This window comes from Nelusetta ayraudi, unplaced genomic scaffold (assembly GCF_046127955.1).
Source record: "Nelusetta ayraudi isolate G7.1 ecotype Tasmania unplaced genomic scaffold, CSIRO-AGI_Nayr_v1 ptg000057l, whole genome shotgun sequence".
NCBI lineage: Eukaryota > Metazoa > Chordata > Actinopteri > Tetraodontiformes > Monacanthidae > Nelusetta > Nelusetta ayraudi.
The window spans coordinates 632,804-772,107 of NW_027466107.1; the positions used below are offsets into that span (position 1 = coordinate 632,804).

Genomic DNA, 139,304 nt, shown 5'->3' on the forward strand with positions numbered 1-139,304 from the left:
GGACTCCAGCTGGCAAGTTACACTCAATGACTCATCCCAGACTCTCCAAAATGTAGCCCTCTGTTTGCAGCAATCTGGTGGCTGCGGGTGTCAACGCCTTTGTGACATCACAAAGGGGCTACACTTTGGCGCCAGCCAAATTCCTGTATTTCCTCTCTGTGTAACTGACTGACAGACCCATGGTTTTGTTCTTTCATCGCCCCCTGCTGGCCGCCTGTCCAGGTGCAACCTGCCTCCGCTGGCCAACGGCTTTGAGAAACACGTGGGCGTCAAGACTGACCTGGTGACCGCCAACCCCAGCATCCTTCTGGACAGGTAAGGGCTAGGGGGCGCCGTTGCTCACTGCACTCATTTAATTTCCGTGGTGTTGCCTCACTTCCTGTTTGTGCCGTCGCTTCCCCTTCAGGTACGGCGCCCTGATGGGCCGTCGGCGTCCGTTCGTGGAGAGCCTGCGCACCTACGGCAACTCCATGCTGCTCATGCCCGCCTTCTCCTACGGCTTCAACACGCCCGTGTCCATGCGGGCCTTCTACACCATCGAGGACTTCGGCAGTCCCACCCGGCTGGTCTTCTTCAACCCCGACTACCTGCATAAGCTGGCCGAGTTCTGGCGCTCGCAGGGCCTGCGGGCCGTGCGCATGAGCACCGGCCTGATCATGGCCAGCCTGGCGCTGGAGGTGTGCGCCGACGTGCACCTGTACGGCTTCTGGCCCTTCGGCGCCCACCCGCACCGGCCGCACGCGCTCACCAACCACTACTACGACAACATGCAGACCAAGAAGATGTTCCACGCCATGCCGGCCGAGTTTGAGCTCCTGCTGCGGCTGCACGACCAGGGCGTGCTGCGGCTGCACCTGGGGGACTGTTGACCTTGACCTTGACCTTCTCTGACAAGTGCCTTCTTCTGCAGAGCCTCAGGAAGAGTCCGGTGACTCGTTAAAAGAGTTGTGGGTATTTTTAGGCAAACAGGCTGGCTTAGTGGATTAACTGTGACGCGAGGGAAGACGACACTCCCGCCCCTGACTTTTTGACATTTGCACTGGAATAAAATATGCAACAGTCACACGGCGGAAAGCAAGCTGTTGTGCATAGGACTGTATTTAACTGGGGGTAGGGGGGAGGGTATGCTCCAACTGTGTTGTTGATTTTATTATTAATCCTTTGTGGAGGTAGTGCCTTATGGTAATCAGTAGCTGACGCCGTTAAACGAGCTGAATGTACAATCTGACAATCAAATCGAATCATCTGACATGGATCAGGTATGAAGGCTGAGAAGCCACTTTAAACACTCGAAGCTGTGAGCCAAAGAGAGAAAAGTGCCAAAAAACATAACAACAACAACAAAAAAATATCATCACACACACACACACACACAGACCACACACAGGTGCTGTCACATGGTTACTGTATAAATGAAGTACTAGTGTTTGTGGTTGAACCTCAAACTTGGAAGCTGTTCAAATGTAATAATGTGATGATTCTGATGTATGCACTTAGATTTACAGTTAGTGTCTCTCACACAACTGTTGGGCTTTATGCAGCTGGGGGAAGCTCTGGGTTCATGTGAGGCTTCTTCTCACTGCTGCCTGAAGGACTAAACACGTTCTCATTCAGATGATTGTGAATTTGACTTTTATATGTACTGTATGTGTGTGTGTAAATGCACAATTGGAGTGAATAAATATTGATCTGACAATACCAAAGTTGTGCCTAATGAGTGAGAGTGGCAGAAGTCGGAGCCTCCAGAGGTTTGCACTGGATTCTTTCTCAGGACCGGCAGGAAACAGGCTTCTGCTTCTTTTTTTTTTTGTCCTTCTTTGTCTATTTTGATGTTTTGTGGTTAGTTTAGTTTTTTTTTTTTTCTTCACGACCAGTCACTATCCATTCAAATAAAATATCCCACATTTGATTAGTTCAAAATACGTATTAAATATGACTAAAAATTAGAAGAATAGGTGTTTTATTATAATATCATAATTTTAAAAGATATCTGATTTTATCCAGCATGGTAATAATATTGTCAATTTATAATGGAAGATATTATGGAAATACAGAAAAAAATATGAAAATATGAAAATATGTTATATTTATATTACATATTCTGTATAAATACACAAATATATTCAGAATTATAAGTATATTATTTTAACTATATATTTTATATATAAATTACATACTTAAAAATAATGTCACAAAAGTGTTAAACATACAGTATTTAAATGCCTCAGTCACGTCTTCCTCTGTTTAATAGACATTTTTGTTTGAAGTGCCCTAAACATTGTTTTTGTGTCTTCATGTTTCTCATGCAAATTCCAGATGTTTCAGAGCAAAACGATTCTTCCCAAGCTGCCTACCTCGCTGAGAGGGGCCTGTGTGTCCTGCTGCAGGGGGTCTCCACCGTCACTGAGTCCTGAAAACATCAGGATGGTGGCCTTGAAAAGAAAAGAGAAGGAAATGAAATGAGAAAAACATCCCTGAGAACATCTGAAAGGGCTTCTCTCTCTCCGTCTCCGTATTCATAATGGAATCACGTGCCCGCCGTCTCTGAAGTGAGGTCTGCGTGCAGTTCACTCGGCCAATTAGGCCACTTATGTCTCCTTTGAGGAGAAAGAGGCCTCCTCCGCTACAAGTCTCCGTTCCAGACGTCGCTGCCAGGATCGGCTGTGTGTGTCTGCAGTCACCTGCTTGTAGCGCCATCTGCAGGTCAGGCTCCACACAGACGCAGCTCCTCTCACTTAGTTGCAGTGGGAATAGCACAAACATGCTCTCCGTGTGCATTTCTGACGTTCAACCAGCCCCTCTGGATCACTGGGGGGTGGGGGGGAAATAGCACATTTAGCACGCTGTTTGCAGCTTCCAGAAAGACAAAAAAAACAGAAGCTTGCTTGGGAAAAACCAGGCCTTCTCAGAGGGCGGAGTCAACACCTGGCAGTAGGGTGTGGCCACCGGGCTGGGACAGGGTGTCACCGGCCTCTGCATGCAACATCACACAACGTCAAGCACCAGATCAGTTCTGGACATCAGTTGCGACGCAGCTACAATCGGACGGGAACTACAACAAACGGCACACTTGTGGCGCCTTAATGCAATTTAAAGGCTCGCAGCCTCAGACGCTCCCCCGCGATGGCCTGAAGTTCAGCTGTCAGCCAGGAGGAGCTGCCAGAGTGACGCACGAAGGCGCACGGCTGACGAAAGGCAAAGTGACACGTCGTCCTCGGCTCCCGTGTTGTTCGCTGCCAGTGACACATCAGCCCGTGTCACTGTAATTCTCCTGATGGGGGCAGCGGAGAGCGGCCCTTCCCAACCCCCACCACCACCACAACCACCACATTCTTTGTCAGAATCAGACGCGTTTTGACACCAAGAACACGACCCAATACTCAAACACATCGAGAGAGGGAAGCCTTTTATTCTCGCACATTTTATTTCTTTTTTTCCTTTTTTTCCCCCCCCTCTCTGAACTCTCCACTGAAGCCCCACCAGAAGGACAGAGTCTCCATTCAGTTTGCATTTCTCATTTATTTATTATTTCATTTTGTAGGAAAATAGGTCTTTTTCACATGCAAATCAAATGTATTGATCAAAGAGTTGGAAAAAAAAAAACCTCAAGGGTTAAAAAGCACTCAAAAGAAATATTACATCTTACAAAAAGCCATATTAAAAAAACAAAACAACACACGCACATAAAAACACATGAACGCTCGCATGAATCCAATTTTGTACCGGCAACACGGTTGTAACCTCCACATACCATCAGTAAAAAGACAGCACAGTCTCAGCCTGCAATTCGCACAATTGAACAGACCACAGTGGTCGAACAAACTCAAATAAACCCACACGTCTTTATCTGATACAACCGCTTTTTAATTTGTCTCAAAAAAGAAAAGAAAAACATTGATTGCATCAGCCCTGCAGCAACTTCCCCTGTCACTTGGATGTCTTTTAGCTGCCTGGTGTGAAGGAAATTCGTTAAAGGGACACTGTAGAGGACCTTTTTCTCGCACACCTGCCCTTAGTTGCCAAAAGTAACGTAGAAAAAGGAGAATTGTTTTGTTTAAAACCTGGGCCTTTTTTTTTTTTTTGTATTTTTGCATATTGATGTGAGACTCATCTTTCTCACAGTCTCACAGATGTTTACTGAGTGTTTCACAGTTTAGTGACCACTAAAACATGCCTAAAAAATAAAACCTTTATCAGAGACGCTCTGCAAGGCAGTTGATGCACATCTGGTTGATAGTGATTTAGCGCCGTACAAATAAAAGTTGATTGATTGATTGATTGATCTGGAGGCTTTCAAGTGACTGAAGGGCCGACAAGCCATGGCTTTTCAAAATTAAATCTGCAAAATGACTTTCATCTCCACAGGGATTTTTGCTTCAATACTCTAAAGAAAGAATTCACTCACTTATAGTGGATTAAAGGCCATGCATCTTTTTTTCTTTTTCTTTTTTTTTTTTGCGTCTAACCGTTGGAAGCCAAGAGATTTAATTTCTGAATGTAAGAGGCAAGTAAAGGTGATGCAACACTGAGTTATTTTTGCAGCAACGTTGAGAGTATGAATGACTTCAGCGTTTGAAACAGGCCAAGAACCAGGTTAAAACAATCCCAATCTCCATTTCTGAAGCAAAACATTTGGCTCTGGTGGAGATAAAATCCCACCACCCTGGACAGAAACTAACAGAAACATATAATACACAATTTGAAAAATCTTGTGGGAATTAAATTTGACTAAAGGGGGGGAATCCCACCAAAAAGGAATGTTTGATATTGAAGCGGCGTGTTTGAAACATGCTATTCAAAATTCATGACAGCATGGTCACTTAGATCAAAACAGACACATCGATAGAAAACTTCACCCTTCAACTCACACTTTGGACCCCTGCTAATAAGGCCTGTGAGGTGTCAGGTGCTGGGCGAGCGGGACAGAGGGTCACACTTCTCACCTGGACTGACCACCAGCCAACACCACCACCAGAGAGGAAGCTCCGACCTACAGAAGCTCTGGAAGACGAGAGGAGCCAGCCGAGCACACTTCCCAGTCTGCATTGCCATAAACTTCTTCTCCCTTTGCGCTGCTTTCTTCCACAGCAGTGCGGTCGCCCTCTAGTGGCCACAATGAGGCTCTAAATGAAAAATAAATCAAACAAAGCATCGGCAGCAGCCGTTTGCTTTGTGCGGGCAGCAGTTGAGGGCAAAGCCGAGACTGACTGTGGAGAGGCTGAGTGCACCGGAAGTGGCAAATCACTGCTGGAGTGAGTATCGTCCAATCAGAGGTCCAGACGTGTGACCAGAGAGCTTTTTGCGGCCTATCAAACAGACTGGGGGAGGCCGGTGGAGAGAAAACAAACAGCACGAGGCTGCTGGAGCGCCCTGTCATGTTGTGTGGAGGAAGTCACGTCTCCATTTCCACCCTCATCTGGGTCTGCTATCAGTCGAAGAACTCAATTTGTTGGGCTGTTCTGACTGTTGTTGTTTTTTCATGGCTCGCAATGGTCGACAAAACCTTCTGCCCCCGTCGGCCAGCTGCACCCCTCACGAGTAAAACGTTCAAAAGGTAGAAGAAACATCTCATAGAAACACACACGTACACTACTGACACTGTAACATACAAGGAAAAGTTTGGCCTCTTTTTTTTTCTTAGTTAAGTCACTGTATCGGACATATTATAAAAATATACTATGGCATATTCACTTCTTTTCTGTTTTACTTTTTTCTTTTTACATTGAAAGGCAGTTTAAAACACATTAATCATGGATATCTGACTAGTTCATTCTTAGAAAGGTCTTCTTTTACTTCATTTTTTTTTTTTTTTTTTTACAAAAAAATTCACCATGTACTTAAAAAAGGATGAAAAAAAGATTTCCTTTATGTATATATATTTAAAAAAAACAAAAAAAAAAAAAACACTGGCTCAAACTTGACAAAACGCACGCCTATTTTCGAGTTTGCTGTTTTAAATACCATCCCATAAAGCAATACGCACAATGTCATAGAAAAAAAGGGGGGACCATAGAAAAAAAGGGGCGTTGGTCTCATGTAGGCATTTTTCCATGACTGGAGTAGCATGGCCACAGTATTCCGAAGCTACAAACAACCAGGCTTTTTAATAGCATTATTTATTTATTTTCGTGGCGGCGTAGTATAAAGTCTTGGCACTGACACTTGCATCACACAAACAGTGTTTGGTCTCACTTTAAGTAATGGCTTTTTTTTTCTTTTTTTTTTCTAAAAACCCTTCTTTTACTGCCTGGTGCTGATATTTGCCGCCTTGTGCACCCGGGAAGACTCGACCGCCTCGCAGGCCTCGCAGGCCGGTCAGCAGGGAGGAGGAAGGCGCTCTGAGCGCTGCTTAAGGTGTCGCTGGATGCAGGTAAGCGTTTGGTAGCAAGAAGACACCAGCAGGGGGCAGTCAACTACAAGGCAGAGCGAGTGAGACCGGGCTGGAGATGACGAGCAGCCTCGCTGTGGACATCTGGGGAACTCTGAGGTGACGGTATCAAAAAGAAAAGACTGGACTGTTTATGCATGTTAGAAAAGAAATGTTCTACTAGTTGGCAATAAATTCTGAGCGGTATAAAAAGGCCGCCAGCTGCACCGCACCGGTCTACGAGAGAGAGAGAGACAGACAGAGAGAGAGAGAGAGAGAGAGAGAGAACTCACGGAGATGCATGCAAACACACGGTCACATGGACAGTCAGGACAACAGAAGAAGAAGAAGAAGAAGAAGAGCGCGATGGAGAGCATGGAGGAAGCGGACAGACGGACGGACAGACGCAACTCAGTCTGCAGGAAGGCGATGTTCCGCCGCGATGGGGAAGTCCCTCCCCGAATGAAAAAAAGATATGTTGGATCTTTATTGCATTTCCGTCGCGGTGGAGAACCTTGTTCTTGCTCAGGAGCCAAAGATTCTCTTTGGCTTTTGGCGCGGTGTTTGCTTTGATATCGCTTGTGAGCGTCGAGGAGGCAGAACCGCCTGAGGGCCGGTGAGCGGAGCAGCAGCTTCGCGGGACATGACAGGAGCAAGGAGGTGAGCCCAGCCGGTGATCATTCTGTTGGAAGGTTCGAATGCCGAAGAAATGAGCGTCGAGCAGGCGGGAAGACGGAGGTGGATGACCTGCGTGGGGACGAGACGTGGAAACCACAGACGGCTGGAGTCGACAGTGACGGCCCAGACGAGTCCAACCGTCGGCTGCAACGTCACTTTTCATCCGTCTGTGTTTCTTTTACACGCACACAGACACACACACACAGACACACACACACACGCACGCACACACACACACGCACACGCTCCTCTCCAGCTTGCAGGATTCTCGAAGGCACGGCGGCAGTGTGAAAGAAAGAAAGAAACCGGAGGGAAGTTCGCAGCAGCTCGTCGGCCGCTGTCTTTTCCCTGTTTGGTTTTTTTTAACACGTTCACACCCGGTCTGGGCGAGTGCTGGGCGAGCGCCGGGCTTCAGATCCACACCGAGGGTTTCCCCTCGCCCGACTTGCTGCTGCTGCTGTTGCTGCTGCTGCCGCCGCCGATGCTGCCGCCGCCCTTGCCGTGCTTGAAGCGGTGCTTGCGCTCCTTCGGCGGCTGCGGCTGCGGTTGCGCCTGCGCGATGTTGCTCTGCGGCTTGTCGTCGGGCCCGTCGCCCAGGTGCTCCGGCCCCTCGCGGTGCTGCTGGCTGTAGGCCTGGATGGCCGCCTCCAGCTGCTCGTGCGCCTGCTGGATCATGTCCTTGTTGAGGGCCACGCGGGCCTCGCCGCCCGTGGGGAAGTTGTCCTCGTTGCTGCCGAACTGCTGCTGCTCCTCCTGGGCGATGTTGGCCCGGTTCTGCTTGCACGCCATCTTGGCGTTGCTGATGTCCGTGTAGGGCATCTGCTCGGGCTTCACCACGATGTTGTAGCCCGGCGGCGCCGACGGCGTGTTCCAGGAGAAGGGGTAGCCCACGTAGTCGGCCGCCCCGTCGTCGTCGCCGCCCACCCCGCCCTCCGAGCCCGCCTCCGGCCCCGCCCCGCCCGCCGAGCCCTCGGCCGCCCCGCCGTTGCCCAGGAGGCCCAGCTGGTACTCGTCCTCCTGGGCCGCGCCGCCGCCGGCGCCGCGCCGCCGCCGCAGGATGTCGCAGATGGAGCCGATGCCCAGGTGCAGCATCTCCCAGACGTTGAGCGTCAGGCAGAGGATGGTGACGCCGTACATGATGCGCAGGAAGATGGTCTTCTCGGTGGGCCGCGACACGAAGCAGTCCACGCTGTGCGGGCACGGCTTGAAGGAGCACACGAAGACGGGCATGACGCGGAAGCCGTAGAGCAGGTACTGGCCGGTGAGGAAGCCCGTCTCCAGCACGGTGCGGGTCACCAGCTGCAAGACGTAGATCCGCATCAGACCCTCGTCCCGGATCCTCTTGCGCCCGTCGTGCCGCACCTTGGGCCTGGGCGTGGGCTGCAGGGGGTCCCTGGGCCTCTTGGGCGGCTCTATCTCGGGCACCTCGTAGATCATGGGGTCGTCCTCCTGGTCCTCCTCCGTCTCCTCGATGCCGCGGTGCTGCCTCACCCCGAAGCAGATCTTCCTGGGCTTGCGGTGCGTGTAGCTCCCGCCGCCCGTCCTCACCAGGGGAGCCGCCACCCCTCCTCCCCCGCCCCCGCCCTTGGCCTCCTCCAGCCGGGCGATCTTGTTGATGGCGTAGCCCATGTACATGAGAGAGGGCATGGCCACCAGGATGATCTGGAAGACCCAGAAGCGGACGTGGGACAGCGGCGCGAAGGCATCGTAACAGACGTTCTCGCAGCCCGGCTGACCAGAGTTGCACACAAACTTGCTCTGCTCGTCATAGTAGATGGACTCGCCGCCGACGGCGGTGAGGACGATGCGGAAGATGATGAGCACGGTGAGCCACAGCTTCCCCACGAAGGTGGAGTGGTTGTGGATCTCCTCCAGCAGCCGCGTGAGGAAGCTCCAGCTCATGGTGTCGCTGGACAGTGGGGCAGACAGTGTCCCTCTCTCACCTGTTCACAGACTCTGGGGGGAGAGAGAGAGAGAGAGAGAGGGAGAGAGAGAGAGAGAGAGTTTAGAGCACATTTCAAAACTGCAATTTATAAAAGACAGCTGTCGGGTTTTTCCCTGAGGAATTGAATTTTATCCCTGTGGAAACGGCGACGTCACTTCTGCCAGTTTTACAGCAATGAATGGAAGAAAGAAAAAACAAAACGTTAAAAAAAAAAAAAAAAAAAACAGTGACACAATAATTGCTTTAATTAAAATAAGTGCTCCTCTGCAGGCTCTGGCAATCAATACGTTCCATAATTTGATTTGCAACACCTCTTTTGCATCACCTTTTTCGGAGGGGGGAGGGGGAGGGGGTTTGCGGGGGGTGTCGGGAGGGAAAGGGGGAGTGGCTCCTCGTGTGTCACAGTGAAGTCGCTGTCAAGTTCGCGGAGGCTTTTTAGGGGAATTAGAAAAACCAAACCGGGTGGAAAGAGGATATCGGTATTAAAAAGTGCGCGTCAAGCGGCGGCGGCGGCAGGAAAATAATCCAAATGGGGGAATTTGCTATCATCAAACAGACACACACTTTATTTAAGGGCCTATCTTTCTCTTTTGGGGGTGGGTGGGATGGAGGAGGGGGAGTGCGGGGGGGGGGGGATAAATCCTCTTAGCGAGCCGTCTTTGTGTGTGAGGTGCAGTTTTCAGGATATTGTATGAAGTCGACCGGCTCGTTCTGGTTGGGAGGTAAATGGCTGCACTGTGCCCCCCCCCCCCCCCCACCCCCCCATATCCCCACCCCCCACTTCCCCTCCACCTCAGCCCTGTGTGCGTGGGTGTGTGTGTGTGGGCAGTTTTTTGAGAGACGTGTCGCCTATGTAGGTTACTCTGGCCTCCAGGCGCTCCATCCAAACCAGCACCACCAGCAGGTGGTCGGTGGGACAGACGGCAGAGCCCCATTAGCTCAGGCACTGGAGTCGAACCCGAAGCCTCAGGGCCTCAGGGCAGCTATCTGGTGGGTGGGCGGTGTCAATCGCTGCGTTTCCATGACCCCTAGAATTGCGCCAAACCTACATATGGCAATAAAAACCTGGTCATGGAAACAGCTACATTTTGAAAGACCTCTCAAATATCACTGACCATGAGGTGGTTTTTCAAACGTATCCATATAGAGGAATATCGCAAAAGGTGTCCGGAAACACTTTTTTTGCATTTGCACAATGTGACCAGTTCACTTCAAGTGAAAATGTCGCGTTATGATTGGACGGAGGAGGAGACGGAATGTTTTTTTACAAGTCATCAAAGAGAAAAATATAACAACCATTCTAGACAGCAAAACAACATTGAAATGCAGGTTTATACCAGAGATATTGTACCTCTACTTTCCTCACAGTGGGGTCTCGCGGGACAAGATTTTACGAGAATCACGGCTTATGCGCTAAACACCTGCAAATTGCAATTGTTGAAATTTCAGAAATATCGCTTTCGCGTTTTGCGAAAAACTGTCATGGAAACGCAGCTAATGTCCTCCTCCTCCCTTGAGAGGCGGTGCTCAGCTTATTGTCGACTCGACTGAGAGGCAAAATCCAGCTTGAATAGCGGCTTAGTTTGGGGTTTGAAGGTTCTTCTGCAGGGCGACTTCCTCACCCAGCAGGGCCAGGGCTTATCTCAGTCTCTCCACCCGGGAGATGAGGATCCCCCGGCGGCAGCAGCAGCAGCGGCAGCAGCAGCAGCAGCAGCGAGTGCAGCTCTGGTTTGTGTCTCTGGCAGCAGCAGGCAGGCCGGGTGGGGATGTTTTGGAGACGGCTAGGAATGAAACATGCGTCTTATTGGTCATTGTGACCATAAAAGGACACGAATGGGACGCAGGAGGAGGATGTCAGGAATAGCTTCCCGGTACACACACACACACACACACACACACACACAATCTGAAGAATGCATATTCACCGCAGCAGCAGCAGCAGCAGCAGCAGCAGCAGCAGCAGCAGCAGCAGCAGCGCACTGTAAGAGGCCTGAGCCGCAGTCGGACTGAGCGTGTGCGAGCTCGAACCGCCGCCGTCTGCATGTGTGAGTAAGCAGCAAATGGCCGTAGCCGAGCCAGAGGTTGCCACGAGCGACCCGTCCACGCTCCAGCTCCTCGCCGCTGTAACGTTAGATAACGCTCGCCGGGTTGCCACCGTTGTCCTTTCGGATGACGATAAAAAAAAAAAAAAGGAAAATAAAACCAACAACAAAAACAAAAACAAATCCATGTTTCACACGCAGGAAACGATGCAAAGGTTGAACTGCGGCTGCGATTTCAGGCTATTTTTTTTTTTGCTGCGTGACGTGTTGGACTGTGGCACTGAATCACCCTTCGTCCCTCAATATGGAAATAAGTACATTCAGAATATGTTTCTTATCTTGTAGCATTTGACTAATTAATCTGGGGTTAAGTTTTGAAAGTGCCACGTGTTGTCATTTACACAGTTAAGACTGTTTGTGTTATAATTAGCTTTGGTGCCGAGGGACACAAATAATGAATGAATAAACTTGTCAGCCAGCGTTAGTTATAAAGTTTGGAAGAGAGAAAAAATTAAACGGTTGATTTTCATGCAGCACAACATCCAGACTCTCTGTCAAAATGCTTAAATGTAATGAGCGCGTGCGAAGGGCTTTGACTTGGAAGATTTTCCCATTTTGAGGCACATAATGTTTCTTATCGTAAAACTCCTGTTTTCCTGTGAACACTGCAAAGCAGCAAAAATCCTCCTTATTTCTCTCCGACATCACAGCGCTGCTGGAGGGAAACCTGCCAAAGAGTCTCTTGACTCTTTGCCTGGTCTTGATTCAGCAGAAAGAAGCCAGTGTCCAATAATAATAATAAGAATGACGCTAATGATGCTAAAAATAACCGACTTCCTCCCCGTGGCTCGCTGTCCCCCTGCTGGCTGACCGGGGGAGAGACGCTCAGGCCGGCTCTCCGCTGCTACCTCAGCCGCATGTAACCTGGCATTTTGCTTTCTCATCCGATTTGCGTCTGCGGGAGCTAGTGGGGCAGTTAGGGGTAAGAAGATGACTCTGTGCATTAAGTTAGCCGGGTGAGTCAGCCTCCCGAAGAGCACCGTGCACAGACAGCAGCCGCGGCTCCCTGTCCGCTGCTCTCATGTGAGGCCCAAATTGGTGGAACTCTCAAAGGATGGCGGTTGGTTCGAGGGGGGAGGGGGGGGGCACAAAATTGATTTTTTTTTTTTTTTTATCATGTCAAATTTGATATTATTTTTATAACAACAGGAAAAATGGAAACATTTTATGTTATCCTATTAAACGTGTTATCCTGGCACGATAAATTGAAAGATTCCTCGATCCAATTTATCAACGCAGACCAATCAGAGATATTTTACAGCAGATCCACCACTTGGCAGCAGCTCAATTATTCCCATTGGTGTGAGTGGCAGTTGGAAGCCTTGATAAGCTCAACCTCAGCCGGTCCAGAGTTCAGTAAAAATGATTATCATTATTCCAGCGACAGTGTTAGTTCTTCTTCTAAATGCCAAAAATTCCACCCAATCCTGATCAAACCGCACCAAACAAGACTCATTGTCACTTCCTGTTCTTTTTCTGTGCTTTTCAGCACCGACTGCGCTGTTGTCCCAACCGTAATAAAAAGCCTTTCGGCTGGACAGAAAAAAAAAAATCATTCATGGCTTGGAAAGACGGCAATACAAGATTTCAGTCTTGATTGCAGCTAGTTAGCTTCACTGCCAGGTCAAAGGTCAAAGCCCTCCAGCCTTCAGCTCTCAAAGGTCTCAAAGGTTCCGGACCGCGGGTCAGTCTCGTGAATACATCAGAGGCCGTGACGTCAAGAGAAAAAAAACTCCAGCAGAGGAAGGTCAAAGAACAACGAGACGACTTCCTGAGGGTGGACTCTACGCTTCAGCAGCGCGCAAATGCAAAGCGACACGGGCGATCACCATCACGACCACCAGTGTCAGCGCCGGCGTCAGCGCGGGGTCGCTGTCAGTCACGAAGCCTCCATCACTCCCAGCCCGCCCTCGGCAGCACAGACCTCACACTCACACACACGTGACGCACTCGTCAAAACACACACTGCAGCGGTGGCTGCACAAAAAAAGAACCCCACAAAAGGTGATCCAAGGTGTCTCGGCTCGGCAGCGCCCCCCGCAGGTCGACGGCAGGATCATCAGGATGAGAAACAAAGACTTTTTTTAAATAAAATTTGAGGGAATGTTTAACTGTGGACTTGGTCCTAAAGTGTTGTCATACTGTCATAGCTACATATAAAAAGAAAGTTTACTGAGGAACAAAATGTAAATAGCAGTGAATGCACCACGTGAATTACAGAGAAAAGGACTGTAAAATATTTCCTGTTGAAGTGAACTGTATTTTTAACCTTTCCACTCCATTGCTCTGCTGAATGTTGAATTTCATCGGTCGAAACCATAGCAAATATTTGTGGTTTTAAATCATAAAACTTTGAAAAATTCTATAAATTAATAAAACGTGAGGACACTAAAACACAAAAAATGTGTCTATAAAAAAAAAAAGAGATCCTCCCCCCCCCCCCATGTCACATGCGAGCGTGACAAGAATATACATGCAAAACGCACATATGCCAAAGCCGCCGGCAAACACATTTTGAACGTGCTCATATGAAAATATGCAAATGTGCAACACCAGGCGGAGGAATGCAGCGAGGACGATGTGCAGTCACGGAGGAGGACGTCTCCACACACTGCACTGCTGCTCATTAAAACTCTTATCATCTGCAGGCTGCGTGTCTCTCCGCCTCTAACGGCATCCCTTTAAACACACAATAACGCGCACGCACGCACGCACGCACACACACACACACAGAGCACCATTCATGATGGTGAATGCACGCTAAATGGATGATGAGCAGAAGGTGAGGGGCAGCAGGAAGCACCGGCGAGTGTCTGCGAGGCGGCTTCACCATCTTCACCATCCTGACAAACTTTTCCCAGCAGACGGACACGCCGGAAACCAGTGTCTCCAAGGCTGCGTGTCAGAGCACACACACACACACACACACACACACACACACACACACACACACACACACACACACTCTCACACACACTCACACGCAGAGTTACTGTCCACCTTTTCTCTTCCGCCGCAGATGCTCCTTGTGCCCTGGAGAGTGCAGCCGTCAGGACCGGCTGGACGCCGAGGCTCCTCCGTCTGACTCATCATCAAGCTAATGACCTCCGAGCGCGTTTCAAGCGGATGGTGAACGATTTTAAAGGAAGACGTGGCTTCCTCGGCCGCTAATGGCTTCACCGAGGCGATGCTGCGACACTTTTACGAGCCCGCCGTCGTGTGCGATTTCTTTTTAAAGCCGATTTGTCCGCAGATGTTTAATGAGTCACAATATCTGAGTTGCAGGCGTCGTCGCAAAATTTTCATGCCGTCTTCCGAGGAAACACACGGAAAATGATCTCAGTTTAGTTCCCATCTTAATTTTTTTTTTTCTTTGTGATTGAAAGGCAAATCCAGAAGACCAGTAAATCACTGCTTGCGTTACTTTTTGACACAATTCCAGGAAAAGAAAACAGAGAACTTTTTTAGCTTTGGTCATTCATGTAAAAACGACAAACTTATTGTGGCAGTGTTTTTTTTCTAAATCTGAAAAGGTCTTCCTCCGCTTCCTTTAACTCGCACACTAATTCTCTAATTGCTTTTAAAACGACCTCTTCCCTCAGCATTAAACACAGAAACCCTCAATGAGAGAGGCAGGGAGATAAACGAGGACCCAGAACGAGGACGGCCCTCAACTGGCTGAGAAGGAGGTTGATGCTGCTCCCTCAACAAAGCGACGATTCACAGTGGATGAAAAAAAACAAGACGGCGGGACTTTTTCAGTTGCGAGCCTCTTTTACAGCATACAATCAAAATGTCATTTGACCGGCTAATATCCAGGAATCAATCAGCTGACGCTCGCACAAAACAACCAAACCAAAGCAACAACGAAACAAAGAAATGAGTTCCGTTCGGCCGTCCTGATTGGAGGAAAATCACCTGAGTGATTCTCTCTCTCACACACACACACACACACACACACACACACACACACACACACACACACACACACACACACACTCTCTCTCTCTCTCTATTAATCCCAGGGTCCATGATCACCCCCATACACACACACACACACACACAGGATCACAACATGTAGGTCAAATCGGGCTTTGACACCCCGACATTAAAACCCACTTGTTTAAGTCAGCGGAGGGTCGCCGGCTGCAGCCAATAGAAGCGTGACAGCAGCAGGACGAGTGAGAGACACCGCAGCTTTTCTCAAACTGTACTTCTCTTTCTTCTTCTTCTTCTTCTTCTTCTTCTTCTTCTTCTTCTTCTTCTTCGTCTTCTTCTCCCCGTCTGAAGTCTCTGGATAAGCTCCTTTGTTTGGCAACTCGCGGATATTTAAAATCACCCAAAACTTCCGGCGCAGCTGAGAGCCGAGTCCTTATCAACTCTTTCTGCCAGTCAGTTTCCTCCCCGAAACGCAACTTTGATCAAAAGAGTCGGCGAAGTGATTGAAACACTCTGAGTGACTGCGGCATCGCTGAGGAATCACATCCTCTCTTCCTCTCACAATGCAAAACACTCACACACAAACACACACACACACACACACACACGCACACAGCCAGGAAACTTACGTGCAGAGTGACCGGAGCCTGCAGCCGCGAAACAAACTCTGGATTCCATATTTCTGAGTGGAGCCTAATTTAGTGCTGCACATCATAAACACTCGCTGCCGGGGGAGCGAGAGGGAAAATATAAAACCCACAACAAGAAAACACAGCAGCGGATGTGATGGAAACTTCTCAGTCGGCGTGGAGGGTCCGGGAATGAGAAAGTTGTCCCAGTGACGGATGGATGAGCTACACTTCATCCTTTTCTTTCAGCGGAGGCAGAGACAGAGGGAGGGAGGAAGGGAGTGAGGGAGGAAGGGAGTGAGGGAGGAAGGGAGTGAGGGAGGAGCGTTCGTGGGAAAGCGGAGAAACTTCCTCATTAGCGCTGTCCGAAGGGGAGAAAGGCAAACGGTGAAGCGGTTCCATATGTCGCAGGAAGGAGCAGGTCTGAGAGGACGGAGCTGCTCACAGCTGGACAAAACACAACACAACAACACCACACAACTCGTGGACAAGGTTTGGAAAAGTATCACGATGGCAGGAAGTCTGGCCAACTTTCACACGCAGGTCAAAAGTTCCGAGAGCTCAATAACGCGTAGAAGTGGAATACTCACTCGCCTCCCGAGTGCAGGCCCCTCATCCCTCACGTCCTCACTCGCTCGCTCGCCCGGCCGGCCCGCCTTTACATACCCTCTCCGCCCCCTCTCACCTGCGCGACTTCAAACGGCCCTGACCTGCAGCCCACGGCGGCGGCGGCGGCGAACAAAAACTAAAGGCCCCCGAAAACAAAGAGAGAAAAAAAGTGAAAAATAACAGGAGACTCGGCGCTGTTGTGTGACCAACAGCCCCAGTGTGTGTGTTTAACCAAGTGTGAGCTCTACTGAAAGGGAGGGGCGGGGTGGGGGAGTGAGAGAGTGATGCTGCACAAGATGCTCAGCACCCCCCACCCCCCAACCATGGTACCCGTTCCAAAGTGGGTCATGGTTGGGTGCATGGGACTGGATGTGCATTGGGGGATGATGGTGATGATGAAGGGGGAGGTTTTAATACTGCTGGAGGGAGGGAGGGGTGGGAGGAGGAGGGGTGGTGGGGGGGGGGGGCGTCTGACAGACAGCGATAGGGGCGGCAGGGACTAAAGTACCGGGAGGAGATTCTTTTTGTGTGTGTGTGTGTGTGTGTGTGTGTGTGTGTCTGTCTGTTTCCTTTTTTTTTTTTGGGACACTCAGTTCTTTAAGTCAGCGAGACCCCAGGAGACGAGGAGGCTTTCAGGAAGGACGAGGGCAGCAATTACGAGCGCGACCCTTTGTGTGTTCGACCCACTGACGGGTTGGAGGCGGCGAGACAAAAGACGCTCTGAAACCAGGACGTCTTGTTTTTCTCTCCTGTCGGCGTAAACACACGAGCGCAACTTCAACTTTGCTGAGGAATGTTTGCGTAGACGCGCTCGCTTCGAAAACGCCCTCCGAGATTGCGATTCTTTGCAAGGTATTGCTGCTGTGATGATTGATAAGTGACTAAAAAGTTTGTGCGGAGGCTCTGGGAGGTTTCGGCCTTCTCCAATTCTGTTGCACGAAACACTGACTTGGAAACAGGTTGGCAAAACAACGTAGTGAACGCTCGACCAATCAGCTGTTTTGCTTTGTCAACTCTTCATCAACTATTGACAAAGTTCTTCACTCGTGCTGACTCATGCTAGATGTCACAGATAAGCAGCTGCTGTGCCGCAGTTCACCAACAGTGGGCATTTCAGCCATGTTCATTCACAAAAGAGAGCGGAGGAAAAAAATCATGCACCATAAATTTCTTGGGAAAAAAAAAACCCCACCCAAAAACAAACGAAGACGTGAGATATTGCGGATGTTTTTTCTTTCACTTCATTTCTAAATCAACGCACCCGGTCACTCACTGAAAGACAGGACACGCTGCTCCGTCACCGGTCCCACGCCACCGACTGGAGGCTTCCAATATCAGACGGCTCGGACATTCACTATTGATCAGGCCACGAGCGACGAGTGCAATGTGTCACAAACACAAAATAATTGATGTCCCACATGCTGCGCGGGAGGGGATGCCTGTGGATTTTTGGCTTTGTGGAGAAAAGAAATGAAAGGGAAAGAAGAAAAGAAGAAAAGAGGGTCAACGAGACGCCAAATCAAGAGAAGAGAAGAGAAGAGAAGAGAAGAGAAGAGAAGAGAAGAGAGACAAGGCCTGGTCTCCGGGAAAGTTCGCAGCCCGGCCCCGAAGACTCGGAGCTCAGAGTTTAATGTCCAACACTTGGGGCGTAATTTGTTGCGGCAGGCGGTAGTTTGGACACGCGGCTCTAATCCGCCTCCATCACTCTCGGCCCTCTTCGCCTTCCTCGCCCCGTCCCCTCTTCCACGCCCCTCCCTCTCTCACATCGGCGGCGACAATAAAAAGATGCCCCTTTGATATCGTCCAAATCCACTCGCTAGCGACGGCAGCTCAAATTAGCTCCCGCCCGCTATCTCAGCCGCTCTCTCTCTCTCTCTCTTCTTCTTCTTCTTCTCCTTATCTCGAGCCGCGAGCCGAACCGGTCGCTATCTGCGGAATTTCACAGATTGTGAGCCGAGGAAATCAGAGGGCGTAAATCCCCGTTTTTGAATTTATGCCTCTATTGACTTGCACGTTTTTTGACGAGTCGCCTTCACGATAACCTCGAATAATCTGACAGACACGCCGGCGTGTCGCGTGCGCAGCTTTGTCTGATGTTCATCTGTCCTATGATCCTCCAGTCGGAGACAATGAGGATTGTAGGGAAGCCATCATGTAAAAACCTCACGTGTTGGGCCAAACTTGTGATTAAAACACAAAACCTCAATTAATTCTGAAGGAACGTGAGATTTACGTGTTATTTTCCGCCAACTTCAATGGCGAAACCTGTCGCCTGGTGTCCACTAAGATAAAACGAGGGAGCGCAGCGCCCTCTTCATTTGCTTTGGTGAAACATCAAGTAATTAACGAGATGAATGTTGGCTTCAGGGCTTCTTTCATTCCTCGCCGCACTGCAAGCCGCAGCGCTGGACATGTGACCCTTCACCACATAAACTTTCCGAGGCTACTCCGAGTCAGTAAACAGCCCCCCCCCCATACTTCCCACAACAACCCCCACAAAAAACAACAAACATACAGAAACGTCAACATGCCAGCAAACAGACAGCTCATAGACGTATTGGCCAGATTCACGGTCGCTTAACTCCCATAATCCCTCAGCACGTCTGCCTGGGCCGGACTAATTTGACTCATTTGACAGCCTCAACATCAAAGAGCAGATAGAGGCTGAGAGTTCCGAGCGACGGATTCACAAACACCAGCACAGTTTTTTTTTCTCCCTTCTTCTACTTCTTCTTCTTCTTCTTCTTCGTCGTCTTCTTTTTTGGCGGATGTGATTAAACGTTCCGCCGCTAAAAGCCGTTTCCTCGGCCTGCCGCCGAGCCGATCCCTCTGATATTGAGCGTGGGACAGCTGCGTCACGGTCAAACGGTTTTAGCCAAGCGGCTTCTTCATCCCGCCGCCGCGCGAGGTCACAAGGGCCTCCCGCCAGGGAAAGTTTCCCAATGCCGCTGCGACAAAGTCGGCAAAAAGTTTCCGACTGCCCCCTGGTGGCTGGCCACAGTATTGCTGCATTCAATTGCTTATTGTCACTTGAGCGGGGTTTCGACTCAACATTAAGACGGTTTGCCTTGTTCGCACAATCATTTTTCATTTCGTACCAATAGATATATTTTAATGCTGCGTATTAGGCCGTTCATTGGTGGATATGGCACATTAAGATTAAACCGCTGCCGTTTAAAAACATAGGAACCCGGTGCTATAAAACCATTGGTGGTTGAACGTACTGCTGTTTCACTGAAGTCGACTACGGTTCCTTTGCTTTTTTTATTTGTCACCACCAGTTGAATGCACAGCCTGGTTCTTGCGCACAGACGACAATTCCAGCTGACTTCTTCTTCACTGTGGTTGTTGTCTGTACGACGATGCGCTGAATTATAAATGGCACTACATATGTTGGAGTCATAATATTTATAAGCCCGCCGTCACTTTTGCTTTTCACACTTGAGTGATCAGACGGTAGCAGCAAAGAGCATCAATTATTGATGGCAAACTGTTAGAAGAGCGGTAATGTGAGAAGGTCAAAAATAGTATTGTTCCTTTAGCGATCATTTCTTGTCTCTTTGCTTCGATTTTTATCCCAGCAAATGTGTCTCGAGTAAAAATCCAGGAGCAACAAGCCAAAAAAAAAAAATTAAATCAAAATAATATTTTAAAAAAATCACTTCAAAGGTTTCTATTTTGGAGGCAAACGGCATGTTTCCCGTATAAGCAGCCACTGAAGGGTGCCCGGAGGGGATTTTATCATCAGAACCTTTACACCTGGTGTTTGTCTGCAGCGGAGACCTGCGGACTCTCAGAAGTCACTGGTTTGGCACCTGTTGGCCACGCGACACGTTACGCAATGTTCTTGGTTTACAGGCCAGAAGTTCTCAATCTCTCGCCGTCCGGACGCAAATTCCAACCGGTCGGATCCAGAGGGATGCTGCCTGGACGAGTGAGGTGACGGAAAACACGCTTGGGACTAAATTAAAGGGCTAATGCAAACAAAAACCCTCTGGATCTGCAGTCAATCACTCCAGCAGCACCACAACACGCTGTGACGTCACCACCGTGTTCCAACATCACAGCCAGAGAGCAGTGGATGGTGGGACGTACACTAGCAGTCAAAGGTTTGGACACACCCGATGAATTTAATGTATTTTCTTTCATTCTCATGACTGTCGACATTGCAGTGTCTCACTGAAGGCATCAAAACTACGTATGAGCACCAGTGGAATTATGTAGGAAACAAAAGTGTAAAGCAAATATGGCAAAAGCCCGAAGGGGGCATCCGGATTTGAACCGGAGACCTCTTGATCTGCAGTCAAATGCTCTACCACTGAGCTACACCCCCTGTGTGGGAGCAGCAGGGTGCCTTTGTTCAGGGCTCTGACACTCATTGTACGTAGAACCACGCCCACCTCCACCTTCCCTGTGTGTAAGCATCCAGTGATCAGTTCTCACTGAAGGCATCAAAACTACTGATGAACACACATGGAATTATGTAGGAAACAATAAAGTGTATATATATATATATATATATATATATATATATATATATATATATATATATACACACACACACACATATCACATATATATATATAGATATATATCTATATATATATATGATGTAAATTTAGCATGCTGTCAGCAATGTATATAAATAGGGCAGAAACTAATGAACCAATAAGCCATACAGTCTGCACAATCCCCGCATACAAGAGGAGCAAAAATAAACTAGCCCCGCCCCTTTTCGTCTGCGTCCAACCAGCTACTGTTCTCAGTCCGACCGCACCAGCCCCTCCAGTGTTTTTGCTCGGGGGACCAGCACTGACTCAGAGTCCTGCTGGTGTCGAGAGGCCAGTTTTTTTTTTTTTTGTTTCAATCTAATCTTTCACGCCGAGTTCACATCTGTTTCTGTTTGCATCTCGGTCTATTTAACCGTGCACGGCCGAGCAGCTGAGCCAAGACTGTAAAGACGGCCGACTTGTGAGCGGCCTCCTCTGTTCCCGGCGGTTTTTTAAATCCCCGCCGTCTTTTCTTGCGCAGCCACGGCCGCCTTTGGCTTTGTTCCATGAGAAGAAAAAAGAAACGACGATAAGAACGAAGTGCGCTTCACGATAAACCGCTGCACGCCGGCACGTGACCTTCACGGTCCGAGCTGGAAGTTGTGGCTGCAGATGGAGAAAATCCCTTATTTAACAACAACATATAAAATCACCGTGACTCCGAGTGGATCTGTGTGTGTATAATGCGTTTGTTAAATCCGGATGCAGCCAAATTGTGTGTGTTTGGCCACACTGAGCACGTTCAACTTGAAGCAATACAAGTTAAGTTGTGATCCACTTGATCCTGACAGAATGACTTGACATAGTGTGCTTTTTTTGTCTATATTTCCAACCTTTTTTCCCCCACATAATCTCTATCCATGGTGGTAGACACGGCTACATCCATTCGTTTTTTTCTTTTGGATCTCAGTCAGTCACACGTGCAGCAGCAGCAGCAGCAGCAGCAGCAGCAGCAGCAGCAGCAGCAGCAGCAGGACTCGCTCGCGCTTCACTTCATACTCCGGCCTTTAGATTCTCATCTCTAATTAACAGGAAGTTAACCTGAGGTGAACGGATGCTTGGGCATCTCCGTGAGCGCCTGCATCATTTTCATACATAACCACAGCATGCCAACACACACACACACACACACACAGCACAGCACACATGGGGAGGCACGCAGGCTGTCACTCGGCTCCCTTCAGGCTCAGCTTCACCTGAACGCTCGGAACAGAGGAGGAGGAGGAGGAGGAGGAGGAGAAGAAGAAGAAGTAGAAGAGGGAGGAGAGGAAGAAGGAGGAGGAGGGGGAGGTGGTGAGGGAGAAGAAGAGGAAGAAGGAGGACAAGAAGAAGAAGAAGAAGAAGAAGAAGAAGGACAAGAAGAGGAAGAAGGAGTAGGAGGAGGAGTGGAAGGAGTTGAGAGATGCTGGAGGGAGGGATAAGGTGGAAGCGGCAGTGCAGTGTGTAAATGAATACTCTGTGTGTGTGTGTGTGTGTGTGTGTGTGTGTGTGAGAGAGAGTAAATGTTGTCTTAGTGAGTGCACGCAGCAATATATATAATAATATAGATGAACAATATGTCCCAGTAACCAAGTTAAAGGGCTTTGGTTGGGCAAGAGCTCCTGAGGGGAAGATCTGCTGTGTGTGTGTGTGTGTGTGTGTGTGTGTGTGTGTGTGTGTGTGTGTGTGTGTGTGTGTGTGTGTGTGTTTGTGTATGAGCATGTATGTCTATGTATGCGCATGTGTGTGTGTGTGTGTGTGTGTGTGTGTGTGTGTGTGTGTGTGTGTGTGTGTGTGTGTGCGTGCGTGTGCGTGCTTGAGTCAGCTTCAGAGTGACTCAGAATGAGATGTTCCTTGTTGTGTCTTCAGGCACAGACGGGGCAAATTTAGTGCGAGTGTGCGCACGCTCGTGCGTGCACGCTCATGCGTGCTGAACAGCATGTGTGTGTGTGTGTGTGTGTGTGTGTGTCTACATGTGTTGCTGCATGAGCAGGGGGCACCTTCGCCTTGGGTGACAGGTTCAGAGGGCAGAGCGAGCACGCGGCCTCACTACTGTACACGCCTGCCTGCTGTCGCCTTATTCATGCTCTTCTCTATCATTACAGTGCGCATGTGTGTGTGTGTGTGTGTGTGTGTGTGTGTGCGTACACGTGCACGTGCCCGTGCTGCAGCCTGACAGTTTGGCTCCTGAGGCGATGGCTGCTGCTAAATATCGCACACCTGGATGCACAGCCAGCGCCGCAGCCGTCGTCTGCGCACTAATAATACGGCAGGAATGAGTCGGAGCTCTCGGCCTGATGAGCCTCCGTCTGGGATCAAGCACGACTTTTAAATTCAATATAAATTGCAGTTCCACAGATGGTGGTGTTATGTATTTTTTTTGTGAAACTGTTTTTTTTCACATGAAAACCGCCCCATCGTGGATGCAGTCACGTTTTTCTGGCTCTTTGGTTTAACCACCTTTCGTGTATTTAAATATTATTTATTATATTTACATCATCATGTCATTGAACTCTTGACCTTTGACCCGCAGAGAAAATGTCACCAGCAGCTGGAAAAAAAAACGTCCCATAAATCCTAATGGGAAAAGGAAGGAAGTGACTTTATGACTGCTGCAACAAATCTGGCATAAGACTTTTATTGGGAACAAATTGCCTCTTTGGTTAACTGTCATAACACGGTGAGAAAACAGCTTTTTTTATTTTTTTTTTTTTATCTTGGATGATCCGATTTAACTGCGGATGACGGTAAAATCTAACAGCCTGTTTTATGAGTCCCTTCATTGATTTATTTTGTGCCGTTGGCTCGTGTGTATATTTTTAAAAAATAATGTGAGGCTGGGGCAAATCTTGGCCGGCTGCATCCACCGCGCTGGCCTACGTGTCAGTGAAGGACTCTGATAACCCACTTATGCAGCTGGATTTGCATCCAGTGAATTGAAGCGAGAGATTTAAATGGCATCGCTGGAGCTATTAAGGCAAAGCAAAACATCAGACAAACGGGGTGGAGCGTCGCGCTCCCTCTATGAGCGTAGTAGTGTGTGTGTGTGTGTGTGTGTGTGTGTGTGTGTGTGTGTGCGCGCGCGCCCCCTCTCTCTCCCTTGCCTCCTCCTCCGCTCGCCGTGTGCAGCAGCTGCAGCTTTCAGCCTCAGTCGACACTGTAGGGCCCATTCTGCTTGTCTGAAAGACCGACAGATACAAAGAGTCGAGCTGCGGCGATGTGAGACGGCTCCGAGGATGCTGAGCACACACACACACACACACACACACACACACACACACACACACACACACACACACACACACACACACTTCTAAAAGGCTGCACAGTGCAAACAAAACCCCACAGTTACAGGTCAGAGACTCAGAATGGGCTTTAAAAGTCCCATGTTACACACAATTGACTCAGTCAGCAACGTGCGTCCCAGTCGGCCGACCTCTCAGAAATGAGGAAAGTCGAACCTCGAGTTGTTCTGCTCGCTCCACTTTTTCGGAAAACTGTGCCACGGAAAACGGTTCTGGGAAAGAAAGGCCTTTGCTACTGATCGCTGTCCGAGGTGAGTGACCCCATCGGCCAGTCAGATGTTGGCTCCGCCCCTCTGAGTCTCCTTCCAAACACGTGGCGGGGCCAAGAAAGCATCAGGTTCTTTTCTTTGTGGGGAGGCTGTAAACAGAGGGCTAACGAACAGGACATGGCATCCGCAGCAATCAGCATCAGTGTCCTGCTGCTTCACAAGTGACGTTTTTTTCCACACCCCGAGTCACACACACACACACACACACACACACACACACACACACACACACACACACACACACACACACACACACAGCCAGCCACCCTCACACTCGGCTGTGGCACACAAAAGCAGAGGCCAGATGTTGGAGGATTCGCACGTTTCGCCGAGGCGAGAGCGAAAAACCCAGCGAGCGGCGCAATCGATTCTCACACTCTATAGGAACAAAGCGGCACACGGCTGCGCACGCTTGACGAGCACAAAGGTGGCTGCGCAGCCGGCTCGCCCACGACTCTGACGAGAGACAGAAGCCGGCAGAGTGAGCGAGCGAGCGGAGCGCCGAGAGGAGACAAAAGGCTGGCGGTGCCGCAGAGGAGAGACGAGGTTCAGCACCGCCAGCTCACAGAGAGAGGACGCAGTGGTGCCCCCCCCACCACCACCACCACCACCACCACCATCCCCCTCTCACCATCCCCCATCACCGCCACCCCTCAGCATCCCCCTCCCCTCCCACAAATCCCCACTCGCTCTCTCGCCCCTCCCCCCACTAAAACCTCCTGTTCGTCCATAAAGGCAGCTTCTCTTAAGCCATCACACACACTGGTTGTGAATTATGGTTCCCTTGGTGTGGAGGCGGAGGTCACGGTGCTGCTGGAGGTCACGGTGAACCACCTTTGCAGCGCCGCCCGCCGCCGCTGCTGCCACTGCTGCAGATTTGACCCTGATTATTATGCATGTGATGCAAAAGGCAGCCCGCAGCCTTGACATGGCATCACTCTTCCAGTATTTTCTTAATCGGCTCGTCGGTCCATAAAGTATTTTTGAAAAATGTGGGCCAGAAGACCTCCAAAGTGACGTCTTTAGAGGCCCCAAATCATCCTCTGTTTTTAGATCTTTGTTTTTTTTCCCACCCTGAACCTCCGCTGAGGCATCAACCACATGACTGATGAGCCAGCTGCATGCGTAAAATTGTATATTTAGCCCTCTGTTTGCAGCCCCCTGCTCTAAGCTTCCACTTTTGTGAAAGGGAGATGGCCTTGTTGTGACAATCACCGTTGTGACTAACGTAGGCAAGTACTGACTGTGCAGCCTCTGACATCACAAAGGGCACTGGGAGACCCAGCGCACACTTTGTGGAAGGTTGAACAAAAGCAAAAAGAAGTGAAGGCTGGACTCTCTCTGGAGTTTCCAGCTCTTCAACCTTCCATCATTGCAGAGTTCAGAGTCGCATTGCTCAGTTTAAACCTCCTGCTGAGTGTTGCTGAAACGCTGAAATGGGGATTTCAAAAAATCTCCTTCTTCAATATAGCTTCTATTTGACTTGAGCCACGAAGAGTTAAATACTGGAAGTGTTTTTCTCACTGCACCGACTCAGTGCCAGGTGGGTGTGTGGGTCCATATGCATCGAGTGAGTGAGGCCTAAACAATGGGGCCAGCGGAGGCCTACAGAGGGGGTATAGCTCAGCGGTAGAGCATTTGACTGCAGATCAAGAGGTCCCCAGTTCAAGTCTGGGTGCCCCCTGGATCCTCCAACGGTGATTTTTCTTTTCCCACCCGCCACCAGAGAACCCAACAGTAAACATGAGGTGAGTCAGAACGCGGTCACTGAAGAGCGACTCTGGATGTTGTTCTGCTTCACAGGCCTTGGAGCCGTGTTTCCAGTGTCCCATGGCAACGACAGCAAAGTAAACAGACAGGAGACGGCGACGGCGTGAGGAAAGCGGAAAAAAAACTTTCATCAGCTGAAGAAAGTGTCTTGAGGAAGCAGCTACTGGTGTCTGAGGGGTTGACGCACTGAGCTTCCTGTTCTTGCACCAACCAAGTCCCGCCTCTGTCCCCTCACAAGACACTGATTGGTCAGATCAAATTCCGACCAGAGCGGTTGAACACGGTTCAGACTCAAAATCCAGCAGATATTACCGAGGCAGCTTTTCATGTATTTAGCAACAGGTTGCGTGAGAGCAAATTATCGTTATTGTCATTATGTGATAATTGTGACACTTTTTCCAATAAATGATTTTAGTCACGACAAACAAACTTCCCCTCAACGACCTCCCCAGGGTGTCGGCCCAGAGTTCCAGAGCTCCCTCGATGCTCAGCCGACAGTATTGTTTGCGCTCCGTGCAGTGAAACAAAACCACTAACAAGCACCGCAGGGCAAGAACCACACACACACACACACACAAAGACACACACACACACACATCTCTGGGGTTCTTCCCCGACGGCTGAGGTGCACAGGAGCTGATTGGAGCTCTGATTTACGAGCGGCTGTGGAGATAACCGTGACTCTCGCCGCTCCGCTGGGGTCGACCTGAAGAGGCAGTGGGGGAGGAGGGGGGAGGGATGGAGGGAGGAAGGACTGGGGAGAGGGAAGGAGATGAAGGCGGCGCTAAGAGCATTAGGCTGGCGTCCTGGCTGCCTGTGTGTGCCGAGGCTGGGCAGGACGGAGGAGCTCGTCGGGGGACGACGGTCACCTCCTCTGCTGTCGAGCGTTCTGGCTCCGTTATTTCTGTTTGTTCTCGAATCCTTTCTAATGTTTATTTATTTATTTATTTATTCCCGCCTGAACCATTCTCTCTGTTCTTCTCCACGTTTTTGTGATTAGCTTAATAATCCCCTACGTCGTCACCCCTGTTCTAGCTTCCTCTGGCTACAGAGTTCTCTAGTTCCTACCAAGAATGGCTCATATGGAATCAAAAGAAAAGAAAACGCTCACTTTTGGCAATAACAGCACAACTGCATCTTGGAGAAGGAGGATCAAGGTCAGAACTGATCACTGTATCTTTACACACAGGGAAGGGAGAGGGGGTGTGGTTCCACATACAATGAGTGTCAGAGGCCTGAACAAAGAGGCCCTGCTGCTTCCACAGAGGGGGTATAGCTCAGTGGTAGAGCATTTGACTGCAGATCAAGAGGTCTCCGGTTCAAATCCGGATGCCCCCTTCAGTCTCTTGCCATATTTTGGCTTTTATTGACTTCTGCTCATACACATATGTTATACGTTTGGTTTGATATTTCAGCTTTTTGTCCTAAAAGAAAGACAAAAATAAGAAAACTTTCCGCCCTGTCCACCGTGAGACTGGCAGGTTGTGGGTTCAATCCCCAGCCAGGTCAAAGACCTCCCTGCTTGGCACTCAGTACCTGAGGTTGGGATTGGGGGGTTAGACCACCCCCTGATTCCTGGGCACAGAACCGCTGCTGAAATCTTCATGTGTATCCACATTCACACCCCGGTTGAACCCTGCTGAAAGTTGAAGCCTCATCAATTCAATCACCTGTGCTTTTTTCTTTTTTATAAACTGCATTTCCACAAGTTTTGTATCCTTCTAAGAACCTTCTAACAGTATTAATAGAAAGAGACTCACAAACACATTGCCCCGGGTAACCTGAAGGCACAACGACAACAACAGCAACGACAACTACAACACAAACACTGACTAATTAACAGCCGTTGTATTAAAAGCGGAGCCCTTCTTAGCACCTGGCATTTCCCTTGAAACAAGCTAATGGCTCAACTTGCAACCCCGCCCCTCCCCCCCTGAGGGCTAGCGTGAAATTGGCACTTGAGTGGCGGACATCTATTTAGGGTGTGACAATGAGTCAATCAGTCGCAAACACGCATGACTTGGCTCCCAAATTAATTAACGTTGTGTAATGAAATGAGGATTTCAGCCGGCGGTGGTCGGGCTGTCGAAATCAGACATCTTAGCGCAGCATCCGGCTGACTTCAGGATCCCAGCGGCACGCGCGCACATGCACGCACACACACGCACGCACGCTGCCAGGGAGGAGAGCACACAGAGGCCAAATGCCACTGCCAACCACAGTTGAATTTGTTGACTCCAGATAAGCAGAGACAACCTTGGCATCGCACCGACTGAACGCTGAGAAGACTAATTTGGACGAGGCTTCCACGGAGGAAGAGGAGGAAGAGGAGAAGGAGAAGGAGGTGAAGGAAGAGGGAGAAGAGAAGGAGGAGGAGGAATAGGAGAAGGCAGAGGAGGTGAAGGAGGAGAAGGAGGAGGAATAGGAGAAGGAAGAGGAGGTGAAGGAAGAGGGAGAAGAGAAGGAGGAGGAGGAGGAATAGGAGAAGGAAGAGGAGGAGGAGGAGAAGGAGGAGGAATAGGAGAAGGAAGAGGAGGTGAAGGAAGAGGGAGAAGAGAAGGAGGAGGAGGAATAGGAGAAGGGAGAGGAGGTGAAGGAGGAGAAGGAAGAGGAATAGGAGAAGGAAGAGGAGATGAAGGAAGAGGGAGAAGAGGAGGAGGAGGAGGAATAGGAGAAGGAAGAGGAGGAGGAGGAGAAGGAGGAGGAATAGGAGAAGGAAGAGGAGGTGAAGGAAGAGGGAGAAGAGAAGGAGGAGGAGGAGGAATAGGAGAAGGAAGAGGAGGAGGAGGAGAAGGAGGAGGAATAGGAGAAGGAAGAGGAGGTGAAGGAAGAGGGAGAATAGGAGGAGGAGGAGGAGTAGGAGAAGGAAGAGGAGGTGAAAGAAGAGGGAGAAGAGGAGGAGGAGGAATAGGAGAAGGAAGAGGAGGAGGATGAAGGAGGAATAGGAGAAGGAAGAGGAGGAGGAAGAAGAGTCTTTGCCGCAGCCGCTCTCACATCCGCCGTCAGTACGAGCTCGATAGCGCCGTCACAGGCACCTCTGAGTCGCGCGGAGCCGCTCCATGTCTAATTAAAGTTGAACTCGGTGACACAAACCCTCGATAATCTGGAACCGAGTCTCTCCACGCTCCAGACGGATGTTCCTTGTCTAACTGAGGCGCCCTGAGCAGCAGATTTATCTTTTTTGTAGGGTGGAGTTGCACTTCTGTACGTCTTAAATCCAAATATTGGACGAAAACAGTGCATTTTCGGAGGCTCGTGGAGATTATATGAAGAATGAACTTTTGCAGGAAGAGTTCAACAGCCAATATATGCAAACCCAAACAAAATGTAACTTTTTTTCCTTTTAGCACAACATCAGTCACTGCGTTGCCTGGAGCTCCATGACTGCTGTCCTCCTCCGCTTGACGTTCAGCTCAAAGATCCAAAGATCCTTTGGCACCTTCTCTTCAGTTGCAGGACAGCCAATCAGAAAACCCTCCTCCTGGTGTGCCGTCAGACCTGCTGACCCTGACCCTGTTTCCGCGCTCATATTTATCTCAGGCTTGTGACAAGAGCTGTTCGTGACATGTGGGTGGGACATGGATCTCCGAGGCCGTTATCCTCCTTGTACGTGGGTCGTAGCTCAACGCCGGAGTGAAACATCCATCAAGCATTGTCTGCTCTTGTGCATCGTTTCCAATGTCCCTCCGGTCCGACCCGGAGCTGGGAGAGACAGGCGGGACAGAAGGGGCAGCCGGGGATGAAGGGGCCAAGGTTCCTCCGAAGGCGACGCTCAGAGCGCGAGTTGATTCAGAGTTCAGCTCTGGATCTATCGCAGCGCTCTACGGAAGACTAGCGTAAAGAGGTGAAGGATGGCGAGGGAGGTGAGAGGCTAATTGGTGAGGGGGCATCAGTGGGCGTCGTTTTTAGCCACGCTAGCAGCCAAAGTCCACGACGGCGAACCGTTTGCAGAAAGAAAATCGTCTGAGTGACGTCTGGATAAATCGTTGTAACATCGGCTCAAGACGCCCAGAGGAGAAAGCCGAGTGACCTCCAACATGTTTTCCAGGAGCAACACGGAGGGAAAAATAAATCGGAATTGTTCAGCATATTCTGTCAGCAGTGACCCTCCACTGTTTAGCTTTTAGCACGAAAACAATGTTAGACGCCAAGAGCAAGCTTTTTTTTTAACGTCAACATCTGTTTTGCGATGGCCTTGAATGCATTCTGAAAAACATACTGTATTTTCTCAACGGTCTAGTGGTAGCTTTTTTTTATTATTCATTCCCATCTGAACGAGTCTCTTTGTTCTTCTCCACGTTTTTGTGATTAGCTTAATAATCCCCTACGTCGTCACCCCTGTTCTGGCTTCCTCTGGCTACAGAGTTCTCTAGTTCCTACCAAGAATGGCTCATATGGAATTAAAAGAAAAGAAAAGGCTCATTTCTGGCAATAACAGCACAACTGCATCTTGGAGAAGGAGGATCAAGGTCAGAACTGATCACTGTATGCTCACACACAGGGAAGGTAGAGGGGGTGTGGCTCTACATACAATGAGTGTCAGAGGCCTGAACAAAGAGGCCCTGCTACTACCACAGAGGGGGTATAGCTCAGTGGTAGAGCATTTGACTGCAGATCAAGAGGTCTCCGGTTCAAATCTGGATGCCCCCTTCAGTCCTTCACCATATTTTAGCTTTACTGACTTATGTTCCAAAATGTTACATGTTTGGTTTGATAGTTAGGCGTTTTGTTCCAAAAGAAAGACAAAAATGAGAGAAATTAAAAACATGTTTTGGGACACAAAAGCCTCATTATTAAACTTTGAGCAGCTCAGTGGTCTAGTGGTAGCGCGTCCCCCCCTGAGACTGCTTGGCACTCAGTAATCAGGGTTGGAATTGGGTTGTTAGATCACCCAGTGATACCCAAGCACAGCACCACTGCTGCCCACCGCTCCCTCAGGGGATGAGTTTGGCATCCTTTGGGATGTGACAATCACTTTGACTTTAACTGTCATGACTACGACAGGTGGTTGCTGTTTCCGCGTTCACATGCACAAAACAGAAAACCTTTTCATGTGCACTTGTTGGTTAAATTCCAGCTCTGCGTCTCTTTTTACTCTCCGTCTCTGCAACAGATGCCGAGGCTCGTTTGTCAGCGAGCTGTTTATCCGACGAGGAGTCTTTTTCCGAGCCCTGTGGACCCAGCCGGCGTTTTGTTTACTGTTTGGAGATCAAAAACGTACTGGAGAAAAAGAGAGAGTTAGAGGGTGGGGGAGGAGGGGGGTAAAAAAAGAAAAAAAAGGATGAAATGAATTCTCAAAGAAGCGAAGTAGGCGAGTCGGTGAAAAGCTGCCAACACCAGGAATTGATTCAGCCTCACTGCCAAACTCAGCAGATGGCGACTGAATGCAAACGGAACTGAGCAATCAAATCCAGCACAAAACACTCGGAGGAAGCGGAGGGACGGACGGACGGATGGATGGATGGATGGATGGATGGACAGACGGACGAGCGGATGGACGGCCGGACGGACGGATTAATGGATGGTTGCTGGATGGATGGATGGATGGATGGATGGATGGCTGAAGGATAGATGGATGGATGGATGGATAGGTGGGTGGATGGATGGATGGATGGATGAAGGATAGATGGATGGATGGACGGGTTGGAAAAGTGCATTTTGCCAGAAAGCGGGAGGCCGTGGGAGCCGCAGAGACGGAGAGACGGAGGCGTCGGGAAGAACAGGAGGAACCCGTCTGCAGCGACGAGCTCTCGCCCTCGGAAACTCGCGTTCCGATGCAACTTTAATCACTGAATCGGCGCTCGCCGCGTCAACCGACAGGTCTGGTTGGCAGGAAATAAAGACGCTGACACGGGATCTAAGGAGGAGAAGACGAGGCTCAGCGCCGGGTGGGCGGGGAACAAGGAGGGGGGTGGTTAAACAAAAAAAAAAAGAAGGAAGAGGAGTAGGAGCGGAGGCTGGAATGAGGTTTGTATCTGACGGAGGACAGAGTGAACGTCGGCTTCCCTAAGCTGAGATAATAGACTCCATAAATCGATTGTCGCCTTGGGGAAAACGCAGAGGCGGCAGAGCTGAGACTCCCTCTGTGTGTGTGTGTGTGTGTGTGTGTGTGTGTGTGTGTGTGTACGTCTCGCGTACTCGTGTGCACACAGCAACCTGATGAAAGCCCCTTCATCACATTAGAGACCACACAGCGCTGTGCTTACGTTAACCTACATTTCTCTTCTTCTTCAGGGTCGACTGCTGTTAGAAGAGGAGCTCAGATCAACATGAAAGAGGGAAAGTTCTGCTCGCAGCACAGCGTCTTCCTCTCCGCCGCTGTCGCCCGCAAGACGTGGAAACAATCGCACAGATTCAATTGTCAGGGGCTGTCTGGGATTTTGGCGGGTAAAAAGTCTGAAATCACACTGCTGCAGTTTCAGGTCTGAAATATTACACATCCATCTTGCCAGTCTCACAAAAAAATCTGAGAAAAATAAATAATTTCTAAAATGAAAGCACACATATGTTTCTGTTGGGTTTGGGGTTTTTTTTTGGAAAAAAATTCAAATCATGGTGCTTATTTTCATCGACAATTTCAAATTTCACACACATTTTGCTCCAATATAATCTGTACAACATAGCTTCTCCATGAGCCGCCTTTATTTATTTATCTATTTCAGCCGCAAAACTCTGTTCACATGGCAACAGCGTGTGCTGCTGAGGATTACAACCTCCCAGACACAAATCGCACCTGAAAGGAATAAATCAGCAGGGTTAGCGCGCAAGACAACTTCGCCGGCCCTCCGGCAACTGACCGCGCACGGCCCGCTGGGGGGCGTGGCCTCCAGGCCCGACGGGTCACAAAGGCTGCTGCTGCACTGCTGCTGCTGCTGCCGCGTCAAAGCCCAGACGCTGGCCGGGATGACGATCCAGAGACAGACGTACGCTGCCAGCCGGGGGAGCTGCTGCTGCTGCTGCTGCTGCTGCTGCTGCTGCTGCCGCTGCTGCTGCTCTTCCCTACGGCCTCGGCACACGAGTACCAAGTCATCACCATCCGCCGTGCAAACACGTTGTTTTTTTTTAATGTAATCTTTATGTAAATGCTCTGGTCTCAGGGCCTGGTTGGAAGTGATGCTGCATTCCCTCGACTCCTGACCCACGAGTCAGGACCAATAGTAAACAGAAGGGTTCAAAAAATAAAAACAGAAACAGCCAAGCGCTATTTAAAGTGGAGCCTTCAGCCTTTCTGTCAACTGAACCCCCCCCCACCCCCCCCATGCCCATTTCCCTCTCTCTAGAATGTGGAAGGCGGGGGCTACACTATTAGCACGATAGCATCAGTGCCGCCCGCCCCCACCCTCCCTCCGTCCCTCCATCCGTCCCTCCCACCCGGGGGGCTTTTCCCTCCCCATCACACCACGGCGGGCCGTGGCCGGCTGGGATGATCCCGAGGCCTTGTGGCCGCGCAGAGCCACTCATGTATGAATGTTACTTTGTTTAAACCGAGACCGCGGGAGACGTGACAGGGCGAGGACGGGCGAGCTAGAGAGAGAGAGATGGGGGGGGAGAGAGAGAGAGAGAGAGAGAGAGAGAGAGAGAGGCCTGGGAGACACGTCACGTGGCGGCAGTGATGTAACAGGAAACCAGGAGGGTGACGTGGGCAAAGTGGGGCGGAGTCACCTCACCACCACCATGTGCCGATGCGAGTTTGCATTTTTTAAATCTTTTTTTTTTTTTTTTTACGTCAGTCACGACAAATTCTTAAATTATGCAGTCAAATGGTGCGTTTGCTACTTTACAAAAAGTAAGAAAAGATGAATTCATTTATTCAAAACTCATCTCTGGAAAATGAATCCGTCTGTTCATGCACCAGCTGCAACCAATCAATCAAAACACCTGATTGGTCCACGAAGGTCAATTACAAGGCAATTGTAGCAGCACAACAAGACGCAAGTTGAGCCACATCTAAAGCATGTTGACGAGTGACTCACTTGAATCATTATTGATCCAACATAAAATATCCGCATCACTATTTTTGCTTCTTGTGTTGAACCATGACAAAGAAATACAGAATGAAATGAATGTCAAGGTGAAGTTGAAAACATCTTTTCTCACTCTTTTTATGAAGGCTGTGGAAAATCTGTAATGTAGCCGTGAGCTGCTGCTGCCAACTGGCTGATTTTCACACCTCGTGACAACCAAAATGTTGGCTTTTTTTCGGACAAACTTTCAAGTTTAAGAGCCGTACTGTCCTTGAAAAAATGTTTTCTACGGGCTTGTGTCACACAGATGAGAAATGAACTCCGCTGATTTGTGAAATTTTGTCGGTTTACAGACTTTAACTGGGCAAATGTCTTGTAAAACAGAGCCGCTTCCTGACATTTGTGAAGCAAACAGTCCAAGTTTGACTTTCCTGCCTGCAGTCGCCTGTAAAGGAGTTCCGATAGGCTGAGAGGATGTGCAGCTTCCCTGCATCCAAAATTAAAACATCCTCCGGTCAAAACATTGATTTCTCAGGATTCCGGATGTCATAAAAATTGCCACTTGATAAATGTATTTATTTTTTTCATTGACAAGCCCAGAGCCTGGGTCCTCTGAAGGCCTCGCGGTGCTCCAGGGAACCTCCAGCTGACTCCGACTCCGAGGTCTCCATAGGAGGAGACGTCGTCCCCTGGAGCATCTCAGCGTCTGGAGGAACATCTTGTTTATAGAACAGTGGGCTAAAAATAACCCCCAGCTTTTCTTTCCAGCTTTTTATACTCCCTCTCTAATAGCGTCGCCACCACTTGTTCAATTGGCTGAAATGATTCCTGGAGACGGTCAAACAAGGCGTCAAACAACACCGCCGAGCTGCTAACATCCGCTCTCACTGAGCGAGGCTTCGTCGGACCTCGTGTTCAAGCAAACTCGAGTGTTAAATTATCCACGTGGTGAATTTCACCCTTGCATTTTGATGATTCCTGGCCGGAAATCGATGCGACTCCAGCTCAGACAACCAACCCCTGCGTGTTTACGGTGACTTCTTCCGAGCTCCTGGATTCAGCAGGGGCAGCTGGGACGTGGCGTGCAGCTGCGGGTCGAGGGGGCGGAGTCAACATCAGCTAACGCAGCACTGATGAGATGGCGCTAATGTGGGACTCGGGTGTTGTTGTTGTTGCTGTTACGTTGAGTCAGTGCTTCCTCTGCAGGAGGTGCAGCGCCTGTCCTCGGAGTTCCCTCTGCTGCTCAGAGGTCCAGCATTTCCCCCCATGCGTGCGTGTGTGTGTGTGTGTGTGTGTGTGTGTGTGTGTGTGTGTTTGGCTGAGTGCACCAGGCACGGCGGTGACAAGGTGTCGGCCTCGGTTCCGTGAACCTGTGACGGCCACGCAGGGGGAAGGAAGAGGGGGAGGGGAGGGGAGGGTCTGGACCAATCAGGTGTGAGTTGTGTCACATGATGCCTTCTCGCCATGCGCCACGCCGTGGCACAGATTGAACACGGATTCCGATATGTTTCCTAATGTGTGCGTGTGTGCGTGTGCGCGGGTGTGTGTGTGTTGGGGGGGTGAACGCGGTGACACCAGAGTCGGACGGTTGAATGAGGGGCCGCCCCTCTGGCTTCAGCCCCGTCACGTTGTGGCCCCGCCCCCAGCCGGTGATCCCTGGGGGGAAGGGGCGGGGGGGGGGGGGGGGGGGGTGTAGGCAGCAGAAGACCTGTCACCCTGCATCTCGCCGCGGCCCAGCTCGTATGTAAATGTGTCAGCGTGCACAAATTCGCGGCATCTGACGGATCAGTTTGAATATGCATGTTCAACACTGACTGGAGCATAAACATCCCTAGCCTCAGTGCGTCTGTCTGTGCGTGTGTGTGTGTGTGTGTGTGTGTGTGTGTGTGTGTGTGTGTGTGTGTGTGCGTGGACACTGCTCTGCTAGTTACATTCCCAGGGGAGGAGGAAGGAGCTCGGCCACTGTTTCCACTGAACCCGACCGGCCGTCTCTCTGATTTCATCCACACTCAGCGGGAGGCTCTCCGTCCGTCTCCTCTCTCCCCCTCCCCCGTCCCCCTCGAGTCCCTCCTGCTGCTGCTGCTGCTGCTGCTGCTGCTGCTGCTCCGCCGCCTCGCTCGCTCGCACCGGAATCTCTGCTCCACATCGCTGGGGATGATTTAAACGTTACACTTTGTCTGACACGAGCAGAGACGCTGGCGAGGAAAATCGGCCCGGCGTCCTGGGAATCCACTCGTCTCGGCACTCGAGGAGGAAACCTTGAAGATGATGAGTTGTGGCTGCGACGCTTGTAGAGTTAAAGGTCTTGATGAATAAATTAACAGGAACTCAGTCCACACCAGAGGTTTGGAGGGAAACACCCGTGTGGTGTAACACCAGCAAACGGATCGAGCCAACAAAATTTGAAAAAACGAAAAAAAATTACATTTTAAAAATTATTTTTTAAAGATTATCATTTATATAATATATATAAAAATGCTTTCACATAAATTCTTGCATTGTAAATACAAACTGAAACTTTTTTTTAGATTACTCCAAAATACACTAACTCGCTATTTTTTTTACAGGAAAACATTTGCGACATATAAAATATTTCGCTTCACAAAGCAGTTGGTTTTAATCGTCCAATCATTCGCTGTGGTAACTAGTAGAACCAGCAGCACACAGCAACCGTGCGCTCGCACGTTTCCCTCCCATTGTTTGCAAATAGACGCACAGCGAGCAAACACAGCGAGGCACCTCGGCTCGGCCAGGCGGCGGCGGAGTAACGAAGGTCGGCAGGATTCCCGGCGAGGTCGACCGCGCTCCGCCTTCCGCCGCACACTTTCGGGAAAAAAGGTGGGGAAAGAAAGGGGGGGGCGGGGGGGGAGGCGGTGTGTGTTTGCGTGCGTGTGTGTGGGGAGTGAGGGGGGTGCAGGGAGCGGTGGCGTTGCGCCGACACGTGCGTGGGAGGGTGGGGGCGTGCTCTCCGAAAGGGTCAGGGCCGACCGCGGGGCCCGTTTTCCCGGGGAGTCATCCTGAGTCACACACACACACACACACACACACACACACACACACACACACACGGCGACGCAGCTGCCCCCCACTCCCTCCCCGACCCGACTGGCTGCCGTCATCAGCATATTTCGGAGTCCCCACCCCCCACCCACACCCACCCCCCCACTTTAAATATCAGCCATTTCATTTTTAGCAGCAGCAGCAGCAGCAGCAGCAGCAGATGTGCTCGTCCAGACCCCGTGAAGGACCTCGCTTTAATTACAGTCCACTTTTAATCAGAGCAATTATCTCAAGACGCAGCGGTGGCGGCGCTGAGATGGGCCTCGGCCAATTAGCGCCGTATCGCCGTCGCCGAGCTCATCCAATCCGCTTCTGCGGAGCTAATCTCTCAGAAAATTGCCATTTTGCCCGCTCCCGAAATGGCGAAACGCGGCCGCCGTGCAACTCCCCGGCGACGGCCGTCGGACATCAACTCCTGAATCACCTGCCCGTTACAAAGACACTCTAACGGGACGGCCGCCTGAGGCAGACACTCAGTGCTCCTCCATGGCAGGCTGCAGCCCGAGGATTAAGGCCGTCTGCTCAACAAGACAGACCGCGCAACACCTGGAAATTTCACACAAAGCCAGCCAGAGGTGGGGCGAGGAGGAGGAGCGGATCGGAACCGAGACCGACGGCTGTGGAAACACCTGCTGCTCGCCCACCACAAGCAGAAACCCTCCGCGTCTACATGCTGGAAGGCGCGAACAGGAAGTGAGCTACTCCTATTGATCCAGATGGAGGCTCGTCTGCCATGTAATTGACTTGTGCGCGCACACACACACACACACACACACACACACACACGATGTGGTTCCTCCACACAGTCGGGGGGTGATTGTGAATTAACTCCGGGTCCAACTGCAGGTGATTACATGAAAAAAAAAAAATGATCTAAAGGTCAAAGAGGTGAAGAAGTGGAAGAAGTGGATTCAAAGCAGTGGTGTTTTCTGATTGGAGGATGTCATTCAGTGTAAATATTATGTTTAGTGTGTGAGTGTGTTTGAAAATTGAGCTCTTTGTGCCTTTAAATGCGCCTTTTAAAATGATGAATGATTTTATCTTTACGTTAAGAATACAAATATTGTTGTTTTTTTTTGGTCTTCTTAGACAAAGTGTCTCTGACAATAAAAAAAAAAATATTACAGCATTTGATCTGAAGCACTTTATAGATTATTACATAAATAAGTATAATAATTAAATATGGTAATAAAACAAGACATTTCTTGAAATTAAAATATTGCATGTTTTTATTTCCCTGTATTTGTGTCATCACTCCATCAGGAGGAATTTTGTGGTGCAGGTTCCAAGTGTGTATTTTAAATCTAAAAAGAATTAAATAAATGTGAATGAGCGGTTTGTAGTCGGCTTTATCCACTTGACATTTTAGGCACCTTCTGTATTTATTCAAAATTCATTTCATTGGTAAAACATTTATTTTCTTAAGGCTATTTGAGCAAAGAAGCTCATCTTGCTCTTTGTAGTGTCACAAAATTAATAACAGGAAGACACCGTGTTTACACTGACTGGGGAAGAAGAAGACCGAGGAGGGACGATGGTGGTGGTGGGAGTGTGGGGGGGCAAGGAGTGGGGGGTTCCCCTGCTGGCTGCCACACACAATCTGCCCCTCATCGCTCTCGGCCTGTGGAGGTCACAGGGGTCAACGCCACCTCCACCTCCAACACATTACTTACTGGTACACGCAGCAGAAAGTGGCTGACAATGACGCATGTCCCCTCCCCCCAACCCCAGCACCAGCGCCAGCCTGACATAAATCCAGACAATTTTTTTTCCCCACGAAATGCAGAAAATGCGAATGTGGCGGCCTGGAGAGATGAAGAAGACGGAGTGGAGGGCGAGTGGAGGTAGATGTGCTCCCACTGGCAGCCCACCAAGGAATAAATTCTGGATAAATACGCAGCATCTTGTGGACGGCGGGCATCACTCAGTCGGCCGCACGCCTCTTTCATTTGGCGACGTCCCAACAACGCAATGACTTTACGCACGGCAGCAAGGGTATTCTGAGCAGCGGCAGTGGCAGCGGGAGCAGCAGCGGGAGCAGCAGCAGCAGCAGCAGCAGCAGCAGCAGCGAGGGCGCCACTACGGCCCCTGATGTCGGAGCTGCGGCTGGCGCACGTCGTTGACAAAAGCTCCACGCAGAGATCGACCGGGTGTGTGTGGGAGGGAAGCCAGCGAGGGATTTTTCAAAGGCGACCAGGCTGCTGCTGCTGCTGCTGCTGCTGCTGCTGCTGCTGCTGCTCCATCTCGGTGAAGCAGTGGCTCCCCAGGTTAATGGCTCCCACTAGAAGCACCGCCGCCTTTTGACGCATCGACCAGAGACATGATGAGATAATCACCAAATACGGCAGGTGTGCACGGGCACATTGTGTCAGACGGGAGGCCAGCAGCACTGCAGCGGAGCAAATTCTCACTCAGTCAAAAGGAAAAACATTGGCCCTTTTATTTAATGAGTTAATTGATTTGACAATAATAAGATGCAACGGTCCAGTGTGCAGGTACTTGAAAGCTTTGACATCGTTGTCAGAGCTTCACTTTCATCCTTCCCGTTTACTCATCAAAAGAATACCCGACCATCTCCAGAACACTGCTTATTTAGCCCTCTGTTTACAGCCTCCTGCCAAAACGGATGCTTTGTTGAACCTTTCATGTGCTTGAAAGGAGATAAAAAAAAATAATCTGGGAGACGTATTGGTGCTCTTTGTGACATCACACGGGGACTACCCACAGATGTGCGCGTTTTAAAAAAAGACAAACAAACGAGCAAGCAGAAGACGTAAACAATGGATTTTTCCCATTCGTGGGTAAGTTACCGACCCAGAACACAGGGATAGAAAATAAATCATACATTTTGAATTTTGCATCACATGTGACCTTTAAACAGACACCAAACCAAACAAAACCCAGCAGACCTTCAGGCTGTTTAGTGTGAGGAAGGAGCCCCAACACCAATGATGAATCTGTTCAGCAGCTTCCTCTGATGACGTCCACTCGTCATAATTCACCTCCAGAGTCTGCAGTTACTCCAAACTCTGCCACTAATTCAACGGCTCCTGCAGATGTCCCCCCCCCCCTCTCACACATCAACACATACATTCCTCCAGCGCCGCCCCTCCATCCATCTACACACTGAGGTTGTGGTGGGAGAACAAAAGATCTGGACACCCCGCAGGGGTCTCTGCTCGCAGGGCTTCCAGTCAGATCTCACTCTGACAGAGGACTGGCTCCTGATCAGGGGCCGAAGGCATTTAGAAGCAAAGCTTCCTTTCAAATGAGCACATTAATAAATAAAGGCGCGCACAAGTTGTTCTCTTGTTGCTCACAGCTTGGCCTCTACCAACGTATAGCTGAAACACACACACACACACACACACACACACACACACACACACATGCATAGACATCCAAACAATGGAATTCCACGGCAAAAATGAATAAATAAATAAATAAATAAATAAATAAATAAAGGCGAGTGAAGGAAGGCATCAAGCATCAAGTGTTGCCTGCGCGCTCCGGTGCCAAGCGGCGCGTCCGTGACACCCAGAGATCAACAGAGCCTCCTTAGAAATTCATCACAATTCAAACATTGCTCGCGCGGACAAAAAAAAAATTACTAAACCAATAGTGGGGGTGGGGGGGGGGGGATGAAGGCGTCTTACCGCTCGGCGAGTCTGTGAAGATGCTTTAAGACGTAAGATGGTCCTTTTTGTGTGGAAGGGGGGGGGGAGGAAGGGGGAGGTTTTGGACTGTGGACTCCCAGCCTCGGGTTGCTCCTCAGCAGGCACCTTCACCTTCTCCTCCACCTCCACCTCCACCACCACCACCACCGGGTCTCCTCAGTAGCAGCCGCTCTTCTCCCCGCTCCTGGTGTCTCTCAGCACCGCTGCAGCCAGACGCTGAAGCTCGGGCATTCTTTGTCCGTGGCCGCCCGCCTCGAACCGCCCCGCACCGCCGCGCAGCGCTCCGCGTCTCTCGGTCGATGGAACTTATGTGGTCTGCTGCGTAAAAGCGGTGCCAGGATTCGTGCGGGCCCATTCCGGTGCAGCTCGGCGAGACAAAGGTGGCCTGGTCATATTTTTGGGGGGGTGGGGGGGGTCACGGGGAACGGAGCTCCGGACCTGCCGCCGGTGGAAGTGGGAGAGGGCTGATTGCTTCCTGCCTCGGCGGCTGATTGGCTGCGGGGTGTGTGAGGAGCTCTCGCTCACATGTGCCGGCGGACTCCGGTTCCGTCTGCCGCGTCCCTCATCCTGGATCACCGAGGGTCCTCCTCCTCCATCCGGGGACGCGCGCTATTTATCGGGAGCGGCCACGCCGATGTGTCGCTGACTGACAGCCGGACTGCTGCTGCCGCCTCCCCCCGCTTTCTCTTCCCCGTCTGTCTGTCCGTCCGTCCGTCCGTCTGTCACCCTCCGCCTCGAATCTCGGCGAGCTGCTGCTGCTGCTGCTGCTGCTGCTGCTTCCGTTCCGGAGCTGCGATGCGATGCGAGCCGAGGATGCGCCGCGTGTCCGTGTGGCTTTGACAGTGCGCGCACCCGATAGGTCAGCACACATCTCGGGTCCGTTAACATCTGCCTGAGAGAAAAGGGCACTTCCGCCTGGTTATTATTATTACCACGATTATGATGATGATGATTATTATTATCATTAATATGCAGACTTTGCACTTACGGTATTAAAATGTGTGTGTTGTTTGTTTGTTTGTTTTTTTTAAATGCGCCAGAAAACACTGAAATAAAAATTCAGCAGCTGAATGAAGAGCCATTTTAACATAAATACAGGGGATTCAAAAGGTCCTGTTTTCTCAGGGCATTTGCTGTTTTCATGTCCTGCCTGTATTTTCATACACATCAAGTGATAAAATAATGAAAAAACAAGGGGAGCATACTTAAAATATATTGAAATATTTGACGAAACTGTCCTGGTTGTCCTTAATCAAAACATTACAACCTTGTCTGTTGTATAAAACCCAAACATGCATGTGCCAGAATTTATGGTTCACAAATTTCATCATCATCATCATCATCATCATCATCATCTGATCAAAAAAAAACAACAACAACATAAATGGCACAAACAACATTGGATGTTCTTTCACGTGATCGACATTAGCAGCATTGGATGTTCTGAAGATTTTCTCGAGATCTCATTTCCCACTCAGTGCACATGCATGACAGGAAGCGCTGCATTTCACTATGTCCATCAGACAGTGGCCACCTGATCATGTGTTTAGGCACTGAGAAATGTGTGCGACTGACTGATCAAATTTAACATCGGCAGGAGGTTTCTGCATGTTTGCTGCTCCATCCGTCTGAGTCTTATCCATGCAACAGCAGCAGGGGAGGCTTCCTCTGTGTGTGTGTGTGTGTGTGTGTGTGTGTGTGTGTGTGTGTGTGTGTGTGTGTGTGTGTGTGTGTGTGTCCTGAGATGGATTGACCTCCAGATTGTCTGATGTCTGTGACTAGAGAGTGATTCAGTATGGTGGCCATTCAGGGGCCTCGGGGTGTCGGAGTCATGTGGTCATGTGGGTTTTGGGATTTTGCTTTTTTTTTTTTTGGCTGTGGCAGCTCTGACCTTGCCGGACCTGGACTTGTCAGCGGGCAGCGACAGCGCCTGCTCATCCCTCCATCGTCTGTCGCAGAGGCTGAGCGTTTAGGAGGGAGACGTCCAGTAAGCAGGTCCTGGTTGGTGAAGGGAAGCAGTGATTCAGAGATCCAAAAGTCAATTCATCAGTGTTTGCTGTCAATTATCCAAACTCCCCAGAGTTTAGAAAAATCCATCCTTTACTTCTTCTGCTTGTTACACCATTCTTGCAATTAGTGATGTCACAAAGGTCAGTGACCTCAGCCCATGCAGGGTGCTGGTTGTCCTGTTTCATTTGGATTTTGTGTGTATGTGTGTGTGTGTCCTTAAAAACATGCATCAGTTTTAGCGGGAAGTTAAAAGCATTTCAGCTGGAAACTGTAAACACAGGGCCAAATGTGCCTTCTCCACATATCCAGAGAGGTCTCAGGATCTCTGAGAAACAATTTGAGAAATCGGCTGAGCAATCAATCTCGGCGGAACAATAGTGGAATAGTCAGATTAGACAGCGTCATCAGACATTTCTTTGTGTCTGAACAAAGTGCTTGACAAAGGTCTAAAAATGGCTAGACTGTGAAATGAACAAATGAAGAAATAGTGACTCTTGGAAGATGCAGAATACAAATGGCAATGTGCAACTCGACTTGTCCAACTCCTCACTGTGAAACCACCGTTTACCACAATCATTCACTTCCACCCTTTGATAAATGTGCACTCTGTTTACAGCCGTGTGCCTTTTCTTTCTTTCTTTCTTTTTATTTGTTGCATGCATCTATTGTATTTGCACCATGTACAGTCTTGAGGGTTGAATGGAGCACCGTTAGGAACAAAAGTTCCCTCGGGATTAATAAAGCGTTCTGATTCGGATCACGCTGACGTTGGAGTTGCTGTTTTCGGAAATCTTTTATTCGAAGAATCCAGCCGACAATAATCTTCTTCACTCCAGCTGACTCAAGTCACTCACACTGCTGAGACTGGGCAACCTACCCAGATGCGGCCCTTCACTCCAGCAGCTCCCTGCCTCAGACACACTGGCTATTGAAGAGGTGAAGGTCTGCTCCTGATGGTGGTACAAAGGGACAGGCGTGACTGGGTCACGTGACACTGGCAGATAGAGGTGTGTGCTGGTGGATGGAGATGGGACCCGATGGAAGGAGGTGGACTGGAGTGCCGAGTCCTGGAAGAGGAGGAGGAGGAGGAGGAGGAGGAGGAGGAGGAGGAAGAGGGTGACCTGAGCTGCCGCTGCTGCACGCGGGTCCTGCTCCTGCCTATATTTAGCACAGAGGGACCACAGATTGCAGAGAGCGCTGGGGGGAACCTTGTGCTCAGACCGGCGAGAGCTGCTGCCATCCGTCTCGGCGCCGCGGGCCCAGACACGATCCCGACTCACGCCAACGCAAGAGGAGGGGGAGGCCCGATCGTCCCTCCTTCCTCCCTCCTTCCCTCTGATGGCACTGAGACGTGAGGATGCTGCTGGATGCGGAGACCTGGACGAGGGGGGAGGAGCCTTCGTGCTTCCTTCATCTCACCTTCCCCGGAGCCTCGGAAAAGGCCACCGTGTTGCCCGTCGCCACGTGTGCTGACGAGAAAAAAGAAAGAGGGAGAAGCATCTCCCATCTCTCTGGACAGGATTGACATTCTGTCCAAATGTCAGAGCAGCTCAGTTCTTCCCTTCTTCAGCTCCTCCTCCTCCTCCTCTTCCTCCTCCAGGAGCGCCGGCAGGATTGTCATCGGTGACTGATGAAGGTCTGAGCCGATCAGACACTCCAGCTTCCAGAAGGTGTGACAGGACTGCCGAAGCTGCGCTGAAGTGCGGCTAAACTCTCCGCTCGCTCGCCGTCATTAGCCGCTCGACGAGAGCGTCTCCGAGACGCTGGTCACCTGCGGCTCCATCAGAGGTCGCCACTTTGTGGTCAGCGTGAAAGCAACTATGTGAATGCGTTAATGCTAACGCTGCGCGACAAGGTTGGCCAGCTCTGTGAAGCACAAGGCTGAAGAAACGTTATTTTGTTACTTCTGCAGGAAAAAAAAAATCATTTGTTTAAAATTCATATTATTTTTGCACAACTCAAAACCTCCATCATATATGTGGATTTAATTGATTAAATAAATACACATGATGTGATAAAAAAAAAAAAAAGGTTGATAGAATGTGTTTTTTTGCAACCTGGAATAAAGATTTTTTTGTGTTTTAAGATGATTCAAGTGTGAACTTATTTATCATCAATGTTTATCATAAAAAAAAAAAAAAGGCTTTTGTTTAATCAGAAATTATGTTTTGAATGGCAACTCATGGATTTTGCGTTTCGTACTTCCATTCACACCCCCTCCCCCATTGACATTCACATTGAACTATTCAAACTTTCTAATCCAACCAATCCATTCAGAACATGGATCATAATTTAGCTTCAAAACTCATTTCACAACCTTTCACCCCAGGATGTAATCCAGTATCTCCGGAGTGATCGTCTGCCACGATTGACTTGTTGCATCATTTCTTTTCCTTTAAAGTGAAGGGGAAAAAACCCAACAACTTTATCAGATCACATGACTCCACTCTTTGGTGCATCCCCGCCTGCCTCCAACCATCCAGTGTCCTGCCCATCAGTCACCGCCAACGCAGACGCAGCCATCACTCATCAGCGGAGCTCCGACTCTGCGCCATGGCGCCGTGCACGTGGCCAAGTGCAGCACTCTGCTGCACAACACAGCAGTGACAGCACGTTTTTCAAGACAGAAAGAAGCACACAGCACACCTCTCCTTCCATCACAAGCAACACTTTTATTTCAGTTTATACCTGGTCATTTTTTTTTTCATTAGAAAAAAGGTTTCTACGTTTTCATTTTCTACAAAATGACAATTTGTACAATAAAAAAAAAAAAAAAAAAAAAAAAAAAAAAGAACATACAGAAAAATAAAACAATAAAACCACCTTTGAAAGAGACGGTGACTGTGAGTTATTGTCACAGAGGCTCGACTTTTAGGAAATACACTCATGATGCAGTGAGACCTGAGTGCGTGTGGATTCTGACTGGATTCTGTGCAGCAGTGTTGAGATTATAACCGACAACACCCCCCACGCCCCCCCAGGGCCTGCTGCCGAGGGAGCCCCGATCTGCTGCCTCACATCGGGTAGTTGAGCACCACGTCCTGCTTGGCCAGCTCCAACAACATGGGATCGTCGAAGAACTTGCTGATACTGACGTCCTCGCTCAGACCCTGAGGACAAAGAAGAAAAGGAAGGGATCAGCTGCATTACAGCCACCAGAGTCCAGAGGCAGCCTGAGAAGTTTGACTGACTGACTGACTGAATCACAATAGGTCTTGCAGGCAAAAGGAGCAAGTAAAGCTGAACAAAGAGACGGAGGACTACGCTTGCCATGGGCTCGTTTCCGACCATCACCCTTTACATCCACTCACACAGAGAAACTTTTACAAACTGAGACCACAGAGTTTTGTGCAAAACAAACCGACTCCCTGCAGGTCCTCGGCTGCCTCTGCTGCAGCAGCACCGAGCAAACAAGGGTACAGCAGCACTGGACCATCACTGTTTAGAGGACAATGCCAAGAGACGCAGTAGAACATTGTGTTGGATCCAGAGGATGTCCCTGTTGGTATTTCTATCTACTCTAATTATAACTCTGACTAAAACTGCAGTCAGTTATGCTAAAAAAGTGATGTCATGATCAGTTCCTTTAAATCTCAAATGTGAAAGTATATTTGTTCTCAGTACAGAGGCATAAGAAAGAAGAAAAGAGGAGACACGCTGCAACAAATACATACCTGAAGCACTTTCTGCTACACAGTGTCGCTCTGAATTACAACTATTCAGAAACTCAGCCTATACTTGGTTTTGATTGTATCTTTTCCTCTAAAATCCTACCATGGTCTACTCAGAGTGTTTCTTTTCCCAGCCCTGGGGCTTTTCTGTGTGGAGTTTGCATGTTCTCCATGTGTCTGCGTGGGTTCTCTCCGGGTTCTCCGGCTTCCTCCCACAGTCCAAAAACATGCACGTGAGGTGAATTGGGAACTCTTAATTGCCCTAGGTGTGTGTGTGTGTGTGTGTGTGTGTGTGTGTGTGAATGGTTGTTTGTCTCTACGTGGCCCTGTGCTGAAGTGGCCACTTGTCCAAGGTGTCACACTGCCTTCACCCTGTGACAGCTGGGAGAGGCTCCAGATGACCCCTGTGACCCTGAGCTCAGGAAGAAGTGGGTATTGAGGATGGATGGATGGACGGATGGAGTTCCCCAGTAGGAAGAGGAAAGCAGGGCGAGGGGAGGGGCTCACCTTGCGCCTTCGGGTCTTGATCATGAACTCTCGGGCCAGGTGGGGGGCGGGCTGCGGCTCCAGAGGCCGGATCACGACGCTCTTGTCCAGAGGATCCCCGGGGACAATCTGCAAGAAAACAACACATGGAATTCAGCCACAGGGCGGGAGTTCAGGGGAAACGCAACTAAACTAAACACCAAGAGCGAGCACTTCTAATGGAGGCTGCAACCTTTTCAACCAATACGTGATTCAGTTGCACTTCTGTCTAATTCTTACCGAGTCAGCAGCACGTCCATCAGTGTAATGGACAAAAATAAATATATCACCATGTCATCACCCACCACACACACGCACGCACGCACGCACGCACGCACGCACGCACGCACGCACGCACGCACGCACGCACGCACGCACGCACGCACGCACGCACTGCTGTGCTGTGCTGTTGCAGCGTTAGCACCCGCAGCTTTGAGCGTTCACAGGCTTTTATGAAATGACTCCCTGAATCCATCTTCTTAAGGAGCTTAGCGTTGACCTTCACTAACTGATCTCATTATCCTAGATATGTTACAGTCAGTTCCCTTTTTTTTAACGGAGAGCAAAGAAAAAAAGAAAAAGAAAAAAAACAGGCAGAGGATGTCGCTGGAAACGTTGGATGTGAGACACGTTAAAGTGGATAAATAAGACGCTGCAGCCTTGAGGGGAGATTAAAAACCAGGGAGGCTGAGGCCCAATCAACAGATGGATGGGAGCCCGCTGACAAACGGCGACTCATCAGCGAGCTGCTCGCAAGCCAACGCCGGCACTACATCACACTAATGAGGGAGCAACTGTTTGGCCCCGCCAGTTTAATGGAGGCCAACGGCTCCGGTTCAGCCGCTGCTGCGGCTCGTCTCCGCAGCTCCAATCACTTCTGTCACAGTCCGAGGGTGGAGGGAAAGCTTGCTTGATCAGAGAGAGAGTCAACCTGTGGCTGCTTTTAACGGACACTTTGGCATCATTAGACAATGTCGCTTGTAATCTGGCACTAAGAAGCGTGTCCGCCTGGAAAACAGCCCACTGAAAGTCTTTAATCTTAGCCCCAATTTACACCAAAAGTGTCTACGGTGCGGAGCCGTGTGGAAACCGCTCTGCAGCCTCGCACCAAACGCACTGCTGAGCGGCGGCTCCATCGGTTCACGCGAGGATTGCAACAACCCAGGTAGTTTAGTGCATGTCAAGAAAACAACAGTGAAAATAAAACTCTCTTGGAGCTCTCAACTGTGTCTCAAGTCTCGCTGCGCGTAAATAAAAAAATAAAAAAATAAAAAAATAAAATAAATAAAATAAATAAAATAAATAAATAAATAAATTCATTAATTAATCAATCAATCAATCAATCAATCAATAAATCAATAAATAAATCAATCAATAAATAAACAAACAAACTGAACTGTTGGTATCATACAAAATGCAGGTATGTGAAGTTTACCTTCATCATAGTTTGAGATTTAAAGTGAAATCTGCTCTATTGTTTGACAGCCAAACTGAACAGTGTTGAAGCCGATACGTCACGTTGACGTTTCACAGTAAAATCCAGCACATAGGAAAACAAATTCCTGCACATTGAATATTTTGATTTCCAATCATTGACTTCCTGCCTTAACGATTCGACCCGCTGTGATTGGCACGGTTGCGACGTGTGAAGCGTGAACAGTAGAGCGGCCGTGTATTTTACCAGAGCAGCTTCAGCGGTTTCACACTTCTGAGACGCCTGCGAAACGCATCCAGCGCCACGCATGGTGTCAACTTACACACTGACTTTAATGGCCGCGGTCTGCTGCCGAGCTGCGACGGCGCCGCAAACCCGCCGCAGACACTTTTGGTGCGAGTTGGGTGTAAGAAGTTTGCCCGCCTGGAAAATGGCGCATTGAAAGTGTTCATTCCTAATGGAAGATCCATTTGTACCCGGCGTAAATGAGCAAGATAAATTATAAAATGCCTCCCCTAAGAGAGACTTTTATTCAGCCTTTCACAGACAAATGTGGCGGTGCACTAATCTTCCCTGGGTGAAGCTAATTTTGTGTGACACTTGTCTCCGGTGTGCCGACGTGAACACACGTCAGACGTGGCAGGCGGCGACGGCTCCGTTAGACTTACAACTTAATGACTCAACACGGCACATCACAAGCGATTCAGGCCGAGCTGCAGTCATGTGCACCAGGTCGGCCACTCTGCTGCTGCTGCACGGCTCCGTTTGTGAGCACGGCGCAGTGTAAACATGTGCTTGTGTTTGTGCATGCGAGCACCGCTGACGGACGCACACAAGGATTTAATTTGCCCCCCTGGAGGGAGAATCGTGTTTTTTGGGTTTTGTTTGTGAGTTCATTTGCACGATTGGCTATGCACGAGTCTTTAAGGTTCTACAAAATTCTACAAAATTGCCTTTTTATGACATTGCAAAGGGGCAACGAGACCTCAGCAGCTGCGTTTCCAGCAAACACAGAAAAGCAAACGTGATTCTCGTCAAATCTCGCGGGCACGATTTTATGAGAATTACGGCTTATGCGCTTCACACCATTCAATGGAAACACCGGCAAATCACAATTGTACAAAATGTTAGAAATATTGTGTTTGTTTTTTGTTTTTTTATAACGTTTTTGTTAAAACGCGTGAATGGTCCAAGAGAGCGTCAATCTTAGCTGGAAGCTAAGGGTGAAATGGAGGCTGCAAACAGAGGGTTAAATGTCTCGTTTCTCTGCAGATGTGCAGACTTTTGCCAATGAATCACTCAAGCAAAGAAGCACCAACAACAATGAAAAAAAATCAAATGAATCATAAAGTTCTTAAAAGTCAACTCCAGTGGCAGAGTGAGAGGTTTATACGCTGCTGTCACTGTCCGGCTCTCTAAAGTGGACGTGAGGAAATCACTCTTCAGTAAGAGGATTAAGCTGCCAGTAAATCAAAGCAAGTGTGAAATATTATTTGACGTTTCACTCCTCACAGCAGAGACATGGTGGCAATCTGTCCTTTCTACGGCTGATGTTTATTGGCCGAGGAGATTAACAATGCAGGGGTTTGTGTTGAAGGATCATAACAAAGGAAGAAAAGCATATTAGCTAGAACTAAGGTGTTCTAGACAATTTTTTGGTCTCGTTTCGCAGTAAAGATCTGTTGATCTTGAATTACAAACTGAAGTTTCCAGGACACTCACTTCAAACTTTAGATTCAAGAACTATTTCAGGTCACAATGAGAAATCAAAACTCTTAAGTCAGAATTTCTGCAACCAGTAAATTAATGGACAAATGAAGACCAACGCATGCACAAAAACTCTCTCTCTGTCGCACATAAACACACACACACTACTACACAATTGCAGGCCGCCGTCACAACTTCCTGCGTGCGTTTCTCCAGAAGCGTACAGCAGATGGCGGGTGGAGAGGAGCGGGTGGGACTGTTTACCTGCCAGTGGTGGAAGACGGACAGAGCGAAGGCCTGGCCCTGAGTGTGTGTGCGCAGGTCCGTCTCGAAGCCAAACGAGTCGATGGCCGGGATGAAGGCCTTGATGGTGTAGAGAGGAGACCCCGGGATGGGAGCGTCCTGGGTGACGTGACCCCTGAAGGGCGACGCACAACACAGGACCACAACTCAGAGTGCAGTTCACAGCCAAGGTCTCACATTTCACTCGTCATCATCCCGATTTCAGTGGAGCAATCATCGGCTTTACATGTATTTAGCTCTTTGCTTACAGCCTTCTGCTAAAAATTGACACTTGAAAACACTAACCTCCTTCGTGCCAGCACCGTGTACACAGCAGAGACACAATCAGCCGGGGCCTGAACCTCCATATAGTAGTAAGGCTCCATCAACCTGGGCGTGGCCTGAGACGTGGCAGAATTATAAGATTAGAGGAAGGACAAAGACTCTGACTGGACACAAAGTATGAAGGGACCATGTGGCCGTGGGAGGGGCCAGAGACACATTGTCTGGTCCAAATCAAAAGAAACAGACGTCAGCAAAAAAAAGCCCAAAGTGTAATCATGCTAATGGAACATTAAGGGAAAAAGTGAGGATGAAAAGCAGAGTCTCGGGGGAACTAATGGAAAAGAAGTAGGACAATAGGAGAGTGGGTGTTAGCGGGGGGGCTCACCATGAGGAAGGCGGAGTACACCACCCTCCTGGCTGTGGGGATGACCTGGCCTCCACCTCGGTGCAGCGGCTCCTGAGCCACCAGAGCGTCCAGGATCTTGAACTTGACGTTCCTGATGGCTGAGAGGAGAGTAGACCATGAGGAAGTTAGTATGGCTCAGCTGGACGCTGCTGCTGCTGCTGCTGCTGCTCCTCTTCCTCTTCCTACTTACGCTCATCGCACAGCGGCCCCTCCCTGGTGCCCCACTGGAAGCCCTGGACGATGCTGTCTTTGACTGAGCCCAGCAGCGCCTTGTCCACCTGCGGCACAGAGGAGAAAAAAAAAAAAGACGGCTTCAGCTGGAGCTCCAGTGCTGGTTGAGAAATAATAACCGAAAAGGTCTTCAGGGATCAGTTCCTCCTCCGGTCCGGCCGCATGTGATTCATAGAAATTCCCTAAAGCCTCTCTAAGATCCGGCACTGCGGAACAAGGATGGACACTGTGGTGCTTCAGGCAGAGGCAGGAAAAGCTCGTGCATGTGCATGTGAAATCTTCCAAGACCTCAACACTCTCATGCAGCAGCTCTGCCAAACTGGGATTTTCCCGACCAGAACCCACCTCAGAGGGCAGCGTGTCGTCCACCAGGATGTTGGGTCCCGTGGTGTCGGGTCCGAAGGCCCAGATGGACCTGGCGGCCAGCAGATCCCAGTCGTATTTGGTCTGGAAGAACTCTCCCAGCTTCTTTCTGCAGAGGGCGCAGGAGAGAAAAGGGTCGGGGGTTGAGCGACGCCCTGCACGTGACAGCCAGGGGCATTAAGGAGATTGCTTGATTGAGGTGTAGGAGGCGGTGGTGGTGGAGGGGCAGAGAGGTTAATGGAAGAGGAGGAGCAGAGCGAAGGTTGGCTCTAATGGTGTGTGAAGTGTGTCACTTCTCAGGCAGCGCTGCAGCCAGACGCTGGCGCTGCTGCGTCCAGATGGGCTGACGGATGAGTCCAGCAGGGCTGCTGGAAGATGCTCTCCGCCGGGCGGCACAATTCATGCACGCTTTTAGCACATGATTCAATTAGCGTGAGCGGCACGGATCGATATAAGTGGGAGGGTCTTTAACCGCCACACACTGGTCACAGTGTGCAGCGAGGAGGTCGCATTGTGCACTTTAAAAGGCACAAGGCGAATAAATCCTCGGCCGACTGTTTAGCATTCCAAACACTGACTCTCTAATGAGCCTTTTCACCTGACAAGGTGACGCACCAGCTCCATCACCACACGTCTCGCGGGAAACTGGCTGCTTATTTTTCATAAAGTCTCTCAAACTTGCTTTATCTGGGAAAATGTGAGAACTAGTGGCAGATTTCTCTGCCGCCTCCAAATTTGAGAAAAAAATTGAAAGGAGACAAAAAATTTCATCTAAGGAGTTGAGAATAATGCAATGTACGAATAGAGCGGGCCTGACATTTTAAATGACTCTTTCAGTGGTGGCTTCTGCAGCTTTTAATACCTTCTTCAATGGCAACATTTAATTAAAGGAGATGACGGCGCAGCCTACAAGCCTGCTCATTCATGTCTGCAAAGTAGTGGGAATAATGAGGCGGACTGATGGGTCAAAGCCGCTGGAAAATATGGAGAAATGAATAAGGCCACCACGATGTTGGAGTAAAAGGAGGGAAAATCCAGAGGCGTGCGGGGCAGATGACACACGAGAGGCACGTTAAACCGTTCCAGCTGATGAAAAGGTCGCATTCAACGGCTGCACATCATACCTGTTCCATGTGATCTGCACCACTTCGTTCTCAATGTCCTCAGCCAGGCCTTTCTCCAGGGGCTCAGCAATCATGGTGATCTTGTTCCTGTCAATCACATCGCACAGCTGTCAATCACACGTTTGCGGGGAGCCACAACACTGCCGGCGGTTTCCTACACACTTTTTGTTGGGCGTTTCAGCGAAGCACTTGAGCGACGACGTCTCCACGACGGTTTCGCAGAAGGTCACCACAGGGTCGGCAACCTGTGAATGAAGGCGAACGCAATTAGACAGAGATTAGCTGTGTTCCAGGGAAGAAGCAGGAAAACTGTTGACGTTTGAGGAAAATTAAGATTGCAAATATTTATTGTTCCCGGTTAAAAAAAATAAAAAAAATCCACTTCCACAAACTGGCACCATCGTGAATGACCGTGAAGTGAGTATAATGTTTTTTAGCACAAGTGTGAAGCTACATCTCTCCACTGAGAGGGCGCCGATTCCCAGGCTGACACTGAGGACTTGATGAGCAAATTTCACCTTGATGTCAATCTCGGAGTACATCTTGCGCAGGTCGTGCATGACACAGTCCAGGTAGAGCTCGCCTGTTCCCAGGATGATGTGCTCGCCCGACTCTTCCACCTGAAACATTTGATGAGGTGATTTGAGCCCATTTGAAACAGGATGAGGTGACTTTTCAGGCGGACGCCGGTGGTCTCGACACTCCTGCCAGCCGCCGTGCAGCAAACTGACCTTTGTGGTGAGCGAGGGGTAGCTCTTGTTGACCTTCCTCAGCCCGTCCAACATCTTGGGCAGCTCTGACGGGTTGACGGGCTCCACTGCAATCTTTATCACCGATGATGTGTTGAACTTGAGCGGCCGGAAAATCTGAGCCTGAGGAGGGAAATGTCAAAGATATGAGCTTGGCTATATTTTATGTTTAATGACCCTTCAATGTGTTCTTCCTCTTTCAAGTCTGACCTCTTCATTCCCTCTGGGTTCGGTGATGGTGGCGGTCTTGACGATGGGCTGATCGCAGCCTTCGATGAGAACCCAGTTGCCGGCTGGGACTCGATTCACTTCAATTTGGTACCTTAAAAATATATAAATTGGAGAAGTGAGACTTATACCTTCTGCCTGACTGATTCTCCAGACACTCGGAGGGAGCAAAGTCTGACAGCGTACCTGGCCACTGAAATCCAGAGTCGACCCACAGTGCACACCTGGGAGTCCTCCTCATCCTCCAGGGTGTAGTTCTCTCCTAAAACCTTGACAGGCTGGCCGGCCTGGATGGTTCCACTAAGCACCCGGCCGAAGGCGTGGAACTGGACGCCGTCCTCTGTGCTGTACATCTTAGTGGTGTGGCACATCAAAGGACCCTGGCAGCGAGCAGGAGCCGAGGATTAGAGGGCGAAAATAGGCCACGGAAAGTTCCACCACTGCGGTGGATCATCACTTCAGCTTAAAGTTAAACAAAAGGCAGCGAGACTCCAAACTTGAAAAAGTGTGATGAATGAATTCACGAATCGCCGATTGATTACAAGTCAATTAAAAATCCTGTTGGCGTAATTAGAGTATTGCCTTTGCAATTAGATAATGTGTCTGCTTCAAAGCAGCTAATGAGGTGGAACTTCCTGCTTTCTTCTATTGTACTCACTTCGGGGTCGCACTCAGCCATGGCCTCACCCAGAGCCGAGTCCAGTCCTCCAGAGTATGTGTGCTCTATCTTGTTTCTAGCGCCCTCTTGTGGCGAGGCGATGTGCTGCACACACATGTCCACAAAGCCTGCAAGGCAGAAGACAAGCGCACGACTTCACAATCTGTATGCAGCAAGACGCCGTCTTCTTGCTGACAAGTCGCAAGAGTTGCAACAAGGCTGGGCCAGAATTGTGCCAAAAACAGGATTATTTGAACACAAATTATAATCCAGATTATGATCATTGCTTCACAACCATTCTCTGATTTGAAAATGTTGTTTCACGAATGTTAAAACACAATAACAAATAATAAATTGAACTTAAAATAGAACACACGTTCACACTAGTCAACACGTACCTGTGAAATCTCCAAAGAAGCGGTTACAGACCAGCCGCAGCAAAGGTCTGATGTTCAGCTTCAGCTCCTCTTTGGTCAGGTGGATCCCCAGCTCGTCCAGAACCCTGGGCAGAGATGTGTCCACATCCCCCACCACCTAGAGAGTAAGTAGGTGAGGTGAGGAATGAGATATTGTGTATCTCAAATATCACATCAACTGGCATCACATGTGTCCAACCTGTGAGAGGATCTTATAGAGAGGTTCCAGGACGAATTCCACAAAGCTGCGCTGAGAATTACTGCTGGGGGGCTTCTTGGTGAATTTGTGACTGAAAGGGGAGGGGAGAGGAGTTCAGACATAAAATGGTAAATGTCAACCAAAAAGGTTTGGCTACGGATTTTTTTTTTTTCTTCTTTTAAAGTGCTACTTACGTTTTGGGGTTGAAATAAATGTCTCCCCAGAGTCTTTTGGCAAACTCATTATAGTTGATGTCCTCTGAAAATATAGAAAGAAAAAAATTGGTCATTCTTACCTTAATCTACATTAGCATGACTTCAAGAAGAAGTGGAGAAAGAGGAAAGTCTTACTGTATGTGTCTGCATAGATCTTTGCGAAGGAGCCCAGGGTGAAGCAGATGCTGTACTGAGAGCTGGCAAAACACACATTTCCCAGGAGAGGAGACACCACCATGTTCTGGTCTGTGGAGATGTCCCTGCACAAAGGGAAAAAACCCATCTGTGTCAAGAAAAGCTTTCACTGTAACACAGCAGCAATAACATGTTAGAGTGTCAAAGTGTGCAGGCTATTACTTGAGCAATGCATTAACTTCGTCCACAATATGACGCAGTTTGTAGTAGGCGTCTGTAGGGGGCAGTTTGAGCTCGCCGATTAGCCGGTCCACCTTGTTGATGCAGATGGTGATGGCCATGCGCTCCTGAACAGCGTGTTTGAGCAGACGCTCTGCGTTCAGCATCATCTGGGCAGAAACAGGCAAAAGCCAGGATCACATTAAAGGCAAAAACCCTGTGGTTTTTCTGTGTGGACACGTTTCAGAGTTGGGAGCAGAGAGAAGAATCAAAGAAGTGACCCACTCCTTCTGCTGCATCTATGAAGAGGACGATACCATCGGAGATCCTCATGCTGGATGTGACCTCGTCCGAGAAGTTAATGTGGCCTTTGAGGGAGACACGAGGCATTAGGTCACTTTTCAGGGCTATTTATCTGAACTTACAAGTCCGGATAAAAACATTGAGGAGGCTCGTTGTACCTGGCGTGTCCATGATGTTAAAAAGATAAGATTTGCCTCTGGAGTCAGGCAGGACCATTGTGACGGGGGTGCTCTTGATACCCACTCCTCTCTGTTGAGGAAAAAAACACAAAAATAGGATAAACTCAGCAACAACGCAAACTCAAAAAATGTATTATTATTATATAAAAAAGTTATTATTGATAATATTTCGATTTAAGACATTATACACAAAATGATTGATCAACTAGGCACATACCTCCTGTTCTGTGAAGAGAATGTCAGTGTACCGGAGCTGAAATAAACACACACAGGTCATGGTTACTTCTGCTGCAGCCGCCGACAGATGGGAAATAAGTTGTCAAAATTTTTTTTCCAGTAAGCACTTACATCCATGTCATCTCTCTTCCGAATTTCTGGATGCGTTTGTTCAATCAGGCAGTCAACAAAACACGTCTGAGCAGAACAAACAAAATTAGACAGAAGGTTAACAACGCCACTATTCATCACCAAGCAAAATGTGTTCCGTCAGAAAAATGCAGCTTGTAGAAAGTGAGTCACATGCACAGACAGTCTCACCTTGCCGTGGTGAAGGTGGCCACACAGGGTGACATTACGGATGAGCTCCGAACTGTCCATCAGATCTGCAAGGAACCTGACGAGGGCAGGAGTAGTGAAGTTAGACATTAAACCAAGAAATCAGTAGAACGAAAACAAAGATTTGATAAAAACTGACTTAAAAAAACGTATTTGTGTTCAGACTTGACTTACTCCATATCGTAAACAGTGGCTGGTAGCTCCTGTTCCATCAGGGTGAACTGTCGATGCTTCACTGGTTTAATAATGGGCTCTAGAATTTACAAAAAAAAAAAGTGTTTTGTGTTTGTCGACAAACAGCGCTTTGTCAAAAGCAAACAATTTAGGAAAAAGGGGAAGGCTGCACATTATTATGTGAATGCAGCAAATGAAGAATAAAGACTTTTGTTGATGCATCCAACCTGTAAGAGGCTGCGTGTCTTCTTCCTGGACAATAGTTTCAACTTCGGGCCCATAAACCTCATCTGCTGTAGGATAGTACTTCTTGTCCTCATGGAGGACCACCTCCATGTGTGGGACGTCATCATCAGCATCAGCGGGCTCCTCATAATCATCTTCATCACCCTGTAAACCAACATTGTTTTTAACGTGCACAAACGTAATTTCGTGAAGAGTAGACGTTTACATTTTTTTCCTCCTTGAAAGTACCTCGTCAACGTCTCTGTCATCTGCATCCAGATCATCGTCGTCATCATCAGAGTCCAGCTCTGGGCCGATGTAGTTACCAAACTCATCATACAGATCAGTCTCCATGTTGCAGAGGGCTGCAAAAACATTAAACGATCAATAATACTCGTATAGAGGTATCAGCTAATTAAACTAATCCATTGTTTCCAGACGGACAAGTATGCCTTGACCAGCAGCACAGTTCTACTGTTGTGTTGTGAAAGAAAAAAAACATTCTAACGAGGAAATCTAAAGCTGTGCATATAATTTACTTTTAAACCAAACATAACTGTCGCTATTCTTATCTGCAACCGGAGGAAGCGCTAACTTCACATGCAACTAGCCGAGTGCGTAGCACTAGTTTGTTTCCACGTACACTAACGGCAAAATAAATGTTTGTAGACCGTCCACACGACACTACACTCGCATCTCTTTGCTGGGTAATTTTCGCAATAATTTATCTGCCGAAAGTTGTGTGCTAGCAAGACAGATGATAGCATGCTAGCTGGCTAGCGGCACGATGAATGACTTCAGGACGACGTTTGAGTAACGTCAACGTCGAGAGGTTCACAAATCGAGAATCAATAGCGCCGAATTCCTACAAACATGCTGCAAACACCGCTTACCTGGGGCGATTCACAATGAAGTCGGCAAAAGTATATTTCCCAAACAGCACAAAAGCCCGCTTCAGAAAATAAATAGTTTCCCAAATACCGCCATGCGCATGAGAGCCCACTTCCGGATTGCTTTCTCTACTGCAACAACGAGACTCGAAAACAAACTTGAAGACTCGTTATCGCCCCCTTTGGGTAGGGCGGCACTTCTCACGCAAATCTTGACTAACGCGCTCTAGGAGAACGTCAACTGTTTCGCGAACCCGAAAGTAATTTTAGGGATGCCTGAGGAAAAGTAAAAATACCATTCCAACGAGAAAAATTCGTCTTGAAATATTTAGGCAAAATTGTAATTGAGTCACAGGTCCACAAGAGGGCACTGAATCCCTACACGCATCATTTATCCAGATACTCTCAGATTAAGATTAATTGGCCATATAAAAGCGAATAAATTGGAGGGTCTCGACATAGTAATAAGGTACATTGATTCACGGATGAGTTGTGGTGTGTAGGAAGGAGTGAAATTGCAGCAAATGTTTATCAGGGTTTGTTCTGCAGTTTCCTGTATGATATATAGTATCACTGTATTCTATCTTCAGAGCAGACGAAACAAATAATTTACCAGCACAAAAATTACATATAAACGGCACTTGGCACAGATTTGGTAAAATATTTTAAAAGTGAAATCTGATTTATTTTTATTTTATTTATTTATTTTTGTATTATATAAAAAAAAGTAAAAAAAAAAATAAAATTCTCTGCTTCCGATTATGAATGCTATTTGTTTGTGACCCTGCAAGGATGTTGTGAATGGTTGATGTCCAACATTCAACACATTAAAGTGAAAGTCATAATAAATCAATTTGCCAATGAACTATTCTAGAAGGGAGAGTTGATATGATGGTAAATGCAAGTGTTTCATAAACAAGAGGCAGACAAGCAGATTTTTAGTTGATGGCTTTATTCCTGCTGGTGTTTCTTTTCTTTTTTCTTTGGTTAGCCTGAGCCACAGTAAAAACAAGACAGTCAAAACAGAACAGAAATAACACACTGATAACAAAGTCGTATACACTTTAACATGTAAATAACACATATTCTTCATTAACGTATAGATAGGTAAGAATGACTTGGATTTCCTTGTCTGTAAGACGGCAGGTGATCTGTTTGGAATAATTTCCTATTGTCATTAAAAAAGTGCACTTGATGAGGAAACTGCTGATTGAGAGCAACCATTGCTTCGACTGACGAAAGTCATAACGTTTTAAAATATTATGAAGTTAAAGTTATAACTTCACTTATGCTTTTTTTTCTTCCTTTCTTGAACCGGTGCCAGCTCTTCATAATGATTAACTGGCTGATTGTTGATGTTTATCATGTCTAAACGTGAGACGCTCATCATAAACACGTGTACATTTCTTTTAAAATAACCCCATAATAAGCAATTCTTCATCAATTTGTGGAATTACAGCACCCGAGGTATTATAATTATAAATACAATAAGTTTAATAATGAAAATGGCCCCATGGCTGGATCCCATCCCTGCTTCCCTCTCCTTCTGGTCCTACTCCACCACCAGCTTCCTCAGCCGCCCCACCACCTCCTCCGCGCTGGCCCAGGGGACCGTGACCGCCTTGAACTCCCCGGGCATGGCCTCGTGGGTCTCCGTGATCAGCCGGTGCATGGGGAAGTCTCGCCGGGGGAAGGCCACATCCCGGGGGCCCAGGGAGAGCGCCGGGCAGAAGTCGTTGGCTCCGTCCCCGACGTAGAAGACCCTCTGGTAGGGGCGACCTCGCTCCTGCATCCTGCGCGCCACGTAGTCCCTGACCACCACCTGCTTGCACATGTTGGCCGGGCACCGCTGGCACTCGTGCGAGTGGAAGGGCCGCAGCACCAGGCGGCCGTCCTTGTTGAAGGTGGCCGGGTTGGAGAAGACCCTGTGGAAGAGCTGGCGCGCCCCGTTGCGCCGCAGCCACGAGTCGATGAAGAAGGTGTTGGCGTCGGACAGCAGCACCACCTCGAAGTCCTGCTGCGAGCGGGTGCGCAGGTACTGCAGAAGGGTGGGCATGCCCGGCGTGGCCGGCAGCTTCTCCATCACGCCGCGGATGTCGCTCTCGGTCACGCCCTGCTCGGCCAGGTAGGCCAGCACCCGCTGCATGTACTCATTGTAGCGGCCGGGCTGGTAGGTGTCCTTCAGCCAGGCCGGCAGGTGCTGCCCGGGGGCCACCTGCACCACAATGTCATCGCTGGTCTCGTCCACGATGGTCTCGTCAAAGTCGAAGAAGATGAGGAAGCGCTTGTTGTTGGAGATGTTTGCCGGCTGCGAGGCCATGATGTCGGCGCGCCTGGACCTGGGAGGATCCCCCTCGCCTGGGGGGTGAGCGGGGACATAACAACAGTTGAAGAGTGAGTCGCCCATCGCTGACTGACTGAGCCACAAGCCCCAGTTTCTATCGCTGCCGTGGCATCGAGTCTCCGCTCTTCGGCATCCCACGCAAGGGCCTGCGGTGAAGGCGGGTGGGAGGGAGCGAGGCTACAGAGGGGAAGGCTGTTGGAGGGGGGAAATTATTAATGCAGAAAATTAATGTCAGAATTCAACATACACAAATAAATCTGGAAATCTGTGTGGGGAAAAAAACCCAACAAGATTCTCAATCGAGTGCAGCAGCAGCAGCAGCAGCAGCAGAGGCAGCGACCTGCACAGCAAGGTTGAGAGACGAAGAGGAGGATTGATTTCATTTCATTTATTTATTTCAAACGTGAAAAAAATAGTACGCTTTAATGCGCAGACAAAAATACAAATAGAAAACAATAAAATAAGTGAAATCACCAGACAGAACCGAACCAAAAGGTCATTGATCCCATTCACATGTCTGAAAAGGAGGTCTGATAGGATGATGTGAAGTGACTGGGAGCTCCTCCAGCCTGCTTGGACTCCTCCATCATGCAGCTCCTGCGAAGCTTGCAAAGCAGGAAGGCAGCAGCAGCAGCAGCAGCAGCTGAGGGAAAACGACGGTTGAAAGTGGAACCCACCTGGACCTGATCGAGTAACGGCAGCGGAGGGTCTCGGCAAAGATGGTGAGTTGTGCAGACACACTGGTTGGGTGTCTAGAGGCGAAAACAAGAGGAGGAGGAAGAAGAAAGTTAGAGAAGACAAATGACGCTGAGCTCACCAGGCAGCTGCGACCGACGAGTTCGAGGAGTAAACCAGTCGAACAGTCGAGGGAGTTTCAAAAAAAAGAAAAGAAAAAAAGAGTCTCAAATATGAATTAAGTTTTAGAAAGAGTAAAGGGCAGCTTTCCATCTCCGTCTATCGGTTGTAAAAAAAAAAAAAACAACCCAAAAAACAGCCGAGTTCGTCACAATAACATCGCGCGTGCACATGGAAACTGGACAAGCATGATTATATATATATATATTTTTTTCAATTAATCAATTACATCACCCCCCCTAAAAAGCTATGAAGTTTTAGCCATTAAACGGTGTCCCTACCGTCGCTCAGGTTCGGCCCGGTCCCATTCGCAGTGTTCCGTCGCCGGTGCCGGGGACGCGCGCTTATATACGAGCCGGCTGAGCAGCTGTGCACGTGACCGCGCCGACGGGGACTGCCCATTTAATAGCAGCGAGAGAGAGCGAGCGCGTTCACGCCGCTCGCCGGAGCGGGAGCGCAGAAAATAACATTGAAATGAGAGGGGGAAGAGGAGGAGGAGGAGGAGGAGGAGGAGGATGAAGAGGAGGAGAGAGAGCAGGGAGAGGATGGAGTTCGGTGCCGCAGTGAATGTTTGCTGTTGCTTCACTTCGACATGTTAATGGTTTGTGGCCGCAAGGGAAGATTACAAACTCGCATACGGCGCAATAGAGCGCTCTTTTTCTCCTCCTTTTCCCTCCCTCCCTCCCTCATTCTTACACACTGATGCACTAGCAGAGCACGAGCAAACAGTTCTGGTTCTATCTGGCCCTGTGACAACAGAGAGCAAAGGTCCAGTCCCGTCTGGAAGAGGAAAAACAAGGAAAACGTCAGGCCGCTGGACGGCTTTGAATAATAATCCCAGGTAAGTGACTGGAAGCTCCGAGCCGAGTTAAAAGAAAGAGAGGAGAGTTGTGCAAAGAGTCAAGTTTGAGAGCAAATCATGTGTTTGCTGCTTGACCTTTTACCTCCATTGCCAGGCCCATACAGGAAATGGTTGGGATAACTGAGCTGGATGTGATGACATCAGCTCCTCACACTCGGCGTCTATGAAAATAAGTGTGTCAGTGTCCCACTTCGGAGTGCGGTGTGTTGTTTACATTTTGGCGAGCAGGCTCACCCCAGCACCCCCCTCCCCCCTCCCCTGGCTATTCTGATAGGACCTTTAAGAAAGCAGTGCGACTAATGAGCGGTGCAGCGAGAGGAAGGCTGGTCTGATAAACACCCTGCTCCTTATCTGCCTGCCAACAGCCGCCTCCCACCTCTGCAGCACGCCGGGTGTAATGACTAACAGCTGGTTGCAGCCCACCATTTGCCAAGCTGGGAGGGGGGTTCAGATGCACCGACGGTTCTGACTATTATCTCCCCTGCCTGTGAAGTGAGCCTCTGCTACCTGGCTGCCGCCGCTGCCCGCCCACTCACCATCAGTGAGTCACGCGCCTACTCTCTACCCATGAGGCCTTGCTCCGCCGCTGCCTTCACAGCAGGACTCTGACTCACTCGCTGGTGCGCCACTCCAAGCCCGCCGTGGTGACGATGGAGGGTGCACGGCTCACCGTTCTGGAGATGGCGAGCGTGTTGACCAGCTGCCGCAGGAGGTTAATGGAGGATAAGTTTTACCTTCAGCCGGTAGGACAATATTTGAACAGGTGGAGCAGCGCTCATCTAAACAGTCCGTTTGTGGGTTTTGAGGTGCTGAACTTGAACACCTCCGGCTTCCAGATGGTCAAGTCGCTCATTTGACTTGTGGAAGAGTAAACACACTGAACTTGAAGCCTCATCAGCGAGTTTTCAGGTCTGAATGTTTGCCGATAAGTGTCGAAATTAAGAGTAGAATGGAGAAACCAGCTGCTGTGTTTTCCAAATGATGACAACAGCAAGAAGTGACTCAGTTGTGTCGCACAGAGCTTGTCATATGGCACCTTGGACCAATAGGAAGCCTCGAGCTGCTGCTAACTGGTCTCTTGCATCGCACAAAGAAACAGACTGGAAACTGTGACGCTGTGCAAGGGGCAGAAAATAAAGCTCCAGAGGAAGAAGCTGTAGCTGAAGCAGTCACTGCACGGCTGACGGGTGAAAAACACCCGTTGAAGAGGACGAGGTCACCAAGCGGCAGAGACTGAGCCTGAGCTGTTGCAATGACAGCTTGCAAAAATCTTGTGGGGAACTACTACTGCAGATGCTAGGGCAGCATTCATGCTAATTACTTTAGCAGCGGTGCTCATCACTTCCTGTTTTCTTCCTGGTCTTGTTTTGGGGACACTGAAGGGCTGATAGTAGTTTAGTGAAAGGTACAAAGAAGCTGGTTGCTTATGGGACTCACGGAAACTGACAGAGGGAGGAAAAAAAAAACCTCCACTGGAAAGTTGGAAATGTGCAAAAGACTCTTAAGCTTTTGAACAATGCAGCTGTCTGTGCGAGGTTGCCATTTCCCAGGTCCCAATCCTAGTGCGCCGGCTTCAAACAGCTCTTTTGAAATGACTTGCAAAAAAAAAAGAAGAGGGAAATGGTTCACAGGAAAATAATAGGAAGTGGTCACATACAGACAAGAGGATCTAAAACTTCCCGCATAAACATAAAGCAGGCAGCCGACTGTGCTCTGATCCCGCCGGGTCATGTGCAGTGAGCACACGTTTGGTGGGCGGCAAAACAACCCAGTGACCTGCGAGTGGGAGGGAGCGCCACAGTTCACACAGTCTGCACGACTTGTCGGAGGTTTGTGTTGTTTTCATGCAGGGCTCAGGATTGAGACTGCACCTGCCGAGCCATGTAGCTTCGTATCTCACCTGGGAGTGCATGGCCGGTAAGAACCGGTTCTGCAGACAGAAAAAGAGGCAAGCTAATAAGTAATAATCACGGCCACTTGTCATTTGCTGTTGTTGTTTTTTACTTCTTAAAGTTAGCAGTCAGTTAAATGTACATTATCAAAAAAAGGCCCAACTTTCTCTGCGAGCGTCTCCCCAAATTGCCAGATAACATACAAAAAAAGAGGACAAACCAGTACATTGTAAAGCTGCACATTTTGTACCAGATACAATAATAAAATTGCTACATTAAGTGGTTAAAAATACAAAGGGGAGAAGGAAAAAAAAAAAAAAAAATCATATATTGATATTTTAAAACATCTTTAAAAAGAACAATACGATGTTATTTCATTTTCCTTAACTAGCCAAGAAAAAAATGTTTTTAGTAGAAAGTGCATTCTAAATAACAAAGAAAGGAGGAGGAGAATCATTCAGCACACTTGAAGGAAAACAGCATTAAAAAAAACAACAACCCAGGGTTGGACAGAGAGCTGAGCCGCTTTCAAACAAACAACAAAAAACCAGAATGTACTTGAGGCAGCGGCTGGAGGGGCTGATGGAAGGTCGCCAGCACAGGAGGAGAGCTGGATTTTTGTCAGAGGATTATTTATTTATTTTAATAAACAGAACACAAGAAGTCAATCTTTTGCAAATACACATATGATGTCTGTTTGCTGTGGTCCCTTCCAAACCTTCCACCTCCGAGCGGGATTCTCCTCCTTTCTTTGCCTAAACGAAAAAAAAAAAAAAAAGGAAAAGAAAAGCATCCACTCAAAGTAAATCACTCGCATCCTTTCCTCCTCGACGCAGCTACAACTGCGCTCCGTTCCACAATGCGTCGTCAGTCGGTCGCTCTCCCCACCCGCCCACGCAGCAGTAAAGTGCAGAGAATGAATACACACAAATGAAAGGCTTTAATTTTACTTAAGAAAAAAAACAAAACAAAACAAAAAAACACAAGAGACGGTTACTGCGAAGCACAGCAGCGAAGCCGAGTGGGCAGCATGAGGAGCTAGTAGCGCAGCCGTGTTAAGACCCACGGAAATGTCAGGATAATTGCGGGTCTCCAGTTTAACGGGGGTGGCGGCGGCGGCGGTGGTGGCGAGGGTGAGCGTGCTCGACAACTGAGGCCGAACCACTTCAGACTGAATCCGAAGAAGCACTGCGTCAAATCGACTGCTTTCGTCTCTCTGCGACACCCCCACACACACAAACCCACCGAAGCAGCTCTGGGTACAAAGAACCGCAGAGAGCCGGCGGGAGGCCCGAACGTGCACATGCGCAGACGAGTCCGCCGTCTTTGGCAGTGAGCAACGGCTACGTGACGGCGGCAGTTTCTGACGAAAGCTACCCTGCAAATAGATTTAGTTCCAGCCAGTGAGCTGCATCGGTTTGGTTCTTTCCAGGATATCTGGATTTTATAATGAGCCAAATTTCTCTCAGGATCAGCCGCAGCTGTGGTTGGACTATTCAGGGCGACTGCAGCTCGGGAGGTAGAGCTGGTTGGCCAGTGACTGAAAGGTTGCCGGTTCAAACCCCAGTCTGTTGTTGTGTCCTTGGGCAAGAAGGAATCGTACGGATGTGAGTGGATGTTGGGTGGTTGGTGGTCGGAGGGCTCAGATTGGCTGTCAGGCTTCCGTCAGTGTGGCTACACATGTAGCTTCCCACCACCAGTGTGGCTGCGGTGTGGATGAATAATGGGTTCACTGCAAAGCACTTTGGGTGCCTTGAAAAGCGCGATATAATTTCAATCCATTATTATTCAATCATTTATATCTTGAAAGCATCATCAGTGTTTCTTTGGTAGTTATACAGCTTTTCAAGATTTACACTGTTTTTCTCATCTCGTGGGTTTTTGTTGTGCTGCAGATTTTCCGTGAACACGTGCACGACCTCACAGAGGCTCTCAGGCGGGACGACCACGACGATGCACGCCAGTGAAAACGGAAAGAAGCTCGACGACGATGCTGCTGCTGCTGCTGCTGCTGCTGCTGCTGCTAGAAACTCACTCAAACAACATTCACACCATCGGCTCTTACATTAATTTCTCACATTGGTGCGATCACATACGGCTGAAGTCAGAGTTTTCTTCCTCAGGACATTTCCTACCCTCCTGTCATGTGCTAACGACAGCTTATAGCGAGCTACACTGCAGAATCTCTCCTCAGCTTGAACACTGGAGCAAATGATCAGGGAACAAAATGAAAAAAAAAAGAAGAAGAAGAAAGAAACCAAACATATGAGTGATAGGTGGGTGATGGTTCTGCAGAGGCGAACATTCATCAGCTTTAGAAACGCACGGATCCACATACACTATGTCAGTACAATTATTTTAAAAAAGAAAAAAAAAAAAAAAAAAAAAAAAGGAAAGCAAAAAGTGAACGTTCCACCCCTCCACGCCAAACCAAACCAAACCTTGAGATAAAGGCCGACAGGAAGATGCATATTTACCTGCAATGAAAGAAGGAAAAGGTCCCAGGTTTTGTGTGTGTGTGTGTGTGTGTGTGTGTGTGTGTTTGTGTAGCATTTTAAAATGACCTTTAGCATGGTGACCCGTATCACTTACACAGCAGCGAAGGGAGGGAGGTTGTGTTGAATGTTGACGGGGCCCCTCAGTATGTATGTGTGACTGTGTGTGTGTGTGTGTGTGTGTGTGTGGGTGGGTGTGTGTGTGTGTGTGTGTGTGTGTGTGTGTGTGTGTGTGTGTGTGTGTGTGGCCCCTCACAGTGGCAGTATTTGACAGTTGTCAGTTTTCTGAAAAGCATCTGTTGCACTTACAGTGTGGAGAAGCTGAGGTTGCATTGATCACCAGTTAACCAGTGACCACATGGTCTCTGTGTGTGTGTTTGTGTGTGTGTGTGAGAGAGAGATATCTGATTATACCTCAACTCTATTGTAGAAAAGCGAGTCCGGCATGATGTATTCTGCATGATCATACACTGTTATCATCCAAGATTACACTATAGAAAATCTGAAATGGGAAAAAAAAACAAACAAAAAAAAAACATTAAGAAATATTTGACGTACTGGAATGGAAAGCACCGTTTAACCCATAATGTGAATCTAGACTGGACTCTGTCTGATTCAACAAATCATTTACAAAACCTTTTTTTTTCTTCTCTGATGTCCTTTAGAAGTACAAAAAAACCCCAAAACAAAACCTTTTCTGCCTTTTCCTCCCCTCAACCTATGGCACTGCGTCAATCTCTGCTGCCCCGGCTAACAGAAGCCCACCTGCATGGGTTGGGGCAGAACCAGTTACAACATTCATTTGACATTTCTGCTGGGGGGCAGAGGGGGGAGGGGGGGGGGGGGACTGGAGGCTCTGCAGTACACCAGGGGGGCCAGGTTGAGTATTGCTATGGAAGGACCTGCACAAAACACAAAATTCCTGACCAATGTGCAACCTGTAGCCGACTGGCTGCAGAGAGAAACAGTCTGAGGACAACCCGGCAGCCGCTCGACAGGAATGGGGGAGGGGGAGTGGGGGTGGGGGGGGGGGCACTTTAAATCCAACGATGTAAAAACATAAATGTGTGAAGATTTCCTTAAAAAAAAGAAAAAACAACTACAGGATTCAAAATCTCTTAGTTGAGGAAGGTATTTAAGTCGGGCGCTTACTTAAATAGAATGTGCACTACAGGTGTGTCAGTCTGAATCACATACAGAGGTGTTGGCGTTGACTTGAGCTTCTGGAGAGGACCAACCCTGCTTTCCCATCCAGGGTCTTTGCGACTGAGTCCGGTCCGTGAAGAACAGTGAGAACTGAGGAGCGGGTCGGGGGGGGTGGGGGGCCTGCAGAGCCGCGGCTCAGTTCAGTGGTGCCCCTTGTCAGGCGCGGCCATGTGGTGCAGGTAGCTGCTGTCCTCGTGGCCGCAGTGGTTCAAGGGCTCGGTCTTGAAGAGGGCGGGGGGCGGGGGCAGGTGTGAGGCTGGGGGGGCCACGGCCAGGTGGTGGTGATGGTGGTGGTGGCCGTGAGGCGGCTGGGGGTGCTGCTGGGGCTGGCCGGGCAGGTGGGGGTGGTGGTGGTGGTGGGAGGGGCTGGAGTGCAGCTGCACGTGAGCGAAGGTGTGTCCCAGGGGCGCCGCCACCGCCGCCGCGGGGCCCAGGCCCAACGGCGCCGAGGTGGTGGCAGGCGTGGCGGCCGCGGGGCTGGGCCCCGGCGGGAAGGTGGAGGTGGAGGAGGAGGAGGAGGAAGAGGAGGCGTTGTTGCTGAAGATGCCGACGGGCACGGGGCCGGCGCTGGTCTGCAGCAGCATGGGGCTGGTCACCCGGAAACACTTCTCCTTGTGCGCCTTCAGCATGTTGGAGAAGCGGAAGCGCTGGCCGCACACCTCGCACGGGTACGGCTTCTCGCCGGTGTGCGTGCGGCGGTGCCGCTTCATGTTGGGCCGGCTGGTGAAGCTCTTCCCGCAGATCTCGCAGATGAAGGGCTTCTCCCCTGCGACAGGGCGATGGAGAGGAGGCGGGAGGTGGAAATTAGAGGCCGACGAGTGAGGAAAGATCCAACAGAATGAGGAGAATAAATAAATAAATAAATGAATAATGCATCTGAATTAGGGATCTTAACAATTAATCGACTGTCCATTAAGAATTTAATCCATGACATTAAATTACTCACAATTAATTTAATATTTCTTTACACGGGTAGTTAATAGAACAGTGCAGTGGCAGGAAAGAGCAATTGAAAAAGGAAACGTTGCATCTGAAAAGCTGTTTCCCTCTGCAAAGAGTCACCGTTCTCGTTCTGCATGTTAATGAGCTGGCATCTTGAATCGAGGGTCCCTGCTGCCCGCCCGCCCGCCCGCCCACCCGCTCGGCTGGAAGCCATTACAATTCACACTCTGGCGGCGAGGAGACGCGAAGACCAGAACAACAAGCAGTTCCAGCGGAACGCCACTCTCATTAACCTCCCTGCGTGGAGCAGCCCGCCGCAGCCCACACAGCCGTCCGTCAGCGGGGCTGCTCCAGGGCCCTCCGAACGTCCTGCTCGTGCACGTCGTGCTGCCCGGAAAACCTCTTCACAGCCGCGTGCGCATCAAAAGAGGTGAAAGCTAATCTTCCCGTCCTCTCTGCATGTTGCCTGACAAGCTGAGAGGACGACATGAAGGAGAAAAAGGAGGAAAAACAGAGCCGGCCTTGGGAGCTTCAGATGCACACGGCCTATTACAGGGCACCGCCGGGCGTGTCTCTGTCTGCAGGAGGCTAAATTGGACTCTGGCATAGGTGGTGGCAAGGGGGTGGGGGAGGGTAATTACACATCGCAAATAAACCGTCAGGGCCGATGGAGAGCAGCCAGTCCGCCCACGGTGGAGAGCTGGAGGAGGCAGAGGGCCTCGCGGCGGCAGGGACGCACAGCCAGAGAGGGATGTGATGCAGTGCGCGCCCGGCCGGGTTGTCATTACAAACCACAATATATGCACGTCTGCTGTTTGATGAGCAGCGCCCTCTCATTACACCAGCAGGGCGGCGCCTCTTCAGCCTGTACAGCCATAATGTTCAGCCGGGAAACATCTTCCATTTTTAGCAGCGGATTTCTGGTGGCAGCGCGCAGGAATCGTGTTCGTACACACACACACACACACACACACACACACACACACACACACACACACACACACACACACACACACACACACACACACACACACACACACACACACACACACACACACACTGTGTTTTCGTTGGCAGACAGAGGTCAGAGGGTAACGGCGAGCAGAGAGGAACGAGCGGCCGGTCCCTGTTGGGTTCTCGCTTTTCCCGTGTTGCACCTTCTGGCCGACTGACCACGCTGCTCACGCTGCTAGAAAACACAGCGGCGGCGGTGGTTAAAGCTGCTGCACTACACTGGCCACGCCTCAGAGGGGAAAAATATGTAAAGTGCACAGAAGCAGGTGGGAGGACGGATTAAACTGCATGTTTTGGAGCGTTCAATGTCAAAGAGCCACAACTAAAAGTAAAAAAAAAAAACAAAACCCTCCTCACTGATCTATGTTGTCGCCTGCGTGCTTCAACCTGGAATGCAAGACCAGCAAAACATGTCGTACGAGCGTCCGCCAACATAACTGGGCCAACAGAGCTGAATTTTGCACGCACATTTAAAAGCCTGAACCTAAGTGCAACAGACTCACAACATTGTGTTTCAGCATCTTCTTGAAAGTTGAATCTTATTTTTTGAAGACAAGTGATTTCACAGGTGCAATGTGTGAGAACATTGTGGAACTTCAGACTCACCATCATGTTTTTTTTTTTTTTATAGGGGACTGACATGGTTCGTTTGTCATGTTCTGTTTGCCTGAGGTTTCACCCAAAATGTTCCTCAGCTACACTCTGAGTGCAACATCGACATGTGAGAGGGCGGGCGGGCGGGTGAGCAAGAGACAAAACTCGGAGCCGGTTCTAAATTTAAACCTGGTTGTTAGTTCTTCCACGGGGCTCCTGGGTCGGACTCAAGAGTTTTCTCACAAAGCTGCAGCAGCACCGGCGCTGCAACGGAAGGATTCGATCGGTACGAATCCCTGGCCGCGGCCTCGGCGAGAACAGTCGCTCCTCTCACCTGTGTGCGTTTTCATGTGCTCGTCGAAGTACTGCTTCATGTTGAAGTCTTTGCCGCACCACTGGCACATGAACTGCTTGTGTCCGATGTGGATGCTCATGTGCGAGCGCAGCTGGTACTTGTACTGGAAGCGCTCGTCGCAGTTCTGCAAGTTTGGACAGAGACAAGGAGAGGCATTCACATATAGGGGCCCCCTAACACACACACACACACACACACACACACACACACACACACACACACACACACACACACACACACACACACACACACACACACACACACACACACACACACACACCAGGTCAGTCCACAGGTCTGACACACACCAGACATTCACACTTGCACACTGCAGCGGTTGCACCAAGAGCTTTTTGTTTGTGAAACCAGGTCAGCGGCACGAGGAGCCAGGAAGCTGCATTAGTGGTTCACAAAGCGGCTCGTCGAGCTGCAACACAAAGGAAGCCGACGATGCCGCACTTACGAAAAATAAAGGCGGCTTCTTCTTAAATTGTGCGTGGAAGCGGGAAATTAGGTTACAGCTGTGAGTCAACAGTTACCTGCTGCGTGACCGGGCGGCGTGGAGAACCACACCGTGTGTGCGTGTTTGCACACCGGGTGCATTCCTGAGGCCAGTTATGCAGAATATGAATGGCAGCGGGTGGCATAATAACAGTAATGATGTCAGTGGTGAAGAGGGATAAAAAAACTGAAAGAAACAGAAGAAGACTTTTGGCGTTCACCTAGACGCAGCGTGTAATCACACGGGCCAGAGTGGCTGCTGGCTCCACCCGTTTCAAACATTTAATTAGAGCTGCTCCACCCAGACACACATGTTGGCTGTGTGTGCGCGCAGCTGGACGTAAAAAAAAAAAAAAAAAAAAAGACTTTCAGATGGAGGTGAAGCAGCTCATCTGTCAAATGTCTCAAAATACAACCAAGCCAGCGGAGCAGAAACGCGGCTCCACGGTCGAATGCAGGACCAGAGTATCGACAGGAGACGTCGTTCCCCTTTTCACAAAAGTGAAAAGATGGTGGAAGTTGGTGCCTTTTGTGAGGTCACAAAGGGCATGTTTGCCCTCTGTTTTTTTTTGTTTGACAGTTCAGACATAGCAGAGGTTTCAGCAGGGAACTGAAGACCAGAGGCCTTAACGTCCTTCTGGAGATTCACTGTTAATGACTCACAGTGCAAAGCTGCTCCAATGTCATCCAAGGTGAAGGAGTGGAATTGTGTGAGTGGAAAAGTTCAGAACATTTGGGCCCTTCATGCTCTCCCTTGGTTTTTGCCAATGTGTCACACGGTTGCCTGCCTAATGCCAAGATGACATAACCGTGGGGTGAATATTAATTTAAAAAAAAAAACAAAGAAAACTGAACTGGATGGCGCTGGTTGAAAGATGTCAGCTGAGAGGTGGAGAGTGTTGTGGTCACAGAGACGCTCCACCGCTCGGCCTAACGAGGAAAAACCTTCTCAAGGCTCCTCACAAGGCAAAAAAAACAACAAAAAACTGTTGCCGTCAGGCAGCTCGAAAATAAATACAGCTCAGGGGAACAGAGGTGATGGTTGTGTGTCAAGGCAAACAGAAAAAGTGCAGCGTCATTCAGCCCAAGGTTTGTGTAGAGATGTTGTTTTATTATGATTTATGTTAATAGACTGTATATATTTTCCAGACAGAAAGAGGAAGTGGCTGCTTTCAGAGAAGAAGCCGAGGAAGACAAAGACGAAGCAGAAGAAGCTAAAGTTGAAGAAGTCACTAGGAGTATTTAAACTACCCAACCAGGGCAGAGAAAATGGCTTTGGTCCCAGGAAGCGCCCTGACATTTCATAACGTCTTAACAACTCCTTTGTTTCCCTCTCCAAACAAGACAAGCAGGTTCAAAATCAGCATGAAGATCAGGGCTGCGGATTTTGAATGTGCTGATGCAAAGCAAAGGCGACGGTCACAGTGAAGCGAAAAGTTGTCTCTCCGTTGGGACGAAGGGAGATGTTGCAAAGCGTTGCTTTTCTTTGCTTCAGCGGTCAGCGCAAGGGGGTGAAAAAAAAGAAAGAAAAAAAAAGGACCAGCGTTGAACATGTAAGAAAATGTTGACGTTTGGCAGGTAGCGTTTGACCTGTTTTCAACAGATCAGTGGGGCAATCAGTCAATATCTGCGCTCCAGCGGCAGTCCAAAGACTGGAGACCTGTGACCTGTGATGTCGAGCCCTCTGTGGCCCACGTCCAGGTGTCGTCAGTTTTCTTTCTCTCTCTCCTTTTGACCCCGACCTCTCGCCCTCTGGAACTGAGCGGCGCAGCGGCTGCCGCTGTTACCTAAGCCGGCAAACTGCGACGCCTCTTCAGAGAGATGATTCATCATCATTGTACTTTCCAGTAGCACTCAGGATGACGCAAGAGTCTTTTGCAGTAAAAGCCTCAGACTAAGACGTGAATCCATGTGCATTTTTGTGTCACAATGCAACAGCTAGTTTGAACGGGGAAGGCGAGTCTGCACAATTGCTCGGTGGTCCTGGATGCGTGACTCAGAGGGCCGAGTGGCGTCACGCTGCGGCGACACGACGCATGACTCGCCGTCACACCGCAGGTCACGGCGCTGGATGTGGCATGAACGCACACAGAACCAGAGAAAGAGCTCAGCAATGAGGTGACCGGTGAAGAACAAGGGCTGATCGCTGATGTTCAGCTGGGAGCAAAGTGAGGGAGGAACCAGGTGGGAACCATCGTCAGGTGACCTCCTCTGAACTCCACACACCGAGCGCGACCGCGGCAACTGGACGGCGAGGAGCGAGGCGTGAAGCGGGACTGTGCCTCCGTTACACAGTGAACCAGACTGAGCTGGTTGCAACAGGTTTGACTCACTGGGTCTGGGGGGCATCGTCATGTGAATCCTACCTCACAGCGGAAAGGCTTCTCCCCAGAATGCTGCAGAGAGTGGACTTTCAGAGACATGCTGCGCTTGAAGGACTTCCCACAGGTCTCACAGGTGAAGGGCATGTCCTTGGTGTGAGCTGCAGGTACAGGGGGGTGGGGGGGGGAGACAATAATGATCATAACCATGGGAAGGAAATTGGGCTTATTTCCTTCTTGATAAGCACTAATGTCAACTCCAGAAGCTAATAAAGGTGTAATAAAGTCGAGCACGACATTAAAGACCGGCCCTTTTTTTCCAAGGTTGATTTTAATGAGCTCATGTTTTATTACTGGGGAAGATAAAGCCTGGATTATGGTGTTCAATGTAAACATCTTCACTGGAACTACAAAAGCAAGGTCAGTTTGTATTGGATTGACGCTGGCTGGGTCATGAGCTTCTTCTGTCGTGTGGGTCACATGACGACAAAGGGAAGCGCAGGAGGAAACCAGAGGCCGGACCAACTTACCAACCATGTGCTTGCGGACGTGTGCCATGGTGTAGAACTTCTTCTCGCAGATCTCGCATGAGAACTTCTTCTCGGCGTAGCCGTGCACGATCTTGATGTGCTCGTGCAGCGACCACAGCTTCTTGAAGGACTTGTTGCAGGAGACACACTGCAGGACAGCAGCAGAATTAAAAGCAGAGGGAGAAGTTAACAGGAGAGGGCTTTGGTTTGGTCACCGTCAGAAAATATGAGGAACGAAATCTGATGGACGCAGGATGGATACGGTCTGCTGTGCTCTGGCTCCCTCTGCTGGAGAAAGGTGGGTACTACAGCGATTAGCCAAAAAAAAAAAAAAGTAGATATTTATGCTTTTTTTAATGTGAACTCTCAAAAAAACTAAAGACTTTTTTTGCTCTGAATATTTAAAGAGAGGATTAGAAACTGGTATAGGGGCTGGTTTAGCGTAGATTAAATATCAGATTTGCACAGATTGGTTGCAAAAATTCTCCACTTGCGTACAACCGCAGAAAAACTGCACTGGAGACTGGAATTAGGACCAATTAAACTGCAGCCTTCAGCCGAGCAGAACTGATGGGCCCAACAAAAATATGAAACACACAAAGAGAAGACAGCGTTTAAAAAAATCTAAGCCAGACCGCATATTTTCAGTATGGTGCTATCAAAGAAAAGAGATACTCTGTTTAATAAATCCCACATGCCTTCGGGTGAACCATGGCCAAGATATCATGTGAGCCGCTTCTTTTTACACCCTGCCAGATTTTTTTTCTCATTTCTTGCAGTCATGAAAGAAAAAAAGAAACACTGCAGGGAGCTGTGATCACAGATCATTTCAGTAAATACTGCTCTTTAATGTTACGTGCAGAAGAATCTTTGTATCATACTTGCAATTCTTTCCGAAAATTTGCTATTTTGATTTAAAAAAGAAAAAAAAGATTAAGAATGCAGAAAACATGCAAAAAAAAAATATTACGCTTTCTTGCGGAGAAACAACTGACCTGGGGGTGTTGCATCTAACCTGGATCAGTGCCCTTTGTGACATCACAACAGACTGATGCTCACAAGTGTGTGTTTTAGGACAGAGCTTGACACGCACAGGTTACTGAGTCTCACGAGCTAAAAACAGACTAAGCCTTTACCTGAATGTTCTTCTCACAGTCCGTCTGCTGGTGTAAGGCCAGCTCACTCTCCAGCACAAACTTTTTGCCGCACTTGTCGCAGATCTGCATGCGGCGGTGCGTGACGTTCATGTGCTTCTCCAGGTACCAGCGTGTGTTGAAGACTCGGGGGCACTTCTCGCACGCCAGCATCTCCTTCTCCTCCGCCTCTGCCTTCCCCGCCGGCGCCGCGGAGCCCCCCGACGACGGAGCCGACCTGGCCGACCGGCGTTTGCTCTTCGGAGGCTCCATGCGTCTGCGGCGCCCTCTGGTGGTCATCCCGCCGGCGGTGGCGGCGGCGCTCAGGGCCGTTCGGAGGCTCTTCCTGCGTGGCGGGCTGGGCGCCGCTGCGGCACTGGCACCCCGCCGCGGCCTCTTTGACCTCGGCCTCACCATCTCATCTTCCTCCTCCTCCTCTTCCTCATCCTCCTCCTCTTCATCACCAGGGCTGTTCTCCTCCTCCTCCTCATCCTCCTCCTCGTCCTCTTCCTCCTCTTCCTCATCCTCCTCACTGGCTGCTCTTTCAGAGTCCTCGGCGGCAGCGTCACTTTTGTTGTCTCCCTTGCATACGTGCAGGGTCTGGTTGTTCAGGTTGACCTCCACGATGATCTGATCTCGCTTGAAGCCTCCTCCATCCTCCCCGTCCTCTTCCTCTTCCTCCTCCTCTTCCTCCTCATCGTCTTCCGTGTCCTCAGAGGTGCCGCCGCCGTTATTGTTTCCGGCCTGAGATCCCTGCGTCCCCGCCTCCTGCGCTGCTCCTCCCTCCCGGAAGTACTGCTGATGCTGAGACTGGCCCTGCTCTCCCACCGCTGTCTTTGCCGCCATCTTGTTGTCCACCAGCACGGAATAAGGCTTCCCGCCGACCTCCCTCTTGTAGAGCTTCCCCGTCAGGTCCGGGTCCTGGCTGGCCGAGTGGTAGAACGACTGGGACACTGGCGCTCTTCGCCCGTCCTCCTGTGACATACCGTCGAGGCTCGGGACAGAAATCTCCTCCTTGAAGCTCTTGCAGGATTTCATGAATTGGTGTTTGGAGGGGGGGGGGGCGACTGCAGGAGCACGAGGCGATGAAAAATGGTCAGTGCTAAGCTAGCCTAGCGAGCCCAGCTCTGCGAGGAGCGGGCCGGGGGTTGTGTCTCACGCCGATCCCCCCCTACCCTCCTCCGACCGAGGAGGCAGAAGGGAGGGGATGTGGTGAAAGACAGTCAGCCTGACTCGAACAGAGCGTCCATCCTCTCCAAAGTAGCAAACGCAGATGGAAAGACATAAAAATCGGAACCCGGGGCCTCTGTCTTTGCACGCTCACGTGCTCAAAGCCTCATCGTGTGGCGCTGGATGGCTCTCGAGTTTGTATGCAAAAGTGAAGGCAGCTGCCAGTTTCACTCTCTGCCGCCCTGCAGGGCGCCGGCGTCCAGGAGCTGCAGAGCCGGAGGCCAGCGGCCGAGTGGCGGGAGCGGAGCTGCGGCAGAGATCTCTGGGCTCGACTTGGAGTCCTGTTTACAGCGCATTACCTGGGAGAAGGAGGTGGGGAGGTACAAAAACAAAAACACAGATTACAGATTGCAGATAAGACTGAAGTGTGAAGTGAAACGAGGATAATGAGGCTCCGAGCAGCGGATTTGCCCACAGATGTTTCAGTGTGTGGGAGCGAAAAACTGAAACCCTCACTGGCTGAAAACGCCTCTTCTGCAGCAATGATACGAAAATATGTCTTTCACAGGACGATGAACTGGAAGGGGGCGGGACACTTCTCTAGAGTTTCTAGAAAACTTGCACCTGGACGTCAGAAACAGAGTCAAAGTTGTTTTTGTAAATTGGACACAAAAGCAGGAGATGGTGGAGATGAGGCGTTAAAGTGCAAGACATCCTCGCACCAGCGATCACAACCCCGAAACAATAAATAAAGGCTGCAGTGGGAGGCGACGCCCCATTTTAGTTGCATAACGTGTCATGATTTCAGGTCGGCGCCGGGTCGTTTGGGAAGAAAACAGCACGCAGCCAATAGGATGAGAAAACAAAGTGCGTTTAAATGACAAGAACGTCCACACGGGCGCAAGATAACGGACGTTTTTGGTTTTTTTCCAAAAATTGTGAAATGAACCGGTGAAACCACTCGCACGTAAACACACACACGCCGCGTGCACACCTCCCATTGACTGTTAGAGAGTAGCGCGTAACCACAGCTCAGGAGTTTGCAGTGCAAACAGAAACCACAGGAAACCCTATTTTATCTGTTCAATAAAGCAATGGCAGTGCGCACACTGCACGGCTGAATGAGATTACGCTTTGACGTGTTTGTACTGTTGTACAAACCTTCGGAGGAAACCGGGCACTTTTTTCAGCAGAAGGGCTGCACCTTCTTCTTGACTCGTGCAAGCATCTACACCAGGCATCCCTGGTTGACAGCTGACCTCAGATACCCCTCACACCCGCCTCGCCGTAACCAGGCAGCACGACAGCGATTTAGTCGGCTATATAACCTTCCTGAGCGAGAAGAGGAAAAAAAAACAAAAACGATTTCCTTTCCAGGAGGTGGTGAACATCCTCTGTGTACTGGTAAACATTTTTTTTCTCTCTCTGTGCATTCGGCACTACACTCTGTCAATAAAACTTTTGAAACTTTACCTCTGATACACATTTCTTATTAATCATACAGAAAAAAAAAAAAAAATCAAATCTCGTCACATTGAATCTAAATTAATTTTTCGAAATGATTTTTTCTTTATCTCAGCGGTGAAACAATTAAAAGTTCTCATCATGTTCCTGAGTCTTGTCCAGCTTGTTTGTTTCGCTGTTGCAGATAACAACGGAGTTAATGCGCATTTGCATCAATGTTAAAACTGAGGCGACTGTTTGATCAGCTCTCCCGTCCTCAGTTAGCAAAAGCCCGTAGGTTGAATTTGACTATCCACACACATTGAGGCCGACACACCTGTATCCTGTGCAACACCGCCTGATCCGTTCTGAGAATCACACGGCAGTTTCTGAGAGCATTACCACCACAAAGAGGGGCTGAGCCCTGTGCAGGCCAAGAAACTTAACTCCCTCTGCAACCTCAGAAGCACTCCCATGCACACGTTCATCGGTCTGGATGTCAGGGAAAGGCATAAGAGAATAAGAATAAAAAAAATAAAATAAAATGAACTGATTAAAATAGGAAACACTCCATTTTAATATCCCAAAAAAAAGAGTTGACCAAAACATGCGAATCAAGTGCAACGTTGCAACATGCAAATAAACAGATACACACGCCAATATTGACTGAAAGCCATGCAGCTGCTCGTCATTATCGCAGATGAGTCATTTCTAACTTTCAATGGCAGAGAAATACAGGCGGCTCTTTGATGTGGTGATGGGGCCGCGTGCAAAATTCTCAATATCACTTAAAATCACACTGCGCAGATCAGAGGTTCACACACAGGAAAAAAAAAGGGAGGGAAAGAAAAAGTCTGGACAGCTGTCAAAGATGAACTTTGCACCTCGATGCAAAAAAGAGAGAAAAGCCCATACATGAAATTCTTTCTGACAGCCCATTTCAGTAATCCCAAGCATAGCGAATGTGCTGCAAAACTTGCTGGGAGAGAGAGTGAAAGAGAGAGAGAGTGAGAGAGCGAAATCAAAGTTCAACAATGACTAATTTATAGCCGATGCAGTGACATGGTGGGAAAACTCATTTGGAAGAGGCTGAGCAACAGACCCCCGTCACATTCCAGGCAGATGCTTTCTGTGGCTTAAACATTTGAATGACACATGATGGGAAAGCTTTACTCAAGGGGTGACTTAAGCCAGCCACGTTAAAACTGTGCAAAAGTTCCCTGGGTGCCCGCCCCTGCGAGAGCCAAGAAGAAGACGTGACCTCTGCAGGAATCCAAATGTGTCACATTCACCTCCCGCTCCGCCGCCGCGCTCATCAGACTCTCTCTCGTCCAGTCCAACACTTTAATGAGCTTTCTCTCTAGCAGCGGCGGCGGCTCGCAGAGGAGCCGTGTGAGGGTTTGCATTCCTCACTCTGTCCAAACTCATAAGACCTTAACCGGCTCACTGTGTGGTGCGCCGCAGGAGGCGCTCCGTGCCTCTGGAGGCATTTGGCCCCCAAAGCTCCATAATCGGGTCAAAGAGCAGCGCCTGGTGTTTTAGGGTCTGGTGTAAATCGTTGGCGGTATCGAGGAACAAGTGTGTGTGTGTGTGTGTGTGTGTGAGAGAAGGTGTAGTGTGGTGGGTAGGTAGGTTGGTAGGGGGTAGAGACCACCTTTGACCCAGAGATGCCCTCATCCAAGTTAAGCGCAGACAATCTGATGTTCACTTTCTAATCCTTGTAAGGGGACAGACGACAAACTGGAAACTTGCTGTTTACTGGAATTATGAATAATATAAAATAATAAAACAATACTTAACAGGGGATTAGTAGAGGAAAAAAGACAGATTGCATTGTCTGGAATCCTAGGAAACCCAACTTCATGGAAAATTTGACAAGTAAGACGACATATGGACACAGCAGCTACTTTCTGCGTTTGCAAAACCAATGAGAAGGAGAGACGTGTGTCCTGTACGACACACACACAATGCGAATCTACATGTGCAGTGCGCCAAGTTGAAAATAACAAAAAGAGGACAACTTTAGTGCATCAAGACAGCAGTGACACCGGGGCAGGCCTGGACATCTGAGGCTATTTAGCCAGCTAGCAACACTCTCCACAAACTAACCTGCACGCAAGGAGAGCTAACTTGGCTAAGTTAGCTGTGTGTGTGTGTGTGTGTGTGTGTGTGTGTGTGTGTGTGTGTGTGTGTGTGTGTGTGTGTGTGTGTGTGTGTGTCAGTGTATTCAAGTGGACTCAGCTTCAACAACACCAACTCTATGCCACACACAACATGGAAGCTAAATGCTGTGAGTGGCTAGCGTGCAGAAGCTAGCAGGAGAGAGAGAGAGGTGTGTGGGGGGGGACTTTCACTTTTTGAAGGAAAAAAAGACCAAAGCCGCCACAGATTAAGGCTAGCCTAGCTCCGAGCTAGCTGCAGCGTCGGGTGTTTGAGCATTGACGTTAGATATGATTTCGACATTGGGGCAAATTTGTGACAGCAACGTAGGAGAAAATCCGGAGGCACGCTTCGATAAAGCAGCGCCTTTTCTTGCTGTGCAACGTCTGTTCGCAGCGCGCCTACTTCCACAACAAAAAGCCCGGAGTGCCGAGCCGAGCCTGGCGAAGCCCCGTCAGCTCGACACTGTCAAACAGTCGCTGCTTGCTTTGCTTGCATGCTAGCATCCGAGCTCACGGACGGCTTTGGCGGCGGTAGACACCTCCGTCCGGCCGGCCGGCCAACCAACCGGCGACCTGCGGGCGCCTTTCCCCCCTCCAGCAGCAGCTGTCATGCTTGGCACACACGCAAAAGTGCACATAATCGTGTCCCGCGGCACGTTTTTTGCTGTCGTTTTTTTTTTCTTTTTTAGCGTACTTACCTCGGCTGGAGAGCGACCTCCCTCTTTTTTCCCCTCCTGCGCTCGTTCCAATCAGAGTTGCACTGATTCTGGGGCTCCGGCAGGCGCACTTTTCTTTCGCACTACCATTTGCGGATGTCGTCGTGCTCGGAAGGGGGTGGTGGTAGTGGTGGTGGGTGTGGGGGTAACACGGCGATGTCTTGCGTGGAGAAAGTGCGAGGTCCCGAACGTCCACCCGTGCAAAAAAAGATGGAGCTGGAGATGGATAACGTTGCGCACCGGCGCGTTCAGCCCCGGCAGACGGCTACGTGGCCCGGCCAAGCTCTTAGCGCGTACCCCCGCCGTCCGTCCCGCGCTCATCCCCAGGCGCCGAGGCCGCTGTCTGGGCAGGCGCACGGCGGCGTGTCTGGATTCCTCCTGTCTCCCCACCACCACCACCCCCTCGACGCGCGCACACGGGCCGAGCTCACGTCTGATAACAATAATAATAATAATAATAATAATAATAATAATAATAATAATAATAATAATAATAATAATTTGTAATTTGTCAGTGAGAAAAAGAATCAACAATCCCCGAAAGACTTGGGTGCAAAGGTGCACTTGTGTATTTAAAAACAAACAAACAAAAAAAAAATAACCCGATGTTAAATAAAAAGCCAGTGGAGACTGTCAGGGAAGTGATGAGGCTGTACATGAGGTGATATTTTCTCCAGAAAAAACAAATACTGCTGGGTAACTCCTTTCACAGGATAGTGTCATTTGTGGAAGCGTGATTTAAATAGTATTTTAAATTTGAAATTATGCTAAATTTTCTCAAATATTAATTGGCCGGAGTCAATCGTGTCGTGTGCGCGCGTCTTTTGTTCGTCAGTGGACCCACGTTTATTCAAGTTTTTATATATTTGAAGATAGAAAGGTGGCGCCCTCTTGTGGTGACCATTACATTTTTATGGGCCTTGAAACGTCAGTACATTGAGCTCTGGGGATTTGAGCAAGCCTAATGAATACGTTTAGATTGAAATAAATTCTAAGCTACTTACAATTATTACACAAAATTCACTTCGCCTTTACTTGAACTATTTATCTCGAGTCAATGAACACCCTATCAATAAACTGCTATCATTAACATGATAGAAGCTGGTCATTCACTTTCCCCGTTGCTTTTTCCACTTTTCTAGACCTCACAGCTGCTGGGTCCCTTCCAAACATGTGGATGGTTCAAATTATTTCATTTTTTTTTTATAGCAAGAACTTATCAGTTTATTCTAATTTTGTTTGCAACAGGTGGTAATCTGATGGCCAAAACAGGCCGTTTTATGAAGATACACTGAGCTTCCTGGATATTTAATTTTGAGAGGTTTGCACTCCTTCAGTGTTGGATGAAAAACATCAGAAACTGGGTAACACACACCATTTAGAAAATGTACAGAACAGATAATTGACGAGTGTATCAAATATTTATCCTTAGTAAATTACACTAGTAAGTCAAAATGAATCTAAAATAAAAAAGAAATCCGACTATTAATCCCTCTGGCATGTCAGAACAGAATTTAATTCAAAATGCATAAATCATCTCGAGTCAGTTTTGTCAGTGACTACAGAGTGGACACTGATCATACAGGTTTTCAGCATATGTTGTTACACAAATTGAGACATTCCATCACCAAAACAGAGCATCACTAACAATTCTTCATCTGTGACAGCAATGGCAAATTTCCTTAAATTATGGTTTTCCAAGTGCTCTGAATGACAGTGTAGCAAAGACAAATCTTGAAAGAATTTTTTACTGCATTGTCATTTCATTTCTTGTACTATATGTGGATTTACCCCCTACTTCCTTTTAAACATGGCTGGACTTTGCTGATGTATCCGTCACAGACCGCACACTCTGTCTCCCACCCCATGCTGCTATCGGCAGAGCCCAGTCCAGAGTTGGTTGGCAGAAAGAGTGGGAGGAATGCGTGTTAAGTTTTGAGTCCTTTACCAACTCCTACAACCACTCCTTCCAAGGCCCTTGGAACAGCCAGTGGCAGCCAGAGTGGGGCAGATGTCGGGCACCGGCTATCACTGAGGCAACTGGAGCAATGTGCCCTGCCCGGAGGGCAGGTAGGTGACATTTCGAGAGCGCGAGAGCTGGAGGGCAATCTCCTCCGCGGCCTCCAGTTTACGGAGTTCCACCAGGCCATCGCCAGCATCCATCAGGGCGTTGGCGATGAGCAAAGCAGCCTGGGAGTCTCCCTCCGCTGAGATGATAGCTGCCTGCTTCTGTTGCTCTGCCTAGAAGGTGGAAGAAAAGGTTTTGTTTTTCATTGGCACTGCTTTTCCTTTGCAAGCATTACATAGACTTGTTCCACTTTAATAATGCTTTTTTTTAAATAATGCTTTTTATTTATAAAGTGCTTTTACAGGTGCTCAAAGTCACTTTACAGGTAAAAATAACATTATAAAACAACTCAAGAGATTAAGATAAATAAATAAACGATTAAAATAGATGTAACACAAGAATAAAAGAATAAAATTAAATACTTTAAAATTAAATACCTTCTCTACGACAAACCTAGCTCTCTCAGCCTCCTGCTGAGCCACCTGCTTCATTTCAACGGCCTCTGTGAACTCTTTGCCGAAGGTCAAATGTGTCTGAAAGAAGACAATGCAATTAGTGCTCTCAAGTTCAACATGCAAAGAGAATAAACACAGACAAGGTTGGCAGGTTGTGCAACAGGCTTCATACCAGCGAAACGTCGTCCAGAATGAGGCCAAAGGTGGAGGCTCTTTCTGTGAGGTCCTCACTGACCTGCCGAGACACAAGTTCTCTCTGGGTGATGAGCTCACCGGCATCGAAGCGAGCCTGTAGAAGAGGCAAAAATAAACCATCAATCACACAAGCTGCATGTTGGGCCCGATGCTATTACAATCACAATATACAAAAAACAAGCATGGGTAAAACAGTACTTACCACTACTGACTTCAAAACCTCTGTGGTGATTGAAGGCAGAACCCTCTCATCGTAATCCTCACCGATACTGGTGAAGATGTGTGGCAGCTGGGTGGTCACTGGCCGGAAGAGGATACGCAGGGTGATATTGACGTTCTGCAGATCTGTGGCGGGGGGGGATAAATTATTAATTACCATGTGTGAACCAATACAACTAAAGACAGGCCCCATTATCTCAGGGTGACTATGAACTGAAGCATCATGTCAAAGGAATGAGTTTCACCTTTGCTGCCCGTGATGACAGGCACGTTGCGTGGACGGGAGCGGCAATCATAGATGATAGGTTTCTGTACCCATGGAATGATGAAGTGTGTTCCTTCACCGGCAACAGTTTCCTGGACGCCCCTGAACCGGTCAAATATGACGGCCCGGTGCCCTGCATCAACTGTGGCGACAGGAAGTGTGTTCATTTGTCAGATCTCTTAACTATACTGAGTTTTTCTCAGAAAAACAAACACTGTCCCTAAATAATTTACAAGCATGCGTAACCGTCTGTATTCTTTCTTATGGTTTACATTCAAGAACACACTACTTAGAAGTAAAGTTATTTAAGCAACTTACCATTGTACAGTGCAGAGTTTACGATGCCACCACCGATGGCAAGGGCCAGACCCAACTTGCCAATGGACTCAAAAAGCTTGGCCATGACGGCAATCTATTAGCAGCATAGAAACACAAGAGCTAAATCAATGGACAAGGCCCAAAATCAACGTGAGCCAATTAAACAAAAAACAAGAGCAATTTAATTGTGTATGGTAGCACTTGAAAAGCTGAATGAAACTCCTGCAATTCAGTCAATGGTGGCCTTGACTTTGACTGCCGATAGATGCTAGGGCTGCGCAGTGCTAGCTGACTTAGCACACAGGTTAGCATTAGCTTCGCCGGTTGCTTAAAACAGGTGAACGAGAGACACACAAAACGGAGCACTGTGGTTCCACGACTGTGACAAGGACACCGCCTAGGCTAGTCGTGCACTTAAAACGATAAGATAAAACGCCACCACGCGTCATATTCGAGAGGAAACACAGAGCACGCAGGTTTGATGCAACACTCCGCACGTTATCTGTCACTTATGGACTTGCCGAACGCTCTCCAGTGTTCAGCCTTCACTCAAACCGCGTCATTTCACATCGCATTTACAAACTAAATAGGCACAGCCACAATTCCCAATGCGACGAGCTCGACACCGACATTTCATTGGGGCAACAACTGTTTAACTAACAGCCAAGCGTCTCGTAACTCACCTCAGTTTTGCCTGGATGTCTGTGACCTCCACCGGACACGACGTATCGCACATGAACTATCAATACCACAGCGCATGCGTAAGAGTCTCTTCTTCGCTAGTTCAGTGGCAGCCTCACAGCATAGTGACCTATTACTGCCACCCAGCGCCATTTAAACGGCATAACCCAAAAAGCTGGCCCTATGTGGAAGATTAGCCTTCAGAATAAACACAATTTTAGATTAATCATTTTGAACCTGAAGGTCTTAAAAATAAATGATGGTGTGTGTTTGATAGTGAATGCATGCGCTCTATAGGACAAACGGCTCTGAAATCTCTTTTGCAAGACTCCATCGCCCCCTCGCGATAAGATTTTTTTATTTTATTTTTTTACTTTCGTTTCACTTCCATGGCATAAAAACCGTGACGGTATTTGAAAGTGAAGACAAACTGCAGTGAGACAATAAGGTCAGTAAATCCCAAGCTTCATGTAGATCTCCAGGAAACCGTGCGGCCGACTGGAGGAGGATCTGTCGAAAACAGAAGGGACCATCGATGGCTCGTGTGTGTGACAGCTAGTGTAGATTTTGTCAGACTTGTTTCACTTCCTTGACACAGCACTGCGTGTGGCTGCCTTCCCTTTGCTGCAATGAAAAACACACATTTCTACAGATTGTGCAAAGATTCCTCGGAACTCGCAGAATCCAGATAATTCCGAAGGTGTTTAGGGTGTCATTGAGCAAGTAGTGGGGGATAATGTTACGCATATTTTGAGTATGCAGTGATTGACCTGGTTGTAAATGTTTTCGGAAAGAGTTGCGTTAACAAAGGGCCATAACGTCCAAACGACAATCCACCTGTGAGTTTGGATCGTATGAGTATGAGCGTTGTGAAATTCCAGAGAATAAAGTCAAACGCTACATTAAAGAGTAAATTTAACCAGATAAAAGTTACATGCCGATTCTCGGCACAACACGACTTCCGGCACAGAGACAAAAATAATCCGCCCCGTTTCTCTACGATGAAATGAAGACCGTCACAACCTCGGCTTTTCTACATTTTCACAGTACACGACGGCGGTAGGAAATGTTTGTGTGTTTCAAAAAGACGTCTCACTAACAACCGGAAATGTCTTGTAGTTGTTGCAGTATCATAGTTACTCCCAATAGAGGGTGGTATTTGATCAAATGTGTATCTTCTAGTTTGTTAGGGTGGGGCCATTGTTTGATTACTCGATAACTCAGCACCAGATAATAGTAACAACAACAACAACAACAACAACAATAATAATTTATTTATTTATTTAACTGAAACTAGGACTGTGAGAGTGAAAGCTCTGTTCTTCCTCTCGGGTCTTTTTTTTTTTTTTTATAATTGTGGTTCTTCCAGCAGATGGCAGATGCGAGCAAGACTGTCAAAGTGAACGGTCTGCCCGTGGACATCGACGAGGACAGGCTGAGAGATAAGCTGCTCATCCACTTCCTGAGGGCCAAGAATGGTGGAGGAGAAATTGAGTCTGTCACAGTTGGCAAGGCAACGCCCATCTCTGCCCTCATCACCTTCGAGGACCACAGAGGTCAGTGGGGTTGGGCCACAATGCATGACTGTGCATACCAAGTACTCCAATGGTGTATTTCCCTGAATTCAAAATTTTCATAGTACAGAGGCATTTTGCGATAAATGCCATATTACGCAAAATAATCATTATACGATAGCTTTCACCCTAGGAACAACATAAACATACAGGTCTTCAGTTGTGGGCCTTTATAGTGACATTAAAGATTTACACTCAGTGGGATGGTTGGCAGACCAGTCAGTGGCCAAAGAGCTTAGTCAGGCTGCCGTACAGAGATTGATTTCTCTCCTGCTGACCCTCCTACTCTCTTGCAGTGGCAAAAAGAGTCATTCAGCGCAGCCGGCACGTTCTGTCCGTGGATAGGAAGACGTATGAAGTTGAGGTGACGGAGCACCAGAAAAGCCTGGAACCAGACAAGGTAGAATCTTACTCATTGGGGATGCAACGGCATCAAATGACTTGCAGTGCAATAATACTAGCAAAGTAAATGGTGTAATTTATATTGTTATGTCCATGGGGTAGTACAAAGCAATATCATATAACTCACATTCAGAATCTGTTACTTAACAAATCTCAGATAATTGAGGAAAATCAATAAACCCCTTCCCCGCTTTCACAGGTGATCCCCAGACTGTCTGCAACAGTCGACTACAAGCAGCTTCCTGGTGGATTCTCGGCAGTGTCGGGCCTCCTGGAGAGCCACCCCGACATCCAGATCAATTACGACACTGATATGGAGCTGTACACATTACGAGGCAGCTACACCAAAGTCCAGGCTGCCTTGAATCAACTGCTCGTCCCTCAGTCTGTCAGAAGCAAACACACGGGTCGGCTAGACCCCCCTGTCCAGGTGGCACAGAAGCAGCAGAGTCAGGAGTCAGAAGACCTGAGCAAGAGGCCCAACAAAGAAACAGTGCACCGGGAAAATAATCCTGTCAGCAGAACCCGTGACCAGGTGAAACCAGGTCGGCACGGCAGCACGGCAGTGGGTGGTTCCAGTTTGGACGACACTAGCCAGGCAGCTCTCAAGTCCCCTGGGGCCACCACCAACACATCTGATGAGGATTGCATCCTAATTGTGGATGCAGACGTGTTCCAATATACGCAGAAAAACTACCAGAGGGAATACCAGCAGATTCTCAGCCAGTACGGCGTGAACGGCGTCGAAATGACAAACCAGGACCTGACCACTCTGTTTCTGCGTGTCGTGTCCGAAACGGGGGACAGCAGTCGCGACTGGGAATACCTAAAGTTAGTGAGAAAGGCCATGAGTAGTTTCTTCCAAAAGAATGAGTCCACTATCTGTCGAACTCCGCTTTCCAAGAGTGCCCTCGAGTCCGTGCAGGGCCTGGAGAGGGCGAAGACCACCCTGAGTGTCAAACTCCCAAATCTGCTCCTGAATGAAGACGAGCGGAACGTTTACATCATCGGGAGCCCTGCTGATGTGGCCCAGGCCAAGCAGTTGCTCCAAGAACAATGTAAAGCACGGGAGAAAAAAGAGGACATAGCCAGCCCTCTGAGCTTTTCTCCCTATAGTTCAGGTTCTTCAGGTCACTCTAAAGAGCAGAGAACCACCTCCAGCACTTTACCAACTCTGGAGTCCTTGGCTGGTAAGATAGATACGGAGGAGAATGAGAGGAAAAGCGAAGGCGCCAAAAAATACAAGCTGGCTACCCGATTTAAGGATTCGCAGCTGGGTATGCTGGCCAGCAGGCCAGCTGACCTTGTCATACGAGGAGGACCCTTGTCTCCCAGTGGATCAAAATACCCCGGGCCAACGGAAGGGTACGATGTAGTGACAGAAACAGCAAAGAGTGCAAGTGACAGAGTTCCCAGGGCGCCAGGTCTTATCACCGGGGAAGGTAGCTTGTTTGAGAGTGGGGATGCTCTGCCCTTGGCGACGTCTCTGCCGAAAAAGCCCTCTGCAAACTCAGACGGCCGAGCCAAAGACTTGTCGTTACCGTTTAGCACGTCCATGTTACCGCCTGCTGGTTCTGGAACCACCCTGAAACGAGCCAGCAGTTTCTCAGGGTCGTCTCAGCCGAAGGTGGAAGTCAGGAGTCAAGGGAGTCAAGACGACAGCAGCAAATCCGCCGTGAGGACGCGGCCCAGCTCGTCCAGTATCAGCTGTCAAACGCAGATGGACGTGATGGGAGGTTTCAGCGCCGAGCTGACGGCGTCCCAGGTGATCTGGCAGTACATCAAAGAGGCCTATGGCCCCCGAGTGGACGACCTGACGTCCGACGTCCAGGTGAAGGAGACTCGCTCCGAGGGCAGCAGTGACGTGACCGTCACGTTAAGGGGTGGCAGCCAGTCCAAACTGAGCTCTTGCCTGATCGGCTTACAGAAGCTGGTCAGTCACGTCAGTGCAGACTTCTCGGTGAGCCAGGTGCGCTTGTCCGAGCTGGGCATCTCCGATCCGGTAGATGAAAACCTGCTGGCTTGCTGCGCCGACGTGCACAGCCGCTTCGAGAAGGTCACCACGCACATCTTGAAGAAGAGCTTGTTTCTCGTCGGCCCGCAGAGGCTGTGTTCACAGGTCGCTGCCTCGCTGCGGGAGGTCTTCTCTGGAGATTTGGTTCCAGGAACTAGACAGCAGGAGCTGTCCGCTCCCTCCATGTCCCACTGGGATTCAGCAACCCTCTCAAAAAGCGGTGTGGAGCAGTGGCAGCTGAGCCAAAACCATTCTCAAGTGCCGTTGGAAGACGGAGGCGGCGGTAACACAAACAGTGGCAGCATCCAAGAGACAAAGCTTGTCAATGGATCCGTCACCCAGCCTCAACTGAGGGTGTCCCCTGTGGTTAGAGAGAAGGTGAAACTTGTGGACACGGTGGAGATAGATGGGCAGAAAAAAGCAGGTAACCGTGGCATCCAATCAAAAGCCCTCGCTGCTAAAGATGTGACTGTTCAGGCTGTGGAGGGATCTTCGCATTCTATGACGAAGGACAGAGTGAGGCAACGGCACATGGAGACTGGCAAACCTCCAGTGGAGCCCAGGTCAAATCTCGCAGGAGCTGGGTACACCTGTACGTGCGGCGGGAGCGGGAAAAGCGGCAAGAGGTCTTCCAGAGGTGCAGACAGCTGTTTGGCTTGCCAGCTGTGGGAGCCCAGGCTGCTGGGCATTCGAGGCCAAATGAGCTCCAGCAAACTGCACATCAGCCTGCCGGGCCATCAGAACTCGGCCATCAAGGTCAGCTACCGAGTACCCGACGGTATCCAGGAGGTAAGAGGCTTCATCACAGCTCCGGTTACCAGGTTGAGGCCTGTTGTTGATTAGGCTGTGGATTAATTGACTATCACTACTGTTATTAGAACAGATTTTCTGAGCTCAGTATTTCTTAAAGTTTACTATCTAGGATGTCCACGGAATTTGTCAAGATCCTATAAAATGACACCACATTGTACTGGGAATCACTGCATCCGTACTCGCAGACAGGGGAGGTGATGTTTGGCAAGTTGTCCACAGGTGGTTTATGATCCTCCAAAAAACACAAGTGGAACAAGAACACAGGTGCATTTTCAGAGAAACACTATCTTTGATCTTCTTAACCTTCACGTGCTTACTTACCACCAGGAAGGTCAACCCTCTCCAGGACAGCCGTTCCAAGGAGGCTTGTTCGAAGCCTACCTTCCCGACTGCGACGCCACCAGTAAGCTGCTGCCCCGCCTGGAGACGGCCTTCAGACGAGGACTGACCTTCACCGTGACGGACAGAGGGACTGGGGCCAGGGTCACCTGGGACCGCATCCCTCACAAGACCAGCGTGCATGGAGGCAAATCAGGGTGAGTGTGACGCCGCAGCGAGATTTAAGGCGCCGCCTCGATCATGTGACTGACGACATCCTCTGTTCTCTCACAGGAACGGATACCCCGATTCCAACTATTTGTCCTTCCTTTCGCAGTGTCTCACCTCTCTGGAGGTCGAGTAGGAGGATTTTTTCATTTTTAAATGTGCAAATAAGGATTCCATTTTCTAAATAGTTCTATTGTTGGACTCACGTATTCTTTTAATAATTGTTGTTTCTATTTTTTTTTTAACATGCTTTTGTCTGTTAATGTATATATAAAGGAAATGTTAATTTGACACATTTTGTTTTATTTTTTGTATACAAATCAAATGTCAATTTGATAGTTTTTTAATTTTTGTACAAAATCCAATTGTGTGGAAATATTGAGGCCATCCATCCAGATAAAACAAAAATGAATCAAGCTTTGAAAAACATTTTTCTCTTTGACTGTATAAAGTGGATCCGGTACTAGCAAAGGCCAGTGACTGTTTATTTTTTTTTCCTATTTTCTAACTTCATTTTGTTGTTGGGCCTGCAACTTATTTCAGGAAAAAGAAAAGGATGAATATATAACGATGTTGTTATCTGGTGAGCAGTTTCCCCGATTGCGCAGAAATAAAAGAGACCACCCTCCTGACATTTTGTTATGCTTTTTTTATTAGTCCTGGAAAACATGTAAGGCATATGGTAACATTACACACTGAAGCGTTACAAGCTCTAGAGGCCATGTGGACCACACGGCACCACGCAGTAAACTCAGAGTCAAGCACAGAAGCAGCATCAATTCAAAGGGTTTAAAAAACAAAGTTGAGACGTGGAAAGTGTTTTTGTAATCGGTTGGATGGGGAAAGAAAAAAACCCACAACAAAACAAAACAACGACCAAAAAACAAACACCAGAGAGGACACGAGATCTAGCATTTAAAAATCAAACCTGTTGGGTGAATCTTGTAGAAAATGACCAGTGGGTGACGCAGCTCTACTAACAGCGGGTGGGGAGGCGGGTGTGCGGTGGGATGGTCGCGGGTTTGCTAAAGCGTTCCCAGAGATTGGTTTAGGTGTGATGAGTAGGACGGCCGCGCCCATGCTGGAGGTGGAGCGTGGAGGTTTGGCACCGGAGTGGGAGGGGGCGGGGGAGGGGCAGTGGATTAGCTTCAGTTGGCAACTCGACACGACCACGCAATGCCACGACAAAAACAAAACTACTGATGCACAACCGTGGAAAGGAGAAGGTGAGCTGTACATGAATGCATGCCTCGCTGTCTCAGGTTGATGACGCGTGCTCCCCTTTGTGCTGTCGCGTGTTCTCTGCAGTGTGTCCGCGCATGGCAATGACCGACAAATACTGAGGTAACAACAAAACAAGAACCAAAAAAAACAAAAACAAAAACAAAAACAAAGCTGCGGGCTGATGCGGTCGCTCTTTCCGGAGGAAGGAGGAAGCAGCGGTGGCTCAGAACGCGGAAACTAACTCTGTTTTCACTGGGGATGCTAAAGTTGACACCAGACTGTGGCGGGAGAAAGTTGTGACCTGTGTGTATGTGTGTGTGTGTGTGTGTCAGTGCATGCAAAAGCAAGTGGTTTCCAATGAAACACGACTGGATTCGACCTGAGAAACCATTTGAAAACAGGGAGTGCTGTGGGAGAGAGCTGTCGGCGAGGGGCTGGAGGTCTTTGAGAGACGACGCTGACGGGGGAGGAGCTAGTAGGAAACACGACACTTGGTGCACGTTGCTGACTTGAAACTACAGGCGCTGAGTGGCCGTCTAATCTAAAACGCTGTTTTTTTTTTTTTTGTTTTTTTTTTTTCGTTTTCTCCCGTGCATCTCTGAGTTGCTATTGCATAAGTGTCTGGAATGACTGGGAAACCATTTCAAGATGACAGGCGCTGCAGCGGTGGAAGTGCTCTCAGGCGGCAACTGATTGAGTTCATCTCAAAGGCATCTCAGCTCAAAAGAAGCAGAGGGAGGGAGAGGCAGAGGGAAGGAGGGAAAAATGTAGAAAAGGAAAAATAATAGATCATAATCACTTTCCCACATGATTTTTTTCTGTTTTTGAAATCCAGATGTCTGGGAAATGTTTCGTTTCGATCTGAAATGCATATGGAGGAGGAGAAGCAGCGAAATACAAGTGCTGGGGTTTGGATTTTATTTTTCCACTGGGCTGCAGCTGCAGCAGCCAAAAGGCTCTGCAGAAGAGCGAGGAACGTCTCTAGTGACCCTCGAGTGAACCGAGATTCAGTTGTGAAGCGGAAGAGTGGTGTCTGGAGCGGGCCGAGGCTGAGCTACGTTCAGGGTTTTGTGCAGTTGCCGTTCACATTTTTAGTCAGTCCACAGCCGTGCAAAAAAAAAGACACAACAAAAAAAACATCTTCATGCTCACTCGCCGTAAAAGATGTTTGGAACTGAAACGTGACATACGTCTGGAAGGAGGACAGAACGTTTTTGAAATTGTGGAATTTTCTGGGACTTTCATCGGTTTGGCAGCGGTTTCTATCTGGATTGAGCGCACCGTTCGTTTCCAGTTCCTCTGAGCTGAAACACCAATTTTTAACGTTAGTAAACACTTGGAAGGAATCAACCGGCGGCGGCTGAGTCGACGCGAGCGCTGGTTAAAAATGCTGTAAATGCCGAGGAAGGTGCTTGGGGTTGAGGTAAGCTGTGTGCGAGGAGGGAGGCACAGTGCAGGCCTACGCTTGAGCAAAACTGCGGCCAATTGCGGAAAAGACGACAAATTGTCTGAAGCAATTTTGTAAACTGCAGCTAAAAGAAAATCTCTCGCAGCACCCTTTAGCATCTCCAGATAGAAATCCGTCACACCACAACGCCTCTTTTGCATGTTTTTTCTGTGTGTCTCCAAGGTCAATGGAAATGCATCCGAAAACAGATTTTTTTTTTTGTATTTTTTTTTATGCACTGTTAATATTCAAAGCATTAACAAGAGGAAAAATACATACAATTTGGCACACATGGTTTTTCGGTCCAACAGAAAGACTTTTTTTTTTATTTTTATCACATTTGAAAAAGGAGTGCAGGCTGGCGGGTCCCCACATAAAGAGCATGAGCTTTGAACTTTAAACCCTTGGATCAACAAAAAACAAAAACAAACCAGAAACAGAAAGGTAAATTAAAACAACACCTTAAGTAAAACATCCTTATTTTCATTTCACGTTTTTTTTTAAATTCCACTGAAGCATTTGTTTCTCACATGGCACTCGGAAACAGAAGCACCGTCCACAGGTTCACAAAAGGGCGGCCAGCAGATCAGAACAGAACACTAACCAGAGGCTGACAGGACACAATCACTCCCTCACACCAGTTTGGCAGTCGCACTCCAGTCCATCTCACCCCCTCGCCTCGCCTGCCCAGTCCGGCTCTGTGTGTCACATCGCACAATCCCCGGCGGCCTCCATGTCTGCCGCCACCTGGGAGAAGATGGACTGCAAGCTGGAAACGTAAGAACTGAGAGTTTTGTGTGTGTGTGTGTGTGTGTGTGTGTGTGTGTGTGTGTGTGTGAGAGAGAGATAGCCACCTGTGCTTTCATTGAGCTTCAGCAGATGCACCAGGGGAGAGGATGATGGAAAACAGGCTGCAAACCCAGAGCTGGACTGGAGGGCCGGCGCTGGACTGGAGCGCCACCGCCAACCTCGTTTGTGCATTAAGATCAGCGAGCAAGAGTGCAAAATACTAATACCAACTGTCCTCACAACACAGGCCTCCAATCAGACGGGAAGGGGGCCGGGCAATTAGGGGAGGGCGGGGCTACATAATACTGTAGCAGAGTAGTGAAGGGATGTGAGGAGGAGGAAGGGGCTCTAAAGGTTTTTATCTTTTCTCTTTTTAAAACCCGACAAAAACGACCTGAGGACACACACACATACACACACACACGCGCACGCACACACACGTCTTCACACACGATGGCACGCCACACAGCACATGAGGGAGGCCACTCATGCTAAAACAACAACCTTTTTTGTGTTCTTTGTGTTTTTCTTTTCCTCTCAAACTTTTTTTTTTTTTTTTTTACAAAGTCACTAGTCACCATCTGAGTGTCAACACTGGGGAAGGGGTGGGGTGAGGTGAGGTGACCCGCAGGCAGGCAGGCAGGCAGGCAGGTGGACAGATGGATGAGGGATGTTTAAACTGTGTTAAATTTTGCTAAATTCACAAAAAAAAAAAAAAAAAAAATCAAGAATAATATGTTCCTCTGCCCAGTAAGCTGTTTCCATCCTTTGTTACCCTCACGTCTATCAGCCCTTTGTGATGTTTTTGTCGACTTCCAAATGTGTGGGTCGGAACCTAAATCAAGCGTGGCTGGAAACAGCATTTTTCTCCATAATTAATTAAATTCATTGACGGAACAACAAAAAGAGAAAACGGCGCCTTAAACTCTCGCCTCGGTGACTGGAGCGGCTTTGCATGGATGAGACAGAACTCGTACTGGCCACTGGGGGGAGTAGTGCGTGCATGTGTGCGTGCGTTTGTACGCGTGTATGCTCTTTTAGTTTAGTGTGCTGCTTGCTTATTGCACACATTGGCGAGAACCCACATTTCAGGAAATAAAAACGCGACGCTTCAATCGCTGCACTTCCAGTTTCCAATTCGGCCGTCGGCGAAATGCATTTCGCACCCGCTGAAGCGCTGTTGGCAAATACAGCAAAGACGGAGTCGGAGAGACACACCAACAGAGGCCTCTGTGACGAGCCTGACGCCTGTTGCTATGCCTACCGCAGAGAGAGAGAGAGAGAGAGAGAGAGAGTGAGAGAGAGAGAGAGAGAGAGAGAGACAGAGACAGAGAGTGAGAGAGAGAGAGAGAGAGAGGGAAGTGGAGGGAGGAGGGAGAGTGGGAGGAAGTGGAGGGAGGAGGGGAGGCTGAGCCAGGACTGAATTCTCTCCTAACTCTCTCAGGTCGGGGCGATCGACAGGCCAGCGGTGGCCGTGAAAAGGAGCAGAATGCCGCGGAATTCCCCGGAGCAGGAGGGGGGGGGGGCAAAGAAGGAGGAGGCCCGGTGGAAACCGGTATTCACCTTCTTAACGCGGTGGTTTCAGACGCTGGGCTGTCCCGCCGTGACAGTGGCTCTTTCATGGCATTCACAGCGTGCCGTGCGTCCGCTCGGGAAACAGAAACGAATTCTCTCTTAATTGGCAGCGAGCGCCTCTTGCCAACAGTTGGTCAGCGAGAAAAATCTGCAACTAGGGAGATAGATGGAAGCTGAGCAATGGGCTCCGGCTTCCCCTATTCAAAGGCCCGCACAGAAAGAGCTCATTATGGAGAAGGGGGGGGATTCATATCAGGGGCGAGTGCGAGTGAGTGACACTGGCTTCTTCTTCAGCTTCTTTTTTGGTGGGGGGTTGGGAAGGCTTGAAATCATCGTGGGAGAATCTGAGAATCTGAGAATCCCCGGACCGCACCGTCCTGGACTGGTGGTCCAGGTGGCGGCACACAACTTCCTCCCAGTAGGACGGGGCTTTGGCAACTTGGTCGTCGAATTTTGCAATTCCTTTTTAAAGCTTCAAAGGCACCACGTGGAACGAAGAGGAGGAAACTGACGCACCTTTAACACGGCAAACTAGTTCTAGTGAACAAAAGGCTCAGTGTGGTTGATTTCATTACAGAAAGGTCTCAGCTGGGGACAAAAACAATTTCCAAAATATTGTTGCGTCGGCTATTGACTGAAAATGACCTGTTGCTGCGTTAGCTCCGCCCCTCCTGCCCTGTGAGCCGAGGCCAGCGGAATGAACTGATGGACTGCTGTAAACACCGACGGCCTTGCCAATCACAGGTGGGTCTGACTCATGGGCGGTGACGTCACCCAGCGATGGGCAGTGAGAAGGGGAGGGAACCTTGTGGGTGGGTGTGGTTCTGTGTGTTCTGTGTGTTCTGTTACAATTTTCTTTCTTGTTAGCCAGCCTGCCTTTGTGCCTGCCTGTGGGTCTGGACAGTGGTAAATGATGATGGTGATGGTGGTGGTGGTGGTGGTGGTGTGGGGGAATGGGGGGGGGTCGGGACAGACTCGGGGCAGTGAGGAGGGGGAGGGGCTGAGAGGAGGTGGCAGGTGGAAGTCAAAGCAAAACGATTTAGCACAGTGGGAGCTGAGGTGTGTGAGTGAGTGTGTGTTTGTGTGTGTGTGTGTGTGTGTGTGTGGTGGGGGGAGCGATCGGGGATGGCGGTTGTCAAGGACACGGTCAATTGCCCCCCAGGCCTGGATCCTTACCCACAATCCTCCACGGCTGTGCGCTAGCCAGTGGAGACGGTGGCCAACATGTTACCAGCCAATCTTCTTTTTGAATTTTTGCATGGCAAAAAAACTGGGGTGGCGGGTCGGGGGGGTCTAGTGGGTGGAGCCAGGCCCGAAGGGTCAATGTCACATGACTCAAGAGGAGGGGAAACAGAAAGGGGAGGGGTGAGGGGTGAGATGAAAGGTCAGGACAGTGGTGTGATAATATTGTAATCTACCCTCAGAACTCACTCCCATCTGTGCTTAGCCGCCGCCCACACATCTGCCCACCCACCCCTCCCCCACCCGCCCACCCTCACCCCAGGCCACACCCGCTGCTCCCAGGACACAAACTCCCTGCTGGTCTGCCCAACTCTCCATCCCTTTCCCCCGCCTTCCAGCTCACTTCTCCTCCTTCTTGGGCTCCTCCTCCTTCTTAGGCTCCTCCTCCTTCTTGGGCTCCTCCTTCTTGGGCTCCTCCTTCTTCTTGTCGTCCTTCTTCTCCTCCTTCTTGCCATCGTCCTTCTTCTTGTCGTCCTTCTTCTTGTCGTCCTTCTTCTTGTCCTCCTTCTTGTCTTCCTTCTTGGCCTCCTCCTTCTTCTCCTCCTCTGGCATGGGCTCCGTGGTGAGGACCACCTTACCGATGTTGTTCCTCTCCTGCATCTTCCTCATGGCGTCGCCCACCTGCGGGGACAGACAGATGAGAGGAAGGTGGTTACATAAGAGCAGCAGGAGCGGGTCCCTCCTCGTGCCGAGAGCCCTTGTCTCAAATTTCTGCTGCTGGTGGAACCCTCGCGTATCACTTTATGAAAAAGTCCATTTGTTTTGATGAAAATTTAATCAGCACTGAGGGGAAATGAAACTGTAGCAGCAGGGACGAAATAAAGGATAATAAATCAAACTAGGGGATGGAAGCGCAGTGAGCAAATACGCCCAGAGCAAAGAATTTATTGAGGATAAATGTAATAAAATGTTTATGTTTACCAGCCGGCAGGAAATGCGGACAAGAAACAGAATGCGGGAGCTTGTTTTTTTTTTACATGACTCATTGTTTAATCTGAGTGACAATGCCTCGGAATAGCAGTCGATTATTTATCTTTATTCTGAACACGTCTGCGTGTCTTTTGAGTTTGGGAGTCTGGCAGAAGTTTGAGTTTTGGTTACGTGGAAGTTTTCAGTTTAATCTGACTGGACGCTTTGTTATGACTGAGCGAGTCCAGAGTGGTTTCCCACGTAAACAAGGCTAATAGGGAGGCGGCCGCGTCCTTTTCTACTTAGCAAGCAAAGCAGGGACACTCTGACTATAAGGCGGCATTTTGCCAATTTGCTTAACTGACTTAAGATCAAAGGAGAGACAACAAGCTTGTTAGAAACCATTCTGCTCTAAAAAAAAAAATAGAAAGAAAAGAAAAGTAATGGCCAGTGGTTCTAAGGGAAAACCACAAGGGTTCTAATGCCTTCACTGGTCAAAAATCTATTGGTTCTTTATATATTACAAGTATTTGATTTTAGCCATAAACTATATGTGCACATTGCGAATTGCATATTCCATCCATCCACTTTTAGATCTTCAATTTCTCAGACATTGAGCCTCCAATATTTATTAATCAACCCTAAAATTCTGTCGCGCTCCAGAAAACAGAATGGAGAGCGACAGTGGGCGGGGCCAGCAGTGTCTGGACCCGTTCAAATTGAAATGACGTTAGAAATGAGCAAAGCTGATTTTTTTGTAAAGAGAAAAGACACTGACAGCTGACTGGTGCTCAAACCCCCATCAAGTGATTTGACAGTAAAAACGGGAGCGAGAGGAGAATCCCACCGCGCTGCGTCCAGCCTGGTGCTCCTCCCACGGCAGGCAGACCACCTAACGACCAGTGCCACGGCAACAGGGCCATCTCCTAGCAACCTGACGAGGCCGACGAGTCAGACGCACGGAGGCGAGGGAGGAAGGGAGGGATGGAGGGAGGGGCGGGTGGAGCACCTCAGACGAGGAGCGAGGGGGATGTGGAAAACTGTACCAATCGTCTTGGCTGTGAATGGAAGTCATCAAGAGGGGGCATCTTACGTCTTCCCCGGTGGCTCCGCCCACCGCCTCCATCCTCCTGCGGCTAGGAGCCGATGCCCTCCCTGACCCCCAGGCATGTCTCCGCCTGCTATTTACAGCCGCTGACGTGATCGCCGCCCACAGATGCGGGCGACGGACCAAGAGAAGGAGCAGAGAAGGAAGAGTGCTAATTTGCGAAGACTGCGAGGGGATCATCATCACCATCACCATCACTATTATTATTATTCTTATCCTTCACATTGTGGAGTTCTCTCTCAGCGGAAAAAACAAAAATAGGAAGTGCAGTAGAGTGAGGTGTGATGGATGGGGGGGCGGTGGCCACTGCACTCGCCACTCGTGGTAATCGATCATTTATATAATTAAGTATCGCCTGGCAACAGATGTGGTGGAGCCACAGGCGGAGGTGATCCAATAGCAGAGCTCCGTTCACATGGCACCGGGAGAAAAGGTGGCTGTACACAAGACGTGGGCTGAGGGAATACACCTCGTACTTGGTAAAGCGAAAAGGTCAACTGCATTCTTTCAGACGCAATGACTAAACACTTGACATGTTTGAGACTCGAGTGTCACAAGTACAAAAGACAGATTTGTAAAAAATACACACAACTGAGCAATTATCCTCAAAGACACAACACAACATATAATTTAAATGAGCACCGACAGCCCTCCAACTGGCTGGTGACCACACCCTCACTCACCCACAGTGAGGTGTAGCCCCGCAGTTTTAGCAGAAGGCTGTAAACGGAGGGCTAATTGTTTTTCCGGAGATGTGAAAGTCTCTGAAAATGACTTTAAGTAAGAAGAGTGACTCTGTCTTTATACTGCTTTTCCCCCCCGACAATGTTTCATTCATATGCAGCTCCTCAAATTGTCATATTTCATCCTATCCAGCACATTAACTGAGAAAAAAAAAACAGCAGCACTTTGTCTTTGAAGCCACTCCACATTATCACACCATGACACTCAAGACAATCTGCACTCGACCTCTTCAAACCAGACTGAGACACACCTTCCCTCCTTCCTGGCTGAGCAGCTTTCATCTCTCCCTTCCTTTCCTACTCGACGTCAGGGCCCCTCCCTGCAGACAGACGCACGCTCCTGCTCAGGGAGCGTCGCCATAGCAACAAGAGAGAAAAAAGTGCAACGAAAAAAGAAAAGAAGAAGAATGGAAGCACGGAGGACAGCTGGAGTAGCTGACTTAAAGGATGCGAGGAGTGAGGAGGAGGAGGAGGGGGAGGAGATAGAGGAGGAGGAGGAGAGGCAGAGAAAGAGCGTCGGTTGACGGGCGGAGAGTGAGAGAGAGAGAGAGAGAGAGAGAGAGAGACTCTCTGTCCCACCGACAACAGAGCCCGTCGGCCCGCGACCCTCTTCTTCTGTGTTCTTCACACTCTCTCTGTTGTCTCATGTCGCTCCACAGTGTCAATGCTGTCAACCACAATCTGACTCTGTCTGTCTGTCTGTCTGTGACTCAGTGAGTGAGTGAGTGAGACGGCCCAGACACACACTGTCTCCACTTGATCCTCACGGGGGTGGAGCCACACCCGGCTCCTCTCAACATCCCTCTCACACACACACACACACACACACACACACACACACACACACACACACACACACACACACACACACACACACACACACACACACACACACACACTGCAGGTAAGATCTCAGCTGGCGTGAGGCCCAGTCCCAGGTGACTGTGCTGCAAGTGCTCGTGTGTGAAAGTGTGTGTGGATGTAATTCAGGTGTAAAGACCTCCTGAGACACGCTGTCACACCTCCACACATGGAGGATGAGGAGGGTGAGGGGCTGCTTTTAGTCACAACATCAAGACACACACACTCACACACCAAGTGCATGTCAGACTGCCCATGCATGCAGGTGTGGTGTGTGTGTGTCTGGGGGGTTCCCGACCTGCTCCAGGTGCCAGGTGGAGTCGATGTGGGGCTTGATCTTGCCCTCCTTGTACAGGTCCAGGATGGTGTTCATGGCGGCGGTGATGAGCTCCGTCTCGCTCTCCAGGTAGCCCAGGTGGAAGCCGCACACCGACTTGTTGCCCTGGATGAGGCTGAGCGTGTGGATGGAGAACTGATGGTACCAGTTCTTGGCCACAGCGATGAGGTTCTTCTTCTGGCCTGCCAGCATGTTGGCAGCACCTGGTGGAGAAGCAGGGAGAGAGGGGGCACAGGCTTGAACTTTAAGCGTGTCTTATTTCCACCTATTGATTTATTTTTTGGGCAGCTGACACACCCACTTCCACCCAATAGATAACTGACCTTGACCATGAGATCACTTTAGAACAATTTATTTTCTCACATTGAATTGAATTGTATTATTTATTGTGATTTTTGATGAGATGCAGTAGGCGAGTGTCAGGCAACCTTGAAATTGTGCAAAATTAAAATGTGGACTGAAAAAAATTACTTGCATAAAACTTTTCACACGTCGCAAAAAAGTCTTGTCCTTGAATTAGTTGTTGGTTTTTTTTCCTCCAAAAAAGGATGATTTTTTTTTTCTTTTGTTGCATCTAAAATTGAGATATTTTGAAGTATTGCCAGACTGGGGGCGGGGGGGAATGGAGCTGCGCTGTCATGGATAATGTCTTCCAGAAGTGGTGGGGAAGATATAATATTGCTAAGAGGCGACAGCGCTAACCACAGCACCGCCATCCTTTCACAACTCTGATTGAGCAACATCTCTGAAAAACTGCCACATTTGTATAAATATTGCGCAAGTCTGATCACAGGCCTGCGTTTCCTTCCGCCCTGGCTCTCAGGGGGAATCTGGGAAGAGGTGGGTGAGGGTCTGGGGAGTGGGGTGGGGGGTAGGGGGGTTTCCACTACATTCAGACACATTCCAGGTTCAGAACAGAAAGAACACTCATTGTTCCGCCGCGCATTCTTTCTTTCTGATAAGCTGGAGGAAGAAGTAGCAGCCGGACCTCCGCGGACAGGAGGGGCGGAGTCAAGAGGCCGTCAGGGGTGAGGAGGGGCGGGGTCTAGAGGCTGACAGGGGTGAGGGAGGGCGAGTGGGGCAGGGGTGACCACCATGCTGGGGGCAGTGGGTTGTGTTTTGCTGCAAGGCAAAGGCAGGGCCCTGTTCTCCACAGATGCCGACCCCGCCCACCTTCCCATGCACGCCGCTCACAGACTGGCATCGCCACAGAGCCAGCGTAAAAGGCCTTCCTACAGGCTACACACACACACACACACACACACACACTCACAGAGGACCCTTGCAGTGCAGGTCACGCTGGCCACTGAGAAGAAGCTCCATTCTGTGGCTGCGAGTGGCAAACCACAACTATTTTTTGCTCTGTATTCATTTGTGTTGCGGTTAAATCCCAGGATGTTTGGACTGACGGCCAGTCATGCTTGTTACGCTTCTGCAATTACATTTTCAGCAGGCACGTTGCTAAAATAAGGGCCTTTCAAAAGAGACGTTTCAAAAGTTTTTTTTCTTAATTCATGGGGTGCAACTACAATGTGAGGGAATTTAAGTTTTGAGATTTTAGATTGAACGTAAATGTTTTCATGTGCAACCGACAGATACTTGGTCATAACGTGACATAACCAGGACATAAAAGCTGCTTTCTGTATTTTTACTTCTGCTTCCTCATTAAAGAAAACAGTCCAAACCAGGAAAACGGGGATTATTTTTGTCGTTGAATTTTCCTTCTTGCTGCCGCTTCACTGTTTCAGAAGACAAACTTCAGGTCCATGTTGCTCATGGGTCTGTTTAGAAGTACCTTTTTTTTGTTGTAACCATGAATCTTCACTGCTGAGTGCAAGCACCTGTCAGGCCTCTCTGCTTACCTGTCCACCACTTTAGGTTTCATGATTGAATTTTTTGACGTGTTGCACTTACCATAGGTGATAAGTTTTCCCATCGGCTTCAGCAGGTTGTAGGCCTTATGGGTGTCTGATCCCCCCAGAGGGTCCAGAATAATGTCCATCCCTGGAACACAGGAGGGAGAGGAAGGAGAAGAAAGGGGACAGTTATCAGTGGTGTGAATTTGGAGATTTTGTGCTGCCTGCCAAGTTGCCCCTTAAACAAACACCGGCATGCCAGAGATCACTGGGAGTAGCGAGTGCGGCCAAGTTGTGCCATGTTTACGTGGAGAGCAGGAAGGGGAGGCCAGATCCTCTCTTGTTTTCTAATTCCTGCCACTGATAAGATTGGAGGAATTCAATTCCTTCCCGGCCCGGCTGCTCTCACCCTGTCCTCGCTGGCCGCTGAGCTTTTTCTCTCAGCTTATTAGCGTCTGGCGCTGGAGCTCCGGCCTTAATGATGCTCCTCTCTGCCTCAAATTGGGCTCCTCCTCTCCGCTCCGTTAAGCTCCGCTGCCACTGGAGGCTCACAGCGGGACTCCGGGCCGGACCCCGGCACGGCGGATTTGACGGAGGGACAAAGGCGAACTACCAGACAGATGGAGGGAGGGGGCGGGGGAGCGGGGAAGGGTACAAGGTAGCTCGTTTGGCCGGCACATTGATCCAGGCATCTAATTAGACACATCCTGTCTGAAGTGTCAGCGCGGCCCCGACTCTCCGCCCGTCCCTGCTTTGTCTCTCCGTCTCGCTCTGTGTCACCGAGTGCAGAGGCGACGCGAGCATCCGACACCATGACAGTCTCACACACACACACACACACACACACACACACAGCAGAGGCCGAAAGAAAAAAAAAAGAAAAAACAGAGAGAGGGAGGGGCTGGGAAAAATGAACTAGGAACTGGTTGTTGCTTCATTTCCTTGAAAAGCAACATTGTGTTCCTCTCTGCAAGTTCAGGGCAGTGTCGAAAATAAAACCAGTTCGCTGCTGCTGCTTCACTTGCAAGTAAAATTTAGACTGCTGCATGTTCACAGTGCTGCAGCCCTGCAAAGCTTCACAGCTCTGCATGTCATAATTCATGCACATTCCGTCTCGAAAGCCCTTTTTTGAGCTGGTCAGAATGTAACTGGCAGACCTGACAGAGTCCTTGGAGTTGAAAGGGGTGGAGCCAGAAATGGTTTAGCTGCGACTAAAATAGGGAGGCAAACTACTAGTTTGTCAATTGAACACCAATCTGTTTGCTTTGTGTAGTGCAGTTTTCACATTTGTGTATTTTTTTTTGCCGTTTGCTCTCTCACCTTTGGGGCTGATCTTGCGGACTTCCTCCACGTAGTCCTTGGTGCGATAGTCGATGGCGTGCGTGACTCCGCCCTCGCTGATGGTCTCGTGCTTGCTGGCCGACGCCGTGCCAAACACGGTCACGTCCTTCACCGTCTTGCACAGCTGAGTGGCGGCGATGCCCACACCACCTGCAGGCCAGAGAGGGGCGAGACAAGTTAGAAGATAAACGGTTGGCAAGGAGTTTGGCTACAAAAAAAAGAGTAGAAAAAAAGCAAAAGGTGAAGGTGCTGAAGAATTTCCATCTCAGGGATGTTGTTCACCTGCAGGTAAATGTGAATTTCTGATAATTATCATCCAAAAAACAGACTGAGTCAACGGCCCCGTGGGACTTGTTTGGCTCAGGGGTATGTAAAGAGCGCAACGAACACACAATGGCAGCGCTGCCACGGGGCCGAGGAGAACAGACGCCCACACACAGATGCGCAGCCTCAGGAGAAGGTAGCCATTGTCGAGCCCAAATGCCACATCTAATTTTTTTTTTTTTTTTTTTGGACTCCCTTATTCCAGACAACCTGTCTCACATTCCGCCGGACAGAAAAACACAGGCGAGGAATCTGTTCTGTCAGGGGGAAAAGACGGAGCCGGACCACATTTTTATCGCCGATGACAAAAACACGGCTCCGTCTCGACCTGCCAGCTGCAAACAAATCCCACTTCCTTATCCTGCCCCCCCCCCCACTCCTCTGGAAAAAGAAAATGCAGCGAGCTAGATGGCTTCCGTAGATGGCTTTGACGCACTCCCTTTATTTGAAAGTGTGTACACAGTTGCAGCGCAAAAAAAAAAAAAGAAAAAAAAGCCTCAGTCGTTGTTTGCAGAGAAGGAATAGGTTACTGATAAGCGACGGCTGGTTTTGAAGCGCAGGCTCGGGTCGAGGACTCGGACTGAAAGGCCTCCGTAAAGGTCACGTACGGCTGAGCGGGTAAAGAGCACGTCGTGCCTGATATGCGGAGGATGAACGGAGGGGGGGAGGGAGGGGGAGAGAGAGAGAGAGAGAGAGAGAGTGAGGCCGAGCTACAAGTGTGCATGTGCATACATCCAGCTGCAGCGCTGAGCGATTAAACTGATATTTGCCAGCCAATGACAAATGGCGATGGCTAATCAGATAGACAGGAAGTCATGAGAATGAGCCAAACAGGAAGAAGATCTTCCTTTATTGTTGATAAAAACACCCTTAGAAACTGAGAAACATCAAGATATGACGTGTTTCTATAGTGCCTTAAAATCCACTGATGGAAAAAAAACAAACCAAACAATAATCTCAACAAATTTCAGGTTTTATTAACAGGCCTCCCGTTAACGTTGTGCCTTCTTAAAGATTTCACAGAAATGAAACCTTCTGAAATCTCCGGCTCTTTCATTCTTCCGCTGCCTTGAAACACTTTCACAGCTGCCTAACGAACCATTTCCCTCTGATTATGCACGTCTAGTTTCCGCTGCTTCACGTCGGAATAGAATGAATGACCTTCCGCAGCCTCCTGCTCAGCAGAAAAGTGAAGTGCGAGTGACGGATGCTGCTGGTGCATCTGAGGTGCTGCCACTTTAAAGTTGAACACAGAGAGATGCTACCAAACGGATTAGCTCGATTTTGTGTCAGCCCGTTCCCTACCCACAATGCCGCTGAGCGGGGCCAAGAACGTGTCTACTTTGCGACTCGGCTCTGACGGCTTCCGCTTCGCCGGGGATAATCGGCGAGCTGACGGGAGAAACGCAGCTCTCAGGCTGTCGCTGTTGTTGCTGCTAGACTGCAGCCTCTCCTCGTCCTCGGTGACAAACCAAGTTTGCGTTGCCAGGGAAACCAGGGCCAAATTGCCGGCGATGACTGAGCAGAGGGAGCCATTTTGTTTCATTGGCTGCTCTTCGCTCGCCGCTGCCGAGGGACTCTGAGAGGGCGAGGGAGGCCTGTGGGTGGCCAGATTTGGGGGCGGGAAGTGACCCGAGATCTGACACACGGAAGCAGATTTTTGTTTGAGGGTTTGATTTGACAAAAAAAAAAAAAAAAAAAAAAGTGGAAAAAATCTACTAAATGGCTGCGTTGCACAGCGGCCAGCAGGTGTGAAACGTGTCCAACAGGATGCTGCGCTCATTAATCCCTGGTACTTACAGCCAGTTGATTGCATATTAATATTGAACTGCTGCTGCTTGCCGCTAATTATTTTGCCAGACGGCCAGGAAACAGCTGCTTTCGAAGGTTATATTGCCCAACAGTGATATTTCACACATGTATTATTCACTGCTTTTTGGAACGAGTGCGCCGGTGACATTTTCTAATCCACGCAACAGCTCCGGAGTTACGCAGACGGATGGACTCCCTCAGTGGGTGTCTTCCGAAGCTACTCTGTCACCACTCATGTGACCTCATCCAAAGTTTGGGCTCGGAAATCCGACTCAACACCGTGTTTTCAGCCAGAGTATCCACTTGTTGTTGGGCAAAAGAGAAGAAGTGAGGCGGCGACAAAGCTGCCCGTGTTTCTCAGCATGAGACAGCCGGGGAACTGCACGAGTGAACTGAAATCCAACGTGAAGAATAAGAAAACGTCAAGAGGATTTCCCAGTGCCAACTCGCCTCCTGGCCAGGAAGCTACGGTGGATTCCTTTTAAAGTTCCTTCCATGAAACTCCAGAACTGTTATGTGTTTGAGGAAATGCCACCAGAGCCTGAATCCAAAAAGGCAGTAAATGGCTAAAATAATACATTTCCATTTTGTTGTGTTAATCTCATCACACTGCTCCGTTGTGCTTTTCTTTCGAACAAATTTGGAACAAATGCAATTCTATGTGTTGTGAAAATCTGGTGCTGGGCAGGAATAGAAGCAGGAGAAGGAGGAAGAGGAGAAAGAGGAGGAGGAGAAGGAGGAGAGTACCTGTTTCTGAGAACAAACTCCTGATCTGTCACAAGACTGCAGAGCTTTGGCCAATATCCCCATTTCTTTAATCTTCATGTAGAAGACACACACACACACACACACACACACACACACACACACACACACACACACACACACACACACACACACACACACACACACACACACACACACCTTCCTAAACCCTGATTGGCTGACAGTTATCGTCTAATCTTTGCAAATATGCACCCAGATTAGAATATTCGCCTCCCATCCACTGGACAGTTTCAGTTCCCGTTTGCCTTCTGTCATTTTAGCACTTTCACTCTGCGCTTTACTCTCTATGTCCACTATTTGTTTTTTTTTTAACCTTCCAGTGTAGAAGCCTCTCTCTCTCTCTCTCTCTCTCTGTGTCTCTCTCTGTTGGCAGGCGCGAGGTGTGATTCCAGGCCATCCACAAACACTTATTACTCGGGGAGGGGAAGAGAAAGCAGCTCGAGCAAATTCTTGCGGCTAATCGCATTTGTTCCACATTCAGGCTAATTGTTTACACCTCAAAAAATTACAAAGTGCCACAAAGGGCTCGCCTATCTATGAGCGCGTGTGTGTGTGTGTGTGTGTGTGTGTACGTTTTTGTTTTTAAAGAAAATTGATTCGGCTTCTCACACACACACACACACACACACACACACACACACACACACACACACACACACACACACACACACACAGTGTGTTTTTTGTCTTCGCCTCTGATGTCGTTACATAGTTACAAAATTTTGGCACGATGTGCACTTGGCTTCCAGCAGCAAAGAGGATTTCTCTCTCTCTCTCTCTCTCTCTCTCTCCCTCCCTCTCTCACCAAAAAACACAGAGGAATCCAGACTGACACTCGGCTCTCTGTTGTTGCTGCGCACCCAGAGTTCATTAGCAGCGGTGGGCGGCGACGCCAGAGATGTTTTTCACATTCAGACATCATGCACACATATCGTCATCCAGATTCAATTTCACATTTTTTCTTTCCAGAGACAACGGGACAACTTATTGTGCATTTTTTCCCCCCTGAACACTTCTGCAGTGGAGCTCAGGTGCGGCTCGACCGTTCTTTTTCATTTTCCTGCCGAATCCCTTCCACATTTTGGCTTCCACGCTTCCTCAAAGGCTCTGTCGTCCACGCTAGCCCTATCATTAGCCTGTGGTGGCAGACAAAGAATGAGATTTAAAAAAACTAAACAAAAACACGGGGCAAAGTGGAGCTACGCGCCTCTTCTTGCCCAATCTCGCCGCCCCTGCCGCTGTGGCTTTGTTACAACATCAACAAGGCGGCTGACCGGGATGAATGAACGTTCCAGCTCCGAGTGCTGGAACGACGATAGGAGCTGCGGTCCGCTGTGAACTTCTGAGGTATTACTCCGTATTATATAAGCCGCTGTGTGTGTGTGTGTGTGTGTGTGTGTGTGTGTGTGTGTGTATGCAGCGCAAGGGCCTGAAGTACGGTGGAACGTGCTCTTTCTCTCTCTCTCTCAAAACACATCACAGCAAAAACCGGAAGCACTTCTCTTTTTGTCAGTGGGTGAGTTGATTATTTAAAAAAATAAACACACACACACACACACACACACACACACACACACACACACACACACACACACACACACACACACACACACACACACACACACACACACACACACACACACACACACACACACACACACAAAGGCTTGTGAACAAAAAGCTCCCTGTGATTTCCTGAGTGGTCGAGCAGGAAAACAAACTAAGATCAATGACTCCACTGGCTTCATGCAACAGGACAAAGTCAAACTCGTTGACACATTGCTGAATTCTGTCCCTCGCTTAAGAGATGGTTTGCAGGATTCTTGCGCCGTTACACACTGCCTCTGCGCTCATCGAGGTCAGATATTATTCGTTTTTGGCAAAGAATATCGCTCGGTGAGCTTCCAAGCTTCCATTTCTACCACAATGGCAAAAAACAGAACTTGGTTCTGGCTTTATTTCTCAGAATTGAGACTTTTTTTCCTCCCATTCGCGTCGTAATCCTGACGTGGAGCCTTGGATCGCCGTCTAAATTTCTCCCAGTCGCTGTCAATATTTCTCTTGTCACGGCGAAAAGCGGCAGGACAGGCCGCAGCTCACCACATGACCCCCGCTCCCTTCCCCAGTAATGGAATTTGAAATGGTCTTACAGACAATATTAATCATGATTATGGAATAAAACTTGTCCAGAAATGGAAAAGTCCTTCCTTTGCTCGGTTTGTGTTTTCAGAGGCCCTTTGTGATGTCGCAGAAGTCCCTGAAACCTCTCTTTAGATTTGAAACCAACCACACCCTTGGCAAGCTGTTGGCTCCGCCCTCTAACACCACCTTGTGGAAGGTCCAACAAGCGTCCATTTCTGCAGAAGGCTGTAAACGCAGGGTTAAATATGCTGTTTTTTGGAGATCTATGTTGTTTTTGCAGGGAATGATTTATGGTGACAGGGGCTTGACTGCAGTTTGGGAAGCAAGATGCAGATGGGAGACGAGGGATGACGAGAACCTTTTAGTTTGCCAGAAATCTGTTTTTATGACATTCTTACAGTTTGATTGCATAAACTGACTTTTTGTCTTTCATTTTTATGCGGCACCCATGATTTTTTTGTGTGTTTTAAATCACAATTTATTACTTCAACCCTCAAGCTGCCATGTGAGACCTTTTTCTTTTTTTTCTTAAAAAAAACAAAAAAAACAAAAAAAAAAACCAACTTAATGGGGCCACGATTTTTATTTATATTTCCTTAAATGAGCGGCTGGGGGTGCACGCACGACAGAGTTACTGCAGTACTGCTGCATCTCGGGTTTGCTGGAGGTGCTTGCGTGCAAAAACACACACACACACACACACACACACACACACACACACACACAGAAACAGGTGTCCCCGCACACACCTGCACCCCTGCACGGTGGTTACTGTGGCTGTTGGGGGATGGAGGTCATCAGTCAACGGCTCGCAGCGATCACAGCGAGGTGATTGGCGGGTGAGGAGGCGGAGCTCGCCCTGGTTTCCCTCTCCTACGGCTGCAGCAGCTGAAGTGCTGCCGGCGATGCCAGGCAAAGGGGAAGGGGAGGGGCGGGGTCGAGGGCGGTGGGGTGGAGCGGGGGCGGGGGGGTCACACAGAGACGGTTCAACCGCACACAGCCCAGACTCCCGCTTGGTGGTCACACTGAATTAGCATTCTGTAAAGTGGGCTAAGACTTCCCGAGCAGGCAGGCAGAGAGAGAGAGAGAGAGAGAGAGAGAAAGAGAGAGAGAGAGAGAAAGAGAAAGACAAAGAGAGAGAGAGAGAGAGAGAAAGAGAGAGAGGGAGAGGCAAAGACGGGAGGGGAAACGCTTTCAGGGCGCATCACATTTGAATGTTTGCTCTGGGGAACAATAGGTCCATAAAAGTGAAGGCCGGGCCTGTCTGACGGCTGTGCAGCTCTGATTCATTGCAGCGTTTTGGAAATGTAATTAAAAAATAAATAAATAAATAAAATACACACAGCGGGGGACTGATAGCAAATACTGGGAAGTCACTTTTTTATGAGCTGCTTGTTTACAGCCTACGCGAACACAGCGGAAGATAATTGTCTTTTCTGTTACTCCAGCCTTTTCACACTTCTTATGCAACCCCCCCCGCCCCCCCTTTCCCCCCGCCGAACAGCTGATCCATAGTAACCACACATTTTAAAAGTTCTGTCCCCGTCCACAGAGAAATGTGTGAAGACGTGTGTTACTCCACTCCAGGTAGCGCTCCTCTGACAGCCGCTGCACCAGTTGGTGAATAACGAACGAGCGGCGGTGATCAACCCAGGCAAGCAACACTTCAGGTTTTTCTTTGAAATCTCATCGCTAGTAAGAGGGAGGGAAGAAGCTCACAAGCCTGGGGGTGCGACCTACAGATCTGACATCAGGGTGGAGGTCTGGAGCCCAGGAGATCCAGACACCTGCTCCACTGCAGCGGCGACGGGTCAGGAGTTATCAATAAAGTTCTGTTGTTTTTCTTTTATATATATTTAGAAAATGACACTGCAAAGAGTCGTGAAAATCAAGCATTTTGCATTTTCTTGGGTATCGACTGCAACCCTCTTCGCATGGACATCATGTGATCATGTGATCCTAAGTGTCACCTGTCGGCGCTGCATGTCCACTCCACTAGGGGGCAGCAGCAACAGAACCGGAGGTGTCCAGGGTGGGTTAGGACTCCCCGACGATGGCCTCGCAGGAAACTTGTCTTTGTTACGAAAAAGCTACAAGTCAAAATCGTCCAAAAACTTCTGGACACCGAGGCCAAAAAAAACACAAACCCATCAGATAAACCGACTCATGCAGCACCGCCCCGACTCGTGTTGTACATTCCACATCTGCAAAACGCAATGCGTAGCGACGCTCCGACAGCCACTCCAGCGCTCATAAATAAAACAGAGGTGGACGTCATCCTCGGAGGCAGCGGCGGCGGTGGCGGAGCCCCAAATGTATGCAGGAATGTTTTGGCCGTGGGTGTGGCGGCAGAGTCGCTGGCCCGCGTTCGTAAACACTGGGAGCGGTTCAGCAGGAGGTCAGAGGAAGACGCATCCTCCCACCCACCGCTGGACAGGAAGCGAGGTACCGAGCTCTGGTCCGGTCCAGGAGGACTGGGGGGGGGAGGGGTCACGTGGCGGAGCGGAGGGTCAGCTGAGGGGGGTGGGTGGGGTGGTGGTGGTGGTGGTGGTGGTGGTGGGGGTGCAGAAGCGAGAAGGGAGGCACGATGGGAGGAAACACTGCCAGCTATTGTTCGCAGGGCGAGAGGGAGGACAGGAACGGATCCATGAGGGAGCGAGCGAGCGAGCAGGAGAGAGAGAAAGAGAGAGAGGGGGGACGGACGACGGAGGGCCGCGCCGAGCACCGTTTAGGCGCTCGGCACTGGGTCACCTGACCGGCGGCGGAGCAGAGGCTCAGCAGATTTGTCGGGAAACGAGGCCCTTTGATGCTCCCTGGATGAGCTGCGGTGAGGGAACAATGGCCAAGCAAAGGGCAGGAGGAGGGGGGTGGTGGAGGGGGTGGAGGGGGTGGGGGGCAGCACGTGGTCAGCACCGCCGCCGCCGCTGCCGCCGCAGCAGAGATGGATGATGGGTACTCGGAGTTCAAAGCGGTCGTTGCGCAGGCTCTGCGTGGGAAGGATGTGACGGCCACCAGTCCAGGAGTTTCTGCAATAAGTCGATCTGATCTGTCACTGATCTGCGAGGGGTCGCGCAGTCAAACTGAGCACACATGCAAATGAGAAGCTGCAGGAATGCAGCGCTGCGTCCCTGCCGTTATTCCGAATTCATGGCCAGCCGTACCGCGATACTGTGAGATAGCGTAATGGTCTGACGAGAAGCCATCCGACTGCACCTTCAGCAGGGCCCCTCGGGTCACCCGGTGGCCGAGCGGCAGCACTGCAGCGGTCAGGCCAAGGGGAAGTCAGCGGGGGCTCTGTGCTCAGCTGACGCGCTGCTTCGCAATGAGTCGACAGAGATGCCTCTTATGCTTCTTGCTTCTTGGAAAACGCTTTTATCTGACGGCAATGTTTTTGGAGAAGTGCCGTTGGCGTCATTCAACATCTACTTATAATGCAGGACAGATCCGATTAAAAAAAAAAAAAAAAAAAAATTGTATTAAAGTCTACGAAGGCAATGCTTTGCATTCTAAGGGTGCATTTTATAAGCTGGTTTTATATTAAGGGAGTATGACAGTAACACTCACTGCCAGGAAAAATAGTCATGATATTCGATTCGTTGAGGGAATGTGGCGCACAATTTATGTTGGAAATGAACTGACTTGCCTGATATTAATCAGGAAAATAAGATTTGAAATTTTTCTATTTTAAATCTTGGGAAAAAAAAGTTCAGTTTTCTCAAAAAAGACCTTCAATCTAACATTTCACACTTTCGCGGTATATATATATATTTTTTAAGTGTTTTAAGTGTGAAGAATTTAGTTTAATTAAAAACTAATAAATAAAAAAACAAAAAATTATTTAATTTATTATATAAATAATAAGAGTGCTGCTTCACGCTACACAGGCTGAGGGATTCCTGCATTTCTGGGCAGCGGCTCACACCGAAGCAACAGTTTGAAGGAAAGCATTAGTGGTTTTGGAAGCACGACTTTTTCAGAAAGCGTTGCACTGTATCCTGGAACTGGAGACCACAGCATGCCGACTTCCTACATTCAGAGATGGAAGTCAAATGACACTGAATGAGATTTTAACTTGATATATTACAACACACACACACACACACGCACACACAGTCCAGATGGAAGCTGCCGAAAAGTGGGAGTGGTTTGCCTGAATCTGGACATCTGATTCTCTGGTAAACACACACTGCACCTACAAGGAGCAACCTAAGAAATTTGTGCATTGCATAACCTCCAACTGCATGAACCCTACGGAGCTGCAAAGGTTCGGTTTAGGTTACTGAGACGCTGAAAACCTCCCTCAATTATTGATTAACTTCTTTCTCCTTTTCGGGCAACACTGGAAATGTGACTGAGGGAAAAGTGATTTTTATCGATGTACACATATATATACAGTATATGTACATATTCAGAGTGATATAAAGTGATATTCAGAGGGAATAAACTGCAGTGATGCCACTGTCTGTCTATCTGTCACTCTGTTTCTCCTTATAATAATAATAGAAAAAACCCACCAGGCTCCAGAAGGCTGACTGAAACCAGGGCCCTGCAAAAATCTGTCTTTGTCAAGCAATATTTTTTCTGATCTCACACATCAGAGAAGAGCAGAAGGAGTTCTTTGACAAACTGGTACTCCAGACCCGCTCATCTAGCGAGGCTCTGAGAGCCGGGGCAGCGGGAAACCCAAAAGGCCAGTTGTCACTGGCGGAGGACGCTGACATCTCTCAACACCTTGTAATGATCGTCGCACGTCCAGGAAGGACACAAGCCCCGAGGAAAACGCCGCAACCCTGACGATCCGAGAAACCAGCTGCCTCCACCCTCCCGGGAGAAGAGAGAGAGCCCCGAGGAATCGACACTACCACTGCATTCCTGCTACAATGCTGGAGCAGCAGCAGCAGCAGCAGCAGCACAAGAAGGAAAAACCCTGTCCCAGATGGGCGTCGACACGGCTGAGTGACATCAGCTGGAGGACTGTGGGAAGTCAAACATTCTCTCGCCGTCTTGCAGCTGGTGCGACGGCTGTCTCAAGATCGGCCGTTGCCGCCGTTGCCGTCGTTGCCGTCGTTGTTGTTGTCACCTCACAAACTGGCTCGCCAGACGCAGAAACAACAGCCTCCGGTTGCCAGTGCACGCCCGGGCCCAGAGCGGGGGAGCAGGGCCAGCTGATAGCAAAGAGTGGAGCGACGAAGAGGTGGAGGAGGAGGAGGAGGAGGAGGAGGAAGAGGAATTTGTGTTTTGGCACCGACACTCTCTACTCTCTCCCTCCAGCTGGCCGGGTCGTGTAAACACAGCGGCCTTCAGCTGCATCAGGCAGCATCACGCCCTGACGCAGGTGCTCCTCCTCCGCCCGCCGAGCTCTCCCTCTGTCCTCCACCCACCCACCATGACCTCTGACCCCGGACCTCTCATTCCCCCATCCAAAGTGGTCGGGCGCATTTCTCACCACAGGTGCCCCTCCGGCGACCGCCATCACTCAGCCGCCGCCGCCGCCGCCGCGCCGAGCGTGAACACAACAAAGGTTTTCCTCCCTTTAGATTTTCACATTTCCACTTTGGAGGCCGAGACGTCTTCAAAGGCTCCTTCCCCATAAATCTGCTAGATGGGGGAAGCGGGTGGAGGAGGGGCAGCGGGGGGAGGGGGGGTGGTTCTGGCTGGTGCGTAAACTGCGGAGTGGAGCTAAGCGGGGGGCCGAGTCGAGGTTCTCGCGCATCAAACCGAAACTGCGTGTGGTTTAGCACATTTTCTGAAAGGAGGGGGTCACTGTTTCAGTTTGGCAGCAGTAATTTATAGAATCTGTCTGCAAATGGAACCTCGCGCCGCTGTCCTCTCCGCCTGCCCCGTTTCACTGCGGACGTTTATTTCTTGTCGACTCGCTTTTAATTGAAACAAAATTGAGGTGTAATAAAAAAATTAACGCAAATAGGGGCGGAGCCAATCACCGTAGGCAAAACCGTTTCTGCACGGAACTCAGCAGAAAAGCACCACGCCACAAAATGACAAACTCGGCTGCCATTGGCTACGATGGCTTGAAGTCCCACGCAAGCCACGCCCCTGAATGGGTCGACATGCAAAACACATTCAAAAAACGTGCAGTAGATGTGGAAAAAGTGTTTGGGTCGGGCCTAGTTAGCGAGCACACTGAAAGAAAATACCTAAAAAAAACTGTCAGGCAGCTCCTGGAGCTGGTGAGACAAACAAACAAACAAACAAACAACAATTTCAAATAAAAATAAAATTCTGCCTCCTACTTCTTGCAATGAACCATCTCCAAAATATATTTGCCCAGATGGAATCGCAGGAAAAGGCAAGGCCAATTTTTTCTCAAAAAAAATAAATCATTAAATTGGATGCACATTTTGAAATATTTTATTTTCTTTCATTTCACCATAGCTCGCCACTCTTTTGCCTTTTGCATATCGCTTTTGTTTTTCTTCACGTGTTTGCTTACCGGCAGCAGCGTGAACCAGGACGCTCTGGTTGGGCCGCAGGTTGCCGAAGTCGAACAGCATCATGTAGGCGGTGATGTAGTTGACGGGGAGGGCGGCCGCCTGCTCGAAGCTCATGCCCTCTGGGATGAGGAAGGTGTGGCTCACCGGCGCCACCACCACCTCCTGCCACAGCCCGAAGCGGCTCAGCACCATCACCTTGTCGCCGACCTGCCGGGGGAAGAGAGACGCAGTCTGAGCCGAGGAGAAAAACAAAATCACGAGAGACACAGAGGAGCTGCTTTTCTTTTTTTTTTCCTTTCTTTTTTTTGGGTTTCGCCGACGGCTTCCTGGAAACACTCGGCCACCCTCGTCCAGCTGAGACTTGGACAGTTTGCTCTCGAGGAGCGGCGAGCAAACACAGGGAGCGCCGGAGCGACGCTGCAGCCCCTCGGTAACCGTGGCGACCTCGGCGAGGGAACAAACGAAGGATCACAGAAACCACTCAGTGGCTCCGTTTAAGTCGATTTACACATCAGAGATTTTACACATCAGAAGCCCAGAAGTTTGATTTGAACCCCCCAAAGAGGAAGAGAAAAGCTGAACATATTTGACATATTTCCCCTCATGCCTTATTTCCTAAAAGTTACGTGAGTTCCGCTCTCAGAGGAGCCGCAGGTGGCGTCCGACGTGCTGGGAGCCACATTCACCGTCTCGGCTCCAAACAACTCTTATCAAAAGAGGAAACCTGCGATTCACAAATGTCACTTTTTCAGAAGGACGAGCCGCTGCGTAAACAAACCCGCCGCCAGCCAATCAGGGGAGGCCGGCCGAGGGACACGGGAAACAGAGACATTATAACCCTCTTCCTGTTTTCTTCCTCTGGCCTGATTCAGCCCTGTAGACGGCGCTCTCCCTCCCTCCTCCCTCCCTTCCCTTTCTCTCCCTCTCCCTCTCTCCCTCTCTCCCTCCTCCCTCCCTCACCCCCACCTGTCTCCACTCTCCTCCCTTTCGTCCTCTTTCGCTTCCTTTTCCTCTGAGCGCTGCAGAGCATCTTCCTTCCCCTTCTCTCCGGGCCCCTGCTCTCATCCTGTCTGCTTTCTCTTTCTACCCAGTTCTGCCAGTTCCTCCGACTTGGTGCCATGGTCAGTGCCATTAAAAATTGCAAACATGCACGTATGGAGACTGATCGAAGGAAACACATTTCCTGTTAGATGATGATCATTCAGTGATCAATGTTTTTTTGGCTGTTTCCTTCAGTGTCCCACTAAATCTGGAACGGAAACCCAGGCCACTGTCTTTTTCTTTTTTTTTTCTGACTACGCCGTCTTTGCTACTGTCTTGCTGTTCCCTGTGGGCTTGCAGGGAGGCGTGGCCTCCCGGCATCCCGTCCCATCCTCCTCATCAGCGGGACGGGACAATGGGTGCCCATCTTTCCTCCCCGCTGGCCTCTCAGCGCTCGTCAGAGTCCCTGCCAGATTCTTCCCCATGGCTGAGCATAAGACAGGCCGGCCTCCTCCTGGGAACGAACCCTCTCCACCCGGGGCCTCTCTAATGGTCTGCAGGGAGCCGACAGTCCTCTCCAATTAGAGAGATCTTCTCTGTCCTATGTCTATATCGCCGTTTATCGAGTCTCTGTCGTTTTTGTTTTCAAATCTTGCTCTTGATTCCCGACCTTGGTTACTTCTCCTACTCCTCCTCCTCCTCCTCCTCCTCCTCCTCCTCCCCCTCCCCCTCATTGTTGTCGTTTTTGTCCGCTCTGCTGACTCGTGCCCTATCGGCCACCTCCCAAGTTAGGTTTTTTTTTTCCTCCTTTTTTGAAGTTCTTTTTAGTTAGTTCTTTCCTGTTTTTCAGTCTTTCAATTTTATCAGCCTCGCAGACGTAATTGGATGTGGAGTGTGGCACAGGTCGATAGATGAGGGAGGGATCTGGAAACACACACACACACACACACACACACACACACACACACACACACACACACACACACACACACACACACACACACACACACACACACACACAATATGACTCATCCATTGCCTTCAAAACTCATGTGCAGCAGTGCTGCGGCGCCCACGATGAGCATGCCAGTTACTGTCAGGGGGGAGAGACAGAGAGAGAGAGAGAGAGAGAGAGAGAGAGAGAGAGAGCCTCGTGACGGCTCCGTTGCCACATATTTTACACTGTGACACACAAACTGGTGGTGCTTTCACTTCCTTCTCTCACCATTGGGGGTCAAGAGTGCGGGGTGGGTGAGAGTGGGGGTGAGGGGGGGAATGGGAAACAAAGACACTTCCAGTTCCAGCTGCATATGAAGGGAGTTCATCAGACGATGATTCAGTTGGGGGGATTCGTTGACCTCCAAGGCAGCTGATTTGTGGTTGTGAGCTTTTGATGATCTCGGCAATAAAAAAAAAAAAAAAAAAAAAAGCACTGACAAATGTTGAGATCATGAGTTGTGATCCTGATTCAGGTTGTGGCACCAGAGCAAGGTTGACTCCGCTCAGCCGGCGCTCCTCATGTAAATGTAATTAAGAGGACTGAGAATGTTCCTGGGGTGGGCCACGCCCTGCTGGACCGCCGGCTCGGCCTCCTCCACTTGACTGCATGGCCCATTATGCAAATGAGTGCATCACGCCGACGACATGTTTCTCATCTTTGCTCTGCACTTGCTTTTCCTCCAAGGTGCATATATTTGCATGTTTATTCATCATTTTTCATTTCAGAATAGATTGTCCAAAAAAGGGAGAAAAAAAAAGACTTTTTTTTTGGCTCTTTGTTTACAGCCAGCTGCTTTTTTTGGCCTTCTGTGCGTTTTTGGAAGGGGACAAAAACATGGCGGACACACCGTCACATCAGGGGTGTGATCACTGATCTGGGAGTGGTGTCAGGGCCTTTTGTGACATCACAAAGAGCTAATTTCCACAACTAAGGGTTGCAGCAAACCCATTTTAAAGAGTGGAGCAAGCAAAACAAGTGAAGGAATCTTATTTGGGGGGAATTCAGTGACAGAAAACATTGGGAGAGTCAATTTCGCAAAAATATGGGACCTTTAAATTTTTTAAAGGCCCCACCCTGAAGGCTGCTGTTATCCCAGGGCTGACAACAGAGTGTCTCTACAGTGACTAAAAGCCAATTAAAAATGAGACATTGCTCAAATAAAACTTTGGCAAGCAGTGAGTCTGGGGTCATGTGGGACCTTCACTGGTCTATAAATCTATAACGCAACTTGTTTTGAGAGTCTAACAGGGGAACGCCGCTGGGAGCAGGCCCCCGAGGAGGCCAGCACAAGAACTAACACCGAGCGGTCCAAGCCAGTGGTTAGTGGCCAGCCGACCGTCAGAAAGCCTTGCTGTGACGGTGACGCAGTGGACATGTAGAGTGAAAGGAGCAGAGCAGGAAGGAACGTGGAGATAATCTGAGGGAAGAGGAAAGCGGACAGGACGCTCGTATGTTGGGAAGATCAAATTCCTCAGCCTGATAAAAAAAAAAAAACCCTCGCAGAACGCATCAGCATATGTTTATATTGGCTTGCACTAGCTAAAATAAACCGCAGTCATACAATAATGTTGTTTTTTTGTTTTTTTCGCCGTCAGTGTGACTGACAGGAACTGAGGGATTATATTAAAAAGGAGCAGATAATACACAGGCAGGAAAGAAAGGGATGAAGGAAGTACTGCAACGGCGACCTGAGCCAAGAGGAGATAATTGAGAACATCTGGGTTAGATCCTACCAAAGCTCAGCGAGCCAGAGTTTGAGAAAAAAAAAAAAAAAATGCTGATGTTTGGTATCTGGGGAGCCTGACTGGAGATGACTCTCAACCCCCCCCCCCCCCCCATTCCCCCCCCCCCCCCCACTCACTCTTGCACTCCCAAGTCATTTAAGGTGAGGGCAGTCCTGACTTCATGCAACACCATCACCCCCACCACTCCTCCCCTGTGGGGTGGTCGCTTGCTCGCGCTCCACCGCAGTTATTAAAAGGCAGAACAGCGCCGGGCATGCGGCGAATAATAAAAGCGGAAGTGCCACGGAAGTTGCAAAAATGATAACACGGCCGAGGCAACAGGGCCGTGACGCTGCAGAGTGCTGCCTCTGCACGTTCCTTTTTTGGGTAGAAGTTTCTATTTTGAAGGTGGTGGTGGTGGTGGTGGGGGGGGGGTTCGTTACAATGGACTCATCAGTTTTCGTGGTGACAAAGTGCCTCGTTGTCGTCAAAGACACATGACACAGTTTGAAGTGAAATGTCTTCCAGGCAAAAGGTAGAGGGTTTAATTTTAGCTGCAGGGAGGCAGAGTTGAAGGAAATGAGAACAACACATACTGTCACTTTACATTTTCCCATCATCCTTCAATTGAAGGGTGGAATTTCTAGTTGAGGCATGTATAGAGTTGTGTGTTTGTGTGTGAGTGTGTGTGTGTGTGTGTATATACGTGTGTGTCTGTATACTGTATATGTGTATATACACACCACACACACACACACACACACACACACACACACACACACACACACACACACACACACACACACACACACACACACACACATATACACCATCTAATCTAAATGTATTTGCCACTGCTATACTCTTCTGTAAAACCAATAAGAATTTATTGTATGTGTACAGAATAGGTATTCCTACTGCTGTTGTTTGAATGAAAATGGTGGATGCTGGTCGTGGGCCGAGAGACTGGAGCTGCAAAGCTTGCGTGTTTTAAACGCAAAGTGTAGGAGCATTTTGTCTCTTTCGTCAACAATAAAAGGTTCTGAAAAAAATATCACAGATTGATAGATATCATGAGATCCTGATGTCATTGCTTCTCCAACTGGTAGAAACCAACCACTGAGATTTTTTCCCTTTCCCGTACCATAGTTTTCTATATCTGAGTATATCTGAGAATAGGTTGAAGCCAAGTTCAAGGTTTAAATAAAATCAGCCAGACTTCACCCTCTGTGCCGGCTGCCTGGGGAGCAACTCATCAGACACGCCCACTATTGTCTGTTTGTTCTGTGCATCTGCCTGAGTGTGTGTGTGTGTGTGTATGTGCGTGTGTGTTTTAAGTAAAGACGTCTGAGCAGACAGGTGTGGCTACAGAGCGGCGATGATGCTGATGCTGATACTCTCCTTAAAGTGATGAGCCATCAACGTCGACACGCTCGCTTACCACCGAGTCGGCTGCCAAAAGATCTCCCACATCTCCATCATCCCTCCATCCATTACGAAGATCGGCTCTTAATTCTCCACCCCGAGGGAAGCTTGAGGATGTGTGTACGCGTGTGTGTATGTGCACACGTGTGTTTGTGTGTTTGTGTGTGTGGCCTGACCTTTAAATCCAATCTACATTGCTGACAATGTAGAAAGAAGCGGCCGAGTGTTTGGGATCTTAACCCTGCACGACGTCCCGCTGCTATTGGCCGACCAGTTTGCAACTCAAACCTCCATCGCTGCACAGGCCTGGACTTGACAGACACGGGTGCCAATTCAACCCCCACACCCACCACAACTCCGACTGGCCCGTCAGTGCACATGCATCTCACATGTGACCGTCCACACTGTCATCAACCGGCATCCAGGAGAGAAATGTGTCGCTCTTACAACAAACGGCTCGACTCATCGCTGGGTGATGTGCAACATTTGAGTTGGCAGTGATAAAACAAATTATATATACAAAAGAAGAGAAGCTTTTCAAAGGCACAGTGATGCCATGCAGCCTGGAGACAGATGGACGAGCCTGTGAGTCATCGCGCGATTCCAAGAAGAGGAAGAAAAAAAAAAAGAAGAAGACTCGAAATCCTCCTCCTCCTCCTCTGTACACAAATCTTTCTGGGCGGTGGACGCTTTATGGGGTGCTAATAGACTTGGCTCGAGCTTGCGTGATGGTATATTGGTGGCAGTAAATATGTGTGTATTAGCGAGTGTGAGGGTGGGGTGGGTGAAAAGCCAGTGAGACTTCTCCACAGCGTGCTGTCTGATGGGAGGCGCCGCGCCCTTTCTGCTCGCTCGGTGCGTCTCTGCCGGTAACAAAAGGCGTCGCTGCCGCTGGTTCCCGTCGCCCGAGTCAAGTCGGCCGTATTTCTACCTGTAGCTCGGTAATATTCTACAAAATAAACCACCTTATAAGACCCATTCGTAAAAAAAATAACTCCCATTATTGCCGGATATGGTTGGAACAAGGTGGGGTTTTAGCTGATCTGAAACAGGATGGGAGAGACACAAACCGCTTTGTGTGTGTCTGTGTTGGGTGGAGGGGATTAAAATTGTAAATGTTAAGGCTCAACGCGTCTTCTCGCAAGAACTCTACCCCTGACACAAAAGACAACTCTCGGTCGACGGGGGGCTTTAATTTTGAAAGCCGGGCAGGAGCGGCCTGATATCCGGCGCCTCTCTGCTGGACTTGGCGCGGCTCTCAGCGCCGCGCGCCCCTGGCACACATCAAAGCGCAGCAGTAGCGGCAGCAGCGTAGGTGCTGCATGGGTGGGAGAGGCGCTCGGCGGACTCGCAATGTGTTCATTTGGAGGCTGACAGCCACCCGCGCGTGCGCGTGCGCGGTGCGCACTGCCTGTGGACGGTGGTGTGGGAGTTGCACGGGCGCGAGGAAGAGACGCACGTTTTGCGCGCAGACAAGGAGGGGCGACGCCTTGTCTTCATTGTGTCCAACTCAGTAACGCACCTTCCACGCGCACATCCGCACCCACTGCCTCCACCCTTCCGCCCCCCCCCCCCAAAAAAAAAAAAAAAAAAAAAAAAACAGAAGGTCTTTCTCTTACGCACTTTACGCACTACGCCGACGAGCTCACGGGCGTTACAAATGAAATGGTTGCGCTGAAATCATCGAGCTGAGCAAACATCCTGCCAGCAACGGGAAGTATTGATCGGTGTAACAGTTGATTGGCGTGAACCACCAGCAGCAGCACAGGCAGCAGCACCGCCACTCCCTGAGTGAGCAGCGAGCGGAGCCTGACACGCCCATGTACCCAGATGGAACTGCTCAGCATCAGAGAAAACACACACACACACACACACACACACACACACACACACACACACACACACACACACACACACACACACACATACACACACACACACACACACCAATAAAAACGGTCAAGAACCATTTAAACGGCTTTTGCGCACTTACTTTTCTGTCAGCCACCTCTTCTCCGACAGCCTCCACCACCCCGGAGCACTCCATGCCGGGGGTGACCGGCGGGGACGGCAGACGGTCGTAGAGCCCCTGGCGAGCCATCAAGTCGGCGAAGTTGAGCCCGCACGCTTTGACCCGCACCAGCACCTCGCCAGCCTTGAGCGCCGGCTTCCCCTTCTTCACCTGCAGCTTGACTTTGTCATAGCCACCGTAGCCGGTGAGCACCAGGGCGCGGTAGCTGAACGTCTCCTCCTCGGGGGCCTTGTCGGTGGCCGCCGCCGCCGCCGGGGTCGCCTCTGCGTCGGCGGCGGCTGCAGGCGGTGACTCCGTCTTGGGCGTCTCGCTCTTGGGCTCCTCGGCGGGTTTGGTCTCCTGCTTCTGGTCCACGGCGTTCTGCTGCTGGGCAGGTGCGTCTTCTCCAGACATGTTTCAAGTTGGGGGAGCTGAGAGACTGTGGCGAGTGAAGAAATGTGCTCGGGCGACTTTCTTGAAATGGTCTTGCGAGTGAAAGAAAGCGCAAGAGAGAGAGAGAGAGAGAGAGAGAGATGCTCTTTCAGGAAGTCTTGGATGGAGACGCTGAACCCCGACAGACAGACAGAGTGGGCTGATCTGTGTCCAGTGGCTGTCAACGACGCCGCGCTCTGAGTGAGAGTGGGACGAGACTAAGGCAGGCTGGAAAACACGGAGATGGCTTCTGCGAGGCTGGGATTGGCTGCCGGGACTGGACTGGGTTTGGCTCTTTGTTGGGGAGGGCGCTCGAAGAGAAAGTCCACAGTGCATCAGTCTGAGAGGTGATTTGCAAAAAAAAAAAAAGTCCATAATGGCAACGCGGCAGATTAAGCAGACGCAGAGGCAGCAAAAAAGTGTGCACTCATGCATAAAAAGAGAAAACACTATCTGCTAATTAAAACCCATCTTATCATGTCTTGAAACACAGATGCAGACATGCAAACTCACAAATGAGTTCTCATTTTTAGGTCAAGTCACGGGCGGCGGTGCACCCACACCACGATGACTCGGCAGAGAGGTTCATTCATTTTGCAGAGCTCTGCTCTCCTGTGTGTGTGTGTGTGTGTGTGTGTGTGTGTGTGTGTGTGTGTGTGTGTGTGTGTGTGTGTGTTTGCTGCCGTGGCCCATGGTGCTGGAACAGGAGTCGGAGGAAACGTCTGTTTATGCTGCCCATTCTGCAGCAGTGTTTGCAGGAACCCCTGGCCTGCGTAAGGCTCATTGTTGTCACTTCCCCACACAGGCAGCTGAGAAAAATATGAGTTTGTGTTGAGGTCATGTCAGGTTTTTTTATTTTTTCTGATTAAACAGCGCGCAGCGCTCTTTGTGTTCTCCGTGCAAGAGGGCGAGTTGACCTTTCCAGCAGGAGCTGGGACACGTTAACAAGGCCGGTTCTGAGAGCGCCGGTGCTTCAAAACAAGTTGCGTAGGGTGTTTAGGCCACAGAAACAAGCGTCCAGGTCTTATTTTTCATTAAAATCTCATCACTCATCGCAGCTCCGAGATCAAATCCAGTATTCATCCAGAGAGGCGTGGCCACAGGAAACGTGGTGAGACACCTTGTGGCTGTAAAGTGCCGCTTGGGTCCAATGTCAGCAATCAATATCGCACATCAGCCTAATGACCTACCCTGCAGGCCTCACTGACCTGCCGCCCTGATGCAGAGAAAGTGTCTCAGGGTGGATTTTCTGTGTCTGGATGCAGAGCGGATCCTCTCCTCATCTCCTCGTGGTCGGTCAGTCAGCACTGCTGATTCGCATGCTGGCTGCAGCCTGAGAAAGACGACAGGTGAGAAGAGTCATGTCAAAGCTTTCTTGCGTTCCGGTCCAAAGGAAAAAATTTTCTCAACCTGATTATGCAGCTCTTGCAAGTGGCACAAAGGCCCAGGACACCTGCCGCTGCCGCTGCGCTGGGCTGCGCCGACCCTCCTCTCTTGTCGTCTAAGTGGGTTACTGGATGCATAATGTTGCTCCTTTGGCCTGGATAAAGCAGCGTGTCCCAGACAAATAGACTAGAGTCTGCAGGGAGTCTGGGTGCTCCCAGAAGGTGTGTGTGTGTAAGTGTGTGTGAGAGAGTGAGAGGTGCTTTTACTGCAGGATTTCTGACAAATCTTAACAAATGAGAAATGGTACATGACGCAAATCCTTCATGTGTTGTTCCTGAAAATTAGTCCTGCAGCTTTCAGGAATCTGCAGGACTGTTTGGCCGTTACAATAAAACACTAGCTGGTCACTGAAGCCAACAGTGTGCTTTTATTCTCCCGTTTTTTTTTTTAGCGTGTGTTCAAACATGTGTTTTTAGCATGAAATGAATGCTGAGCCACTTAAAAGGGACATATTTTTCACATTTTTAAATTGGGATCTGACTCTCCGTACTACACTACTGCAACCCCACATGATTGACTGTGCAAAACCTAATGCAGATGCTTTATTGGACCTTGCCCATGCTTGGAAGGGAACAAGGCTTTAGAGTGATTGAGTGCTCGGCAGCTGGCTGGGGCTGCTGCCACTAACCTGGGAGATGTGTCAGCGCCCTCTGTGACATCACAGCAGGTTGGTTTCCAGCACAATCATTCTGAACACTGGAATAAGCAGAAGGAGAAAAGGAAGGACTTTTAAACAGAAAACATTGGTAAAAATAAATAAATAAATGAATCGGAAATTTGGAAAGTGATACAGGGTCTTTGAAGCGCAGCTATTGGGGTAAATTACTTACAAGTTGAATCTGGGGTAAAAATCAATAACTCTCTGTGGTTAAGCTGTGATATACAAAATGACTCTAAATGTGGTCGTTTACATAATTGATTTTCCCCCCTCGATATGGTGTCATGTAATCCCGCGTGGGATGTACCAGAAATGGCATGACACAGAAACAAAAATAAACTCGCCAGCCACCGGCAAAGGGGAGCCCACCTGCTGCCTGATGCAACGGCCTGTCTGGAAATATTCATGACGGGAGAGAGGAGAGGTGAGCTCCAGGGTTTCTACACATGATGGGTTTTGGATGGATTCAGTGGTGGCTGCTGTGCGTTCAAATATGAACCAGCAGTCAGTAGAAAAACCTCGACAGACACAATCAAATCCACTTTGGATTGTTGGCTCTGCTCACATGATGAAATGCAGCTGGGACCAGTCCATGTCCAACAGTGTGATTGGATAGGACTGGGAGACCAGGGTTGAATACATACTGCCATCTGCTGGTAGTGGAAGGTGCTGAAAGAGTTCAGGTTGGGTTTAAAAACAAACAGACACGTTTTAATACATTTCTAAATCTGCAACTATCTGCAGAAATACAACATAAAATATAATTTTCAGTTGAGAAACACATGGTGGATTAAGTCTGCTGGCCGTTTAATATTAAATGATTGCTTAGTATTTATTCATTCAAGGAGAGATTATCCACATTATTGTGATTTTGTCCCACATGTTTGTTTCATTTATTCAATTTGATTGTGTGTGTGTGTGTGTGTGTGTGTGTGTGTGTGTGTGTGTGTGTGTGTGTGTCCACATTACAACCTATCCCCTTACTGTTTCCGTCAATGTAAAACATTACAGCATCATTCGCCACTGGGTGTCGCTGTTGCCTTTCAGTGGCGGTGGCACAGCAGGCACGCGCCGTGGTCGTCATTTAATGATCTCATGAAAACGCACAATAAAAGGGCAACAGCTCCTCGGCGGAACTCTGAGGGAATATCATCAGTTAAGGTGAGACGGAGGAGGCCAGTAAACGCCGCCCGGTCACCTCCATTTACTTTGATGGACTGTCCCCCCCCCCCCCGCCCCTTGAGAGCTGAATTTAACCACCGTCTCCATTAGGAGGGCATGTTGGCAGCCAATCAAGCTGCTTCTTCCTGTCAGTGGAAAGTAAATAATGGGACAGACTGTGGGGAATAATAGAGGGAAGGTACACATACACTGAGTTGTTTGCTTGTTTTATGCCTTTTTGGTGACATTAGTAGGGGCTCAATTGTCATATGCGTAAAACTACTGACATCTTTTCAGAAAATAAAAAGCATCAATTGATGCTAAGTAAAACCCCAGTAGCTATGATAAGCGCGCCCTTGCCTATTAGACTTAGACTTAGAATGTTGACTTAAATGACGCCAACTTGGTTTTAAATCAGCAAAACGATATTAAATACGCGCAAAAACCGGTGTTCCCGACACTGACACCTTGACACTATTTCAGATCTCAGACTGACGCCGCAACTGACGTCGGAAAGACATCAAGCAGATGGCATAAGGTCACCGCCCCCTGTGATTTCCCCGGAGAACCGGTGTTGGTGTCGGTGTGAGTCAGTGGAGCGGTGGTGGGACCGAATACAAGGGGGGCGTGGCCTGGAATCAAAGCAGCGGCTGCGGCTTCCAGCGTCCAGGGAGGTGTCGTGTGCGCGCGCCTCCTCCTCCTCCTCCTCAGACGCAGCCAGTCAGAGCTGCGCGCAGGACGGAGCAGAGCAGAGCAGAGCGGAGCGGGACGGCACGGCACGGCACGGCACAGCACCGCGCAGGACGGGGCTTGGATAGGACGCACGGACGCACTCACTCACACACACACACACACACACACACACACACACACACACACACACACACACACACACACACACACACACACACGCGCTCCGTCTCCCTGCTTGCTGCATGTGCCGGCGGGCTCTCCTCCCACTCGTCCCATGCTGGATGCGCAGCGTGGCCGCGCCGAGATCCCACCCGTGACGGACGAGCCATGGACGGTGCGGGCAGCCGCTGCAAGATCGTGGTGGTCGGGGACACGCAGTGTGGCAAGACGGCGCTGCTGCATGTGTTCGCCAAGGACTGCTACCCAGAGGTGCGTTTCAGGGGGTCCGGAGGCCGTCGGAACTCACAGCAGGTTTCCACCACCTGTGAGGGACAGAGAGGATCGAGGCAGGGTTGGAAGCTGGGAGTGGAGACATTTGAATGGCCAGACAGTTCACTTATAGTAGCAGCAGTGACTTTAAAAGTTTAAAGATGGTGTGACATTTATTTTATACTCAGTCATATTCAGTCATTTTCAGTCTTGTCTGTGTGTCTACTGCATCATGACAAAGACTTGACGTGTGTGAGTGATGATGGTGAAGAACACCGGGTGCCTCCTGAGCGGCTACCTTTTTTTTTTTTTTTTGAATGAATTTTATTGATGGAATTTGAATTTTATTCATTCATCTGTTTGCTTGGTATTTCTTTCATTTCCAGAACTACGTGCCGACGGTATTTGAGAACTACACGGCCAGCTTTGAGATAGACAAGCACCGCATCGAGCTCAATATGTGGGACACGTCAGGTAAGAAGAGGCGACATCGCTCGCCCTCCCTCCCTACCTCCCTCCCTCGCTCTCCAGCCTCGTTCTCTTGTCTCTGGGAAACTTCTTTTCCCAGCATGCATCTGTGTGACAGCGCGCTCTAACCCTGTCAACACGGACGTCTTTTATTTTTAGCTTTACGACTGTTGTCTTTGGGGAATAAAAAAAAAAAGAAACTTCAGTGCCAGTCATGTCTCCCGCTGCTTTACGTTTGCATTCCTTCCCCGTCCTGTCCTGTCCGCTCTGTGTGTGTGTGTGTGTGTGTGTGTGTTGGTGTGTGTGTGTGGCTCTCCCCAGCCTCTGACCTCAGGTCAGGGCGGCTGCAGGGGAAGATGAGCAGCGGCAGCGTGGATAATGTAGACAGGATGTGCCTGAAGGGACCTGGAACTGCTGTGACTGTCCATCAGACTTTGAGGGATTTTTAGCCGTTTTCTCACACAAGGCATCACCGCGGCATCACACACACACACACACACACACACAGACACACACACTTGCTTTCAGACGGCCTTCCCCACACATTTCTCTCCTCACATGCAGCCAGTCGGGTTTTATTTCTGTCTCGAAACTTGTTCAGACGTTTGTTTAAGAGCTTACACAGCTGGCCACAACTGCCTCTTACCTGCTGTCTGCCTCTCAAAGACATCCATTCATTTAAAAACCGGCCTTTATGCCTCCAGGTTTATTGAGCAGCGGCTGAGCTGCGAGTGGCAGGGGGAAAGTGAGCTTACGAGAAAAAGAAAGGGAGTGACCGAAAGTCTGGAGGTGTTATAAAAACGTTGAGTTTTGAAGGAGCGGGGAGGAACAGCCGCGCGGTGACGTCAACCTGCAAAAAACTTGTTGCTCCGCATTTGGAGCAGAGTCACCCGGAGGGAAACAAACTGACTGTGTGGGTTGTGGTGTTCCTGGCTGGCTTCAGGAGGAGCTTCTGGTCGTCAGGCAGCCAGGTAGAAAGAGAAAAAAACATTTTTTGTCAGCGTGGATGGACTCCTTCTCGCCGAGCGGCAGCTCGGCGTCTCGTCTCGTCGTCTCGCTGCTGACAGTCGGGGACGAGTCCGACGGCTGTGTGTGATCCTTCCCGGGGGAATTCCTTCGTCTATAATAAACATTCCCAAAACGAGTGATGGGAGCACTCTTTTTTATTTTTACATGCTTTTTTTTTTTTTTTTTCCTCCAAATGCCATCCAGCCAGTCAGCGGTGGAATGTTGTTTTTTCCTTGGCCTTCGTGCTGACCTGCCGAGTAAATTTTAGCTTGTCAGTCGGGGGGGTGGGGGGTCGGCGTCCTCGAGGCCTCCCTGGGAAAGGAGGGCGGGGTGAGGGGCGGGGGAGGGGTCACTCTTAAGTGGAGTTGCTTATCTCACTCGGCAGTTGGTGGCTAATGACGTTGTGGGAGTGCTTTTCGCTGCCTCCTGACTTGAAGAAGCTGTAAAGCACCTCGGGCAGTTTCACCTTCTAATCCCGAGGCAGGTGCCGCCCACCGCAGCGCCGCCATGACGTCACCCGGCCCTCAAGGCAAACCAACCAGTGCGTGTGTGTAATCAGGAAGGAGTGTTTGCGAGTGTGTGTGTTTTGGTCGGTGTTGTGCCGGTGCCATTATCCACTCATTCAAAGCAAACACAGATGTTCATATTTTCTCTCAACAAGCAAAATAATTGGCTCGCACTGGGATGAAAACAGCAAAATAAAGCAGCTTTCATCTGAAGAAAACAACAACAACAACAACAACAACAACAAGGTCTCCGCTTGTTTCCTCCCTCCTGCTGCCTCTCCTCCTCTCTGGTTCAGTGCCGGGCCCCCAGTGGCGGTCGGACCTTCCGTCCGCTTAATTCCAGACTGGGATTGCTAATCGGGATCATGGCGGCCGAGGAGAAAAAAGGGGGACTTAGTGGTGATTTGTGTTCTGGGTGTGTAAACACTGATCCCGTGGCTGCTTCGCTGGCTTTATCGACAGCGTCGACCTTCCCGGGGACGGAGGAGGAGAAAAAATTTACTCTCGTGTGACCCGAGACGTCCTCTGTGCTGAGACTTTGTCTCGTTGTTTGAACGTCCGGTTAACTCGGCTCGCCGTCTCGTCCAGGGGCTCTCGGTGAGGTCGCAGCTGCAGCCGGGGGGGGGGGGGGGGTTTCTGTTGCTCACCAAAACAGGAAGCTGCCAGCATGAACTGTAAACACCGGCGGCTCCGATGAGGTCGTTGTTGACTCATTAATAGAAGAGCAGAGGAGAAGACAGGAGGGTTTTTCCTCTGCTGGCGACTGAGGGAACGAGCTTAGCTGGAAGCTAACACCACGTCTGCACTGGGTACCAGACAAGGAAGAAGAAAGCAGAAAGCGTAAATAGCCCCCCCTCCCTCCATCCCTCTGCGTGTTTGTCACACCTCTTCCTGTTGGCCAGGTCGCCCTTAACAGTTTCATATCCTGTTTCATATCCGCAGGTTTGCTTTCTTGGACCCGCTGTCGCCGCTGATTAACAAGCATTTGATTTTTTCCGTCCTCCTTCCTTCACCCGCAACTTTCAGCCTCTTCTCACAGAATCTCGCCGGCCTTTTAATTGCCGGTGAGCTCTGCCCGCTGTTGTCGGCTGCATGGGTTCACAAAGCATTATTGATCGCCGTCCGAGGCTGTGTTTAAAAAAAAAAAGCAAGCACAAAAAAGCAGCTTTTGTTTGGCCCTGGCCGGTGTGTTTAGGTGTCTGCTGCCACTAAACATGCTGCTGGCGTTCCCGGCCTCAGCGAGGTGCGAGCCGTCCATTGATCAGTTCCAACCGGTTAATCCTGCCTCTTCCTCGAGGCTGCTGGGCCGGAACACGGCCGGGATGTTTGTGAACACGCGGCCTTCTGGCTGCTGGGAAGCGGAGCGGGCGACCCTGCTTGTTTTTTATCTGGACTTTTTCAATCGATGGCAATGCGACCGATGAATGGAGTTTAAATGAGGAAAGAAAGCAGAGAAAATGAGCGCGCTGAGGGCGTGCACGTGAGCGGTAAAGGAGGCGTCTGCTTGGTCCTAATGGCCGGGGGAGGCAGCTCGGTGGTCAGGATGTCAGCGGGGCCTCGTGATAACTGCTCTGAGGGCCATCAGCGATTAGCGCCGACTCTCTCGGGGCTCATTGGTAGTCAGCCAGTCTGGGTTCTTTCCTCCCTCCCTCAGCCCTCACTCACTTCCCCCCCCCCCCCACACGCCGGAGGCACTCATGCACCGGTCCTCTCTTCTCTTCCCAATATGGTTATCGGCGCCTGAGAAAGACTCTCCTCTCACAGCGCCGTCACGCTAATACGGCGCTTAGAGGTGAGCGTGCTGCTGCTTCTGAGGAGTCCGAGAGCCTGGACGGAGGAGGCTGTTCTTCAGCAAACTTTCTTCACTTGCAGTCCACTCACGTATCTTCCTCCTCCTCCTCCCCTCCTCATCCTCCTCCTCCTGCTGCTGCTGCTGCTGCTGCTCTGAAGTCTGACCTGCTTTTTCGCACCGCGACCGGAACTCTTACATTCTTCTAAAGCACGCTGCCGTGCGCTTTCCACCCTGTTCTTTTTTTTTTTTTTTTTTACCCTTTGCTGACATGTTAACAGTTGTGCTCACTGCGAACGTCCTCTCTTCAAGGGTCAGTTCTCGTCGTTTTCCACTCAGATGTGAACAGAATCCGTGCAAAATGAACACGGGAACATTTGAAAAGTAGCCGTTGCTGAGCAGTGGAGGATTTTTGTTGTTGTATTTTTGTGTTTGTTTCTCGGTTTCCTTCATTAGTCCCCATTGTGCACGACAACAGCACGTGCAAAAAGCTTTTATGAAGCGGCTGCGTTTTGAAGCACCATTGTGCCGCTCAGCCAGTGATCGAGAGCCCCCCCCCCCAAAAGAAAATAAACGCACCTATTTATCTGAAATGAGCTCCTTCAACAAAAATTGCAGCTTTTGTTGGCTTCCGAGCTGCTTTTGTCTCCCTGCACAAGTCGGGAACGTCACGTGGAGAGCCCCCTCCTTCCCTAAACACGCCTCCCCTTGGTTTTCGTAACGTCTGGTTTGTGTTTGTGACAAAGCCGACTCGTGTTTTTCTCCCCAGTCGCAGGTGCGATTGTTTTCCTTCCTTCTGTAGCGACTGCGGCAGCGATGCTACGGCTGTGGAAACGCGCCAAGCCCAGCGCCGGCGCTCCCAGCTCTCCCAGAATTCCCTGTGCCTGCCTGCCTGCCTGCCTGCCTGCGCGCTCTTTAAACACTCCACATTCTCGGCGGGCCGGAGCAGCGGAGCATCCTGAGGCCTGCGAACACACACTTTCTGCTTGATTAAACTTTAATGGGGAGCGAGTGAGAAGCGCCGCCACAAAGCAGAAATAAAAACCAACAATCCGATACCCCCCCCCCCCCGCCCCCCCGACCCCCTCCCTCCCCTCTGCCATTAGAACCTGAATGGGCCGTGCGGATTGGCAGTAACCTCATCGGCTCTGGGCTTCTTCCACTCAGCAATATTAGACTCGGCGTTCGATGATTCAAATGCTCAGGTTCCGTTTGCCCGTGTGGGATTGAGGCGGAACTTCCGTCTCTGGCTGCCATCAACACAGCTGTGGCTGTTTTAGGTGACGACATCCATTTTTTCCCTCCAGCGTGTGTTGCCTCGCAGGTTCTTCCTCATCTTTCACCCTCAAGGCAATAACCGCCTCAACGCATCCTGTGTCTTTTGGTTTTTTTGATGATGCGTAAGAGGCTGGAAGGCTGGGAGGGGGCGTGGCGGAACACTGCGTCTGAACATAACTCCTGATCAACCTGATTGATGAGTTTCTACTTTCACCTTTCTGCATTTTCTGTTCTTTTTGATGACGGAGAACAGGGTTCTTGTTGATTCTTTAACAGTGTCTTTGAGCTCCTAGACTTTCAAATGCAAAGCACTTCATCCCAGCAGTACAACAGTTGGGAGATTTTTCCTCATAGCGCCACCTTCAGTTGGGCTTTCATCGTAGACCTAAATGTTGGTAAGCACATGTCCGGGCATGTTCGGTTTATCTGTTTGCTGAGCGATGCACAAACGGCTCAAACGGTTTCTTTGCGCCATGTGACTCATGAGGAGAGGAATTTGGAAAACGCAGCGGCACGCTAATGCTGATTCGCTCACCGGCTAAAAATAAATCAAACCTTGTGCCGGCTACTGTATCTCCACTCTTGGGGGCAGGAATGCCTGTGATGGTATTTTTGGACGGTGGTTCTCTGGTGGAGTTTGGAGATGAGTCTGCAGCTGCTAATCCCAGGGATTACAGCTAATAGTCTGCACTGAGTTTTAGAAATCGGCGACAGCAGGAAGTGTGACAGCGGTGGTTACAGATGGTCACCGCGTGACTCAGAACTGGTTCTGTTCCCCACTGACGTCACTCAGCTCTCAATCCTGTAAGTCATCGATCTCGCCGAGCGATGGCACCAGCAGGTGGTCGAAATTTCCCATTGATTTATTTTTCTGAATATAAGGAATTAGCTTGTTTTGCTGTGGCGGCCTCATGCTTCAGGAGCTGCTGAGGAGATCCGTGTGGACGCTGCATCTCTGGAAGGAATCTTTCCTTTGAATGAAAAACAGGAAGCAGCTCTGGTGGCTTTCTGACCCGACTCTCCACCGACTTGGGCCAAGAACTCGGCGAAGCACTGAGACCACACAAGACCGGTGACCTACGATGCTATGCTACCAGAGTCTCTCTCTCTCTCTCTCTCTCTCTCTCTCTCTCTCTCTCTCTCTCCTTCGTGACACACACACAAGAGGACACGGTGTGTTTCTATTTTGCCTTTTTTTGTGCTGGTGTCTCGGGACAGAAAACATTTTGATTGGAAGAGTTTTTCCCCCTCAGTGACTCTCAAGAATGGATGAGAGAATGTCGAATGCCATTTTTCAGCGATAACAGAAACTCGCATTTCTGCGGCTCATGGAACAAATTCTGCCCGTCGCCTCGGAGACGGGTGGCACAGAAGTAAATAACTGTAATTATTCCAGCATCAGAGAAACAAAGTGTCCCTCTTCAGACGTCTCCTCCCCTCTTCTTCTCTCCTCCCAAATTGCCCTCAACTTGCAGGAGGACTCTGCTTTAGGGGTGCTGATCCGTGCCAGTACGTCTCGTGGTGGTGCAAGGGCGGGCCAGGCCTGACCAGGCCAGGCCAGGTCAGGCCAGGCTGGGCTGCCTCGGGCCGGGCAGCTGTGCCCCGTCCTCAGCGCTCCGGCCACCCCCTTAGATCGTCGCACAAAAAGAGGTCAACGAGCTGCGAGAGGAGACGGCGGCCGAAATGCTAACAGTAGCCCGAGGAGAGGATGAAGAAGCTGGCCTCTGTCCCCCCCCCCGCCCCGGCTCAGGCTCCTCATCGCCTCCCATCTCTGATAGCTCATTAGTCAGGGTGGCTGCTGGAGCGCCGTGTTAAGCGAGGAGGGTGGGCAGGAGCGCAGCGTGAAAGCCAGCCAGCCTCGCTGATGGGAACACACAGGCTGTAATTACCACGCCGGGGTATCTGCTCTCCTCGGTGACACACACACACACACACACACACACACACACACACACACAAAGGCGCAGGGTACCACAAAAGCTGGCCGCCGCCGTTTATCCTGTTTTTACATGCGTGCTAAATGTCCCGAGCATCCCACATGTCCACCCACCCATAAACAATCGCACAGCATCTACTTTGTGCCCATCCAGGGGCCACTGTGTAGAGGAGCCGCCACTGATACGGACACACACACACATGCATGCACGCACACACACACACACACACACACACACTCCCCCTCCTCCCAGCTCTGGTGCTTGGTCCTCCCAGCGCTGAGCTGAAGCCCAGGGCTCTAATCTGCTTAAACAGCAACTGTGTCCACAGCAGCTGGAACTTTCTATTTCGGAAACAAGTTAAATTGATATCACGAGCTACTCCACGCGATTGGCTGACTGGTGCTGGGGGGTGGGGGGGCAAGGGAGGGGCTGCCTGTGCACTTCTTGCGTCCCTGCGTTCAAGCCAGTGTGATGCCCAGTGATGCATTCAGGGGACGAGGTCCCCTGTCTTCGTGTTTGATGTGCCGCCCGGGAACAGGACCAAGTTCTCACCATGACTAATGGCGAGCGAAAAGGGCGAAATGGGGATATTAAAGTGTTTTGTTGCTGAGTGTAAAGAAGGACGACAAAAGGTGCCGGACGCTGCGAGTGGATTTGCAGCGAGGACGTGCAGTGCTGACGCTCAGGGACGATGACGTGCAGAGAAAATAGCATCACGCAGTGCGGCTCTAACAAGCTGTACTGCGTTTACCATTTAATATCATAACTTGTTGAATAATAGAAGGAAAAAAGCAATGTACCATCACTGTGGTTAAATAGTGAAAGGCTGATGCTTTCATGTCATGCCTTTAAACACAAGGCAAAGACAGAAACAAAACCGATTTAAAAGTAAAATACGGACGCATGGCGCAGCAGAGATGCGCTTGGGCCCTTGTGCTGGAATTCCAACAGCTCTGACCTCTGACCCTGCACATTGTGTCCCAGCTGACCAGAAGCGTAACGGGAGGTGGGGGGGTGTGTGAAGGGTCGGAGCCGGCGCACAATGAGCCGGGACAGCGGAACAGCTGCCGCGTCCAATCAGAGTGTCGGATAGAAATGTGTGTGTGTGTGTGTGTGTGTGTGTGTGTGTGTGTTTGTCTCTGTGTGTGTGGGAGTAGATTGAGGAGCTGAAACAGAAGGAGGCCAGAGATGGAGAAAAGGTACATCTGTGCTACTGCGACCCCTGTGACCTTGCATGTAGGGCTCGGTGTCGGGGCCGAGGTCCTGCTGCTGGCACCCTGGGGAGCTGAGGTGCAGGGCGGCGGCTGCTGCTGCTGCTGCTGCTGCTGCTGCTACTGCTGCAGCAGACACAGATGCTAACTGCGCCACGCTGCTCTCCTCCTCCTCTTACATCTAATTAACCCTGCTGGGATTCCTAACGCGGCAGCTCCATCTGCCCTGCTAATAGAAAGAGGAAGCCTTCCGGAACCGTGTGACCGCCGTCACTATTGACCGGAAGTAACGTGAGCTGCGATCCCAATGAACCCCAAGTAGGAAGTTATTGATTTGCTAAATGAAGCCATTTGCAAGGGCACTGGGAACTTGAGGAGCTTTGCGGCTGGAGGATGGTTTTTTTTTTTCCAAATTCGTGTTTTATGGAATTTAACAGGAGCCAGACAGCCTCTCCTCTCTGATGTATGAAAGAGTGAGTTCAGGGTTCTGTTGCACAAACAACTGAACCGAGTTGTACTGATTCATCGACAGGGGTAAATGCAGTGACAGGGTAAAAGCAGTGAACATTGTTTGTTCTTTGGCATTTTTAGCAAAGTCGCCTTCTGTTTTTCTTCAGCCGTGTCATTGGCTGAGCAAAAGCCACCGGTCAGCGGCGTGCACACACGCCAGGTAAAACTTTAGTGGTGGAAAACCTCCGAGTTGGAGTGGAAACCCACTCAGCGAGCGGCTCTCTCTCTCCCTCCCTCTCTCTCTCTCTCTCTCCCGGTGGCTTTGATCAGCCTACTTCAAACGCACTCGGCCGACTGCTGGCCCTGCGGCTCCAGGAGTGAGCAAAGCTCCGCCCCCTGCCGACGCCGCTGCCTCCTCGGGAGCAGAACCTCGGACAGAACTCGTCTGTCCGCATCCTGAGCGGGCGTGAGGCGATGCAGTGAGAGAGGCTGCTGTTAAGCCCCGCCCCCTGGCCGTCAATCAACCAACCAACGTCACCTGCACCTGCACCCATTTATGGATGACTTTCCTCGTTTATAAACAAGGTTCAACATTTGCATCTGACAGAGACGTGTTCTGACGTGGCAACACGCGTCCTTGTCCTTGTTCCTGATTTTCTCGGATCAGATGTAGAAGCTGCTGCCAGCGTGACTGCCACGGTTTTAATCAAAGTCTTGGGAGCGGCAGTGCAAGTGCTTGCGAGACAGAGCGAAGGACGCAGGGGGACAATGTTTTTCCAATGAAAGGGAGCAATTTGAATATGCTCTGTATGTGTGTGTGTGTGTGTGTGTGTGTGTGTGTGTGTGAGAGATAGAGAGGAAGCAGAACATAACTCATTGTGACACGCCAATCACCCACTGCTGGTCAAAGAATTAGCAGGTATCTCGACTCGGCAGAAAAGGTTCTGGCAATTGTTCCGGCCCTTGAAAGTCGAGGACCCTTTAAAACCAGCCGCCGCTGCCATTTTATCATCCTGGACGGCCTAATGGAGCTGGATTAAACGGGCAGCCGGCTCGTCCACGGCCGCCATTTGAAGTTCAGGCCAAATGTTTTTTTTCCCCCAGCAGCCTTCAAACTTGTGTGGTTTGCAGGATTTTTTTTTTACCCAACCACAGAAGGTTTTTTCTCGGAGCTGCGATACGACTGCTCAGGATCGTTGATTCTCATGCCTGGAGAAAGTCGCTCGGCACAATGTGCATTGCACAATGTAGGTTCAGGTTGTGGGTTTTTGTTGAGTCAGAGCCAGCTGCGTTGTTTGCTCAAGGAGTCGATTATTCCTGTCATCAAGCTTTCCCAGCAAGACGTTTCTGCTGCTGCGTGGAGATCTGGAGGTGGATAAGGTGGATACACAACCCTCCCACTGCAGGTCTCCTGGTTGACCACAGTTGTGCGTTGTTGAGCCCAACGGTTCAGGATCCAGGCGACTCCCTCAGTGGACCTGACAGTCGACTCTGAGTGTGGAGGACTCTGTTCCTTTAAACACAGACCCGACTTGCAATCAAAGGCCACAAACATCAACACTTGGCCTGTGGAAGCCTGCTGGTGTTTCACTGTCTTGGTTGTATTCTGCCAAGGTGCTGCAGGCCAATTCTAACCAGAAGTTGAGGAGTGGAGCTTTGCAAACCCAGGCCGGGTCAGAACACATCCTCCCGCCTGGAAAACACTTATAGACGTTTCAGTTTAAACAGCGGCAAATAAAGACTTGGATTCCTTTGTGCTGGGAAAACCAGAGCAAGCCGGGGGTCCGTCACTGGAGGTCAACAATCTGGCGTGTGGAGCTTTTAACAAGCTCTGGGCTGCGTTTCTTTTGCTTTAAAAAAAAAAAAAGTGTTATTTGGGGGGAATTCCACTGGAAATACGGCGGCGCTGCTGCTGCCTTGAGGAGCCAGTTGTGGTGTGAAGACGCACAGAGGGCGAGGAGACGCAGAGGAGCAAGATATTCACAGCTGTGCGTGCGCGCGCACACACACACCACACACACACACACACCACACACACACCACACACAGAGGGTCTGAGTTGTTTTTGCTCTCAGAGGGAATCAAGAGCGTCGGTCGCGCCTGAAGTCGCGTCTCAGCGCGAATAAACACCGAGGCGGAGATGTGAGCGGCTTTTTTTTTTCATATTCAGAAAAGTGACGCGCTGGAGGAGCAGCAGGAGGCAGCTGCAGCGATCAAACAGGCCTGGAGGTAGAATGTTTGTGGGACGTCTCCACAAATCGACTGCTTCGAGGAGACCAGCAGCGAAAAGAGGCTCCGCGCCCTTCAAACGCCACCACCTGCCCCCCCCGCCGGCGGGCTTTGATCGATATCCCGCCCGTCGGTCGGCCGATCCATCCGTCCGTCCGTCCGTCCCGTGTTTATAAGGCTGCAGATGTGGAAGGTTAATGGCCACTTAACCCTGCGTCACCTTCGCTGTCCTGGCCGCTCGCCGACGCTTCGGGAAAAACCCTGTTACAGCCGACTTCAATGAATGAAGAAATATCGTCCAGGTTTCGTGCAGCAGCGGCAGCAGCGGCAGCAGCAGCAGCAGCAGCAGCAACAGCAACAGCAGCGGCAGCAGCTTCCTGTGGCTCCGCCTCTTAATCCTGGAACAACACGAGCCGTTTACACGCACAGATGACCGAGGGTTCCTCGGATGAGCCGCCGCTGCTTTTTCCCGTTACACGAACTCAGCGAGGAAGCAACCGCTTAAGCCTCGGACGAAGCCGCTGATGTTGCATCATTACAGGATTACATTAATGAGTTCCAGGACGCTCCGAGCGCTTCAGGCTGTTTGCAAAAAACCATCTGCTGCTACTGCCGCCCGCCCTGGCAGGCCGGCCGAACCCAAAACACGTCACTTGCCTCGATCTCACGGGTGTATTGACAAGATCCTGCAGCGACGGCGGTGGCTGCGGCTCCTGTAATTGAGGGGATGTGAGTGGGCGGAGCTTCACTGTGGCCCAGACCTGCAAATCGTCTGCTGGAAGTCGAGCAGAAATCACTGCGACAGCCAAAACAAGTCGCTGAGATACAAAACAAGTCGCTGAGATACAAAACAAGCACCGACGACGCGACATGGGGCTTTTCCTTGTTTCCTGCGAGTGTCCTCTGCACTGGCCGACGCCCCTCCACACGGTCACATTTGCAGGCAGGTCTCTGTGTCTCTGTGTCGGAGTTGCTTGGTTGACTTTGCCTGCTGCTTGTGCAGCTGCTTCCAGGGACTTACTTGAATTGTTTGTGGAGGGTCAGCAGTGTTTGTGAAGTCACCAACAGGTGGTCACGACTACTAATATTCCCCTGGGAATCTTTTCTTCAGATAAACGTTCCGTTCCCCCCCCCCCCTGCCCCAACCCCCCCCAGAAAAAACACCTGCTGCTCTAAACTTCCTCAGTTTTCCTGCGGCAGAATCCAGCTCCAGTCTTCCAGCTCGTCTGGCCTGCAGCGTCAGACGTCAGTTGTGTTTTTTGCGCTCAGCTCATTTGCTTACACTCGCACAACAAAGGCGGCTGTGTCTTGTTGAGCCGGACAGAGCGTGAGGTCAGCGGAGCTCCGCCCCCTCCTGGCTTTATGTCTGATGGAGATGTTTCTCTCCTCCTCCTCCTTCTTCTTCTTC

General features: G+C 49.6%; 9 protein-coding genes, 2 long non-coding RNA genes and 4 other non-coding genes across 21 annotated transcripts in view; 8 read left to right on the forward strand and 7 right to left on the reverse strand.

Moving 5' to 3' along the window:
- st8sia6 (ST8 alpha-N-acetyl-neuraminide alpha-2,8-sialyltransferase 6) overlaps positions 1-1,703 on the forward strand; it is a 4,793-nt gene extending 3,090 nt beyond the window's left edge. For both annotated transcript variants that reach the window (XM_076038670.1, XM_076038669.1), the window contains exons 6-7: positions 223-315; positions 407-1,703. In XM_076038670.1, coding sequence (XP_075894785.1) covers positions 223-315; positions 407-869 — 556 coding nt within the window. In that variant the 3' untranslated portion in view covers positions 870-1,703. The remainder of the gene's footprint in view (positions 1-222; positions 316-406) is intronic.
- Positions 1,704-5,308: 3,605 nt separating this feature from the next.
- gjc1 (gap junction protein gamma 1) lies at positions 5,309-41,572 on the reverse strand. 2 transcript variants are annotated; one of them, XM_076038664.1, is made up of 2 exons: positions 40,823-41,572; positions 5,309-9,001 (listed from the first exon to the last, which is right to left on the reverse strand). In XM_076038664.1, the coding sequence occupies exon 2, from the start codon at positions 8,945-8,947 to the stop codon at positions 7,457-7,459; it is 1,491 nt and encodes a 496-aa protein (XP_075894779.1). In that variant the 5' UTR covers positions 8,948-9,001; positions 40,823-41,572; the 3' UTR covers positions 5,309-7,456. The 2 variants fall into 2 exon arrangements, with proteins under 2 accessions (XP_075894779.1, XP_075894780.1); XM_076038665.1 differs by lacking the exon at positions 40,823-41,572 and adding an exon at positions 15,661-15,868.
- trnac-gca (transfer RNA cysteine (anticodon GCA)) lies at positions 20,531-20,602 on the reverse strand. Its single transcript has one exon. It is a non-coding gene; the product is annotated as a tRNA-Cys (tRNA).
- On the forward strand, positions 20,763-90,744 carry LOC142896770 (uncharacterized). Of its 4 annotated transcripts, none has more exons than XM_076038663.1 (6): positions 20,763-20,767; positions 86,136-86,319; positions 86,634-86,737; positions 86,939-89,542; positions 89,894-90,102; positions 90,179-90,744. In XM_076038663.1, the coding sequence occupies exons 2-6, from the start codon at positions 86,136-86,138 to the stop codon at positions 90,246-90,248; spliced, it is 3,171 nt and encodes a 1,056-aa protein (XP_075894778.1). In that variant the 5' UTR covers positions 20,763-20,767; the 3' UTR covers positions 90,249-90,744. The 4 variants fall into 4 exon arrangements, with proteins under 4 accessions (XP_075894778.1, XP_075894776.1, XP_075894777.1 ...); XM_076038661.1 differs by lacking the exon at positions 20,763-20,767 and adding an exon at positions 85,108-85,211; XM_076038662.1 differs by lacking the exon at positions 20,763-20,767 and adding an exon at positions 85,131-85,211 and having other exon boundaries at positions 86,133-86,319.
- trnac-gca (transfer RNA cysteine (anticodon GCA)) lies at positions 25,985-26,056 on the forward strand. Its single transcript has one exon. It is a non-coding gene; the product is annotated as a tRNA-Cys (tRNA).
- trnac-gca (transfer RNA cysteine (anticodon GCA)) lies at positions 27,409-27,480 on the forward strand. Its single transcript has one exon. It is a non-coding gene; the product is annotated as a tRNA-Cys (tRNA).
- On the forward strand, positions 30,721-30,792 carry trnac-gca (transfer RNA cysteine (anticodon GCA)). The gene has a single exon. It is a non-coding gene; the product is annotated as a tRNA-Cys (tRNA).
- On the reverse strand, positions 45,506-58,173 carry eftud2 (elongation factor Tu GTP binding domain containing 2). The gene is made up of 28 exons (XM_076038616.1): positions 58,031-58,173; positions 57,387-57,502; positions 57,140-57,302; positions 56,913-56,991; positions 56,721-56,796; positions 56,532-56,597; positions 56,401-56,436; positions 56,163-56,253; positions 55,987-56,069; positions 55,705-55,871; positions 55,483-55,607; positions 55,327-55,390; positions 55,133-55,223; positions 54,916-55,051; positions 54,518-54,645; positions 54,046-54,239; positions 53,842-53,953; positions 53,614-53,754; positions 53,401-53,502; positions 53,045-53,127; positions 52,883-52,969; positions 51,741-51,867; positions 51,355-51,442; positions 51,144-51,262; positions 50,780-50,874; positions 50,456-50,609; positions 47,032-47,139; positions 45,506-45,963 (listed from the first exon to the last, which is right to left on the reverse strand). The coding sequence occupies exons 2-28, from the start codon at positions 57,489-57,491 to the stop codon at positions 45,868-45,870; spliced, it is 2,916 nt and encodes a 971-aa protein (XP_075894731.1). The 5' UTR covers positions 57,492-57,502; positions 58,031-58,173; the 3' UTR covers positions 45,506-45,867.
- phospho1 (phosphoethanolamine/phosphocholine phosphatase 1) lies at positions 58,963-61,643 on the reverse strand. 2 transcript variants are annotated; one of them, XM_076038832.1, is made up of 3 exons: positions 61,508-61,643; positions 61,049-61,123; positions 58,963-60,385 (listed from the first exon to the last, which is right to left on the reverse strand). In XM_076038832.1, the coding sequence occupies exons 1-3, from the start codon at positions 61,626-61,628 to the stop codon at positions 59,580-59,582; spliced, it is 1,002 nt and encodes a 333-aa protein (XP_075894947.1). In that variant the 5' UTR covers positions 61,629-61,643; the 3' UTR covers positions 58,963-59,579. The 2 variants fall into 2 exon arrangements, with proteins under 2 accessions (XP_075894947.1, XP_075894948.1); XM_076038833.1 differs by having other exon boundaries at positions 58,963-60,563; positions 61,508-61,568.
- LOC142896870 (uncharacterized) lies at positions 61,700-66,208 on the forward strand. The gene is made up of 3 exons (XR_012928393.1): positions 61,700-62,071; positions 62,125-63,917; positions 65,450-66,208. It is a non-coding gene; the product is annotated as an uncharacterized LOC142896870 (long non-coding RNA).
- Positions 67,594-76,116, reverse strand: znf652 (zinc finger protein 652). The gene is made up of 5 exons (XM_076038831.1): positions 75,075-76,116; positions 73,939-74,086; positions 73,454-73,569; positions 70,566-70,710; positions 67,594-68,447 (listed from the first exon to the last, which is right to left on the reverse strand). Exons 1-5 carry the CDS (start codon positions 76,107-76,109, stop codon positions 67,822-67,824), a joined length of 2,070 nt encoding a protein of 689 aa, XP_075894946.1. The 5' UTR covers positions 76,110-76,116; the 3' UTR covers positions 67,594-67,821.
- Positions 74,036-77,710, forward strand: LOC142896871 (uncharacterized). Its single transcript, XR_012928394.1, has 2 exons — positions 74,036-74,999; positions 75,198-77,710. It is a non-coding gene; the product is annotated as an uncharacterized LOC142896871 (long non-coding RNA).
- On the reverse strand, positions 82,058-84,904 carry phb (prohibitin). The gene is made up of 7 exons (XM_076038673.1): positions 84,766-84,904; positions 84,083-84,176; positions 83,745-83,906; positions 83,483-83,625; positions 83,258-83,374; positions 83,068-83,163; positions 82,058-82,803 (listed from the first exon to the last, which is right to left on the reverse strand). The coding sequence occupies exons 2-7, from the start codon at positions 84,165-84,167 to the stop codon at positions 82,591-82,593; spliced, it is 816 nt and encodes a 271-aa protein (XP_075894788.1). The 5' UTR covers positions 84,168-84,176; positions 84,766-84,904; the 3' UTR covers positions 82,058-82,590.
- Positions 90,745-95,384: 4,640 nt separating the features above from the next.
- On the reverse strand, positions 95,385-122,845 carry vat1 (vesicle amine transport 1). Its single transcript, XM_076038667.1, has 6 exons — positions 122,184-122,845; positions 115,060-115,267; positions 103,524-103,694; positions 102,262-102,351; positions 100,309-100,550; positions 95,385-97,010 (listed from the first exon to the last, which is right to left on the reverse strand). The coding sequence occupies exons 1-6, from the start codon at positions 122,613-122,615 to the stop codon at positions 96,729-96,731; spliced, it is 1,425 nt and encodes a 474-aa protein (XP_075894782.1). The 5' UTR covers positions 122,616-122,845; the 3' UTR covers positions 95,385-96,728.
- A 3,941-nt stretch (positions 122,846-126,786) lies between these two features.
- rnd2 (Rho family GTPase 2) overlaps positions 126,787-139,304 on the forward strand; it is a 24,833-nt gene continuing 12,315 nt past the window's right edge. The window contains exons 1-2 of the mRNA XM_076038674.1: positions 126,787-127,020; positions 127,407-127,494. Coding sequence (XP_075894789.1) covers positions 126,919-127,020; positions 127,407-127,494 — 190 coding nt within the window. The 5' untranslated portion in view covers positions 126,787-126,918. The remainder of the gene's footprint in view (positions 127,021-127,406; positions 127,495-139,304) is intronic.

Coding starts and splice junctions, on each gene's coding strand:
- eftud2 (XM_076038616.1), bottom strand. CDS start 57,491: ATGGAGACTGATCTGTATGATGAGTTTGGTAACTACATCGGCCCAGAG. Junction 56,797..56,912: donor GCCACTGTTTACGATATGGA/GTAAGTCAAGTC, acceptor TGCCCTCGTCAG/GTTCCTTGCAGATCTGATGG. Junction 56,070..56,162: donor TAACATCATGGACACGCCAG/GTACAACGAGCC, acceptor TCTCCCTCAAAG/GCCACATTAACTTCTCGGAC.
- LOC142896770 (XM_076038663.1), top strand. CDS start 86,136: ATGGCAGATGCGAGCAAGACTGTCAAAGTGAACGGTCTGCCCGTGGAC. Junction 86,738..86,938: donor AAAGCCTGGAACCAGACAAG/GTAGAATCTTAC, acceptor CCGCTTTCACAG/GTGATCCCCAGACTGTCTGC. Junction 89,543..89,893: donor TACCCGACGGTATCCAGGAG/GTAAGAGGCTTC, acceptor ACTTACCACCAG/GAAGGTCAACCCTCTCCAGG.
- gjc1 (XM_076038664.1), bottom strand. CDS start 8,947: ATGAGCTGGAGCTTCCTCACGCGGCTGCTGGAGGAGATCCACAACCAC.
- phb (XM_076038673.1), bottom strand. CDS start 84,167: ATGGCCAAGCTTTTTGAGTCCATTGGCAAGTTGGGTCTGGCCCTTGCC. Junction 83,375..83,482: donor AGGTTTTGAAGTCAGTAGTG/GTAAGTACTGTT, acceptor CCTCTTCTACAG/GCTCGCTTCGATGCCGGTGA. Junction 83,164..83,257: donor TTCTGGACGACGTTTCGCTG/GTATGAAGCCTG, acceptor GTCTTCTTTCAG/ACACATTTGACCTTCGGCAA.
- znf652 (XM_076038831.1), bottom strand. CDS start 76,109: ATGAAATCCTGCAAGAGCTTCAAGGAGGAGATTTCTGTCCCGAGCCTC. Junction 74,087..75,074: donor ACTGTGAGAAGAACATTCAG/GTAAAGGCTTAG, acceptor GCTGTCCTGCAG/TGTGTCTCCTGCAACAAGTC. Junction 73,570..73,938: donor CGTCCGCAAGCACATGGTTG/GTAAGTTGGTCC, acceptor CTGTACCTGCAG/CTCACACCAAGGACATGCCC.
- vat1 (XM_076038667.1), bottom strand. CDS start 122,615: ATGTCTGGAGAAGACGCACCTGCCCAGCAGCAGAACGCCGTGGACCAG. Junction 115,268..122,183: donor AAGAGGTGGCTGACAGAAAA/GTAAGTGCGCAA, acceptor TTCCCCCGGCAG/GTCGGCGACAAGGTGATGGT. Junction 97,011..100,308: donor CCACCTGGCACCTGGAGCAG/GTCGGGAACCCC, acceptor CTGTCCCCGCAG/GTGGGCGACGCCATGAGGAA.
- phospho1 (XM_076038832.1), bottom strand. CDS start 61,628: ATGGGCAGTCCCCGTCGGCGCGGTCACGTGCACAGCTGCTCAGCCGGC. Junction 61,124..61,507: donor CGGGCCGAACCTGAGCGACG/GTAGGGACACCG, acceptor TTTCGCCTCTAG/ACACCCAACCAGTGTGTCTG. Junction 60,386..61,048: donor CGTTACTCGATCAGGTCCAG/GTGGGTTCCACT, acceptor CTCACCCCCCAG/GCGAGGGGGATCCTCCCAGG.